The following is a 144,179-nucleotide window of genomic DNA, read 5'->3' on the forward strand; positions in this document are numbered from 1 at the left end:
TCTTACTAGGCTACCAGTGTCCAATAGACAAACTCTGTTCCAGTTGCCTCTAGATATTTCAATACATGGATTACCAAGTATTTTGTGCTTATTACTTCCATCCTCTTCAGCCAATAAATCATCTTCAATATTCCTACAATTTAAATCTGCACCTAATTTCCAAACTTAAGTTGTAAAGTACTTAAAGGTGGCTTACAACTTGAACGTGTGTGTTTAATACTATCACAGTAATCACCTTTTCCAACAGACTCCTCATTCTCTTTCAATATCTAATCACTATTTATCTTATCTTGATCCTCATTACTGTAACAACTATGTAATATCTCACTGACCACTATGAATATCAACTGATTTCTTTGATTCCAAAATCATCATATCCTTCCATTCTATTACTCATATCATTGTCTAGTATTTCCACATAAACTATACCATCTTTCATTATAAAATACACCAGCACCAGCATCAATAGCATCAAAATACTCATTAGCAACATCATCTGCACCTACATGAAGCTCAATTTCAACTACACATGTCTCCAAATCACAATCAATACCAGAAGTACTAGAACTTGTGCCAGCTGGCACATAAACATAATTTAACTTAGGTATATGATCCTTACTTTCCTCCACATCTTTTTCAGACAATACTGAAAATTCATCACCACAAAATAAGCTACTTAAACCATACTCATCAGCATTTTAATGAATGTTACTATTACCAAACAGAAAGCTCCCATCAAATAAGTTAGTCAAATCATCTGTACTAAGATTACAATTATTTGCTACTTTAGTAGTATCTTCACTCATTTCTGTCAGCATGAAGTCCCAAAATGCTTTATAATAATCATCTCTGTTTATTTAGTAATTACTGCGCCTATTGTGGTGTCTGCGACCTGAATTCCACCTTCCTCTCCTGCCTCTAGCCTGATTTCTGTAACCGTTATTCACCTCAAACTGTCAGGCTTGCAATGAGGTGCTTATCTTTTTCCTGATTGTTATTTTCATTAGATCTGTTACCATTTCTTCTTTGATTACCTCTGCCCTGCTCATTCCTATTTTTGTTATTATGGTTATGGTTGCTACCAAAATTATTATTACTTCTATTAGCATCATTTGTGTTACTACTATTCCTGTTGTTCTTCTTCTGTTGGTCTTTTGACGATCCCCATTCTAAAAATTGTTCTCCCAAGCGTGATCTAATTTGCATACATATTTCAGAAATTCCTGATTGGTGTCGTCAGGACTGTAAACAAGGCTCCACTGAACACGGCCAGGTAGATGCTGCTTCAGTGCATCAATTTGGATTGATTCATCAAATGGTTTACCTAAATGTGCTTAAGTCCTAAACATTTTCTCACAAAATTCTCGCATTCTCATATTTCCTTTGCAAAATCTACTTCCATTCAAAAATTCTGATATTATTCTTGCCTCCTTACTTTCTGACCAAAATTTGTTTAAAAATAATTTATCAAACCCAGCAAATGTCATTTCTATGTTAACATGCTGTTAGCCCAGGATAAAGCTTCTCCATCTAAAAATCACTTAGGAAATTTCAGTTTCATTCCTTCCGGCATGCCCGGTGCAAAGCTGCCTATGCACTGATACAAGTAATAGACAGGGTGCAGTTTATAATCACCCAGATAAATTTTCATAAAAACATTACTACAATTGTTTTGATACTAGTTATTACCACTATATATACTACTAAACATATTAGTCTTTAGATTTACAACTTTAGAGTTGATTGTTTAAAGATTAGTTTAACTTCATTCACTTTGCAGTTTACAGAAGAAATTTGTTATGAAACAAGTACAGAAATTAGTTTTAGTTCTCGTTAATAAAATTATTTTCAGTTTCAGTATAAGTCTGTATTTTATGCAACACTGATTTTAATCTGTCAGTTTCGTCAATGACAATGTTGTCTGTTCTTTTTGCTCATTCGTTGACTACGTCAAGACCTTTGTTAACTAGCTGCAATTCAGAAACAGCAAAGTTCTTCACACAATCCACTTAAGATTCTACACTGTCTACTCTTTTATTTACACTGTTTATCTGTCTGTTTGCCTTATTAACATCTTCCCTCATTGCTTCTAGTTTCTGGTCCATTTTTTGAGACCACTGTCTATGTTCCTGAAATTATTTTGAGTGTCATCTCTCCCTTTTTTTATTTTCCTCTGACAGTTTACTATCTACTAACTTGGATAATGGTTCCAATAAATTTACCATTTGTTGAGATCCATGGAAAGGTAAAATTGTACTACTTGTTGAATGGCAGAGTATATTGTAAACAATTATACAACCTGAATACTTACTGACCATTAGCATATGATGCAGTTTTTTTACACATCCCATCTTCTTTCACCACATTGTAACAAAATGTGGTGAAAATGGTTATGTGAAGTTTTGGATGGGTATCGTAGTTTAACACAAGAAAAACAATGTTCAGTCACTATCTAATTATTTCGAACCACGTTCTGCAACAGATTACCAGCAATTAAATAGTCCTTCATCTGTCACTTATGTATCTTGTGTAATCTGGGGTGCTGCTTCTTGATATTGCCGTAGGTTCATTTTGATATTATTGCATCATCACATGGATATTAAGTAATGGTCAAAATAAATTGTAATAGTTCATGTTTACAAAGGTCTTTAAATCGCAATCTAGATGTTCGATGGTAAATGTACATCATAAAACTTACATCTTCTAGTTATAAAACAAAACAAAGTCTGTCTAGATACTGTTGATTCAAAACTCGACCTACAACTGAAGTATGGTGGTGTAAAAATCACCTCTGCTTATATGGGTTCAAACAAGGACTGTCATTGTTACATATTGAATTTTGCATATACAGAATTATAGTTTTTACATACATCTCCACAAATTACATAGAAATATACATAGATTAAAAGTGAATAATTCCATGCATAGACAGGAAAGAATCTGTTTCTACTAAGACTATAAATTGTATGTTTTATCATTGCAATAATGTTTTCCATTAATTTGCATATAGTAATGAACTGACTCAAAGAAAAATCATTCTAACATTTTAAAGTGAACAGACTGATTAGTTTTATCAAATGAAAGGCCTAGGTGCAACTAATTAATTTTTGTACAAATAAAGTTTACATTTCTAAATGGTCATAACTACATTTCTATTAACTAACACCAATTAAAACATGAGTATTATTGATTCTGACAGAAAAATAATCATGTCATATTTTTATTAGGGACTCAAACAATTTCTGGCTTTAAAACACAAAAATAACTGGCTCTCTATGACTTGTAAGTGTTGGAACTTAAACCATCTCTAATAACACACTACTTCCAATTCTTTTGAAAGTGTCTGAATAGTGGTCGATTACTGACCCATTTAAGTTGACACAACATTTTAGCTGTCTCTCAATTTGGCTTCTGTAAAGGATTTTCTATATAGAAAGCAATATAAAACCTCATAAAAAGTGCTAACAGAGCCAAGCATGAAAAATAACATTGTTTAATGGTATATTCTGTAAGTCTCCCAAGCCTCAATTGTGTGGATCACAAAATTCTATTCATCAAACTACAATGTTATTACATCCCACGTGGTCGGATGGAATCTTAGCTCTACAACAGAAAGCAGAGGGTTTCATTAAAAAACTACATCTCAGGAGTGAAAATATCCTCAGAGTGGGTTAACATAACATGTGGAGAATCGAAGGGGTCAGTACCGGATCTACTCTTGTTTCCAGCCTACATAAATCTTTCAGATACTTTAAAGTCCAATTCGGTAACTGTAACATTTGCCAACAAGGTTAGTGCACTAATGGAGCGTCCAAACTCAACCCTAGTTGACACAGCTCAGATGAAAGCTGAACAAGTCTATGAGTGGCGCGCAGCTGACAGTTTAAGTCTTAAGTCATTTTTAACAAGCAGTAATGCTCTCTTAATACCAGAAAGACATTAACGGCTATACAATGAATGCAGCATATAATGTAAAATTCCTTGTGGTTGAGCTGGATAACAAGTTACAATGATGAGTGCACATGGATAAAGTAATCCAGCATGTCGTGTCATAAGCATCTCTCACTATGGTGATATGAGGAGAAGAGTGTTGGCTTAGTTTGCATGTTTCTGCTTCCTGTTGTCTATCTTACAGGACAGTGCAACTAAACTAAATAAAGTGTGTGTTCAGCAGTGGAAAGTACATATGCACCACTTGCAGAAGCCTTTTTAAGGATACTGGAAATATTACAAGCACTTCCAAATGCATTTACTCTTTAACCATTTTTGTGGCTGATGAAATAATTAATTTTCAACAGAACTGTGATACACTCAGTCAAAATATGAGACACAAAAGTAATTTTCATGTGCACAATGCACTCTGGTTGTAAATCCAAGGAATGCACAAGAAAATTAAGAACAAACCTCATTAGCTACTCTCTCTACAAATTATCTGAATGTTTAGATTCAGGGACTGAAAAGTTCTGTTAGTAATCTGGCAAGTAGGTACTTTTGTAATAAAGCTGTAAGACGAGAAATAATTTACTGTATATAAATAAGACTCAGTAGTTATTGGTAAAAATATTTTCTTTAAAAATACCATTGTAATGCAGTAAATATTTAGCTACTGATGTCAGATAAACACCACCTGTGTAGTACAAATGAGGAGCAGGCAGTTGTTTGCAAAGTATCAACCTACTTACTACTTTATATGATTAAATTTAGTGGCCTAGGAGTGAATAGCATGAAGCAGTACTGTGATGGTTTACTATTAATACAATATACAGACTAAGATTCTATGATGGCTTTGTCTTATCTTAATGTTTGCCTTGACTCATTTCATTTCCCCAAAGGTTCTCCTTCCTGATTAGATCTATACAGTGCACGGTGAATGAGTGAATGACAACAATGGAAATTCCTGGGTGGAATAATATATAAAATTAAGGAAAGGCAACCATTTGCCTATAGTTGACACATGCACCTGTGGCCAGGGGAGACTAACTGCAAATTATTGATTACTGAGAGCAGTCTCATGTTAGATGCATGTATATGGTAGGAAAGCAAGTTAAAGGTAAGGAGGGGATAGTGATGTATTGGGGTAGTGTGAGACAGGTCTTTTGGCAGATTATTCAGTGGCAGCACACTAACACCAAAGGGGTTCAAAGGGTGGAGCATATAAATGGGAGAGAGAGGGAGGGTGGGAGAATGAAGGGAGGGGAGGAAAGGAAAGGAAGGTGGAGATAGGGAGAAAAAGGAAGAAGTGTGAAAACGGGGGAGGGAAGCAGGGATTGAGGGAGGGGGAGAGAAAGGTTGAGAAAGAATGCCGAATGGGGTTGGGGGCAGGAAGAATGCTGAGTAGTGTGGACAGAAGAAAGGAAAAGATAAGGTGACGTGGAGGAAAACAAATTAGCAGAGGTTTATACCAGGAGGACCGTGAGAATGCAAGATATACCGAAGAAGCAGTTACCTCCTTTGAAGTTAACACAAACTTGTGCTAGAAGGTTGGTTGCTTGGTTTGTTTGTTTGTTTTGTTTAAGGATGCAAAAACGAGAAGGGTCATACATGCCCATATCAGAACTATCAGAACTGTAGAACATGAAGACAAAGAGAGGAGTTAAAAATGACTAGATGTTAATCCCAATTGATGGAATAGAAGACAGCTTAAAACAGGGATGAGGAGAAAGGTCTATTAAATCTGCCATAGAGACGTGGAGGTCAGGAGCTAAAAATTAAATAGCCTTTGCCACATTGCTATAATGGATAAAAACTAAAACGAGGTTCACATATCACGCATCTTTTGCTAAAATCGCCGATAACTCAGATGGAAAACACAAACATGGAACATTAGTGGTTAAAAAATGGCAGACCATCTAAGATTGAGCACAAGGAGTAGAAATTGGTATGGGAGCACCACTTAACAAATGGCAATGGGCAAAAAGACCATGGCTGATTATGAAATCTAGCTAAAATGATCTCCTCACAACAAGAGGGCTGAGAGAAAGTCGTCCAAACTGCTGTTAAAGGTTTAATAACGTGGAGCTTGTTCCCATGAAGGGAGGACAAGTGGTGATGCCAAAGTGACACCACCTGCCAACAAACAGCGACACCGAGATCATCTGAGGGAATGTGAGAACTAGCAGGCTGAGGTGCGAGGACTGCAGCCTTGCAGCAGCATCTGCAGCCTCGTTTCCTGTCAGACTGATGTGATCAGGAACCCACATAAACATCACAGTGGCTCTTTCTAGAGTGAGCAAGTGATGACTTTTCTGGGCTTATTGCACTAAGGGATGGACGGAGTACAGCACACAGATACTTTGAAGGGGACTGAGAGAGTTGGAGCAGATGACACAATTGAAAAGCCGGTGTTGCTGGATGTACTGCATGACCTGATACAGGGTGAAGAGCTCTGCTGTAAATGCTGCACAGTGTTCCAGAAGCTGACACTGGAAAATGTCAGTGCCAATGATGAAGCCATTTCCAAAACCATGATCAGTCTGAGAGCCATCAGTCTACGAAAAGTTACTATGATGAAGTTCCATGTGATGGTAGTGAAACTGAAGATGATAGAATGAGGCTGGACTAATGTCCTTAGGAAGCAAATGAAGGTCAAGGTGAACACGGGGAGTTGCATGAAGCTAAAGTGGTAAGAGGGTTACATCTATTAGGAAAGTTGCAGTTAGTATGAAGTTAAGCTGCTGGAGCATGAGCCGTAAGAGAAATTCAGGAGGCAACAGAGAAGAGTGATGTGCCCCATACTGGCAATCAAAGGAGTTATCAAAGAATGAGGAATAGTATGGGTGGCCATCCACGGCAAACAAATGACATGCATATCTGCTAAGGAGAAAGTCACGGCGGTAGGACAGCAGTAGTTTCGCAGCTTCTGCATACAGACTCTCAACTGGGCTAGCTAAAAGGTGCCAGTGGCCAAATGGATGGCATAGTTGTGGATAATATTGAGACAGCAGAAGAGGGACCGACATGCAGATGCATAAACAGTACACCCATATTCTAGTTTCAAATGGACAAGGGACCACTACAAATGAAGGAGAGTGCTTCACTCTGCTCCCTAAGAAGTACCACTGAGAATATGTAGGACAGTGATGTACCATGTACAGCGGGCTACCAGGTAACATGTGTGGGAGGACCGAGAAAATTTCCCTTCCAGTATGAGCCCCAGGACTTTCGTAGATTCAATTAACAGAAGAGCAAGAGGCCCAAGATGTAAGGACAGTGGAAGAAACAAATTTCACCACGAGAAATTCATTCAAGTGGTTTTGTCACTGGAAAAATGAAAGCCAAATTCAATGGTCCATGAGTAAAGACAATTCAGATATTGCTGAACATGCTGCTCACTGAGACAGGTATGGACAGAACTGCAGAAGATGACAAAATCGTCAATGAAAAGGGAGCCGGAAATTCCCGGCGGGAGACAGGCCATTATAGAGTTAGTGGGGATAGTAAAGAGGACGATGCTCAGAACGGAACCCTGAGGCACATTGCTTCCCTGGATAAAGGTGTCCACATGTACCTTGAAAACTTGTTCTTTTAAAAATTCCTGAAGGAAACAGGGCAGACGGCCACAGAAGCCCCATGTGTACAGGTACAGAGGATACCAGTCCTCCAGCAGGTGTCGTACGCTTTCTCCAAATCGAGAAACATGGCCACAGTCTCGGATTTCCACAGATAATTACTCATGACTTGGGTGGACAATGCGATTAAATGGTCAACTGCCGGAAGGCGTGCTCAACAACCACACTGTACAGTGTAGATCTTGGTCCCAGAGAGCCGTTGGAGGTTGGCCCACACGATGGAAGAGGGAGTGAATGAAATCCAGCTAGCTTCTTTGCTATCCTGAAGAGCACTGTAAATTGCAAGACTCGAGCCATCACACCAGCTAGGCATGAATCATGCATTCCATCACCTTGCAAACACAGCTGGTGAGATAAATGGATGCAACAGCTAGAAGGAAGGTATGGTTAGGTATGGTTATGACAGTGACTTCATGCCAGTGTCTGGAAAACTCCCCCTCCACCTAGACATGATTGTACATATGAAGCTGAAAGTGCTTGACAGCAAGAGAATGGTGATGCAACATCTGAATGGGAACATCACCTGGCCCTGGGACGGAGAGTCAGGATGAAGTGAGAGCATGATCTAGCTACCTCATAGTAAAGGCAGCTTTGTAGAACTCATGTTTCTGAGAAGAGAAGGACATTGCCAAGGCTCTTCCACTTGTTTCCGATGTAGCAAGCCAGGGTGATAGTGGGAGGAGCTCTGCAAAATGGTGGCCCACGGTGTTGTAGATATCAATAGGGTCCACCATGACATCATCTATTACTGTCAGGCTATAAATTGAGGAATGGGTCTTGGTCCCAAAGAGCAGCTGGAGATTGGCCCACACGATGGAAGAGGGAGTGGAATTGTTAAAACAACTAGCAAATAAAATCCATTCATGTTTTTGCCATCCTGAGAATGCAACAACAATATGCACAATATTGTTTATAATGAACGCGGTTTGCCATCATGGGATGATGGTTCAAAATGCATAGAGCACCTCTCTGCACACGAATTGCATCGCAGCATGCCTCAGTCCATTAAGGGACCAGGACACAGCATGCTAAAGAGGAAGTGTGAGGAATGGAACGTTCTGTGGCTGTAAGAGTACTGTTTGTAATATATTCTACCTGGTCACTGCAACTGGGGAAATATTGTTCATCAAAGATCACCATGGAGGAGTAAAGCCTCCTGTCAGCCTTAGTAAGTTGTCATATGGGGGTGCACGTAGGTGGGGTAGGAATCAACAAATGGGTAGCACAAGGAAATGATCTCTCAAGTATGTGTCAGAGAGAATGGACCACTCGAGATGATAGGCAAGCTGGGCAGTGTAGACAGATAGATCCAAATGTGAATAGGTGTGCTTGGAGTCTGAAAGCAATGTGGATACTCCTGTGCTAAGGCAGAAGAGGTTAAGTTGACTGAGAGGGTCAGCCAAGAGGGCATCTCTCAGTCAGACTCTGGCAGAACCCCAAAGAGGATGGTGCACATTGAAGTCACCAAACAGCAGAAAGGGGTAAGACATTTGCCCAATAAGCTGAAGGAAGTTTGCCCTGGTGACATCAAATGATGGAGGGATGTAAATGGTACAAAGGGAAAAGGTCAAGAGAGGAAGGAAAAGGCGAACTGCAACTGCTTGAATGGAACGTCGTCCTCAGGGGGGAGGTCAAAATGGACCGAGATGAAATGCAAGAACTCAAAGTGTGAGGGGACAATTTTGTTTCCTGAAGGCAGAGAACGAGTGGACACTGTGATTCTAAGAGCAGCCACAACTCCTCTTTGTTGGATCAAAGACTGTGAATGCTTCATTGGAGGAGAGTCGTGACAAGGAAAAAATAAAGGGGTGTCACCTCGGCAGCTGCCGAGTGCCAGCCTTTGAAGACTTGCTATTATAGGTCATAGAGGCAGGAGGATCCTGCTCCATAAGGTCTACAAAGTGTTGGCGTTCTTCTGCTATCGACCTGTCCAGGGCAGAAAAACAGTTGGTGGTGCACACCAGTGGCATAGAGGTCGGTCGAGTGAGGGTACCACATGGCGACACCATCGAAAAGTATCTTCCAGTCAGCAGAGGAGAAGACTGTTTGCTTTTGTTTGACATCTTGGAGCCTTTCCAGTTGGCAGAGGAAGACTCAGATATTGGTTGGCTGGAGGGATATAAGAAGTCACCACAGGAGTATTCCTTCTGTCCTTTCCGGCCTGCTGGTACTGTAGCTGGTGACTTCTCCCCATGAGGCAAAAGTCTGGTGGTGTGTTGCCCAGCTGGAGGAGGAGATTAGGGTGCTACCATGACACTGGGCGATTTCACAACAGTGGTGCTAAATTTGAGGTCGCATGTCTACATGGCCATGTCCTTCATGGAGCGAGATGTAAGAAGAACAGTACTATAAGTGAGAGACGATAGAACACACGGTTTCTGACTAGACAACAACTTGAAAGTGACCAGATAAGGCACTTTTTCCTGCACCCAGGTTTCCTGGATTACTCACTTATCGAGATACATGGGACAGCAACAGGAGGAGGCAGCATGGTCGCTATTGCTGTAGATGCAGAGAGAAGAAGCAGGGAGACAGTCACCCTCGTGAGCATCCCTAACACAGGTTACACATTTGGCTGTGTGTTGACAGAACTCTCGAAGTGTGGTTGTAATGATTACATGGGTAGCAACAAGACATCTGTTCTGCTCAAGATCGAGATCACAAGGAAGTGAAGCAGCTGTGTTCTGCACTGCAGGGTCCTCCAGAGTCCACATACTTCATCTATATCTCACGCTCGCCATTGGCTAAAACCAATGGCGTGAATTTGCTAGCAATTTCAGCAGAGACCTCAGGGTATCTCTTGTCAGCACCTTTAACTGGACAGAACTGCCTCAGTTCTGAAAGGCAGGCAACTTGTGTCACATAGGCACAGCGGAAATTGCTCTGGGAGAAAACATGTAAAGATTTGACTGTGACCTTAGAAACAAACTTTTTTTATAAAATGCCCTGAAATATTCTTTGACTGGCTACCAACCCATACATTACCTCTTATATGCTCCTCCATCTGAATTACTTTTGTCTTGTTGTGCAACCACTCAGTCATGTATCCAAAGACCTACCTTACATTACCCTGCTACCACCTCTTCACCTCATCCATTTTTCCTAGCTCCTTCCCACCTGCATCTGACAGGCAAATGCTTTCAGTAATCAGTGATCAACAGTTAGTCTCACCATGAGTGCGGGTGTGTATTTGTGTGTGTCTGTGTGGTTGTATATGTGAATGTGTATACTTTCACTATAGAAAGAGCAAGAGCTTCAATGAATGAATGAATGAACAGATGTTGTTGTTGTGGTCTTCAGTCCTGAGACTGGTTTGATGCAACTCTCCATGCTACTCCATCCTGTGCAAGCTTCTTCATCTCCCAGTACACACTGCAGCCTACATCCTCCTGAATCCGCTTAGTGTATTCATCTCTTGGTCTCCCTCTACGATTTTTACCCTCCACGCTGCCCTCCAATACTAAATTGGTGATCCCTCAATGCCTCAGAACATGTCCTACCAACTGATATCTTCTTCTAGTCAAGTTATGCCACAAACTCCTCTTCTCCCCAATTCTGTTCAATAACTCCTCATTAGTTATGTGATCTACCCATCTAATCTTCAGCATTCTTCTGTAGCACCACATTTCGAAATCTTCTATTATTTTCTTGTCTAAACTATTTATCATCCACGTTTCACTTCTATACATGGCTACACTCCATACAAATACTTTCAGAAACGACCTCCTGAGATTTAAATCTATACTCGATGTTAACCAATTTTTCTTCTTCAGAAATGTTTTCCTTGCCATTGCCAGTCTACACTTTATACCCTCTCTACTTCGACCATCGTCAGTTATTTTGCTCCCCAAGTAGCAAATCTCCTTTACTACTTTAAGTGTCTCGTTTAATAATCTAATTCCCTCAGCATCACCCGACTTAATTCGACTACATTCCATTATCCTCGTTTTGCTTTTGTTGATGTTCATCTTATTCTCTGCTTTCAAGACACTGTCCATTCCGTTCAACTGCTCTTCCAAGTCCTTTGCTGTCTCTGACAGAATTGCAATGTCATCATCGAAACTCAAAGTTTTTATTTTTCTCCATGGATTTTAATACCTACTCCGAACTTTTCTTTTGTTTCCTTTATTGCTTGCTCGATATACAGATTGAATAACATCGGGGAGAGGTTACAACCCTGTCTCACTCCCTTTCCAACCGCTGCTTCCCTTTCATGCCTCTCGACTCTTATAACTGCCATCTGGTTTCTGTACAAATTGTAAATAGCCTTTTGCTCCCTGTATTTAACCCGTGCCACCTTCAGAATTTGAAAGAGAGTATTCCAATCAACATTGTCAAAAGCGTTCTCTAAGTCTACAAATGCTAGGAATGTAGGTTTGCCTTTCCTTAATCTTTCTTCTAAGATAAGTTGTAGGATCAGTATTGCTTCACGTGTTCCAACATTTGAATCCAAACTGATCTTCCCTGAGCTCGTCTTCTATCAGTTTTTCCATTCGTCTGTAAAGAATTCACGTTAGTATTTAGCAGCTGTGACTTATTAAACTGATAGTATGGTAATTTTCACATCTGTCAACACATGATTTTTGGGAATGGAATTATTATATTCTTCTTGAAGTCTGAGGGTATTACGCCTGTCTCATACATCTTGCTCACCAGATGGTAGAGTTTTGTCAAGACTGGCTCTCCCAAGGCTGTCAGTAGTTCTAATGGAATGTTGTCCACTCTGGGGGACATGTTTTGACTCAGGTCTTTCAGTGCTTTGTCAAACTCTTTACGCAGTATCATATCTCCCATTTCATCTTCATCTGAAAGATTGTACACTAAAAGAACAGCATTTAGTTTCTTTTGTAACTGATCCCAACAATGTCATCGAGAGTTGGTATGTACTTGTCACATTCGATAATAATCATACTGTTCTGTAAAATAGTGAGGTATATCAAGAAGATATTTTCTGTGAAGGGCTGAAGAAATCCTAGGAAACAAATAATACCATAGTATGAAGAAAATTATAATGGTACCTTGCAGCTTACATAAATGATGCAGTATGATTATGTTATTGTGGCGCTCACATGTAAACACATGTGTATTTTTGTGAATTAAATTTAATTATAGTGCAACATAACAATACATAAAACTACATGTAAAGTGCACACATATGTACTTCTTTACTGACTTGTGTCTACTACAAATTTGTAAAATAATGCAAGGACAAAACTAAATATACTTGATATTACCATACCAAAATAAATATACTTCATATTACAATACCATTTTGTTTGCCTCTTCACGAATCTCAGTGTGTGGGTCCAAACAAAGATTTTACAAAAATAATTGGGAAAAGGCGAATCCAAAAATAAGAAAAAGCCAATTATAAATGAATGGCCCATTTGTATTTTGAATTATATTACTTATATTCTGAAATTAGATGATCACATGGAATAAATCTTACTCCGTATTTAGTGGTGAAACATTTGGCTTTGGAGCAAGTTGCACTCTGCGTGAAGCTCTGTTGAACAATTTCAAAAGAAATATTACTTCTTCCCTTCCTTTTGGATTCGGAGGTTCTGGAACCTCCAGCAATTTCACAGAGCTTTGTTCGCTACTCGGGCTCGTCTGAGTTTGCTGCTGAGACTGCTGTAAAAACACAAAAAAAGCCATTTCATTCATTCTAAGAATGCACTAATTGGCTGTATGTTTTTTAATACATTTTTGTGTGTTTAACTTCATACAGAAAGGCAACAGTTTGTTTAAGTTGTTTCAAACAAAACATAGGATCAGAGCAGAAACATACACTGCTACATTTTAAGACAATAAGTGTAGTGCTGATGTGATAGCCAAACTGTGTAAGATAAGAGCAAAGTCCTTAATAAACAATAGGGTTGTACAATCATTCTAATATGACATACAAGCATGAAGTTTCTGTATGGTTGCTACTAAATAATTCAGATGCATCAGAAAAAGTTGTAATGAAATAGCAGCTGAAAGTTGCAAATAAAATTAAAAGTGGATGACCTAAGGGTGGGTTGTTGTGCTCTGAGTTAGAAGACTGGTTTGATGCAGCTCCCCACAATAGTCTATCCTGTGGAAGTCTCATCATCTCTGTTGTGTTTACTGCAACCTATATCCAACAGAACATGCTTACTATATTTGTGCCTAAGTGTTACTCCACAGTTCCCCATGCCACCAAATTTATTATTCCTTGGTGCCTCAGTATCTCCTAATTAGCCACACCATCCGTCCCCAGTTCCCTTCCTCGGAACACCAACCTTCCAGCAGAAGAAAGAACAGCCACACGTAATCTCAAAATACCCTGACCTAATCATTCTATCTGCAGACAAAGGTCCCACCACTGTTGTTATGAATCGCAGTGTTTACCTAACAGAAGCTCTCCGTCAACCGTCTGACTCATCTACCTATGAACACTGCCAGAGTGATCCCATCTGGGAGTCCAACACAAACTAATCCCTGCTTAAAGCCTGGAGCCCTTCCCAGAACAGCCCCTGAATCCATTTCCCTCCTCCTCCCTATGACACCCCGTACACCAGCCTTCTATATGCTCCCCAAAATTCACAATCTTGGATTCCCAATTGTGTCTTGTTATTGTGCCTTGCTATCTGAGGATATCGTATCTGCAGTGACAAAAATTCCCTTACTCAGTATGCTGAGGGTCTCATTGAGACCTTCACCGACAGGCACTACCCCCAGCCCTAGTCCACAAACAGATCGCCCATACCATTTCCCCTCCATAGCCCCAATCCTTCTACCATGCCCAAGAACTAACCATAAAGGAGTGTCCCCTTCATCACCCAGTACAACCCTGGACTGGAACAACCGAATCACATACTTTGCCAGGGCTCTGATTATCTACCATTGTGCCCTGAAAAGAGGGACTTCCTACCTGAGATCTTCCCACACCACTTAAAGTGGTGTTCTGTCACTCAGCCAACCTCCACAACATCCACCCCAAAAGGTTCGTATCCTTGTGGAGGACCAAGCTGCAAAACCTGCCCAATCCACCCACCCAGCACTTCCTACTCCAGGCTTGTCACAGGTTTATCCTACCCCATCAGGAGCCAGGCCACAAATGGCAAAAATCATTTTACTGGAATGTTCTGTAGCTGTATATACTGTACGTGTTCTGTCAGGAGGCGGTTCGCTCAGTGCGCTTGTATGTGCAAGTGTTGAATAAACCTTCATTAAGTGAAGTTAGTGTTTGCCATCCATCTACCTAAACGTTCCTCTACGTGACACGTTATATTCTGGTGGAGGTGCTGGCTATTGGAACATGTCATACTGCACATTATTGACGACACAGTGGCTCCCATTAAGTCAAGGCAGAGCCGCCATTTACATTGCAAGAAACCCGAGTTTGAGCCATATTCAACAAATTGCAATATATCAGAAACAGAAGAAGAAGAGGACGTTACGATAACAGCAACTGTGTGCCACCACATGAGACATCCTTCCGGGTTCTCTGACGACCATGGCCAAGATCCAAACAAATTGCTGAAGGTATATGAGCGTATAGACAAATTTAACAAATGGGATGACACCGTGTGCTTAGCTAACGTATTTTTCTACTTGGAGGCCATTGCCAAGCAATGGTATGAGAACAACGAGAAGTTCACAAGCTGGGATGTATTCCAGGTGTAAGTATTTCAGTAACACACAACAACAGAAGTGCAAGGCTGAGATAAATTAAAGTGCAGGGCACAGCGTCCAGGAGAAATGACAGCATCCTACATTCAAGACGTCTTGGAGCACTGTAAAATAGTGGATCCTTGAATGGAGGAGGAAGATAAGATTGCACATCTCATGAAGTGTGTTGCTGAGGACATGTATCAACCCTGCTCCTGAAGGAGGTTTTGACAGCAGACAATTTCAGAAAATGGTGCCAATATATCAAGACAATGCATTAAAAAAGAATTACACGGAAGTAGTTTGAACGGCTTCCAAATGTTGTATCAATGTCTGTGATGGAGGAAGAAATTGATTTCACAAGTTTTCCCTGACAGATAGTGAGAGAGGATGTTCAAAAGGCACTTTGATTACACAGTGAGCAAAAACCTGAGATGCTTCAAGAGGTCATAAGGGAGGAAGTGGAAGAGACATTCAACCCAATCTGTCAACCTTCATTTCCCTTTAAAACGGTAAAGAAGATGAGACCCAGGTGAAGTTACATTCCTACAATGCAGCATTAGGAACCTGTTTGGGCACCAAGGAAGACTGATGTCTGAAGGGCCAAGGATAACCAACCAGTATGTTTCCACTGCGAACAACTGGGACTTGGGGTGCGCTATTGTCAAGAAATGTGGCGGATATTTGATGACGACCGTGCCGGAAGACAGCAGACCGATCTTAGTGGATGCCAACTCCAGGACAATGAAGATGAACAAGAAGATGTAGGCGCCGGAAACGTAGGTCACCATCACTGCAAGCTAGCTGCTGCAGAGGATGCTCCCCAACATGCCGATCAAGGTCTCCATCACTGTTTAGATACTCCAGCCTATCACCTAGCTGCCACAACCTGGAAAACTAAATGTTGCCACTTTTGTTGGAGGTGAGGCCCCAAAGAGAAAAACCCTCCATCGTCGATCGCTACAAAAATGAAAGGAAACTACATTGATGTCCTCACAGATGGCTGACCAGCCCAAGTTCTTGTGGACTCTGGAGCATCATATTCAGTCATGTCAGAGAATTACTGTTGCCAGTGCAGAAAACTGTATTCGTCGACAGGAAAACATCTCTGCTGAAGGTGAATAATCTGAAATATGTAAAACCTACAAGAAGATGTGTCATTCATGTGGGTATAAGTGGCCATACACTGCCCTTAGAATCCATCATCTTACAAGAGTGTAGTCATGACGTCATCCTCGGATGGGACTTTTTGAAAGCTTCTCAAGCAGTTATAGCTCGTGGCCACTCGAAGATTATGCTAGACGAGATGAGATGTTGTGGACACGAAGATGCGCATCCGAGCGTGTGGAGACTATGTGTGCTGGATGACGTGATCATTCCTGCAGTCAGCACTAGAAAGGTAGCTGTCATGTGTCATGCCGTGCATCAGTCCATGGATTTTGTAGTGGAATGCAAGAGAAGTGTTCCACTGAAGAACAACTTGGTTATACCAGCCTCTGTCGTCTCATTTCAGAAGGGATTTGGTGAATTGTGGATAGTCGCTGAGAACTACAATTACTTCCAAGATGCCTGTCCGTTGCAAATGCTGTGCCATTAATTGCAGTACAGATGAGCATCATAGAAACCTCCCATGCCGAGTCTGTGGCCGAAATTAGTGCTACCACTACGAGACAAAATCTTCTATAGTTCAACTATCACCATGTCTCACTAAGGAGCAACAGAAGAACTTACTTACCATTCTTCAAGAGTTCTCTGAATGCTTCAATCCACAAGTGAAGAGTAAATCAGACAAATTGACGATGGAGCACCGGCTTAGGACTGAAGACAATCAACCAATAAACCAGAGAGCATACCGTGTGTCAGCAACGGAAAGTCGAATAATGCGTGACAAGGTAGAGAAAATGATGAAGAATGGTATCATTCAGCATTCATAGAGTCCTTGGTTGTCACCAGTCGTTCTTGTCAGGAAGAAAGATGGCAGTTGGCGCTTTTGTGTTGATTACAGGAAGCTTAAAAGATAACTAAAAAGGACATTTACCCTCTTCCACGAATTGACGATACACTAGATTGTCTAAAGGGGGCCAAGTTTTTCTCAACCATGGACATGTACTCAGGATACTGACAAATCGAAGGAGATGAGCCTCATCATGAGAAAACCCCTGAGGGTCTGTATGCATTTAAGGAAATGCCGTTTGGTTTGTGTAACGCACCAGCAACTTGTAAATGAATGATGGATAATCTTCTAAGGCATCTGAAGTGGATGATGTGTCTTTGATATTTAGATGACATTATAGTGTTCTCAGAGAAATTTGATGAACACATAAAAAGACTGAGGGCTGTTCTTAAGTGTCTCCAACAAGCTGGACTGAAGCTTAATCCAAGAATGTGTCTCTTTGGAGCAAAAGAAATCAAAATACTTGGACACCTTGTGTCAAACAAAGGTGTCCGGACAGATCCAGCAAAGGTGAGAGCTACAACGGAATTTCCTATTCCTAAAAGTATTAGAGATGTGGGAAGCTTCCTTGGATTGCTTTCTTATTACCATCATTTTATCAAAGTATTGTATCAAAGCCAGGCGACTCCAAGAATTGTTAAAAGCCGATGCTAAATTTATCTGGGGTGGTGCTCAACAAGATTCTTTTAATGTGTAATGGTACTTTGACTACCGCGCCTCCACCAGAGCAAAGATGTGATTTACGATCGCGCATACAGAAAAGCCCTGCACCAGCGACAGATTTTCATAAGTAATTTTGTTCTTCTTTTACTTTTGCGTAGGTGCTTGATTTAACAACTAGTTCATTTCTCTCTTGTTATCTTGCCTTTATACAATTAAGACATGTATTTTTTGGCACTGATGTTAAGGAATGATTTTAAGTGGAAATTAAAATTATATTACGAAACGAACACACGGCGTCTTCAAGTTATTTCAGTAATAATTCGCAATGGTTATCGCCAAATTTATAAATTAATCCAGACAGTGAGAATTTCCAGAAATTTTCATCAGACGGAGAACAAGAGGACCAGCGAACAATAAATAAAAGGACATCCTACAATAAAATCAAGAAGTATTCCAGATGCAGCCATGAAGACTATATTAAAATAGATAATACTTTTCTGATGGAATTATAAGGTAAATTTCAATTTATCTCTGATGCTATTTCCTTACAGTCGCTTTTTGTATTGTTGCTGACCCTGTCTGCCATCCACGATCAAATTACAGCATTATCTCAATCAGTAATACGAAGTCCGCCTTATACGTAACTTATTCCACCAAAATTCAAAACCCAATCAGATTTTATATTTTGTATTTTCATGGCAGAACCCCAAGGAAAGGAAACACTACAATTGGCGTCCTGGTGACAGGACTTACAATATTCGGATTTGATGCGAGGGCAATTATTATAAATTTTGGACATTTTATCTAATTTTAATCACATAATACCATCTGAAAATGAATTTGGACTAATTGTCATTCATTTCAATTGTAATGTTACGTGCATGAAATTTACAACAATATTGTTTGGCTTGTAATTAATTCATGTTAATTTTCATTTTCATGCTGAGGAAATTAATTTGTTAAAAAAAGGAAAAGGATAACATTCCATAAAATAATTTCCACGGACGTGAAAGAAAAAATTTTTGATTGAAACTCTATATCTGATGCTACATTTGCAACATAAGACTGAAAAAAAAATGGTGAGTACAGAAATTTACATTTTTTCCAGTTTCAAGCAGCCAATCTGACTTCCTTTATTCTGATTCATTTATTTCGAAATTATTTTTCCAAATTGTGGTTAAAATTGATTTACTATTGTTGCAAATGATAAGTGAAAAAATGGAGAGCATACCTCAGAAAAATTTCAGTACCAGTTTAATAATTCAATTTCTTATCAGAAATCATCTAGAAATATCCATTTCCATAGAGAAACTTCAGATTTCAACAGATCATATTTTAAAATTTTTATGCCATTGGAAAATTTTATTTGTAATTAATTACGAAAATCAGAAGATGCATCCTAGACGCGTAGAAATTGTTTCCGTGGACGAGCTTAGTGAAAGTGACACATTGAAAAATATGTCCGACAGTCAAATGAATATTGAACTTAATAGTGAGGATGTTCAAGACATAATTTTACCGGATCGACTAAGACAACAACCCCTATATTTAAACAGATATACAGGCGAATGGAAAGTGAGTACTACGCAACAAAAAGCGACATTGACAACGTCAACTTCAGAACCAGACATTAATCAGACATGGAAAAATGTCGAAACTAAGATACAGGACTCTTTTTATTTTTTATTTTATTTTATTTATTTACATGTCTAGTTATGTAGGACCAAATTAACGAGCAAATCTCCAAGGTCATGGAACGTGTCAGTACATGAACATACAAATTAAAAGTTATAACAGATCAAAATAAATGTTCATGAACTGAAAGAAAATCAGTCCATAAGTTTAAGCAAACACTATCAGCAATACAATGAGAATCAGCTTAATTTTTCAAGGAACTCCTTGACAGAATAGAAGGAGTGACCCATGAGGAAACTCTTCAGTTTCGATTTGAAAGCGCGTCGATTACTGCTAAGATTTTTGAATTCTAGTGGCAGCTTATTGAAAATGGATGCTTAGCCAGATTCTGAAGTTACTGGATGACCAAAACAGAAGATTTGACGCTTTAGATGAGAAAAATGACAATTTAAACGTGACATTGGCAAATTTGACACTAAATTTGATGAGCTGACATGGAACGTAAAACAAAATTTTGATAAACAATAGAGACAAATTGCCACTTGACAGAAACCACCTGTAGTCTTGAAAGGAAATTTACTGACTTATCAGACAAGGTTATGAGACAAGAAAAGGTATTTGTGGAATTCAGTGACACAACAATAACTGACTTACGACGATGTAATGAGAAATTGTTAACAGTAGTTTTTGAACAACAGAAAACCAGTACCCAAGTTGACGAATTGCGACAGTCACACAATTCCGTAAAAACAAACCAAGAACACTTAGACCAGACAATTACAGACAGATTCTATGATGTAATATTGGAGCAGAAATCCTTACAGGAAAATTTATAAAAACTTGAATACAGGGCAGATGTAGCATCTTTAAAGAATGACACAACTCTAGCAGAGAGACCTGTACATAAATGTAAATTATGTGATGACTATTTAGACAAGAAATTTGAGAGAATGACACAGATCATTTTACATAAGACAAAGGAACAAGTAAAGGGAGTACAGATAATATTCAGAAACAGGTACGTAAACTTAAATAAAATGTTATACCACATCTGTCAGTGATACCAAAACCCATAACAGGCAACCAAAACACAAATGAGAATCCGAATAATGCTAGGCCCAGCACACAGCCAAAAATAGAATTACCAATGTCTGATACAAATCCCAATGAACCACTTTCAATGCTATCACAAGATCAAAATTACCATTAGACATGACCACATACTACGCACAGTTTGACACAAAATGCAGGACCCATAACACCATCAGGAGTAGCTGATGAAACATTAGTACGACATGGATACTTTCAGATATTTTCATGTAATGAGAAAGACAAAGTTCATCCGATTGTTTTCATCCGCTTTTTTGAGGGTATTTTCCCGAGACATTGGTTAGAAACTGACAAAATTCGATATGTTACAAATTTGTTATGTGGAAGAGCAGCTAAGTGGTGAGCAGCAATGAAAAGATGATGGTTAACATTTGAACAGTTTCAACAAGTATTTGTTAAGGAATTCTGGCCAATTCGATCACAGAACAGCATAGTTTAAAACGAGAAGTATACAATCCAGAAATTTACAACCTGAAGAAAGAGAGTTTATGTGAATACTTTGAACGCTACCTAAACAAAACATTATACTGGACAATACCAGCAGATTTACCAGTCGTAATTAGAACCCTTAAAAGCAACTTACCATTTCCATACCGTGATAAATTAATAGGAGTGTCTGAGGACAACATAAAGATTTTTTTCAGTTATGTTGATGAGATAGATGTTGTTTACCGAAATGAGATCAGGAATTTCAGTTAATTGTATCCAATCCATCCAAGCAATTCGCGTACGCACAACAACAGAAATGACAGAGGCTATAGGAATCCACCTCCGGTACCACAACAAAACACTCAAAGAAACAATTCGCACTACACTGAGACAAATCCATTCAATATTTGGAGAAACAACTCGCAGCATTGGCAAGGAAATGGTAATTATTACTATAATGGTTATCCAAACAGTAATAATAATCAGAACAATACAGGTTATATTCAAAATAACAACAACAGAAGAAGGAACCGAAATTATAGAGATCGAAGAAGAGAGGATATCAAGTAATAATAATCAGAACAATACAGGTTATATTCAAAATAACAACAACAGAAGAAGGAACCGAAATTATAGAGATCGAAGAAGAGAGGATATCAAGTACCACCTAGGATATTTTCAGAGAAACAACAGACAACAGCATCCAAAAATGTATTTCAAGAATAACAGTAATGACAATACCAGTTACATTCAAGGGCGAAATAGTGCATGGGGAAATCACAATGGACCACCACCACGACACATGCAATACAGCAACTCTCAATTCATACCTAACAGAACTCCCAATGCGGCGCGAGGTAATGTCAACAATCAAACAGCTGATACTTGGGTGATGTGTGACAGAAATGTAAATATTATTGATTTGATTTATTATTGGTCCTGTAGATCATATAATTTGTACAGCAAAGCACAATGTGGTATAGGACAAGTCAATTTGATAAATTATGTCAAGATGGTATATGACGAGAGATGACAGTAGTAGCACATAACTCACATAGCAGAATACATATAGGATATATAGACAAAATATAAAAAAGGTGGTGTGTGATGAGAGATGATGGTGGTGCATACTGCACATAGCGGAATGCATATAAGAGATACAGACAGAATATGAGTAACAAACAATAATTAAATTATCTTACTAATCAGAAATATCTACAAGTGAATATACAGCTTATTACAAGTAATTAAAATATTGTGGTACATAGTTCACATAGCAGAATACAAATATGAGATACAGACAGAACATAGATAAAATACAATAATTAAATAGTCTTACTAAGTAGAAACATCTAAAACTCAATAAACAGCTTGTTGCAAGTAATTAAAATTTTTTTCAAGAAATTCATGTGTGAAATAGAAACACTGATTTTGTAGCAATTTCTTTAATTTAATTCTCATTATTTTCGAGTTTTTGCTTGTTTTTATGTCAGTTGGGAGGTGGTTGTATATTTTAATGCCCATACATTTAACCCCATTCGCATATAATTTTGTGTTGTGGGCTATAATTTGTAACTGTGTTTTCTTTCTAGTGTCATGTGTGTGGTGGTCTGCATTTCTGTTGAGAGCATCCAAGTGCTGTACTATAAAACAAGCTAATACCAATATACAGAGGCATGGCAGTGGCATGATTTTTAGCTGTTGAAATAGTGGTTTACAGTGTTCAGTTCTTTTTTTACATTTCATTATCCTTACTACTTGTTTTTGTAACATGAAAAGTGTGAGAGAATCAGAGCTCTTTCCGCATAAGATTAGGCCATAGCTAAAGACTGACTATCACAGGGCATGATACACCAGCTTCAAGGTATCTGCACTGGGTGTATCTTTCACTGATCGTAATAGATAGCAGGTTTTACTAAGCTTTTGTGACCATGTCTCAATATGTGGTTTCCAATTTAGTGTGTTACTGATGGTAAGTCCAAGAAATTTGGTGTCCTGCCTGTTCGTAATGTCATCTTTGACGATAACTATAACTGCATTGAAGAGGGTTAGATTTTGTCAAGTATGGAAGTTAATACTTACAGTTTTTTGAGTATTTATGAGTAGTCTATTTGCTTCAAACCACAATTGCAAATGACAAGTAGTTTCATTAACTGCATATTGCAATGTGTCACCTCTGTTGGTTATCAGGATATTTGTGTTGTCTGCATACAGAAATGAGCTAGCATTTGTTATGTGTTCTAGGAGATCATTTATGAACAATATGAAAAGAACATGGCCAAGGACAGATCCCTGAGGGATGTCATTTGTTGTATGTAGTATATCTGATCTGCAGTGCCTGAATGTCTCTGATTTTCTTATTTCTACATATTGCTTTCTTTGACTAGGGTAGCTATGGAATCAATTGTGGCCTACACCTCTAATCCCATCCTTGTGGGGTTTCAGAAGCAGCAGCTTGTGGTCAACCATGTCAAAGGCCTTGGATTGATCAAGAAATATACTGACAGCAGGTCGTTTATGGTCAACGAAACTTGAGCACATTTTCTAGAAATGCATACAGAGCATGTGTGGTGGACCTATTTTTACGAAATCCGTATCGGGAAGATGTGATTATGTTGTTAGAATTTAAACATATTTCTAATCTAGTTACATACAGTATTCAAATATGTTTGGGAAGGCAGATAGTATAGCAATTGGCCTATAGTTTGTCATGTCCGTTTTCTCTCCCTTCTTGTAGAGAGGTATAATTTTAGCAAGTTTTAGCTGGTTTGGAAATGTTCCCTCCAGAAATGAGGTATTTATGATATTTGACAGGGGTCCACTGACGTAATCTGAACACTTATGAAGTAAGAATTGGGCAATGAACCCAAGCCGCAGCAACAGCCGAATTTGCCAGAAAAATGAACGACACCGAGATAAACGCTCGAGTTATGCTCGGTAGGGAGCAGAATGCAATGGACCCGCTGATTTGTTTTCTCCGATATGATGACGGTAAGAAAATAGAAATAGAATTATATCAAATTGTAGATTTTAATAGTACTAGTAAAACAAAGAAGATTATTCAGGCTATAACACGAGTTATGATTGGTCGTTATGAAGTGGAAGGAATGTTAGATACAGGAGCAGCAGCAACTGTCACTTCAATGTCTTAGTATAATGAACTCAAACGAATAATGAACATACAAACATTGCCAGTACAGAATTGTCACATTAAAAGAGCCACCAGTAATAAATCAAAGAACGTGAAATTTCAAGCTCTCATTAACTTCACATTTTCAAATATGCCACTCAATTACTGTTTTCTGGTAGTACACAAATTATTTATGCATTGAATATCGGGAATTGACTTTTTGAATGAATATCAAGCAATCATAGATTTAGGAAAAGGGAAATGTCATTTAACCGTAAATCAACAACAACTGATTATAGAGTTAACACAGGGTAAAAATTTAAACCGTAAACAAGGTAAGTTTAAACAGTTATATTTTGTGTATCCACCAGCAACAAACATATGTGTTTTAACTTTTAACGAAGCTGTATATCGGGGAATTAAACCTAATGATTTGTATGAGAAATGCACAGAATCTGAATATCTGACGAAGGAACAACAACTTGAATTACTTGAAGTTTTGCAGCAATTTGCTGAGGTATTTGTGGAGAAACATGGAATTATTAGAGGCTATACTTATGAGATGGATGTTAAAGCACACAAAACATAGTTTAGGACATATTTGATATCCCTTGGTCAAAGAAACCCGCAGTTTTGAAAGTGATTGAAAGAATGCAAGCTTGGGGTATCATTGAAAGGTCACATTCATCATATTGCAGTCTGATCCTAGCAGTTAATAAAGAGGATGGTAGTGTAAGGTTAGTGCTGGATGCACGAGAAATTAACGAAGTCATAATCCCAATCAACACACTACCTATAAATTTGGAAGAACAACTGTTAAAATTTCATAATGTACAATATTTAACCAATACTGACCTCCGCTCATCGTTTTGGCAGTTGAACCTCCCTAAAAACAGCTGTAAATACACTGCATCTCTATGTGAGGGACATAGTTATCAATTTTGTGTTCTACCCTTTGGTCTACGAGTGAGTGCTGGAGTATTTATTGAAGCCTTAGATGCTGCTCTTGGACCACAATTATTATCGCAAATCAAAGTTTATGTTGATAACATTGTCAATTCCACCACTACTTGGGAAGAACATGTTAATCTTTTGAAGCAACTTCTGACTAAATTTTCTGACGCAGGTGTCACTATCGATTGATCAAAAACAAAATTAAGGAGGAGAGAAATGAAATTCCTTGGTCAAATCAACTAAAGGCATTTATCCAGACTCAAGGAAAATTGATGCAATTAAGAATGTTCCATCCCCACAGAATCGCAAACAACTCAAAGCTTTTCTTGCTCGATCTTCATTCTACATGAAATTTCTACCTACCATCTTAACAGTACACATCTTCTATCTTTACTCAAAAGAAATAATATTTTGAAATGGACAGTTCTGTAAGACAGATTTTGAAACGATTAAGAATGCTTTAGTAAATGCACTGTTGTTATGTCATCCTGACATGATGTCAGACTTTCGCCTAGTAACAGATGTAAGTTCCTATGGACTTGGAGCATTTTTATTCCAAATTCATATAGGAAATGAACAAAGAGTCATAAAAGCTATCAGTTTTGCTGGCTGCATGCTCACTGAATGTGAAAAGTCGTAGTAATTGAATAAGCTCGAAACATGCGCCACAGTGTGGGCATTTCACAAGTTCGCTACTTTCTATGGGGAAAACATACTAAGCTTTATACTTATCATCAAGCTCTTTCTTTTCTGCTGTCATGCAAGTTATTACATTCATGTCTTGCATGCTGGTGTGCATCACTAGAAGAGTATGATTTCGATATTATATACATAAAAGGAGAATCCAACATTACAACCAAAGCTCTATCTCGTTTGCCACAAGCCCTACAAGAATTTTCAGATGTGACAGAACAAACATCAGATTTCAAAATTTTACTCACGTATGACGGTACATTTGCACCTTACTACAAAACCATGCCCAGGAAGTTTGCCATATTGCAGGACAATGATCCCAGGTGAAAGAAAGCAGAAATATGACACATCCTAAACCCACAAAACTGAAACATTTAAATAGGAAATGGCAGGTCTTATACTATGGACCATACCGAACTGCAAATCTTCCACACCCTGGCTGTTATTCATTAGAATATCCATTAACACACAAATCCAGTGGTCTACATCCACACAGACATTTGAAAAAATACATACAGTAAAATCTAATGAGAAGAAGATAATTAATATGTGAACCATCCAATATTTGGTTATAAGAGAAGTTGCTATTGAGGCATACACACATTAGAGGAGGCATATACAAATTAGAGAAGGCAGAGAGCTGAACAGAATTATTTTCTTTAGGAGGCATGTGACAGTAATGTTGATATGAGTGATTGAATGAGATGAGTGAATGTAATTTTAGTTTAATAATAGGATAAATAGTAATACAGAGAGAGGTAAATGGATGTAAGATGGAAAAAGGGTATTTTTATTATTATTATTATTGTTGTTGTTGTTGTTGTTGTTGAAGTAAAAAAGGAAGTAATGGTGAACGAGAGGTAAGAATGTGATGAGTGATTGACAATATGTTGAGAGGAAAATAACTAGATTTGAACACTGTATCACATGTACTCATGGAATACAGAATGAAAGTAGTGCAAGAAGTATTATTTATTGAAAGATTGGTACGCCTGACATAATGACTTTTGTGATGTCTTATTTATTTTCTTATAACTAAAGGTCAAAGTACAGATTTATGTGGAAAGAATTATTTACAGCAGCCACCCAAGAAGATTTAAATCTATAACGCTTTAACACTAATCTAATGGGAACTTGTAACAAAATTGTTGGAATTATGTAGGCTTGACACTTCAGATTGGAAGAATTATTTAAGAGAAAATATTTAGCAGTCATCTAATGGTATAATTAAAGCTCATCTACTGTACTGAACTAATGCACCATTAAATAGAAATAAGAATAAGGAGAAAACAAAAAGTCAGTCCTCTGTTGTGGCTCACACTCTCATCCCTCAATTAGAAAAATTTATACATGTTGATGAAATATTTGACATTATATAATTTTTCATCATCTGACAGTATGGAGAGACATACACATATATTTATTTATGAATAGAACTTTACAGGTACCACAAGGCAAGTACAGAATGGATATACAGCATGGAACGCAGCAGCAACTATCTGACAAAAACTAAGAAGATTTATTTATTTATTAAGTAAAACATTTATTTATATTTCTTGATACTCACGAAAGGAAGGAGATGAACTACACAAACTTTATAGGAACATGATTGACTTGAACTAGGTATATACACTTACCACACTGATGTATATACTTTTAGGATCCTACGATATTTAGAGGGACACCACTCTTAGAAATGGTAATAGTGGGGACACCACACTCAGAGACGGAGAGGTATAGGAAATTTTACGTTATATTAAGTTAACATGTATTTTGTCTATCATATTTTATTTTATGCAGTTGACTGTAGGAGATGACTTTACTAGTATTTATGAAGTAGTTAGCAACCATCCCATGACCCTATCCTCCTGCAGAGGGCTGTCTTGAAGCTTGAAACATGTGTAAATTTTATTCCAGGAGGCAAGATGAATTTTAAGTTGAATATTCTAGCGAGTTGCCACAATTATTTTAAAATGTTGCAAGTGTAATGAAAGGGAAAGGAACAACAACGGAAACAAAAGAAAAAGAATGAGCTAACAAATAAAATGTGTATTTCAATCTGAATGTAATGTAATCCACATGTCAGCACAATGATACTGAATGTAATGTAAAAAAATTACTATATTTTTCATTTAATTCTGTATATGTACTATATGACAACAATGTAAATATCTCAGGTAATGATTTATTGTAAATATTTGTATGTTTATGTACTTATTATATCAAGAAATGTATGCCCCTATTTTAAGGAGATGGGGAAACTAGAGTTTTATGGGGTGAGAGGGAGCACTTTATATGTGATAAATTCTTATTCAAGTAACCGAAAACAATTCTTTTCAGTCAGAAATTTAAATTCTTCCATCATGGAAATCAGCACAGGTGTACCACAAGGATCTATCCTTGGACCGTTCTTCTTCATTGTCGCTATTAATGATTTACCTAAAAATATAGCTCACCCTGTTGTGTGTTATGCTTACGATACAACACTACTTACCACACATCATAACATTTCAGATCTGAATAACCTATCAAAACAAAACACTAGATAAGGCCCTGGACTGGTTTGCAGCCAATAAGCTCCTATGCAACCCTGACAAAACACAACAACTTTTAATGAGAACATCAAATGAAGTAGGCAATAAGTCAGTTAAGCTCTTAGGTATTCACATTGACTCAAAACTATATTGGGAGGAACATGTCAATCATGTATGTGAAAAAATATCTCAGGTGGCATACCTTCTCTTGAAACAAAGGCAGGTAGTGAGCGTGGAGTACCTCACGACGACATACTTTGGGCTATTCCAGTCACATATTTCATATGGTCTGATTATATGGGCGCACTCCCCTCACATTAAAAACATATTGAAATAAACAAAGAAACGCCATACGTGTAATATGTAAAAGAGGTCATAGGGAGCACTGTCATCCTCTTTTTTCCTGACTCAGAATACTTACAATTATAAATTTATACATCTATGTGTCTGTACTCCATATTAAAAATAATATTTCAGAATTTATTGCCAGAAGGGAAATACACGAACACAACACTAGGGCTAGCAGTAATTTAGACAGACTAGCGAGAACAGGAAATTCCCACAAAGTTAACCCACTCAAAATGTTCAGTAAACTTCCAGTTCATGTTCAGTCTATGGATACAATTCTTTTGAAATTAAGTGGTACAGCTGGCTGTCAGATCATCCATTCTATGACATTAAAGAATTCTTTGAGATGCCTGAGGAGAATGTAAGCATTTGAAAGTTGTCTGTAGTTAAACATATTATTTTGTGCTGTGGTTAATTGTGTGTAATTACAAAGTTTTTACTATAAACAATAAAATACCATATTATATTAGATTATAATATAGCTTGTTGCGTTAACTTTTAAAAGCTATCCTTTGTAATTTGGTACACTGGCATGCCTCAAATGTATTCTATAATGTATTGACAGAAGTTTATTTTATTATTCTGTATGTACTAGTAAATCTTGTATGATGAAGCCAATATCATTCTGAAATGATCTACGGTGAATAAATTTCTTGATTCTTGAACTGCAAAGCAATTGTGCATGTAGCACATGATTCATATAAATGGAACTGAAAATGCAAAGAAGAAACCAACGTGATGGTAGACTGGTCAAAAAATATTTGTGTAGTGTCAATGTGCCTTGAAGTGTATGGTGCAGTAGAGGCCGGCAGGTCTTCAGGTTGGTGTAAAGAGGTTCGTATCAGCAGTTGCCAGCAGGCTTGCATGCATGTGCAGAGTGGAATTCATGTATGAGCAGTGCCTTCCTACCACTTATGGCCACTTGGAGCGTGGCTGTTTGGTGTATTAGCAGTAGCAGCAAGTAGCCAGAAGCTACCTGGAAAAATTTTCCTGGTGCGCCCAAGCTGCCAGATTAGTGCATGCGCAGAACAAGCTGAGTTATAGTGGAGAGGTCCTTCCCCACATGACCTGTGGCTGTGTATATGCTTAAAGTGTCTTCGTTTACAGCTCCCATGTCAAATGAAAACAAAACAGATTTCTGTGGCTGGGAGCCATCAAGTGAATTAATATACATTCTCATAAGCATGAAAGACCAAAATAAGTTAGTAGTTTCAATTTTCTGATTTCATATTATTTCCATGTTATTAGCAATCAACCGTTAATGTCTTAATGAAGCTATTTCTGTCTGTTTTATAGAGAAATTTGCTTCAGTTAATTTTTTTTCGGCTGAGGCAGTTAGTTTATTTGAAAGAAAGTGTTTCATTCCGCACCATTGGCTACTTTCAACCTCATTCAATTTAAAGTGCAAATTTTCATTTTCTGGGACAAACGATGTTATACCAAAATAAAGAACCAAACATGAGAATACAGTACTGGACCTCCAAGAAAATTGGTATCACAAGAACCACATGAAAAGCTGAATATCAGGTACTTCAGAGTCCATCTGGACATAGAAATGTATAACCAGAGCGGAATGAAGCATTTTAGTATGGTTCATGAAATTCTGATGCTGCTGGAGTAGTCTCTGATGTCCTGTTCCTTTTATAACACTGTAAGATCTCTTAATGCTACATGCATATGAACATATGTAAACATTGACTTGAAGCTAAGTAGGCAAATTTGGTCAGTAGTTTTGAACTAAATATTTTGTTTCAAATATAATGACAGCTGTAGCAGAATTTTATAGATTTGCCTTCTGTGAAAGTGTTTTCGGATCACAAGGCACTTGTCTAGCACTTCCTCTGATCCTGAAGTTATTTCTTAATTTGTGTTTATGTCTTAAATTTATAGAATGCCATTCTAAGGTAAATTTTAGACTGGCAGCATACCAAGTTTTATCATTTTAACTCCCCACATGGCTTCATATTTATTCCTAGAATAGAATATAAACTGTCAGTTGTACAGTTTCTTTGTCTCACAGACAACCATGTTAATTTTTTCACATTTTGAAATAGTCATGAAATTTATTGTCCTTTATTCTGGTGTAAGCTACACAAGAAACTGTCTCTTTTTTGTTGCAAGTACTTTGTATTCCATCCTAGTAGCATTTTGCGGTGTTTTGTAGATGTAAACATGTTGGAAATGCTACATAAGAGTATTACACAGTAAGAATTAAAAAAAAAAATCTGTCAAGGTCATCCCCTAGCAAAATTTTATGGTACTTCGAGCTGTGGAGTCAAATTTTGAAATGATATTTTGCCAAGAACTACTTCCGTATTTGCATCCTTTATCTGTGTGGGATATGATAAAACAATTGCTCGTAAGTCCTCTCAACAACATGCCGCACGGGCGGCATGTTACGTGATGCCCCACCAGAAAGCGTATGAGCAGAGCAAGCAGCAAGCACGGGCTGCCTACGTCATCGTAGCTGGGCATGCGCAGTACAGCCTGTTGTCTGACGCTTTCTGGTAACTGCTCAAATGAACCTAAGGACAAGCACATCACCTGTCATAGGCAGTGAGCCCCGGTGGACGCCACCAAAATTCGACTGCTGGAGATCACAATTTCGTGTTGACACAATGAACAAACTTTGGATTGTCTTCAAGTCACACTCAGAAGCCAATACTACGTTTAAAGACATTGGAGCAACATAATATAAACATTTATTGTTCGAATTAATTCCATTGTAAACACGATTAATTTGAAGTGAACTCAAACGCTGTGCTAACTGCTAAGCAACGATAATACGTTGAAGTGCAAAGACATTCATTTTATGAGTCGTAAAGAAGATACACACCAAAAAACTGAATACAAAGATTGATATGCAAACTGCACTGTGCTCAGTAATATTTTTTTGCAATATGTAAAATTCTAATTTTCTCATATACACTCCTGGAAATTGAAATAAGAACACCGTGAATTCATTGTCCCAGGAAGGGGAAACTTTATTGACACATTCCTGGGGTCAGATACATCACATGATCACACTGACAGAACCACAGGCACATAGACACAGGCAACAGAGCATGCACAATGTCGGCACTAGTACAGTGTATATCCACCTTTCGCAGCAAAGCAGGCTGCTATTCTCCCATGGAGACGATCGTAGAGATGCTGGATGTAGTCCTGTGGAACGGCTTGCCATGCCATTTCCACCTGGCACCTCAGTTGGACCAGCGATCGTGCTGGACGTGCAGACCGCGTGGGACGACGCTTCATCCAGTCCCAAAAACATGCTCAATGGGGGACAGATCCGGAGATCTTGCTGGCCAGGGTAGTTGACTTACATTTTCTAGAGCACGCTGGGCGGCACGGGATACATGCGGACGTGCATTGTCCTGTTGGAACAGCAAGTTCCCTTGCCGGTCTAGGAATGGTAGAACGATGGGTTCGATGACAGTTTGGATGTATCGTGCACTATTCAGTGTCCCCTCGACGATCACCAGAGGTGTACGGCCAGTGTAGGAGATCGCTCCCCACACCATGATGCCGGGTGTTGGCCCTGTGTGCCTCGGTCGTATGCAGTCCTGATTGTGGCGCTCACCTGCACGGCGCCAAACATGCATACGACCATCATTGGCACCAAGGCAGAAGCGACTCTCATCGCTGAAGACGACACGTCTCCATTCGGCCCTCCATTCACGCCTGTCGCGACACCACTGGAGGCGGGCTGCACGATGTTGGGGCGTGAGCGGAAGACGGCCTAATGGTGTGCGGGACTGTAGCCCAGCTTCATGGAGATGGTTGCGAATGGTCCTCGCCGATACCCCAGGAGCAACAGTGTCCCTAATTTGCTGGGAAGTGGCGATGCGGTCCCGTACGGCACTGCGTAGGATCCTACGGTCTTGGCATGAATCCGTGTATCGCTGTGGTCCGGTCCCAGGTCGACGGGCACGTGCACCTTCCGCCGACCACTGGCGACAACATCAATGTACTGTGGAGACCTCACGCCCCACGTGTTGAGCAATTCGGCGGTACGTCAACCCGGCCTCCCACATGCCCACTATATGCACTCGCACAAAGTCCGTCAACTGCACATACGGTTCACGTCCACGCTGTCACGGCATGCTACCAGTGCTAAAGACGGCGATGGAGCTCCGTATGCCGCGGCAAACTGGCTGATACTGACGGCGGTGGTGCACAAATGCTGCGCAGCTAGCGCCATTCGACGGCCAACACCGTGGTTCCTGGTGTGTCCGCTGTGCCGTGCGTGTGATCGTTGCTTGTACAGCCCTCTCGCAGTGTCCGGAGCAAGTATGGTGGCTCTGACACACCGGTGTCAATGTATTCTTTTTTCCATATATATATATATATATATATAGGGAAACATTGCACGTGGGAAAAATGTATCTAAAAACAAAGGTGATGTGACTTATCAAACAGAAGTGTTGGCAGGTCGATAGACACACAAACAAACAAACAAACATACACACAAAATTCAAGCTCTCACAACAAACGGTTGCTTCTTCAGGAACTAGGGAAGGAGAGTGAAAGACGAAAGGATGTGGGTTTTAAGGGAGAGGGTAAGGAGTCATTCCAATCCCGGGAGCGGAAAGACTTACCTTAAGTGGAAAAAAGGGCAGGTAACACTCGCACACACACACATATCCATCCACACATACACAGACACAAGCAGACCGGGATTGGAATGACTCCTTACCCTCTCCCTTAAAACCCACATCCTCTCTTCTTTCCCTCTCCTTCCCTCTTTCCTGAAGAAGCAACCGTTTGTTGCGAAAGCTTGAATTTTGAGTGTATGTTTGTTTGTTTGTGTGTCTATCGACCTGCCAGCGCTTCTATTTGGTAAGTCACATCATCTTTGGTATATATATATATATATATATATATATATATATATATATATATATATATACCAAAGATGATGTGATATATATATATATATATATATATATATATATATATATATATATATATATATTAGCTTTCGCAACCGATGGTTGCTTCTTCAGGAAGGAGAGGGAAAGACGAAAGGATGTGGGTTTTAAGGGAGAGGGTAAAAAGTCATTCCAATCCCGGGAGGGGAAAGACTTCCCTTAGGGGAAAAAAAGGACAGGTGTACACAAGCTTGTGTCTGTGTATGTGCGGATGGATATGTGTGTGTGTGTGTGTGTGTGCGAGTGTACACCTGTCCTTTTTTTTCCCTAAGGGAAGTCTTTCCGCTCCCGGGATTGGAATGACTTCTTACCCTCTCCCTTAAAACCCACATCCTTTCGTCTTTCCCTCTCCTTCCTGAAGAAGCAACCATTGGTTGCAAAAGCTAGTAATTCTGTGTGTGTGTTTGTGTGTTTTGTTCATGTGCCTGTCTGCCGGCGCTTTCCCGCTTGGTAAGTCTTGGAATCTTTGTTTTTAATATATTTTTACCATGTGGAAGTTTCTTTCTATGCTTGCAGAGCGTGTTAATAAAGGAAGCATTGTAAAGGTACTTTGACTCCTTTGACTAACCGCCAAAGCAAAGTTGTGATTTACGATCGTGCATGCAGAAGAGCGCTGCGTCAGCGACAGATTTTCATAAGTAATTTTGTTCTTCTTTTACTTTTGCGAAGGTACTTGTTTTAACAACTAGTTCATTACTCTCTTGTTATCTTGTCTTCATATGTTTAAGACATGTTCTTTTTGGCACTGATGTTAAAGAATGATTTTAAGTAGATTATATTACGAACGAACACACGGCATCATCAAGTTATTTCAGTAGTATTTCGCAATGGTTATTGCCAAATTTATAAATTAATCCAAACAGTGAGAACTGCATGAAATTTTCATCAGACACACAACAAGAGGACCAGCGAACAATAAAAAATGGACATCCTACAATAAAATCAAGAAGTATTCCAGATGCGGCCCCGAACACTATATTATAATAGATACTACCTTTCTGACAGAATTATGAGGTAAATTTCATCTTATAAGTAATTTCTGATACTATTTCCTTACAGTCGCTTTTTGTAGTGTTGCTGACCCGGTCTGCCACCCACGATCAAATTACAGCATTATCTCCATCAGTAATACGAAGTCCGCCTTTACGTAACTTATTCCACCAAAATTCAAAACCCAATCAGATTTTCTATTTTGTATTTTCACGGCAGAAACCTGAGGAAAGGAAACACTACAAATGTGCTGTGAAAAGCTCTGAGAACTGTACCTGGTCTATATGATGAGGGAGCACCTACAGAACTACACACAGATGCCAGTGGATATGGGATTGGTGCTATACTGGTGCAGATTTCAAATAGAAAGGGGAAGGTTATAGCCTATGCTACTAGGACACTTGCAAAAGCCGATAGAAACTACTCAACTACAGACAGAGAATGTCTTGCTGTGATCTGGGCCATGTGCAGATTTCGACACTAACTCTGTGGAAGGCCATTCACAGTTGTTACAGACCATCATTCACTTTGTTGGTTGATGGGTCTTAAGAATCCAACAGGATGATTCGCCAGTTGGGCACTATGTCTTCAAGAGTATGACATTACCATAGTGTACAGATATGGAAGAAAACACCAAGATGCCGACTGTCTCTCAAGAAACCCTGTGCAAAACCATCAAAACTTTGGTGAAGACAGTGACTGTCTCGCTGCACTCCAGGATCTCTCTGTTGAGCAGAAGAAGGACGCCAAGATATCTCAAATTATACGTGCCTTAAATCGGTCAGAGGATGTGAAAGGATAATTTAAGGTAGTTAATGGACTACTTTGCAAGAAAAACTTTAATCCATTTTGAAAGAGGTGGCTACCAGTGATTCCTAAACACATGCGCCTTGATGTTCTACAGAAATTCCATGATACACCTGAGGCCAGACACTCAGTATTTATTAAGACATATGATGAGGATCCACAAGAGATTTTTCCCCTCCAGGTTTATTTAGGAGTGTCTGTCACTATGTGTCATACTGTTGAGAGTGCCAGAAGACAAAGGCAGTTGCTCTGAAACCACCTGGCTGACTTACCAAATCCACCAGCTGAAACATCTTTCCAGCATGTTGGAATTGACCTCCTCGGATGATTTCCAACGTCTGCTAGTGGCAATAGATGGATTACTATTTGCACTGATTATCTGGCCCCTGTTGTCTACAAGCCTGGTGGCCTCATCTGGACCTTCACTACTTTTTGGAAGGTTTATCTCTCTGTGAAGCTCTTCAGGAGCTACTTTGGACCTTATAAGGTTGTAAGACAGTTGTCTGATGTCACTTATGAAGTTGAAGATTTCGCCCCCAACGCAAGACGACGAAAGATCAGAGATATGGTTTACGTCCTTCGAATGAAGCCCTATAAGTATCCTGCAACCCACGTAAATTCAAAGCTCCAGTGACAGTCAACAAGCAGAAAGGTACCGAAGAATGTAGCAGTAAGGGATGTTCTAAGAAGATCACCGCAAGGGTGAACATCAGTCTTTGGGAGTCAGAGTATGCAGAGCTGATGACTCGTTCCCAGACTAGGAGGGCAGAAGACTGGGACGCTGTTCTCTCAAGGAGGGAGCAATTTTGCAGAAGAAGCCAAGAGGCGCAGTCCCCATAGTATAGTGGTTATTATATTGGATTGTTGTGTGGAGGGTCGTGAGTTCAAAATTCACCTAAGCTGAAACATTTTAATTTCTATATTCGGTTCAAGTACATTCTAGAAGTATCCACATATGGCAAAAGCCATTGTACTGAAATGTTCTGTAGCTGGATATATACTATATGCGTTCTGGCTGGAGGCTGTTCACACCATGCTCTTGTATGTGCAAGTGCTGAATAAACCTTTGTTATGTGATGTTAGTGTCCGTCATTGGTCTACATTGATCTACTTACACCTTCCTCTACATGACAATATCAATGCTGTGGTACCTTTGAACTGTGAACCAGCTTCTCCCCCATGGACGTCAATCTGCAGTGTCAATGATACTGGAAGACACTTTTTCTTCTGTCTAGTGGAATAACACACCTACAGAAGTGGAACTCAATGTATTTTTATAACATACAGTCCTAATTTCTTCCAATTGATCCACTACATAGGTGTTAAAATTCTGGTCAGATGTTTGACAGAATAGATCTCACAAAAGACTTTGAACCATTTTACCATAAAATCTGAATATCAATTATCTTTTTGTTGATGATTTACTTAATCTCATGCAGGTCAAATACACCCCATGGCATTCACTCTTGTCCCCACAGAGCAAATGACTCCACCCAGTGGGTAGAAGTGCCACTCTGCACCTCTTGTCACTGATACCACAGGATCGGCACAACTCTGATCTGTACAAACCATCAAAAATCACTTGAAAGTGGGGTGCTTCCCACATAATAACTACCTTAACCCACAAACACATTTTGTGGCTAATATAGATCAATGACATGGAACATCTCATTCTGTGAATGATGTATTACACCTGATATTCCCCTGTGAGACAAAATATGTTGTGCTCATAAACTTAATTCTAAAAGGGATAGTGCACTTAGAGGAATAAAAAATTTTCAGACAGTCAGATAGTGTTATAAATTTTCAATATACTAATTGTGTTTGCCATTGAGGTCCCTCTGAGATTTAAAGTTTCATGCAATTCAGTTCACTTTCACCAAGTAATTCACATCATAAGATATCAAACACAAAATTTATTTCCAGTTCACGTCCCTACGGGTCTCGCTTATAGTTTATTTCATTACAGTCTTTGTTCACCTTGGGTGTAATTTCAATTCTGCTCCATATTTTGGACATTTTAATTCTGAGCTAATATTTCAGTATTCTCCTTTTGTTCTTCTTATCTGGGTTACATGATTTCTACTTCACTTAGCTACTGGTATTCCAATACGCAAATTTTTGTACATTTCTCAAGGCATTACACTTATCCTTTATTTTGTTTTATTTGCTGCACATAGGTGACACTACTTTAATGGAATGTTCTCTTTACTTCAGGTCTAAGCAGAGGTATCTGTGTTATGTTTATTTGCAATTTAAATTATTTCAATTAATTCATTCACCCAAGGAGTTGCTTCTGACATTGGAATCAACAATCCCTTTTTCTACTCCCAACCCCCAGGTACTCGTCTCCTTAGACTATGATAGAGATGCACTCAAATTAATGAAGTATAATGAACCAGGTGCAGTTCACATTAGTCTTATCTGGAAAGAATTTCTTTAATGTGAACCTACTTCCTGTTCATGTTCACACCTCAGTCTAGGGTGGTTGGTTGGTTGTATCATACAGTGGAATCATCTGTCCCATCTACATCTACATAGACACTCTGCAAGCTGCCGTATGGTGCATGGCGGAGAGTCGCCTGTACCGCTGTTAGTCATATCCTTTCCGGTTCCAATCGCTAATAGAGTAAGGGAAAGACAACTGTCTGTATGCCTCTCTGTGAGCCCTAATTTCTTTTATCTTATCTTTCTGGTCCTCATGCACAATATATGTTGGCAGCAGTAGAATTATTCAGCAGCCAGCTTCAAATGCTGTTTCTCTAAATTTTCTCAATAGTGTTTCTTGCAAAGATCATTCCCTTGCCTTCATGGATTCCCATATGAGTTCTTGATGCACCTCCATAACACTTACATGTTGTTAAAACCTATCGGTAGCATATCTAGCAGGGTGCCTCTGAATTGCTTCAGTGTCCTCCTTCACCTGACCTGGTATGGATCCTAAACACTCAAGCAGTACTCAAGGACAGGTTGCACAAGCATTCTATACTCAGTCTCCTTTACAGGTGAACCATTCTTTCCTAAAATTTTCTCAGTAAACTGAAGTCAACAATTTGCCTTCTGTATCACAGTTTTCACATGCTCTTCCCATTTCATATTGCTTTCAAATGTTATGCCCAGATATTTAAACGACTTGACTCTGTCAAGCAGGACACTAGTCATACTGTAACCAAACATTAAGTCTTTGTTCTTTCTACTCATCTGCATTAACTTACATCTTTCCTCATTTAGAGCTAGCTGCCCATCATCACACCAACTAGAAATTTTGTCTATGTCATCTTGTATCTTTCTACAGTCACTCAACTTGAACACCTTACCATACGCCACAGCACCATCAGCAAACATGCACAGTTTACTGCCCACCCTGTCTGTCAAATCATTTACGTATATAGAGAATAACAACGGTCCTATCACACTTCCCTAGGGCACTCATGATGATGCTGTTCTCTCTGATAAACATTCGCCATTGAGGACAACATACTGGGTTCTACTGCTTAAGAAGTCTTCTGGCCACTGACATATCTGTTAACTTATTCCATATGCTTGTACCTTCATTAGGAGCCTGCAATGTGGCACAGTGTCAAACACTTTCTGGAAATCCAGGTATATGGACTTTGCCTGTTGCCCTTCGTAAGTAGTCTGCAGTATATCATACGGGAAAAAGGTAGTTTGAATTTCACACAAGCAATGCTTTCTAAAACCATGCTGATTCAAGAACATAAGCTTCTCACTCTCAAGAAAGTTTATTATGTTCAAACTGAGAATATGTATGTAATATATTTTCTGCAGCATACTGAAGTTAGGGATACTGGTCTCTGATTTTGCCGTTCTGTTATTTTATGCTTCTTATATTCTGAAGTTGTCTGTGCTTTTTTCCAGTTGCCTGGGACATGTTCTGGTGAGAGAGTAATGGTAAATCCAAGTTAAGTAAGGGGAAAATGATGAAGAGTACCCTTTGTAAAATCAAACTGAGATTCCATTGAGATCTGATAATTTATTTACTTTCAAATCTTTCAGTTGTTTCTCTATGCCAGGGATGCTTCTTACTATGTCCTCCACAGAGAAGCCTGTCTGATGGTCAAATGACAGTATGTTTGTACGATTCTCCTGGGTCAATGATTTCTTGAATGTGAAATTTAAAACTTCAGCTTTCATTTTGCTATCTTCAAGTGCCACACCAGATTGGTCAATAAGGGAGTGAATGGAAGTCTTATAACAACATATCAGTTCTACATATGAGCATAATTTTCTCTGGTTTTCTGCCAGATCTTTTGCCAAGGTGTGACAGTGGTAGTTGAATGCTTCATGCATAGATCTCACAGATTCACAAATCTCTACTAACCTTTACTTGTCATAATTTGTGCATTCTCTTTTTAAGTGAGAGTACAATAACCTCTGCTTCCTCACCATCTTCCAAATTTTGTTATTAAACCATGATGTGTCTTTTCCATCCTTCATCTATTTACTAGACACATAACTCTCCAGACCACAATGTAAAATCTGCTTAAACTTTGCCTGTAACTCCTCCATGTCCATCTTACTGGAGTTAAGTGATGTCAATTCACTGTCTAAGTGAGATGCTAACAACTGCTTACCTTCTCTATGTGGCAGAAACACTCTCCTAAACTTCTTGAGTGATTTATTAATTTTCATAACCATACTACTATGATGACATTATAATTCTTAATCCCTGTTTCCATCATGGCACTGTCTATAAGTTCGAGCCCACTTGTAGCTACAAGGCCTAAGATATTTCCTTTGCATATGAGTTTCTGAACTAACTGCTCAAGACAGTTTTCAGAAAATGTGTCCAAAACTATTTTATAAAACTGTCTGTCTGTACACCCTGCAGTGAATTTGTAGACATTCCAGTCGATTCTCAGTAGGTTTAAGTCACCTTTAACTGTTATTGCATGATCTGGATATATCTGTGCTGCTAACCACATACTTTCTTTGAATGACTGTAGAACTGTCACAGTGGAGAGAGGTGCCCAGTAAAACCATCCAACAATTATCTTGGTTTCTCCTTCACATGTAATACACAACTAGATAACATCACTGTCACACTCAACTTTGACCTCAATAAAGACAATATTTTTGTCAACTTCAATGAACACTCCCCCACCTATGGTCTCTAGCCTGTCTGTCTGATGTAAACTGAAGAGCCAAAGAAACTGGTGCTCCTGTCTAATGTCAAATAGGACCCTCGTGACCATGCAGAGGTGCTACAGAATGTTGTGGCATGGACTCAACTCATGTCTGAAGTAGTGCTCAGGCAACTGACACCATGAATCCACCAGGGCCGTCCATAAATCTGTAAGGGTACGAGGATGTGTAGATCTCTTCTGAACAGCATGTTGCAAGACATTCCAGATATGCTGAACAATGTTCATGTCTGGGGAGTCTGGTGGCCAGTGGAAGGGTTTAAACACAGAAGAGTGTTTCTGGAGTCACCCTTAAGTAATTTTGGATGTGTGGGATGTTGCACATTCCTGCTGGAATTGCCCAAGTCCATCAGAGTGCACAATAGACGTCAATGGACACAGGTGATTAGACAGGATGCTTATGTATGTGTCACGTGTCAGAGTCACATCTAGATATATCAGGGATCCCATATCACTCCAACTGCACGTGCCCCACACCATTACAGAGCCTCTACCAGCTTAAACAGTCCCCTGCTGAAATGCAGGGTCCACCAGTTCACTAGCTTGTCTCCATACCCAAACATGCCGATCTACGTGATACAATTTGAAATGAGACTCATCTGACCAGGCAAAATGTTTCCTGTCATCAACAGCCCACCCAGACAAGATGTAAAGCTTTGTGTCATGGAGTCATCAAGGGTACACCAGTGGACCTTTGGTTCTGAAAGCACCTATTGATGAAGTTTCTTTGAATGGTTCGCACACTGACACTTGATGATGGCACATCACTGAATTCTGCAGTAATCTGCAATTTCTGTCACATTGAACAATTCACTTCAGTTGTTGTTGGTGACATTCTTGCAGGATCTTTTTCTGGCCACAGTGATGTCACAGATATGATGTTTTACTGAATTCCTGATATTCACAAATGCTTGTTCGCTACCTCGGAGTTTCTGTGTCCCGTTGCTAGTGCAGCGACTTTGACACCACATTCAGACTCACTTAAATCCTGGTAAGCTGACTTTGTAGCAGCAGTAACCAATCTATCAATTGCATCACACTCTTATTGTCTTATATATGCATTGCTGACAACAGTGCCATATTCTGCCTGTTTACATATATCTGTATTTGAATACAAATGCCTGTGCCCATTCCTTTGGCACTTCAGTGTATTTCCACCATGAGTGGGGTTCCAAACTATCTATTCTAGGTAGTTTTCAGAGAGGTGCATTTACTAATGTTTCACAGGTTGCCTTACCATGTCTACCACTAACAAAACATTAATTTTCCCTATTAACTGTTGGATAATTAAAGTCTACCAATGATTACTTAGGAACTTACATACAAGTGAACTGAGATTTTCTATAAAGTTTTTGGTTACATCATGAGACGAGTTCCATGGACAATAGAAGGATTCTATTACCTTTTTATGCTCACTCTTGATACTGAGCCTTGTCCAAACAGTGTCACATGCAGCTTCAATTTATATTTTGGTAGATATAAGTTTTTTGTCTATTGCCACAAATATACTATGTCTATATCCCATTTGCCTAACCTTTTTCCCCAAAAATGTCAGTGCTATAATTTCAGGTTTCAACTAGCTTTATGTATTATGTGAGCTTCACCATTTTTCATAAGTGCTTCAAACTTTGGCACTTTGTTGCAAATGCTTTAGCAGTTTACCGTTTGGTTTTTTAATACTCTCACCTGTGGGAGGCATTTCTTTTGGCTGATATATACTGGTACCCATAGGTTTCCGGACTGAATGGAGAGTTGTGCAATCAAAAAAATCATTGTGTGCACCCCACACACAGTCACACACAGTTGTTAACAAGAAGTCACAGCCTAGCTTGTCACAGAACCTTTGAAGTTTCTGGTTCTGTCCTCCCACTCAACTCAGAACCAAATGTCCATCATCAGTTCTAGGGAACAATGGTGCAAATTGTGAGCTTCACTGATACTCCATGTGCAATGCTGGTCTTCTCAACCTTTTACTGGGTTCCTGGTATTTACGGTGCACTCGTGAAATGGTCATATGGGAAAATCCCCACTTAATCACTACCTCGGGGATGCTGTGTCCTGTCACTCATGAGCTGACTCTAACATCACGTTCAAACTCGCAAAAATCTTGATAACCTGCCCATTGTAGTGGCAGTAGCCAATCTAACAACTGCACTTTCTGCTTGTTTATGTATATCAGTGTTTCAATACATATGCCTATACCAGTTTCTTTGGTGCCTTTGTGTACATTATATGAGTTGCTACATGTATCAGAGCTTTCCACTTTGGGCTTCAGCTACCTCTTCATCCCAAGAAAAATTTGAGTGCAAGAACTATCCTGGTGGGCAGTAAATTCAGGAACTTTATAATGAATACTTTGTGAGTTTGCAAATAAAATTTTGACAGTAAAACTGTCTTTATTCTCAGTACCGACTGACTTCCCTTGTTGTGTATCAACTGGCAAGTGTTCATCAGTGCACCTCAAAGTACCATCTAGCCTAATGAACCCTAATGTTCAGTCTGCAATTACTTTCTTTGTGTAGTGCACCCCTGACCTATCAAGGGCAGTCCTACAAATCCCCACACAACACCACAGGTCTAAAAAAACTATAGTCAAGACTGTCAAAAAGTTGATGAAGCCTTTGGTTGAGACTCTCCGCTCAGCTCCAAACCAAAGAACACTGGTGAACTCTGAGGACAATGCTGAAAATTGAGAGCTCTGCTTGCACCCCACATGTGAGGTCAGCAGTCTGTACAACAATTACCAGATGCCTACACGAACTGGGGGAGACCTCAGAATCTGTGTGACAGGTATCATCAGTACCGACACGATCCACACCTCGCAAATGACTGTAACCCACATGCTCGATAGCCGCAGGCAAGTTGACTCCAGATCTTGCACGAGGCCTCTGGGCAGAGATACAAAGTGCACATTGGCTTTCCTTTTGTTCCTATCTGCCTAAAGGGCTCCATAACATGCCCAACTTTGGAGCTTCCAATAACTCTCAATAATCTCCCCCCCTCCCCTTTCCCATCCGCCATGTTCTGCTTGGACCCTGCTCAAGGAGGAGCCACCTACCACTTTCAGGGTGAACATGTGAGGTTGGACGGCCAGTCTCCACATTGGCTCTCTGCCTCAAGTGACACAAACACATTACCAACCTCCTGTCACCCTGCTATGAGTGTTGGGTACACAAGGAGTGCCTCAGAAGCACAGCCTGTGGACAAAAGAAGCAACAACTGGGGTGCCCCATGTGACATGCCAGAATCTCTGCCACCACTATGCCCTAGAATAGCAGCCTGAAAGTTACTGACCATAGCCAAAAGCACAACCCACTGTTCACGAACTGCAGCCAGCTGCTCCTGCATCCACAAAGCATGCCCACATACTAACCGTCCTAGCAAGACCAACTGAAGAACCAAAATAAAAATGCAGATAGAATCCTAGAAATGCAACTTGATGCATTAATGATCTATGTAGCTGGCTGTTCAGTGAGCAACTATTACACTATGTACTTGATGAATTCACCCTTGCAAAAATGCTAGATTGGACCTCAGAAACAGAAAAAGATGCATAAAATTTAATAAATATACTATGAGGAAACCAGAATAAGGAAAACACTTAATTTGCCACTCTGCAGATGTGTATCAGCCTAGAGATGATAAGGTGGTGGAGGTCAAGGGAGGAACAGTCCAGTCAAGGGGAAAGGAAAATGTGCAAACAAAGCATTAAAAGGAACATCATCAGTGTGAAGAATAAAGACCCGGAGGGGGTGGGAGGGGGGAGGGAGAGACGAGAACAGTGGCACCTCAGGGACACTACACACATTGTGTCACCAGCACTGCTACTGATCCTACCCAATCCGCACACCATACCACAATCACGAAACAGGGACAGTACTACGGGAAAAAACACTAGAAAATGGAGACCATCTGTCAGCAACAAGGATGGGGTAACAACCATATATAAGAGGTCACACTCAGGTTGTGAGGTGTGAAATGGCACCATTGGGCCTTGTTCTGGGAGTTAAATTTCTTTGTCTTCTGATTCATAGGTTGAGGAGGGCACAGCATGGAGGTACAGCAGGCTTCTGCAAGATTTGGAACCAAAGAAAGGGTCGACCTCAGGACGCAGAGACTGTGTGTCCTGTGGCCAAGTTGTATCTGCAGGCCTCTTACATGGCAGATGCTGAGGAGAGAGGTCTCGGAGGGAGCCCAATCGACAACAGATGCTGAATAAGGCAACACTTCTCTGACTGGGGAGAGAGAGTGGCACCCGGAGGGGAGGGCGTGGGAACTGCAGGGAGGTGGGGATAGGGGAGGGGGTGGGACTACGGTAAGAAAGAAGGAGATGGGGAAAGGATGTAACAGAGGCAAAGGTAGAAGTCATCGACACAGGATGTAGTTGGTCATGATTCTGATGAGCATTGGAGTAAGATAAATGGTTAAGGAACTTATACTCCCGTATCTTCTTTCCCTTCTTATAGATGAGGCAATCTGTTGAGCGTGGAGAGTGATGGTCACACAGGCAGTGGAACACAGGGGCTCCCCTCACGGATTGACCATCCACATTCACTTCAGAGAGCATACCGTACAGTGGGAAGAGCATCCGACATGCGAGCATCGATAACACTTCGTGGGTAGTGGATTAGGGGCTTCCTGTCACACTGATAAAACATGACCTTGACCTTCTCTGGGAGGGTTCAGATTGGTCCAGAATTTCACATTAGTTTGAAGGATGAGGTCCCTATGAAAAATGACTCCCTGAACTACATTCAACAACTGGTGAGCAGCAACAAGCATTGGGACATCACCAAGATCATCAAAGGAATAAAGGGCTGCAGATGGGGTGGCAGATCAACGGTGTATCTGACCGCATCTTATTGAGAGATTCCATTTTGTCAAACTTGTCTTTGATATTTTCCACAAAAAATAAAGGCTCTGTGGTTGTGGATGTGTCCTCATCTGTCTTTGTGTAAACTAGGTAGTGGGGAAAGTGTTACACCCCAAGCCAGCGAGCCTGGCCTTCCTCCCAGTGAATGAGGGAAGGGAAGGCTGCAGGGTCATAAGAAGCAGCATTAAATGATCCATTACCAAATGAAGAGATGACTGTCAAAGGGTGGCCAAATTTTAGGAGCTTGATGCATATGATAAACATAGCATCTGCCCTGCTACCACCTATTCTAATCAGGGGCTCTCCCCACGGGTGCCACCCAGCCACATCACCAGTCATCTGACCGGCAACTGTTGCTGGGAGTTCCAATACTCCAGAATGACAAGCAACCACTCCTAGGCATACGTGGTGAGGAAACAACTCAGGTATCAGAAGTGTGATCCCTGTGTTTCGGGGGGCTCTGCCAGATGGGTACATAACAGCTCCACGACACAGACTGTCGACACGTACTGGTGACCTAATGAGGTGGAAGGGGGTTATGGTGGGGAAGGAAGACTGGAAGGAAGGGGGAAGAGGAATCCAAGCCATAGACCCAATGGAGGGAGTTCTTCTGCAAATGGCTCACACTACAGACAGAATATTTAGAAGTCAAGTTCAAGGGGAACCAAAAACACCAAAAAGGAAGGATGAAAAATAAATTGCAAGAGGAACAAAACCAGAAAGAATAAAAGAAATGAGGTGAATAGCCACATCGACATAAGTAAGAACACTGAGAGAAGGGAAGGGAGTGGGGACAGAGGGGAAGAAGTGATAAAAGAGAGGGAGGGGTACAGGGAAGGAAATGTGGTCTAGGAAGGAAGAATGGGCAGCAATAGCTAAGGAAGAATGGACCACAATAGCATGAGGCCCATGTGCACTATGCACAAACTCACTAAAGAACTGTGAATCCTCTGGAGGGACCAAGCATGCAAAACATGTTTCATAAACATAAGCTGGGGACACCTCGATTTATGGGCAGATACTTCTCAATTACATCTCCATCTGAGATGCCAGTGTCCTTTTACAATTCTCCCTTCATAAAAGTGGTATGGGTCCTTCCTTTTGTGGATCCACCCACCTAAGGTATAAGTTATTTTTCTCATAGTTTCACTTAGCCTTTGTCCTCCAAACATGTTGCTTTTGGGTACACTGCAAAATTGTTTTTTAACTAATACTTACATTGACAGAAGACATTACTCATTCTATGTTTGACTCTCATGATCATTACCTTGTATACATTCTCACCTTTATCAAGTCTTGTCTTACATTAATATTTGCACCTCTTAACAGTTCTGTGCTGGCACTGCACCTAAATTGTGTACTATTAATCAATTCCATATGCTCTACCTTGTGTCATATTTTCTGTCAATAACTCTGTTCCACTTGCTCCACTTTATTGTAAGTGTTTATTGTATTCTATGATCAACAGTTTTGAACTTCTTTTTAATCCTCTCCCTATTCTAAATTTACTAAATATTGTTGACCTTCTTTGGTACTTATTGAGATGAATACTAAGTGGTACAAGAAAACATCACCTAATCCTTATAATACTTATATTACAAACTATATTTACTTCATTACTCATTAATTCTCATGTCTAAATTGTTAACTTCATTCTTTTTTCTCACTTTGAATCGTCCTTCTTTTGGGGAACGCCAAGTCTCTATGGACTCCCCAAGATCATTAAGGAATCGGTACGTCTGAGACTGATTGTTGACTCCATCAACTCTCACATTTACGGACTTGCTAAATACCTAGTGACACTGGTTGAACCCCTTGTGGGACACTGTAGCCACTATGTGAGAAACTCAGCTGAATTCGTAAAAATACTCAGGCACATGAGACTACAAAGGGAGGACCTACTCGTGAGCTTCGACATGACAAAAGTGCCCCTTAAAGATTCCTTGGCACTTTTAGCCCCGCACTTTGAACCACAAACAGTCAGCCTCTTTGAACATGCACTAACAACCAACTACTTTCAGTGCAATGACGAATACTTCGAGCAGATCGACAGTGCAGCCCTGGGCTCCCCATTGGCTCCTGTGATTGCAAACCTCTATACGGAACATTTCGAGGAGATGCCCCTTCAAACTGCCAGACAGAAACCAAAGCACTTCTTCCACTATGCTGATGACAATTTCGTCATGTTGGCAAACAGGAGCTATAGATGAGTTTCTGGAACACCTCAACAGCATCCCTCCGAACATCAAATTTACAATGGAAATGGAGGATAATGGATGCCTCCGCTTCCTTGATATTTTAATTAAGAGGAAGGCAGATGGTTCACTAGGTTATGCAGTGCATAGGAAGAAGGCACACACAGACCTATACCTTCACGCAACAAGCTGCCACCGTCCTGCACAAAGACAAACAGTACTGACCACCATAGTACATAGGGTGTGCGCCATCTGCGACAAAGACAGCCTACCATCTGAGCTGCAACACCTAAGGGAAGTCTTCCAACAAAATGGCTACAGTGAAACACAGATCAACAGGGTACTTAAAAAGAAGAAGGAAGCAGTGAGAATTCAAAAAAGAAGATGATGAAGAAGAAGAAGACAAACTACTTGTGTTCCTTCCATATGTGGGTCTTTTCTCGCCCAAAATTGTATTACTTCTGGGCAAATACAATATCAAAACCGTTCTCCAATCACCACCAAAGACAATAGAGCTCCTAGGTTCTGCCAATGACACTCTGAACCTTATCACACCAGGAGTATACAGCATACCGTGGGAATGCAGAAAACAATACATCGGCCAAACACAGCCTGTATATCTAAATGCTGCAAATAACATATCAGATGTGTGCTACTAGGTCACACAGAAAAATCAGTCATAGCAGAACACAGCATAAATGAAGAACACACCTTCAACTTTGAAAACACGAAGCTACCGTGTCATGCATCGGGCTTCTGGGAAAGTGTTATCAAAGAATCCATAGAAATAATGATCCACGACAATCTGGGCAACAGAGAGGAGGGATACCAACTTGGCGCAGCACGGAACCCTGCGATAGCGGCAATCCATCAGGAGCATGGTCATCAACATTCTCCACCATGGATGCAGACAGAATACTTACACCAAGAACTGAACGTGGCCACTGGGTGAGACCACCATCTCCACCACCGCGCACACGCTGCTGGTCCACTGGGGCCACCTGAGGTGTAGTGAAGGGGGTAGACCGTGCATATAAATAGCCCCCTCTCTGCAAATCTCGACACTTCGCCACAAGGTCGGTAGAATGACACTTCCCAAAACGTCGCAAGATATCGATGCTACCACCCGGACGGAGACCCGAGAAACCATCAATTTACATCTGTCTTCAAGAGTCTTCCAGTTCAGTTTCTTCCATATCTCTATGACATCTTCCCATATATCCAACAAACCTGTGGCCATTTGTGCTGCCCTTCTGTGTATATGTTCAGTGTCCCCTGTTAGTCATATCTGGTATAGGACACACACTTGAGCAGTATTTTAGAACTGGTCACACAAGAGAATTGTAAGCAATCTTCTTTGTAGATTAGTTTTACTTCCCCAGTATTTTACCAATAAACCAAAGTCTACCATCTGCATTATCCGTGACTGAGCCTAGGCCACCACCTGCTTTACCCATCCAGGTTTTTGTATGAGTTGGCTGATTCCAGTTGTGACTCATGATATTATTGCCATAGAATATTACATCTTTTTGTTTTGTGCAGTGTACAGTTTTACATTTCTGAACATTTAAAGTAAGTTGCCAATCCTTGCACCACTTTGAAATCTTATCAAGATAGGACTGAAAATTTATGCACCTTCTTTCAGATAGTACTTCAATAAACGTAACTGCAACATCTGTAAAAAGCCTGATGTTACTATTAATAGTGTCTGTAGTGTCATTAATATATGACATAACCAGCTAGGGACCTAACACACTTACCTGGGTATACCAGAAGTTACTTCTATGTCTGACAAGATAACATGCTGCATCATCCCTACCAAAAATCTTCAATCTAGTCACAAATTTCGCTTGATAATCTGATTGTACATTTAACAACAAGCATATGTGTGGTTCTGAGTCAAATGGTTTTTGGAATTCAAGAAGTACTTCATCATCAGACTGCCTTGATCCGAAGGTTTCAGTATCTAATAAGAGAAAAGGCAAGTTGGGATTCGAATGACTGATGTCTTCGGAATCCACACTGGTTGGCTTTAAGGAGATCATTCTATTCAAGGTACCTCATAACGTTTGAGCTTAGAACTTGTTGTAAGATTATACAACAAACTGATGTCAGATATATTGGACGGTAGTTTTGTGGATCGTGTCTACTACCCTTCTTGTAGATAAGTGTGACCTGTGATTTTTTCCAAAAACTGGGCACAGTCATTTGTTCAACGGATCTACAATAGATTATAGTTGGCAGAGGGGATAACATAACTGCAAATTCAGTACAGAATCTGACAGGGATTCCAAGGGCCCTGGAGTTCTGTTCAATTTTAACGATATCGGCTGTTTCTCAACACAACTGACACTTATGCTTCTCCCATTCACCTTTTCAGTGATACAAGGATTAAACTGAGACTGTTCTCTTTGTAAAGGAACATTTGAAAATACAGTTAAGACTTTCAGCTTTTGCTTTGCTACCCTCAATTTCAGTTCCTGTCTCATTCGCTATGCACTGAACACTCACATTGGAGCTGGGAACAGGCTTTACATCCAACCAGAATTCCTTTGGGTTCTGTGAAAGGTCATTAACAATATTCTGATAGCATTTAGTATCTCTCTATCTATAACCCTACACTTTGTTTTACACCTATTGTGCAGTAATCTCTGTTCCTTTAGTCTACATACTCCTGCTCTGTGCTGAAAGTTTCAAACTCCTCATTGAGATAGGCCACTACTGATGGCCCAGAACTGAAATCTGCTGCAATTTGCAGAAGGATTGTAGTTCCGTCATGCTGAATGATTCTCTTCAGTCATGGTTGGGTCCTGTTTTGCAGGATCTCTTTTTGGCATTAGTGATGTCAGAGATTTGATGTTTTACTGAACTTCTGATATTCATGGTACACTTGTGAAATGATCATACAGGGAAATCGACATTTCATTGCTACCTCAGAGTTCCTATGCCCCATTTCTACGGCAGCGACTATAACACCATGTTCAAACTCACATAAATCCTGATAATCTGCCTTTGTAGCAACAGTAATTGATCTAACAATTGCACCAAATGCATGTTGCCTTGTATACTCATTGCCAACTGCAGTGTCATATTCTGCCTGTTTACATATCTCTGTATTTGAATATGCATGCCTATAACCGTTCCTTTGGCACTTCAGTGTATTTCCACCATGAGAGGGGTTCCTAGCTATCTATTCTAGGTAGTTTTCAGAGAAGAAATTTACTAATGTTTCATAGGATGGCTTACTATGCCTACAACCATACGCACCAACTCCATGGGGCCTGAGAGGGCCTGACCCCTTCAAAAATTGGTTTTTGGGGGGAAGGGGTGGGAGGATGTGTGGATTCACCCCCTGCCCCCCCCCCCAATATAATTTAAGAAAATTATTAGTTATATAATGCTTTGTAAAATCACATAATTATGTTGGAATTTTTTATTTTCTTTGTTTGACAATAGTTACATTTTAAAATACATTCAGTGATGAGTTAAAACAAATAATTATTATGGCAGTAAGAAGGTTAACTGAAAACAAGTGGTGTGAATCATGATAGTGTTACAGTGCTGCTGGCACCTTAAAATTTGTCCCAGTGCGCAAACCTACGGGTAAAATCTGGCGACGGCAGGCCAGTGTTGCGGCAACAGCAACATCAAAAGAACTGGAGCAGAAGTGCCTGGAACCCTCCACCTTGTGTCGTCCTGACACTTCAGGACATTACGATCCCTTGGCTATATAAAGCCCACCCTGCTGTTGCAGACAGACATGTTTAGTGTTCTGACTTTAGTGTCTAGTGGACAATTTTATATGACAATATTTTATTCGTATACTTTAGTCTCTTAGTGTAATGGATAAATTTGTTACCAAAAGGTGCATGTGGAAGTTGATGATACTGCAAGTCAATCTCCAACAATTATTGTATTATCAATTGCTTTGTCGTCTTCAGGCGAGAACTGTTCACAGCCAAAACGTGGACAGTCCAGTTAGGGAAGATCATTTCAGTAGTTGTGTTTGATTAAATATATATGGCTAGAATATGAAGCACCTACCAGAAAAGATTTTTGCAAAACCTGCAAAGAGGCAGACGTGAAAAATCTATTACAATTTTCTTCAAAAAAAGAAAATGTGTTTACTTCTGTAGGATTTTCTAACTGGAAAAAGGCTTTGGTAAAATTCTGTCTTCATGAAAATACGTTTACACATAAAAAGGTATTCTCAAACTAAATTCTATCACTAACCAAAGTGTGGCCTCCCATTGAATAATTTGTTATATAGTGATATGAAGAAAGGCCGTTTAGTTTTTGAGAGAATTTTTACTACTGTGCAATTTCTAAACTGACAAGGACTATCAATTAGAGGGCACAGAGGTATAAACTCCAATTTTTTTCAATTGTTGGAACTCTGAAAGAATGGCAAACCTGAGTTTGAAGATTGGTTAGGGTGTTTGGGGTATAATTGGATGTCCCATGACATTCCAAATTAGGTCATTGATCTACTAGGAATGTCTGTGTTGAGAAAGGTATTGGCTTCAATCAAAAAGACTGAACTTTTTCTATTGTGGTTGATGAAACAAGTGATTCTTCAATTCACAAACAAGTGTCATTTTGTATTTGTACTGTTGGTGATTCCTTAATCATCAACTAAGACTTAATTAGCTTATACAAGATCTCCAACACTTAATCACAATATCTGTTTAGTATTTTAAAAGACGTTTTTGCTTGTCTTGATTTGTCAATGGATAACTTAAGAGAACAGTTCTATGATGGTGTCTCAAATATGAGAGGTAAGTTCAAAGGACTAAAAAAGTTAGCACATTATGTGCACTGCACTGGTCACAGTTTAAACTTGGCAGTTGTAGACAGTCTCCGCCATCTTACATCTATGAGGGATATTATGGCTTTAGCCAAGGACTTAATAAACATCGTAAGGGAATGCAACAAAAGGATAGGACTTTTCAGAAGCATATGCTGTGAGAGCAGAAACGACCCAGCTGGTCTACGACCCCTTTGTCCGAATCGGTGGAGTATGTGAGCTTCTAGTATCTTGAGAATATTGGAAAACTTTGGAAAACTAGAGTTTTTTGAAACATTTTCTGAAGAGGACAAAACAGAGGTAGTTTACAAAGTGCAGGCTACATTGAGTCAATGTTACAATTCAAGACTTAATTCTTTTTACATCTTTATTGCCATGCAATGAACCCAGTAGAGGATGTCAATGAAAAAATTCAATGCCCACATCTAAGTATTGCTGATCTGGAAAAAAAAAATGTGAGGGCTTGATTTGTATATTGAATGGAAGGCATGATAGTTTTGAACACTTTTGGGAATTGTGTTTAAAAGAAAAACCTTCACAAGTTGATGATACTTCATTTCCTCGGAATCGAAGTATACCAAAGAAATATGAAAACAAAGCCAACTCACTGCACACTTTCAAACCCCAAAGGAATAATACAAAACTATTTACATTGAAATTTGTGGAATGGTGCAATCTTGCATTACTGAGCGGTTTGCTTCAACTGGACTCACACAGGCCATTGTAGTTGAACAAGAGTGCTTGCTTTTAGTAAACAGAGGTGAAGCAAATTTTGAAAAATCAACTGAGTTTTTCAAAAATGTCCTAGAAATTGAGAGACTGCATTTACACTTCAATATGTTTGCCGATATCACTAATGAAAAACAACTGGTTTTAAAAAACTTGCGTGATGTAAGAAAATAAATCACAAAAGGGCCTGCAGTTGGAGAAATGTTATGAGAAGTAGTGAAGTGTAATAGCTTCTACAAGTAGTTCAAATCACGAAAGCAACAGCAGAATGGTCATTTAGTGCCCTTAGACATCTAAAGCTGTATCTCCAACAAACAATGGGACAAAAGCAATTGAAAAGCTTGGCTGTTCTTCATGCCCACCACATCATTTTAGATGAATAGGATATCTGATCAGTCATCAACGACTTCATATTCAGTAATCCAGTCAGACAGTCGACATTTGCACCTTTATAAAGACACTCTAGCCCTAATAATGGCATTTAGAGCAATATTAAAGATCTTTATAAAACAAAGAATTAAATACATTGTGTTAAATTTTCAATTTTGAAATATTAGTACTAGTTTAGTATTATATTACTATTCTTAAATACTTAAGTATTTTTAGGAAGTACAACCCAATTAAATCCCAATACTTACATACTTTTTGACTAAAACTATTAGGCATACTGTATTAACTTCATTAACTGTATTAAAGCATTAACTTTGAGATATTGTTATTATTTAACAAACTCTGAGCCTTATTCAAAGTAACCTCAAATTAGCTATTTCACTTATTAATCAATGTGCTGTTACTGTGTGACAGCAATATTTTACATTTTATTCTTTTAATGATAGTTTAGGATTTATTTAAATATAATTTCAGTCTTTTCAGAGCTATATATTCACTGTTCTGTAATAGCCTCCAAGGAAGATTATTACTGTAAATTATATTAGCTTTTTATGAAAATACCATGCTTGTATATATTTTGTTTCTTTTTTCAAAACCAAAAAATGTGTCAGGTTTGTTGAGTTTCCTGGAGTGTTGAGTTACCAAGAGTCCATTTTTTGGAGTTCTAATGTTGATCATATGATTATAAAATGCTTAAAAAAACTTCAAAACTCACAATTTTTCATCCAAAATTTAGAAAATTTCCTGGGGCAAGACCCCCAGTATGCCTCCCCTCCCCAATATTTTTTATAAGGCGGTGCCCCTGACTACTTCTAACAAAACATTAATTTTCCCAATTAATTGTTGGATGGTTGAAGTCTCCACCAATGATTACTTAGGGATTTACATACAAGTGAACTAAGTTTTTCTCTAAATTGTTTGGTTACATCATGAGATGAGTCTGTTGGACAATAGAAGGATTCTATTATCTTTTTATTCTCACTCTTTATACTTTGTCCTCACCAGACACTCTCACATGCAGCTTAATTTCTATTTTCGTGGATGTAAGTTCTTTGTCGATGTTACAAATATACTACCTCTATTTCTCATTTGCCTACCCTTTTGATACACACTTATTTTTCCCCAGAAATCTCACTGCTATAATTTCAGGTTTCAACCATCTTTATGTATAAGGACTTAGTATTATGTGAGATTCACTGTTTTTTATGAGCACTTCAAACTTTAGCACTTTGTTGCATGTGCTTCAGCAGTTTAACATGTGGATTTTTTAATACTCTCACCTGTGGGAGGCATTTCTTTCAGTCTTACACTGGTACCCTCAGGTTTCCCAAAGCTATTGTTATCCGGTCTGGATGGAGAGTTGTAAAATAAAAAATAAAAAAAATAAAATAAAAAAAAATAAAAAAATAAAAAAAATTGTGTGCAACCCACACATAGTCAGCTATCTGAGTAACAGCCTCTGAAGTGTCATACTGATACATTTAGGAAGACTGTACAGTTCTCACCCCTATGGCGCAAGTCCTGGAAGTCACTGCCTAGCTTGTCACAGAACCTTTGAAGTTTCTGGTTCTGTCCCTCCACTCAACTCAGAACCAGATGACCATCATCAGTCCTAGGGAACAATGGTGCAAATTGTAAGCTTCACTGATACTCCATGTACAAGGCTTGTTTTGCATTCTTTTCTTTTTTTGCCAAGGTGTACAACTTTGTTTCCGCTGTTTACCAATAGGTGGCAACAATGGTAAGTAGTGCTCAAAAGAAACAGGTCATAATCATCAGGCAGTTAGCTTGGACCTCGTTCAACATAACTTCATTCAAATATTAGTTGATTTGTGTCTGCATCATAAAGCTGTTCTTGATTGAAAATGTCAATTTATGAGCCTAACTCTCATCATTTGTGGGAGATTTTACTGTTTCGTTTCAATGTGAAGAAAACAGCCGCTGAGTCTCATCAAATGCTTTCAAGTACATATGGTAAGGATGCTATTAGTGAAAGAATGTGTCATGAATGGTTTCAATGCTTCAAGAACAGTGAATTTAATGTTGTAGACCGGCATAGTTGTGGAAGATAGAATGTTTTTAAATATGCAGTGTTGGAGTCACTGCTGAGTGAAGACTCACGTCAAACTCAAGAAGAATTGGCACAATTAGTGGGAGTGACAGAGCAAGTCATTTTAAAACATCTCAGAGCTATAAGCATGCTTCAGAAAGAAGGAAATTGGGTCCCATGTGAGCTGAAACCAAGAGACACTGAACGGCATTTGTGTGTTTGCGAACAGTTGCTTCAGAGGCAAAAACAGAAGGGATATCTGCACGGCATTGTAACCAGGAACAAAAAAATGGGTTCATTAGGAAAACCCTAAATGCAAAAATTCATGGGGATAAGAAACTTCCTGGCAGATTAAAACTGTGTGCCCGACCGAGACTCGAACTCGGGACCTTTGCCTTTCGCAGGCAAGTGCTCTACCAACTGAGCTACCGAAGCACGACTCACGTCCGGTACTCACAGCTTTACTTCTGCCAGTATCCGTCTCCTACCTCATTTGGTAGAGCACTTGCCCGCGAAAGGCAATGGTCCCGAGTTCGAGTCTCAGTCGGGCACACAGTTTTAATCTGCCAGGAAGTTTCATATCAGCGCACACTCCGCTGCAGAGTGAAAATCTCATTCTGGAATCATGGGGATATCCCGGCCATGCTTCCACATCGACAGCCAAATCGAACATTTACGGCCCCAAGATCATGCTCTGCATTTGGTGGGACCAGCTCGACTTTGGGTACTATGAAGCATTAAAACCAAGTCAAACAATGACAGGTGCTCATTATTGAATGCAATTAATGCATCTGAGCAGAGCATTAAAAGATAAATGGCCACAATACAGCGAGAGGCACAATAAAGTGATTTGGCAGCATGACAATGCTCACCACTATGTTGCAAAAGAGGTCAAAACGTACTTGGAAACATTAAAATGGGAAGTCGTACCCCACCCACCATATTCTCCAGACATTGTTCCCTCAGACTATCACCTGTTTAGATCAATGGCGCATGGCCTGGCTGGACAACACTTCCGATCACATGAAGAAGTCACAAATTGGATCGATCCGTGGATCGCTTCAAAAGATGAACAATTTTTTCAACACGTGATTCATACACCACCTGAAAGATGGGAGAAAGTAGTGGCCAGCAATGGAGAATACTTTGAATGGTACATGTGTAACTAATTTGTTTCATTAAAACCTCAAATGTTGGGGGGAAATTGGCAGAAGCAAAGTTGTACACCTTGTGTGTAAACTATATGTAAACTGAATAACTTATAGACCCCAATAAAAATAAATTAATGAGTTGTTTTGTGGCAAGAATAATGTTTTGATTCGATGTTAAATATCTGTAGGAAACAAAATAAAAAATACCCCTTTTCAATTAATTACTTTCTGTAACTTCACCTTTTTGTTTCTAAAACTGGTAGCATGCAGATGTATGCTTGGATCCGTCATACCAGCATTATTAAAAAATGTGTATTTCAACCTTACATCAAAAGTGTTAAAAAAGTTGTTAGAAAGGTAAAATTAATTTGCACATTTGGGACATCCATCCCTGTCTGTTCATCATTTCACCTGCTGCCAAGATCCTGCATCATGATTTTCTAGGCACAGACGCCTCTGAGTAGTCTTTCAAGTTTAGTATTGAGCTCACTGACTGCGAGTTGTCAGAAACGTTCTTGCATCATCTCAGCTGTTGTAGCATCTCTGACAGATATCGCCATTGTAGATATTACTTCCTTAGCCACCTTTTGGCATTGGCCAAAACAGGTTTCCCCAAAAACAGATGACATGAGTTCCCCTGCCAGAGTTTCAGTTTCAGTGAAGGACAGTGCCTCAGATTTGTTTGTTAGAGGGTTTGGTACAACACCTTGAGACCTACATGGTCCTCATCCACACTGTACAGGAAGCCTAGATCTACCATTGATACACTACTCGCATTCATGTAGATGAGTACTGACAGGTCCTATACTTGCTGCAGAGGAGACGGGATCCACATGTGAGGGGACAACTAGAAGTGCTTTTGGTACTGCACATACCTGACTCCTAGGCATTCTTCAAATACACCAATTCACAGAAGCTGTCAATTGTTTGATAGAAGTCATGGCAATTCCAGCTGCTTACAGACGTCAACCACCTCATTCCGTTTGAGAAGAGCATTCACAGTGAGGTTGCATTTTGTGTGGTGCACTCTATTACAAGGCAGTGAACAAATAACTTCAAATTATGCCCACTAATTATCCTTTAACCAGTTGAGCTATAATGTCCCTAATTCCATATAAGAATTGAAGCAAATACACAAAATAAGATGTCTATTAAGACAACACAAAAAGTTGTAGTAAAAATTGCTATTTACTTAAAACATTTTGAGGTTAATTAAAGTTTTTAACAAACTCAAAAAAAAGTTAATTTACAGTAATTGCAGATGATCCAAAGGGCTACTCCTCATTAAGGGAAAACTAGATGCAACACAATAAGTTAGTTAGAATATCTGCAAAAGTAACTAAATCACAAATGTCAATTTACTACAAGTTGCTCATAGATTTTGGAAAGGAAAATTGTAGCTTCTAAAAATTCTCAAAAATCCATGTTTATTTGTATTGATATACAAGAAATGTAGGGGTGATGTATTCTTTTGCAGAACTCTGAACCACAAATGCTGATTTGCTATTAAATAAATTATGTATCCAAAATACTTGTACTGGTAACTTACAAAAATATAGTTTTCTAAGCATCACCATGTGTGCTTCTGTATATGTGTATGTGTGGTTCTTCAACTTGATGAGAAGGTTAACTGGAAGGACCATGTGGTGACCTTAGCACTAAAACTAAATTCAGAATGTTTTCAAGAGTTTGTAGTAATGACTGTACCAGATTAGTATATTTTGGCTATTTTCAGTCCATTGCATCCTATGGGATGTATTCTGGGCAAAAACTAATTGTCATCTAAGTGAGATTTTCAAATTACAAAAACGTGCTATTTGGATAATGACCCACAGCACACCTCAAACACATTGTAGGCCCCTTTTTAAAGCATTGAAAGTTTTAACAATTCCTTCATTATACATTCTGAAATGTCTGTTGGTGAACAAAAGAAATCAGGACAAAATGAAAACCAATACAGATTTCCATAATTACGATACACGGCAATGTAAAGATCTCCACGTACAAGGTGTAACAAGCCCCGAAGTCAGAAACATGTATGTAATCAAGGCATCAAACTTTTTAATGCACTATCAAGACATATCAAAGAGCTGGAAAATGAGGATGAATTTAAAACTGTTATAAAGAACCACATGCTTGACAAATGTTATTACAGCATAAGTGAATATCTCTGTGCAATTGTATAACAATATATGTTTAAGTTAATGTGACAAATGAAATTCCATCAGTGCATAGGAAATTATGTTATAAAACACTTATTAGTTGTATATTGTATTAAACATAAGATAGATTAATATGAATTCAGCACAGATAAAATTGTTGTAAAATGTTGTTAACATGTACCCTGACAAATCCTATATCACAAATGTGATCATTGGGATGATAATAAATAAATAAATAAATAAACTGCTGTTGCTGCTGCTACTCCTTATATGTTGTAAATATTGTAAATCTTTAAAAAGTTCACTCTCCTCCTCTCTTAGTATAATTTATCTCTGCAATCAGGGGGTGCTATAAATATTTTACAAAGACAATATTATGAGAAAGATAATTGCCACTCACCACATACTGGAGATGCTGAGTTGCTGATAGGCACAATAAAAAGACTTTCAAACTGTTCAACAATTTTTTCGTTGTGCCTACTTGCAACTCATCATATCCACTATATAGTGGATAGCAACTATTCTTTTCATAATATTGTCACTATTCCATCCTGAATGTTCCATTATAAATATTGTACAGTTGATAAATTGCTGCCGTGTAAATAAAATAATTCTACATAGAAGCAATCACTCTTTTTTTAATCAAAAATGTATCATTACTGATAATAAATGATTTGCTATAACTGTGTTATTATTATTTGATCATTTCACTCCTAAAGTTATTGTAGGATGGAAGAAATATAAAAACAAATTTATTTTACAGAACTATTTTTTTTTTACATATATACATCATACAATCATTCAACTGTGTAGAATTATCCAAATAATTGTTTTTTATACATTTTGAATTAGGCCTGAATCATATTGAAGCCCACAGGGGCAATTATATATGTGGACTTTCTTCAGTAAATTCAGATGTTAGCCGTACACTGTGTTCAGTTGCATATTTTGGTGCCACACGAACCACCCATTTACACATTGGTCTAGTCAATTTATATTTACACAGTGCTTATGCAAATAGTCAATGAGGTCATAATATGCAGCTGTAATATGACATCAGAGCCTCAGTCTATATGTAGCAATCAATAAAGTATTGTACAGATTATTTAAATTTACCACAGTGTTTAACACTGAATAGTGATATGTTTGAGGGGCTCAAAACTGATTAATCAAAATTGCTTAATAACAATTGTTTGAATAATTGGAAAATGATTGGAGAAGATAGTTGAATGAAATTTCAAGGTAATTTATGAATCTGTACAAATCCTGGGTGAACTTTAACTGATACCAGTATCAACAGACTTTAAATATCAGAACATTCAAGGTCAATATTCATAATTTGCATTACGTACTGATTCACATTAACTCCATTGTGTTTAGCCTTGATTGTGACAATGTCAATGCGGGATCACTCCTCCAGGATATCACGTAAATTCTTCTTGTCTGCTCCGAACCTCTTGATGCAGGATCTAATCATGATGAACACATGGGAGTGGATGTTTTAAATTTGTGAATAAATTTGCTTTTCTAATAACTTACTGTTCTTAACTGACAGTTGAAATACAGATTTTTTCAACAATGCTGGTATGAGGGATTGAAACATACAATTGTGCACTACCACTTATCGTAACAAAAGGGTGAAAATAAAAGAATTAATAAAATGAAGAGCATATATCTAATTTTGTGTCATACAGATATTTAATGATGCATCAAAACATTGTCCTTGCCACAAAAAACTCATTAATTACCTTTGACGGGATCTATAACCCATTCAGTTTTCACGCAGCTCATATCTAAGAAAAGAAAAGAAAAAAAAGTAATATGGTTCAACACAACATGTATACTCACACCCTCAGATTTTAATTCAAGAATTGACTCCCCTTTCATACTGGTAATTGACACCTCATCCTTTAATATGCTCATATTAATAGGAGTATTTGATCAATAGGATTCAGTTGTCATTTTTCTCTTTATGAATTCCATAATATTACACACAGAGCCCTACACATGGCCTGAATACTACACATCTCATTCCAGATTTAGATGAACCTGTAAGAGTGAAAGGGTTCAGGAATTTCAGACAACCCCTCAAGCTGGGAGCCCGAGTATGTACTCATGCGCTGCGAATGTCCGCACTGGCGGAATCCCGACCACGTACTTGTCAGTTGCAGTCTCAGAGGTAAAAATGTATTGCTCTGCCATCTGTTGACAATAGCTGATACTACTTCATCAATTAACTACAGACATATTTGTGCTGCTCTGTTTCGCAGATCTTTGTCACGAAGTGAGGCAGTCAGGAGAAATAACGTGTTGTATCTTACAGTAAGAGCGACACTCTTGAACACAAAACGATGCAGCCAAACAGTTCGTGTGGTCTTACTTCAGAGCAAATTTTCACAATTCTCAATGTACCGACGAATGGTTTAGATAGTATAAATGACAGCAGGAGAGATAGATGTTGATGATGAAAGTGATTTTGACTGTTTGGAAGAAACACTCGTAAGAAGTGAAGAAGAAACGTTGGACAGTGATGATGACATCGAACAAGGTGCACCAGTGAATCACTCACGGAATGAAGAAGTCTGCAAATGGCAAGAAGTTGACAGCTCTCTTTGAAAAGAGCATTCATTTGTAAATGTGGACCTGTGATACAGGTAAATTCTGCAGCTGAAGCGTTTGATTGTATACAAAAACAGATTGTTCTACAACCTCATTCTAGGCTATGTAACTGGGTAGGTACTGACAAAAATGAGTTTTATGTGTTTTTCACACTGCAGATGTTGATGGCAATTATTAAGAAGCCATCCATAAAGTTGTATTACAGCAAACATCCGCTTTGAACATGCTGATTTTTTACCAGAGTATACAACAAGACAGGTTTGAGCTACTTTGCAGATCCCTTCATTTTCTAAACAATGAAGGACTGAATACATTTGAAGGCAATAAGAGATTGTTTAAGTTGGGTTCCGTCATTCAGCACTTGGATGATACATTTAGAAATACATACAACATGGGAGAAAACATTTCTGTTGATGAATCTCTTATGCTATGGAAAGGACGGCTGGCAATAAAAATCTATCTACCTCATAAATCAGCAAAGTTTGGTATAAAGTCCTATGAGATCTGAGAATCTTCCACAGAGTATTTATGGCAATTTATTATTTTTGCAGGAAGTTCAAGAAGTATAGAAATGAAATTTCTTTCTGCAGTTACCCTGAAAACCATTCAGATTGTAGTGCAGCTTGTTGAGCCTCTTTTCAACTTAAGGCATATGCTCTGGATGGACAATTATTATAACAGCGTTCTTTTGTGCCACTTTTTGAAGGAAAGAGGTAGGAATGTAGTTGGCACACTTTGATTGAAAAGAAAGAATGTACCTGATGCCCTGAGACATGCAAAACTGAAGAAAGGTGAACTTGTCGCATATCATTCACACAGCATAATGGTACTGAAATGGATGGATAAAAAGCAGGTTGCCTTTATTTCGACATTTCATGATGATGCAGATGTTATGGCAATCAAAAGGGGCAATAAGGTAAGAAAGCCTCAGCACATAAAAGAGTACAATAGTTTTATGGGCAGTGTAGATTCGAAGGATCAGAAACTACAACCTTTTCTCATGGAAAGGCAGAATGGTGTAAAGTGATATATGAAAAGGTTTAGAAGGCTGATGAATGTTGCAGCTAAAAAACAACAGAACAAACGCATAAAAATTTCAGGTTTCTGCTCATAACACAATTGCTTGAAATTCACGGGAAGAATGTAACTTCGCCTCATTGTGGGTGACCTTCAAAATCTCATGTGCCTGAATGGCTCACAGCAAGGCATTTTATTGAGAAGATCCCACCCACAGAGAAGAAGAGTAAGCCTACAAAGAGACGTGCAGTCTGCTGCAGGAAGATGGGGAAACATTAGGATACATCGTTCTGGTGCAAGGACCGTGGTGTAGGACTTTTTTTTGAGGTTTATTTCAAAATATACCACACTCAAAATACATTTTAAGTGACAATGTATGTTTTAATCATAATAAATGTGTATTGAAATCAATTCCAGAAATTTTCGTAACATTTGAAGAAGTAATTCCCATCCTAGACCAATTTCACTAAAACGTTGCATTCTGGGGCCAGCCAGCCATATAAACTACCACCAGTAGGTTAGGCGCGCACCCACAAACTACTGGCTTGAAGGGATTGGAGTATTTGAGCAATAGGATTCAGCAGTCATCTTTCTCTTCATGAATTCTATCTTATTACACACATAGCCCTACTCAAGCCCGAATACTACACATCTCATCCCAAATTTAGATGAAACTGTAACAGTAAAAAAGGGTTCAGGAATTTCAGACAAAGAAATGTGAATATATTTATCTTGAGACTAAGTGAAATTTCCTAATCATTCAGCAACCAGTACTCAGTAAACACAAGTTGCAACACTTTTGTATAAGAATTCATGATTGTTTTCAATCAACATTTCCCCTTTATGACAGCACATGGGAAAAAAAACCTCATGGATAACTGAAGGCATCCAGATGTCTCATATTGGAAAGAGGAAACTGTTCATGGATCAAAGAACAACCACAATGCAGAATTTGTCAGGTCATGTGACCTTGCAGACCATGGAATAGGACCTCCCTTTCCAATCCAGTGAACAGCAAATGCAGCACTGAGATGGTTGCAGACATCCACACTGAAGTGAGGTGGAGCACCATCGTGCTGTATTCACATCCTCTCATGAACAGCTAAGTGTACATTCTCCAACAACACAGGCAGAACTTTTTCCATGAACCTCAAGTACAGGTGGCCATTTGGACAGCCAGGTAGAGGATATGGCCTAATAAGACTCTCACCTACATTGCCGGCCCAGATATTTACAGAATAACATACTTGTTGGTGTGACTCTACTACAGCATAAGGGCTTTCCTCGTCTCACACATGGCTATTTCTGTTGTTCAAAATACCATCATGATCAAATGAGGCCTCATCAGTAAACAGCATGATTTGGAGAACATCTGATTGATCAATCATTTGTTGGAGCAACCACTGACCCTTGGTGCAAAGTCAGCCACAAGCATTGCATGGACTTGTTGTGGGTGATATGAGTGTAATTGTTGTTCATGCAGTACTAGACACACCCAAGTATGTGCACTGTCCATTTCATGTGAAATATGATGAGTACTTGTAGTGCAGTCCACTGCAACACATTTCACCACCACGTCTCCAAACCAGGTGTGCAAGTGGTTCTCATGTTGCCAGATCTCTTGTTTCTTCTTCCCAATGAACCAGTATCTCCCATTCATCAATTGAGAGAAATAAATATTTGTCATGACGGCTGATGCCTGTTAGGAAATCATTTCCTGTGCAGCCTTTCAGCAGTAAGAGCAATGCAACATACTTCCCCACAGACAAGGTGCACATCAGTGATTTCTGTGAAACTGTACCGGAGCTGCTTCATTGTATTTACTCTACATCTCTGAATAGCACTGAGTAATGAATGGGTCTGTCATTGATTCGTAACACGTTCTGACGTGATACAATGTAAATATAAAACAACAGAGTGACCCTATGGACAAGTAAAGTAAACAAATCGTGCATATGACTTCCTAGTAATTAGGCTCATCCTTGCTTTATTGCAGGAAGTACAGAATGTACATGTAAATAAACAGCACAGTATGCATAAACTTGTATGCATGTTAGTTGTATACATGCTGGAAAACAGTAATGCTAGACACAGTAGTAGAGAAGTTTACTTTCATGTCTCCTTAACCTCTTTTCTCCAAGCCCAGGCTCCCTACCTCAATTTGTTCTATGTCCTGTAACATTTTTTCATGCTCTTACAGAACCAGCCTGTATAAAAGACATCTCATATATTGTAACTTCTTCAGATTCAGTTCTCTATGCAGATGACTCAATAGCAGTAGTTTGCTGTAAAAACACTGAAGAATTAACACAAAAAAAACCTCTGCAAGAGCTAGGATATTGGATAAATAATAATGCTATGAAACTAAATCTAACAAAAACACAAATGGTTCACTTCAAGACCAAACAAACTGTTGAATATATAACACATTTAAGTTATCAAGGCAGAGAACTGATCACTGCAGAGTCTGTTAAATTTTTTGGAGTGACTATAAACAAAAACTTGTCATGGACTGATCATACGGATTGCTTACTGAAGCAGTTAAATAATTTTGTTTATGCTATGAGGTTCTAAATATAATAACTGACTTAGATGTTAAGAAAATTGTATACCATGTATATTTTACATCAGTTGTAAAATATGGCATAATTTTCTGGGGTGATGAAAACGGAAACTACCTCAGAATGTTCAAGCTATAGAAAAAATTTATCAAGCTATGACTGGAACAAACAGTAGACAATCATGCAAATCTTTATTTGCAAGCCTTGTTTATTGACAATTCCTTCTTTATTTATATATGAAACACTTCTCTTTCAGATAAAAAGTGACATCTTTCTGAAAGAAATTCGTTTTCACATGCTTAAGAAACAAGGCATAAACAAGAATATGGGTTACCTTGCCAAAGACTAATATTATTTGAGAATACTCCATATTACATGGCTTGAACTTAGCAATAAAATATGGTCAAAGTTCAAGAACTGCAAGCAAGAACTCACAGGAGCTAACATTGAAAAATCTTTGAAAAGCAAATGTCACTAAAGTGTGGATGATTTTATAAATGAGGAAGATAAGTAGGAGATATTAAATTTAGTTTGGTTTTCTGTTTTGCCACAATATGCTCTAAGTGTGTGCATTTTGTGTCCTTTCATCAAGTTCCATACTTAGGAAACATGTATGTATGTAAAATATGTATCTAAGCATGTTCCATTATATGGATGTGTGTATTATTTTTATGTCCATATTTATAAACAACTCAAACAAACTGAAAGATTCTTAAAAAGGAAACATTTTAAACTATTGTGGGAAATTTTAAGAAATGGGAAGAAATGTAATATGAATTTATCTTTTTATTCTGTAATGTGCTTTCTTTTAATGTATATCTGTGTAGGCATAAAATTACTCACTGACAAGCCACCATTGTTTGAATCAAGTGATTATATGTAACATGCCATTTGACAATAAAAATTCCATTCTATCGTACATTTTATACCCCTATAACTACTTCAAAGTCTTTTTGGGCACTAGGCCTATATCTACACATCAAGAAATACTGGTAGTCATAATGTATGTGCTGCAAGTAACAGTATTCTTGTAGGAGTTGGCTGAAGTGATTGTGCTATGGCATAGTTGAACGACCCTAGATTCCAATAGGTTGGGAAGACATCTAGTGGGCAGAGACTGAGGTTCGGGTGGGAACATCCAAGTGTCCTCCCTCAGCACAGTTGCAGCTGTTTTTGTAGCTGATCATGCTACACCATAATCAGGAGGACATCTTATGGACCATGGAAGCTGCTGTGACCTAACCTCATCTGTGAAAATAACAGCAACAAAGGTCTTAATATAATTAAATACAAACTTAATAACAATAAGTGATGACCGGGCAAAGTACCTACCAATAATCTCCTTCTGCCTGTCTGATCACTGCTGCTAGTGGCACTTCATGCTGGACAACAAATGATGGCACATGCACAATTAACTTATTATAAAATTGATGCTTGAATGCAACTGACCATGGCTTGACGGGGGACACCTGGGGAGGGAGGTACTGGGTTGGGATGGGAGGGGGGGGGGGGGGGGCAATGCTTTATGCTGGACAGAACATGACACCTAATGCAAACTAAAAAAAGAAACTTAAAAAATTGTGTGGCATTTGCTGCCAAGAAGGGACAGATGGGGGGCAGCAAATGTCTCAATAATCTGAGTCTATGGATCTCAGATTCAGTCACTGGACCTCAGTTTCAATGACGTTTCCACTTGGACATTCATTTTTGTAGATGTTGATGAGCTGCACACATCCTAGCACACCTCTGTTGGGTTCCTGATCTCTAAGGCAGTGTTTTGACTCACACTGGTACTGCTCTATTACAGGTGTTGTTGGCCACACCCCTTGGTACACAGCACAAGAGAGCTGCCCATTTTACGAAAGAGCTTCCACACTTGCAGCAATGCGTTACAGCCACCTGCACCTTCAGGATTGCCTTTACACCACTGATCATATTCAGCAAGTACGACAGCTCTACTTTGACTTGCATGTGATAAACTTTCACTGAAAAAATGACAATGATGCTATCTAGAGTAGAATTCATGAAGCTGAGCAGGAACTCCATGCACATCGTCACTTATCCTGCCCCTCAACATGTGTCCAAGTGGAGCACTTTGTGCAGTGTGCTATTACAGATGTGATGGTTGCACCTGGCTGCTGGCATTGTACAACCCTCCGACAGTTCCTGAGCTTCACTGATTAAATTGGTTTTCATAAAAGATGGATCTGTCAGGTGCTCATACTATATTGAACAGCTACACAGTTCTGAACAGTCAGGACTCCACTCATTATTTGGTGCACACCTCTGTGTTCAGTATCATTGCCTGCAAATACATATGTGCCCAGATGATGTTCACAAAATGGCTATCATCACATCTTTTGGCTTATTAAAGTTTAGGTTTATGCTTATAGACTTAATAATGTAGCTCAGAGCATACTATTTGAGTTTTCACTCTATTATGCATATTTTGACAAAATCCTAATCTTCTCACCAGACAGTATCTCCTTAATGCACATCTCAATCAAGTATTCGATCTGCTCCCTGACAGAGGAGCTGCAGTCAATGAAGAGATATGATCCCTAGCAACAAAGACAAATACCAACTCTAGCAAAAGGAAGTCATCTTCCTCAGCCATGTAGTAACTGCCTCTGGCATTCTTCCTACACCACGGTGTTTAGAGACCATTCAACAATTGTCACTGCCATAGGACTACCAGGAATTATGTCAGTTTTTAAGCAAGGTAAATTTTTATTGAGGGTACATTCCACAGGCATCTTCCCTTCAGGAGCCAGTTACCCCACCCGTCTCCAGCAAGAACACTAAGGAAAATGCAAACTGACATGAACAGCACAGATGCAGTTCACTTTTGAATGCATTAAAGACTGCCTTGTCCAAGCCACCACTTTGGCATACCATCTCCCCAACTCTCAACTCATCATCACTGCAGATTCAAGCAACTTCACTACTGATGCTGTCATGCAACACAAGGTGAGGGTGTTCAATAGCCACATCAGCATCTAACTGAGAGCTACCAGCACTTTATGAAGCCGTTACTTCCAGAAAAATGTCAAAGGATGCACTCTGATTATTTATACAGACTACTCTCTCCTTGCAGACTATCTGCAATCCACCCAAGAACACTTGCCCCCAAAGGTTTTGGGACTTAGATTATGTACCACAGTTCACCACCTACATCCATCACCAGAAATGTGGAAATTATGATGGCAGATTATGTCTTCTGCATCAGTGCCAAAGTGCAACAGCAACACAGCAGTTACAAACTCTTCTTCACACACCTTCAATGAACCTGTGGACCAAACTTCAAGCTAAACTGGGTGCAAAGTGTCTGATCCACTGAAATTGTGCAAAAATGACCACACCCTCTTGTTTCCTGACATTCTGCTGTGCCATCTTCGACCCGTTATGAAATGTGGCACACCATATTGTACATCTGAATATGTGCCTGATGTGATACCACTTCATATGGCCTAATAAGAAGGGGGACAGTCAGATTTGGACTCATGCGTGAGTCCTGGGGTAAACGAGCAAAGTTTCATGTCATGCTCAACCACACCTGGCTCTTTTTCGAAGTTCTAAAAGGATATTTTTAGCATGTGCACATCAACCTTGGATCCCTCCTAAACTCTGATGGCTATCATAACATTCTGTTGGTGATTGACCATTTGTGCAATGGATAGACATCATAAACCTTAAGGGTATAACAGCCTGTGAATGTGACCTTGGAGCCTCATTTTCTGAAATTCTTTACAGTGAAGTCCTATCCCTGACATCAGCTCATGTGTCTTACAACCCCCACAAGGTATTTTCACAGGATGATTGTACATTTGATATATTGCTACAAGAGTGTCCATTAATCATCTTACACTGGCATGGACCCTGCAAGAAGCTTTAGCAAACGATGATTGCTGCCAACCTTCAAGCACTACATTATGCAGTGGCCTTCCCTTTACCAGTGACATACCTTCACCCTTCAAGTTGTGATTGTTGTACACAAAGACCTTAATATCATACACACAGTGGTGGACTGTGACATTCTCGACACAATGTTATAACATTTGTAGAATACATACAGTGAGGTGACAAAAGTCACGGGATACCTCCCAACATAGCATCAGACCTCCTTTTCCCCAATGTAGTGCAGCAGCTCGATGTGGCTCAGACTCAGCTAGTTGTTGGAAGACTCCTACAGAAATACTGAGACACATTGCATCTATAGCTGTCCATAATTGTGTATGTGTTGGAGTGTGGGATTTTTGCATGAACTGACCTCTTGTTTAATGTCCTGTAAATGTTTGATGTAATTCACGTCTGGTGATCTGGCTGGCCAAATCATTTGCTTGACTGACGGGAAGGTTCTTCAAATTAATTGTGGCTTACTCTCATTGTTTGGAATGTGAAGCCCATGAATGGCTGCAAATGGTCTCCAAATAGCTGAACATAACCATTTCCAGCCAACTATCAGTTCAGTTGGACTAGAGGAACTACTCTATTTCACACAAACACAGCCCACACCATTATGGAGACACCACTAGTCTGCAAAGCACCTTGTTGACAAGTTGTGCACATGGCTTTGTGTGGTCTGCACAACACTCAAACCCTATCATCAGCTCTAACCAACTGAAGTGTTCATTGCAGTTGACAACTTATTATCTCAATTGAGGTTGAATTTCTGGGTGACTTTCCCAAAACCTACCCCTTTTCCCACACTCTCCAGTCATTTTACTTCACCCCTCTACCTTCTACTTAAACCCTTCTGACAGAAGGAGCCACTAGCTCCAAAAGCTTGTCAAATTATAACTTTCTTCTGTGTGTGTGTGTGTGTGTGTGTGTGTGTGTGTGTGTGTGTGTGTGTGTGTTTTCTGCCACCACTTGGTGAGTAGATTTCTTTATCTATCCAAATAAATTATTTAGTGAAGTTATATGGTTGCATGCAAGAGGTCTAGGTGGAAACAAGTTATTTGTTGGGTGTTTTTCCGACCACCTGATTTTGCTGTAACACATCTAGAATAGCTAAAAGAAAGTCTACAGTCAGTAGCATGTAACACTAGTTGGAGGTGAGCTTAACCTACCGAGTACAGATTGAGATGACAATGGACCCATTGCAGAAGTTAGAGACAGACAGTCAGTCATGTGAAATACTTTTGAATATGTCTTCCAAAAACTGCCTTGAGCAGTTAGTTTGGCAGCCCACATGCAATGGAAATATCTAAGACCTTGTAGATAAAATATGCTGGACAATATTGACAATGTCAGTATAGAAGTTGCATCTAGTGATGTCATTAATAGCAACAATAATTACAAATGTTAACAAACCAATTAAGAAGGCTAGGACAGTGATTCTCCTAGAAATAGTGGATAAGCATTTGTTAGAATTGCACTTAGACAGTGAACTAACTTCACTTAGTTCCAGTTGTGTAAGTTCCATCTGTTCTATTTATCTCTTTGTTTGTTGATTGTCCTTGGTGTCAATGTACTGTGTTGCTACACTGGTGGAAAATGGGTTGTGGATTCAGACACACACTACTGTAAATCATGTAGCCAACATATTCACAGTTGCATTTTTCAGAACTTTAATCTTCACTTTGCACAACCCCCAATATTACAGTTATGTGGCAGTGTACTATTATGTAACCTTTGATAAGTCTCATTAATAGTTAGCAGGCAGAACTCCTCACATTGCTACAATAGTTTCTTGTTGAAAATCTATGATCAGTAAAACCTAACCACAAAGTTCACAGTTCTTGAAGAATAATCAGGTAAGAATGCAGCAGACACTGTCACTGTTTTTACACATGGCCCAATTGTTTAACACTTATTCCACAGTTAATTTGATGCATTGTTGTTGTTCTAACCAGCACAGGTTACTTGTCAGAAACTCAGCCATGGACTGACTGCCTTGTAACCAAAAATCAGTGTCGTATATATCATCACAATAATCAGTATTAAAACTACACATTGTTCGAAATCAAATTTACCGAAATTACAATTAAAACTTAACTCATAAAATTAACTGAATACATTGAAAAATAGTGTCTTTTTAACATTTTCTTCTACTATGAGGTTTAGGCCAAATCATTAGTTTAAATCATGAAATTAACAAATATAGTTATGTAAACAAGACTTTTGACAAAACTGTTGATTACTTTGGAATTAATGAAGGGCTGGCTCTGCTAACATGTTTCTGACTAGGGCCAAATAGGTACTTAAAGATTCCTAGCATTTTGTCTTCAAAATGCTTACAATTATTACAGAATTTATACTTGTTTATACATCAACAACAGAATTTAAGTTGCAAAACAATTATTGACTTCACCCTATAACAAATGATACTAACTAGGAACAGTCAAAATAAATTAGAAAATCACTTCAATACATAAAACTGAGCACAAAAGTACATCTGGTGTCATTTACTTTAAAACTGAGGGCCAATCTTTCTCTTTTATGGAAATGCATATTATATTCACATATGTTAATGATAGTTAGTTAAAAGTAACAAAATGAATTTAAGGAAGGAGACAGCAAAACAAGAGGGGAATTAAAATTATCCCAGCTTGCTTCATCACATCACCCTCTCATTGGCTTGACCATATAGATATTGCTAATAGCTAACTGCACTATTCAGTGACCACTTGTGACACCAGAAATTTTGTTTAAAATCTACACACAAAACAAAATTATTACATACAAAATCTTAACAAATCTACAGGAAATATGTTTTTCAAATTTTAACTTATGTTAACTGGCCTTACAAAAATCCCTATACTAAATATTTACACAAAGATCACAAAATATCTACAAGTTACACTTTTAACAAAATTTATGCATCTTCACCATAAGAGATGTCCTTTTTGTGTTATACAAGGATTACATTTTAAAACACATAACACTTTGTGCAAGTCCAAGTTACACTGTTCATTGCTGTTCTGTTTTTTGACAGAAAATCGGTAGGACTTTCATACTTTTAATGAGATTCTACACACTTTCTCTCCAAGCTGTCCAAACCTTCAACAGGTCCAAGTGACAGTTAGTTAGGAAAGGCACTGCAATCAGTTCCTTTAGAGGTGGTTCTCCTCCACCACACAACACGATAATATCAGACAAAATGCCCTACTTTAGTACACTTATAGGTACTTCTAACTTAAGTCTAAGAAAAAATATGTTTAACACTAATGGCAAATGATAGTCATGCATACTAAATAAATACATGGTTCCCATAACATTACAATAATTAGCACTAAATGTGACTATAGTATGAAAGATGTGGACTAGTAAAAATATAAAATCAAGTGCACATTACACTACAAAATATTGCACTTAAGTCATAAGTGTCTGAAACTGGTTAAGCTTCAAAGATTTGGGTTTCTTTTCCATTTGCAAAATAGCAAAAACTCAAGATGTGCATTACCTCTTAAACACTCAAGATGTGCAGTAGCATAGATTTACTCAGATTCAGATTTTTTATTGGTCATTCAGCATTATTACATACAACAGACTTTGTCAGTTCACTTAACCTTTTGATTTTACAAAATAAATTTTTACATATTTCAGTTGATTTTGGGCATTTCTAAAAATTCTTCTAATGAATAGAGTGGATTAGTTAACATGAAGTTATGTACATTCCCTTTAAATAATTTGTCAGGCTTGATTGACACATTCTTAGACAATTTGATATATATTTTAATTGTCATATACTTATCATTATTGTTGTTGTTGCTGTTGTCTTCAGTCCTGAGACTTGTTTGATGCAGTTCTCCATGCTACTCTATCCTGTGCAAGCTTCTTCATCTCCCAGTACCTACTGCAGAATACATCCTTCTGAATCTGCTTGGTGTATTCATCTCTTGGTCTCTCTCTACAATTTTTACCCTCCACACTGCTCTCCAATACTAAATTGTTGATACCTCGATGTTTCAGAACATGTCCTACCAAACAATCACTTCTTCTAGTCAAGTTGTGCCACAAGCTCCTCTTCTTCCCAATTCTACTCAATACCTCCTCATTAGTTATGTGATCAACCCATCTAATCTTCAGCATTCTTCTGTAGCAGCACATTTCGAAAGCTTCTATTCTCTTCTTGTCTAAGATATTTATCGTCTATGTTTCACTTCCATACATGGCTACACTCCATACAAATACTTTGAGAAACAACTTCCTGACACTTAAATCAATTCTCAACATTAACAAATTTCTCTTCTTAAGAAATGGTTTGCCGTGCCATTGCCAGTCTACATTTTATATCCTCTCTACTTTGACCGTCATCAGTTATTTTGCTCCCCAAATAGCAAAACTCCTTTACTACTTTAAGTGTTTCATTTCCTAATCTATTTCCCCCAGCATCACCTGACTTAATTAGATTACATTCCATTATCCTCGTTTTGCTTTCATTGATGTTCATCTTATACCCTCCTTTCAAGACACTGTCCATTCCATTCAATTGCTCTTCCAAGTCCTTTGCTGTCTCTGGCAGAATTACAATGTCAACGGCGAACATCAAAGTTCTTATTTCTTCCTCCTGGATTTTAATACCTACTCCAAATTTTTCTTTTGTTTCCTTTACTCAATATACAGATTGAATAACATCGGGTAGAGGCTACAACCCTGTCTCACTCCCTTCCCAATCACTGCTTCCCTTTCATACCCCTCGACTCTTATAACTGGCATCTGGTTTCTGTACAAATTGTAAATAGCCTTTCGCTCTCTGTATTTTACCCCTGCCACCTTCAGAATTTGAAAGAGAGTATTCCAGTCAACATTGTCAAAAGCTTTCTCTAAGTCTACAAATGCTAGAAACATAGGTTTGCCTTTTTCTAAGATAAGTTGTAGGGTCAGTATTGTCTCACGTGTTCGAACATATCTACGAAATCCAAACTGATCTTCCCCGAGGTCGGCTTCTACAAGTTTTTCCATTCATCTGTAAAGAATTCGTGTTAGTGTTTTGCAGCTGTGACTTATTAAACTGATTTTTCGGTAATTTTCACATCTGACAACACCTGCTTCCTTTGGGATTGGAATTATTATATTCTTCTTGAAGTCTGAGGGTATTTCACCTATCTCATACATCTTGCTCACCAGATGGTAGAGTTTTGTCAGGACTGGCTCTCCCAAGGCTGTCAGTAGTTCCAAAGGAATGTTGTCTACTCCGGGGGCCTTGTTTCGACTCAGGTCTTTCAGTGCTCTGTCAAACTCTTCACGCAGTATCATATGTCCCATTTCATCTTCATCTACATCCTCTTCCATTTCCATAATATTGTCCTCAAGTACATCGCCCTTTTACAGGCCCTCTATATACTCCTTCCATCTTCCTACTTTCCCTTCTTTGCTTAGAACTGGGTTTCCATCTGAGCTCTTGATATTTATTCAAGTGGTTCTCTTTTCTCCAAAGGTCTCTAAATTTCCTGTAGGCAGTATCTGTCTTACCCCTAGTGAGATAAGCCTCTACATCCTTACATTTGTCCTCTAGCCATCCCTGCTTAGCCATTTTGCACTTCCTGTCGATATCATTTTTGAGACGTTTGTATTCCTTTTTGCCTGCTTCATTTACTGCATTTTTATATTTTCTCCTTTCATCAATTAAATTCAATATTTCTTCTGTTACCCAAGGATTTGTTTGGAGTGTAGCCATGTAAGGAAGTGAAACATGGACGATAACTAGTTTGGACAAGAAGAGAATAGAAGCTTTCGAAATGTGGTGCTACAGAAGAATACTGAAGATAAGGTGGATAGATCACGTAACTAATGAGGAGGTATTGAATAGGATTGGGGAGAAGAGAAGTTTGTGGCACAACTTGACTAGAAGAAGGGATCGGTTGGTAGGACATGTTTTGAGGCATCAAGGGATCACAAATTTAGCATTGGAGGGCAGCGTGGAGGGTAAAAATCGTAGAGGGAGACCGAGAGATGAGTACACTAAGCAGATTCAGAAGGATGTAGGTTGCAGTAGGTACTGGGAGATGAAGCAGCTTGCACAGGATAGAGTAGCATGGAGAGCTGCATCAAACCAGTCTCAGGACTGAAGACAACAACAACAACAACAACCCAAGGATTTCTACTAGCCCTTGTCTTTTTTCCTATTTGATCCTCTGCTACCTTCACTATTTCATCCCTCAAAGCTACCCATTCTTCTTCTACTGTATTTCTTTCCACCATTCCTGTCAATTGTTCCCATATGCTCTCCCTGAAACTCTGTACAATCTCTGGTTCTTTCAGTTTATCCAGGTCCCATCTCCTTAAATCCACACCTTTTTGCAGTTTCTTGTTTTGATTATTGTTAGTTTTAGCTAATCTATTTTGTGGCAACAGCAGAGAAGTACAGGTTCTTGTATAGTAGTCATGCCTTTGATTTGTTACACTTAAATTAGGTAGTTCAGCAAGAATGTAGTTAATACTGTCAAGAATATATAAATTAATAGCTGTTAAAATTATATATTTAATGAACAGTGGTTTACAATGTGTCTTATTATCTACCTTAGCCATTACTCTGATTGCTTTCTTCTGGATCACCATAATTTCATTTATTTTTCTGCTGTTTCCCCAGAATATTAACCCATGCTTTAAAACAGACTGAAAAAGGCAAAGTACAATGTCCTTACGTACTCAAATCTCACGCAACACATCAGTCTCTTCAACAAATATATAAAATCTTGACAACCTAACCACTATGTGATCAACATGAAAGTTCCATGTTAGACTGTTGTCAAGTATGATAATTAAAACCTTTGTCTATTGTTTTTCTATTTTTGTAGTCTTTGATAGACTGAACCACATATTCTGGAACATTTCCTCATTTAATACTAGACCATTTGCATTAAAGGATGATGTTGCATTTTCTTTTGCCAGTTTCATACCACTTACAAGGTTATCAAATACATGGTTTACAGATAGAAAAGTTGTATCTTCTGCATTCATATACATCTTTACATCTATATTAATTGGTAAGTCATTTATGTCTACAAGGTAGAGAAGTGGTCCCAATTTAGATCCCTGCAGCACTCCGAGTTGAACCTCAAGTGTGTTTGAAAGATGACTTCCTGAACTCACCATCTGTTTCCTTTTATTGAGGTATGATTTGATGAGTTTTAAACTTTTATCACTTGTTCCATAGTACTCAAGTTTAGAGAGCAAAAGTGAGTGGTCAAAACACTCAAAGGCTTTGCTCAGATCACATAAGGTTACCTGTGTGTCAGCATGGTCCTCGAATGCTGCTAAAATGTCTCTGACTGAGAGCTCTATGGCATGTATAACTGACCTTCCTTTTCTGTAACCAAACTGTGATGCTCTAAACATATCACTCAGTTCTAGGTACTCATAAATCTGCTGATATATTATGCCTTCAAAGACTTTTCCTAGTACTGGAATCAGTGAAATTGGTCAGTAGTTTGCAGGATCTGAATTGATACCCTTCTTAAAGACTGAAGTCACCTTGGATAGTTTGAGAGGATCAGGAAAAACACCTTCTATGAGACACAGGTTTATAGAATACGTTAACAGTGCTGCAATGTAATGTATGATTTCTTTCAATGGATTGTTTGACATATTAAAAATAACTGTACTGTATGAAGTTTTCATTTCTATGACTATTTTAAGAACTCTTAAAGTGTTTCAATGATGGTGTCACCCTATTATGATTTAGATTTGCACTCTTAAGATAATCTGTATATGTTACATTGGGTTTACTGATCAACTTTTTGATATCATCAGCACAGCTTACAAAATATTTGTTGAATGTATCTGCTGGTATTGGGACTGTCATGTCAAAGTTTCTGACTTCACATTTAACAGCATTAATTATTGTCCAGGCTGTTTTGCATTGGTTTTTACTATTTTTATGAGATTCGTCTTGTATCTGTGTTTAGCCAATTGTAACTCTTTCTTGTACAGTTTCTTGGTGTTTTTTTTTCGAGATACTTAATTTCATTCGAATTATTTACTTTGCAAAGGCATTTCAACAGCAGTAGTTTATTTCTTAGATTCTCCAGTTCTTTGGTGTACCACAATTTAACCTTTCTTGTTTTATGATATTTCTTTTGAACAAGATGGGCTTTTAAAGTACCTATTACATAATTGTGGAATGTTTCATAAACTGTTTGGGCACTGGAATCACAGTTTTGAAATAATTTGTCCCAGTTAGTTACGTTCACCTGATGTGTTAGTTTTCTGAGATTGTGTTTTGTTAATATTAAGGTATTACATTTTGTTAACTTTTGTACAACCTTGCTCTCATCCCCTTGTATAACACATCTTAACTCTACTTTTAACATGGAGTGGTCTGAGAAAACAAATTCCTTTACCTTGTTGGAGTGCATATCATGAGCACATTTGACCAAAGCATTATCCAAGCACACTTTTAGTCTTGTTGGTTCTGAATTTACATGATGGAAATTATGCTGCCTTAGCATATTCAGTAATTTATTTACACTGGGTTTGTTACATGTTACATCAAAGCTTGAATTAAAGTTTCCCCAAATTAGAGTCACATATTGTTTCCACTTTGCTATGTAGTAGAGTTCTGTCTAAATTATCTAAAAAAGGTTTATCATCTGAGTCAGGGGAATGGTAGATACATACAATAAGTTTCTTTACATATGATCATTACATTATTGAAAAAAGAAAAGTCACCATTACATTACTTAATTGCTATTCAGCTCAAAATTAAGGGGATGGAAGTTGTACCAAATCATTGTATAAGGTAATAGGGGATAATATGGAGCTCTTTCAAGCAGTTTTTAATTTAAATTTAAAACACAACATCAGAGGTAATATGTTGGGCAAAATAGACCAGAAAATACTTGTTTTGTGTTTTGATGGGCATTGTAGTTCCATTGCATAGTGTTTTGGTTTTCTTTCAATTGCAACGAATTATAAAATTGTGGTGATCAATTTTTAAAATTGTATGATGTATTTAGATTTAAGTATTTAAATCTTATACAAATTGTAAACAAATTGTTTCCATGTTTAAGGATTATTTTGAGTAATGTAGTGTCACATGACCCAACTCAGGACTGTGGATATGAGCGGGAAAATTTGCTGTCTGTTGTGGTGGCAAGTTGGGAGCAGAAAAGTGTGATGAGTGTAAGCATGGACGCCAGTGTGTGTGAAGGAACAACATGAAAGTCTGTAGGTGTGAGACAAACAGTGTACGAATTACACCGATTATTATTTGTACACATTGGATTAATTTGTGAACTTAAAAATACATGGCCACGAAGTTTGTTTCTTTTGAATAAATAAGTTTCAATCTGAACGTGTATAGTTCAATTCACTGCTGTTCAATAGCAAGCCAATACATGACTCAATAGTAGGGGTGCAAATGCAACCGTTCACTACTAACCCCCTTTGCAGATGAGCCACGAGAAAAATAGGTAGTGAACGAGCCCGAGTACAGTTGCAATTGGGGGCTTGTCCTTGATAGGACTTTCTTCTCTATCCCATACTAATTCAGAATCGGGTATCCGTCTGATGTTTAGGCCTTTGAACAGTCAGTGTGGGGGCTCTGAGCTAAATCAGTGCATTAGCAGTAGCAGAGTGTTTGTGCTGGACAAGATACGTGCTGCCTCTTGGTTACGTTGATATAAGGCCACTACAATTGTGAGGCAGTCATTTACACAGCCTGATGAGTTGACCAAATGTTGCCATGGGTAAAACTGCCACCTGTGCCAAGTCCATGTGTTGCTGTGGGTAAAACTGCAGTCCGTGCTGTGTCCACGTGCTCCCGATGATCAACTCCATCATCCGTGCCACCGACCAACATGACTACATGCTGTCAGGGGCCCACACAATGTGTTCTCACTCCTGATCATGTTTTATGTGTGTCCACAGCGCCAACTACAATTCACTGCATAGCTGTGCTGCCAGCGCTCACTACAGACGTTGCGTCACACGAGGATATAAAAGATGAGTACAGCCGACAGCTACAGTGCAAAATCATGCCCTTTCATTAGACATGGCTGATGAGAAGTGTGAATCTCTATGTGAAGCCAAATCACTGGATGTTAGGAGTAACTGTAGTAGCCCCAGCGTGCCAAAAGAAATAGGCTGCATACCAGTTAGTGACCTGAGTACATTTTTTGCAGAACTTACTAGTAAATTAGGAGAAATAGATTCAAAAACAAAGAATATGAAAACTGCAATAGTTGGAGATATGAATTCGAAAATAGGGGATATGGAATAGAGGGTTAGTGATAAAATAAAGACAGTGAGTGAAAAATTTGATGAGCTAGATCTCAAATTCACTCAAATTACAGATAAAGTCGAAAACACAGTTAAAATTGTTGAGGGAATTATTGAGAGAGTTGATGAGGTTGAAAGAGGTCTACTAGCCAAGGTGGACACTGTGCAAAGTAATCTTGTGGGGCAGATTCAGGTACAGGAACAGAAATGCACATTATTTCAGAAACAAATAGAGGCAGACTTTGAATCCATCAAGATAAGAGTGCTGGATTGCCATATGGGGATTACTGACAATAAGAAGGAATTAGAAGGTGAAATAAATGTGTTGAGGGAAACAGTTAATACTGTGGCAGCAGGGAATGGAAATTTATTGTTGGGATATCCTATGGTGCATGGATTTCAGTCAAAACCTTTTAGTGGGGAGAATAAATACCATTCAGTTGACTTTCTAGCTCCATGTAAGGATAACTTTGTGACAGGGATGAGTAAGCAGGTTGGTTGGTGGGTTGATTTGGGGGGGAAGAGACAAAACTGTGAGTTCATCGGTCACATTGGATTAGGGAAGGATGAGGAAGGAAGTCGGCCATGCCCTTTTAAAGGAACCATCCTGACATTTGCCTGAAGCGATTTAGGGAAATCACGGAAAACCTAAATCAGGATGGCCGGATGCGGGTTTGAACCATCGTCCTCCTGAATGTGAGTCCAGTGTGTTAACCACTGCGCCACCTTGCTCGGTTGAGTGAGCAGGCAAAAATTAAATATGTTAAGAGGCAGTTGGAAGGTGAGCTCAAACATGGGCAAACCAAAATGATGATAAATTTTGTGATTTTAAAACCTCTGAAAAGCTGTTCTTGAACAAATACTGGAGCCAGGCAGCACAATTAATACTGCAAAATGATTTTTTGAATGGAAGAGTGGAAACGAAAGTATGAGAGAGTTCTGTGCTAGAGAACTGAATAAATTAAATCATCTGGATAGGCCACTGGGTGTATTAACAAAAATATCAACACTAAATATAAGATTACCAGAGCATTTGCAATGGGATTTGATTCACAGTGCAACAAATCCAGTGGAAGAATTTCTTAATTTTGTGGATAATATGGACAGGGCATTGTGTAACAGACCTAAATACATGGAACAGAGGGAGAGTGGAAGGTTTCATTAAAGGGGAAACAGTATTAATTATGAGTACATTAATAATCATAACAGGCGGAGAGAAGATAGAAGTGATGAGAATAATCAGGATAGAGAGTGGAAAAGCAGGCCACATAAATATAACAGAAATTTTGGAGGAGAGAAGAGACAATTTTGATCAGATGAGGAGTGATAGAGAAGGTATGAGAATAGGAAAGCCAGATACAAATGGACAGAGTAGGCAATCAAAAAACTAATTCATGCCTCACTTAAGGTCCGCAGGGGGCTGGTAATTATGTGAACAGGGCCAGAGAAGGACATGATGGGATGAGTAATAAAGTCAGCAAGGAAAATAGGGAATAAAGGTTAATATGAGTGGTGTATTTGACAATGTGAAAAATGCTGGTAAATTACCTACTGATAATGTTACTGTGCTTTTGTGTGCAGGTGATAACTGTGATGGTGATAATGAATTCAATGTGGAATGGAAATGTGTAATGATATGGAGAATGTTGCTGTAGGTTGCCCAGAAATTAAAATTGAAATATATGTTTTATTGACTGATGAGGATGCAAGCCTGAAAGATGTTAATTGTGGATGGTTAGGAAAGGAGGAGGCTGATTATGATTTGAGTGATTGGGTGTCCTGTGCAAAATTACATAAAGCTTTGATCCCTGAAGAATGGGGTAAAATAGAATTTAAAATTGTCAGAAAATTGGAAGAATTAAGTGAAGAAGAGAATGTTGAGTTTGCTACTAAGGATTTGTTTGAAGGGGATACTGATGTATGTTTAGAGAAAGATCTAAAGATATTTGCATTATGCAAGAGGAAAGCAGGAGTGAAGTAGAAAGAGATTTATTATAGGGATCTGGGCTGAACACAGTAGAAATACAGATGATACAGCCAATAATTAATATCAACGCGGGAGGAATTACAGATATAGCATTATTAGACTCTGGCTCTAAGTTTATCTGTAATTTCTGAATTTTTCTGGCAGAAAATTAAAGGTTTAGGATTAATAGAATTACCAGTTACAGGAGTCAAAATTAAGACACCAACTGATACATGTGGTAAGCCCATCAGCAGAGAAGTATTACTGGAATTTAATAGCAATGAGTATTGTTTTGAAATTGTTTGCTTTGTGGTGAAGGGTTTGGCATTGAATGAAATTTTGGGTATGGACTTCTTGTACAAATATGACTGTATCATTGACAGAGTGGTGGAATTTGATGCTGGTGAAAACAGACAAAGAATAAAATTTAAAGGGGAATTAAAAGGGGGTGAGACAATGACTCATTTAGAAAGGATAGATGAGGTAGGTGATGAAATGTGCAATGAACAGCAGATATATGACAAAGTAAATGAAATGGGACATATAAATGAGGAACAAAAGGTGCAGCTTACAGATTTATTGTGTAAACATGAGCATGTGTTCTCTGACAGACCTGGAAATGTTGTAGATTTCAATTATGTTTTGAGGGTATTGCCACATGAAGTAATAAGCGCCAAACCTTATCCTACAGCAATAGCTGATAAAGAGGCTGTAAGGGCGAGGATACAAAAGATGTTGAAGTGGGACATACTGCAAACGGTGAGGAGTATTGTAATGCAATAGTAGTGGTGGAAAAGAGGGATGGTTCTATAAGAATAGTATTGGATGCAAGGAAGCTAAATAAAATAATAGTAAAGGAAAATCATCACCCAGAGATCATGAATGAGCTGTTGCAAAAATTTTATAATGCTAAAATTCTGTCAAGTGTTGATTTGACTTCACGGTTCTGGCAGATGCAATTGGCTGAAGAAAGCAGAAAGTACACTGCTTTCTTATATGAGGGCAGGACTTATATGTTTACAGTTTCGCCATTTGGTTTATCAATATCAGTAGCAGTTTTTGTAAGGGCTTTGTCATGTGTTGGGTGATGAACTAATGAGAAAATTGACAGTGTATGTAGATGACATTTTGATTATGTGTAGCAATTGGCAAGAGCACTGTCAGCTATTGGAGGATGTATTCAAAGCTATATTTAAAGGGAGACTGACTCTAAAGTTAAGTAAGTGTGAATTTTTTCAAGTAACATTACTATTTCTCAGTCATCAGCTAACTCCTGATGGCATTTTGCCCAATAAAGAAAAAATCAAGGCTATTGTTGACTGCAAGATGCCAACAAACAGGAAACAGCTGAAATCATTTATAGTACTATGTTTTATTCTACAGGAAGTATTTAAGTGATTATAGCCTGAATTCACCTCACTTATGTAGACTATTAAAGAAAGATGTAACCTGGTGCTGGACATCTGAGTGTGACAGGGATTTTAAAGCCATACAGAGTAGCTTAAAAAATATCAAAATTTTGTACTACCCAGATTTGTCTTTGCCTTTATGTATTGGAGCGGACAGCTCAGATTACAGGATAGTGGCAGTGCTATTTCAGTAGAGGGTAGTAGATGGGAAGACTGAGCTCAGGGCAAGGATTTCAGAAATTCAGGATACATGTGGAAAGTAGGAAAGTGGTTGTTTACACAGACCTTAAGGCTCTAAGCCATTTGCAAGAATGTAAGCTGTTGAATAATAGACTCATGAGATAGGCCATGTTGCTGCAGCACTTTAACTATGAGATAAGATATGGTAAAAGCACAGACAACAATGTGCTTGATGCCTTGTCTAGGTTACCTTTCATTGGAGAAGAACATGAAGGGAATTTAGACAAGGAAGAATTACAGATATTGTACATGAAAGGAGTGGGTGGAGAGAAAGAAATCAAATCCATCTGTAAGGACATGAGGGGACTTCAGAATGGGGACCAAACCTTGAAATTTATCAAAACAAACTCTGGAAGTAAAGAATATGAAAAAATAGCTAAATATTATAGAATTTATAAGGGGATTTTATTTAGGCATACAAATTTCGACAAAGAGCAGTGGAAGATATGTTTTCCAGATAAGCATGTGGAAAAATCAATCAATTACATCCACCTTAGCCATGGACATTATTAGACTCAGAAATGTTTGGAAATACTGCAGGGCTATGTTAGTTTTAACAACATGGTCAGGAGGTTAAAGAGACAGTTGGCTTCTTGTGACAAATGTCAAAAAGTGAAGTATAATCAGTACAAGGAGAGAGGCTGAATATTGTTTCTAAAAGAAATGATGAACTGCTGGCTACTGACTAGTTTGAGAGGCTGCCAACATGTCGAGGAGGTGTAAAGTATATTCTTTTAGCTGTTGATGTATTCTCAAAGTTTGTAAAGCTGTATCCACAAAAAAGGCCACTAGCCAGAATATAATTAACAAGCTAGAGAAAGATTACTTTGTGAATGTTATAAAATCAGAGAATGTTCTGTCTGATAATGGAGCACAATTTGTATCTAGTGTATGGGAGAAGTTTATGCAAAGATCTGGGATAAAGCATATAAGGATTTCAGTGTATCACCCTGCAGGAAACCTGGCTGAGAGGTATATGAGGAAGCTGACCAGGCTGTGTAGGACATATTGCAGTAAAAAGCATAGCACTTGGGCAGAATATGTAACTGTGTTTGAGGATCTTATGAACACAGTGAAGAGGATTCTCACCCTATGAGCTCATGAAAGATATCAAGCCATACAATTTAATAGCAGAACACATAGATTTTCCTAAATCTCAAGGCCTGACAAGTCAAGAGAAGATGCAGATTGCCAGACAGCAAATGTTAAAGAAAGGACATGAGAGATAGAGGAGAAAGGTATAAGACAACGAAGTTCAAAGAGGGAGATAAGGTGCTGGCGAGGAACAAGAAAAAATCCAGTGACATTGATGGTGAAATCAATAAGTTATTTGAATTATACCATGGACTCTTTGAGATAACTGGTTGTCCACATCCTAATGCATATAGATTGGTATATCTAGTGTCCAAAAAGCCATTTGGACTGAGAAATGTAACTGAGATGAAAAAATGTGTGGTAAAAGAATAAAGGGTATTTGGAGCTATGGATACGTGTATTTATAATTGAAAGATTCTTTGTGTTATTGTGTATGTTGCAATGCCATTGTTGGTTGGTCAACAAACTTCATTATACTGTATGTATTTCCATTAAGTGAATCTGTTGACCAATGGATTTGCACAACTGGTGTGGGTGTGATAGAAGCCTTGTTGAAAAAGTCATATGGGAACTGAAACCTACTGTACACATAGTCTCTATTTCTGTATAAATGGGTGGAGAATATAGAAGGGAGGAAATCTGCAAATTGTTTGTTTAAAAAATAGTTGAGATTTTATTAAAATTTCTAATGTATCTGTGGTACCTGGAGTTGATACTGGTGCGTGGGGGTAGGATTGTTGCTGGGATAAACATGTAGGGCACTTGCAAAATATGCAAATTGTAGAGGCATATAAGTAATAATTAACTTGCTTATTATAAGATACTAATGAGGGAAATAAGGAAAGAACACTAATGGCTAAGTGGATGTATGTAAAAGTTTTGATCTTAATGAGTTTATTTGCCATTTATGATTGAATCTAACTATCCATGGAAATGGCAGAAAAGAACAGGTTTGAAGATTTTTTTTAAAAAAAAGGGGGGGGGGGGGGACAAAGAGAGAGTGAGAGAGAGAAAGAGAGAAATTTGGTGTTTATTTATGTACAGTGATATAGCTGTATGGGTGCCTGATTTGGGAACATTGGAGGGGTGAAATAGAATATATTTAACTATGCCATGCTTGTGTTTGATTTGTGTGCATGTTTATCATTTGTATAAACCTCAATAAGAGCTGATCAGTGAACACAGGATATTCCAGGGAGGGTTTGGACAGCCTGACTCCTGGGATACGTGGGTTCGCATGTCTAGGCATGATTTATGAGGAATTGATTAAATTTTGATAGGATGGCTTGGCTAACAAGAGGAAGTACAGTACTGCTGGTTGACAAGTTTGGAAAGCCTGCATTCCAATGCATAAAACTGTGAACACAAGGATCTGGTTACAACTACTTCGTGCAACTGCAGAAACAACTGTGTAAAAAGTGGAAGTGTTAATGTATTGTGAGTGTGCAACCTACATATAGACTAACATGGGCATTTATATAATATAAATTTCCTTGCATTTTGAAAGCCTAATCAGACTCAATATGAGACTATCTAATTGTATATTTAGGATGGATACATTGTTGGATCATTCCCATGAAACATGGACCTTGCCATTGGTGGGAGGCTTGCATGCCTCAGCAATACTGATAGCTGTACCATACGTGCAACCACAATGGAGGGGTATCTGTTGAAAGGCTAGACAAATGTGTGGTTCCTCAAGAGGTGCAGCAGCGTTTTCAGTAGTTGCAGGGGCAACACTCTTGATGATTGACTGATCTGGCCTTGTAACACTAACCAAAACGGCCTTGCTGTGCTGGTGCTATGAGCGCCTTAAAGCAAGGGGAAACTACAGACATAATTTTTCCTGGGGCCATGCAGCTTTACTGTATGGTTAAATGATGGTGGTGTCCTCTTGGGTAAAATATTCTCTAGGTAAAATAGTCCCCCATTCGGACCTCCTGGCAGGGACAACTCAAAAGGACATTGTTATCAAGGAAAGAAAACTGGTGTTCTATGGATCGGAGCGTGGAATGTCAGATCCCTTAATTGGGCAGGTAGGTTAGAAAATTAAAAAAAAAAAGGAAATGGATAGGTTAAAGTTAGATATAGTGGGAATTAGTTAAGTTTGGTGGCAGGAGGAACAAGACTTTTGGTCAGGTGAATAAAGGGTTGTAAACACTAACTCAAATAGGGGTAATGCAGGAGCACGTTTAATGATGAATAAAAATAGGAATGCGGGTAAGCTACTACAAACAGCATAGTGAATGCATTGGCCAAGAGAGACATGATGCCCATGCCTACTACAGTAGTGCAAGTTGATATGCAAACTAGCTCTGCAGATGATGAAGAAATTGATGAAATGTATCATGAAATAAAAGAAATTATTCAGACAGTGAAGGGAGACCAAAATTTAATAGACATAGGTAACTGGAATTCAGTAGTAGGAAAAGGGAAGGAAGGAAACATTGTAGGTGAATATGGATTGTGTGGAAGGAATAAAAGAGGAATCCACCTGGTAGAATTTTGCACAGAGCATAATTTAATCATAGCTAAGACTTGGTTCAAGAATCATGAAAGATGGCTGTATACATGGAAGGAGCCTGGAGATACTGAAAGGTTTCAGATAGATTATATAATGGTAAGACAGAGACTTAGGAGCCAGGTTATGAATTTTAAGACATTTCCAGGGGCAGATACGGACTCTTACCATAATCAATTGGTTATAAACTGCAGATACAACTAAAGAAACTGCGAAAAGGTGGGACTTTAAGGAGATAGGACCTGGATAAACTGACTAAACCAGAGGTTGCACAGAGTTTCAGGGAGAGCATAAGGGAACAATTGACAGGCATGGGGGAAAGAAATACAGCAGAAGAAGAATGGGTACTCTAAGGGACAAAGTAGTGAAGGAAGCAGAGGATCAAGTAGGTAAAAAGATGAGGGCTAGTTGAAATCCTTGGGTAACAAAACATATATTGAATTCAATTGATGAAAGGAGAAAATATAAAAATGCAGTAAATGAAGCAGGCAAAAAGGGATACAAACATCTCAAAAATGAGATCGACAGGACGTGCAAAAAGGTTAAGCAGGGATGGCTAGAGGACAAATGTAGGGATGTAGAGACTTATCTCACTAGGGGTAAGATAGATACTGCCTACAGGAAAATCAAAGAGACCTTTGGACAAACAAGAACCACTTGTATGAATATCAAAAGCTCAGATGGAAACCCAATTCTAAACAAAGAAGGGAAAGCAGACAATTTTGACTGAAATACTCTCTTCCGATTCTGATGGTGGCAGGGGTAAAATACAGGGAACGAAAGGCTATTTACAATTTTTACAGAATCCAGATGGTAGTTATAAGAGTCTAGGGACATGAGAAGGAAGTAGTGGTTGGGAAGGGAGTGAAACAGGTTTGTAGCCTCTCCCCAAGTTGTTCAATCTGTACATTGAGAAAGAAGTAAATGAAACAAAAGAAATATTCAGAGAAGGTATTAATATCCCTGGAGAAGAAATAATAACTTTAAGGTTTGGCGATGACATTGTAATTCTGTTAGAGACGGCAAAGGACATGGAAGAGCAGTTGAATGAAATGGACAGTGTCTTGAAATGAGGAAATAAAATGAACATCAACAAAAGCAAAACGAGGATAATGGAATGTAGTTGAATCATGTCGGGTGATGCTGAGGGAACTAGATTAGGAAATAAGATACTTAAAGTAGTAGATGAGTTTTGCTATTGGGGGAGCAAAATAACTAATGATGGTAAAAGTAGAGAGGATTTAAAATGTAGACTGGCAATGGCAAGGAAAGTGTTTCTGAAGAAGAGAAATTTGCTAACATCGAGTATAGATTTAGGTGTCAGGAAGTCGTTTCTGAAAGTATTTGTATGGAGTGTAGCCATGTATGGAAGTGAAACATGGACAATAAATAGTTTGGACAAGAAGAGAATAGAAGCTTTTGAAATTTGGTGCTACAGAAGAATGTTGAAGATTAGATGGGTAGATCACATAACTAATGAGGAAGTATTGAATAGGATTGGGGAGAAGAGAAGTTTGTGGCACAACTTGACTATAAGAGGGTGTCGGTTGGTTGGATGTGTTCTGAGGCATCAAGGGATCACCAATTTAGTATTGGCCGGGGGGGGGGGGGGCAGCATGGAGGAGAAAAATTGTAGAGAGAGATCAAGAGATGAATATACTAAGCAGATTCAGAAGGATGTAGGTTGCAGTAGGTGCTGGGAGATGAAGAAGTTTGCACAGGATAGAGAAGCATGGAGAGCTGCATCACACCAGTCTCAGGACTGAAGACAACTACAATAAGAACATTGTTGGATAATGTTTGTATGTTTTCTGATGACAGTACTCACACTGATTAACTCACCACTATAACACTGTTCTAAATGGTTTGGTGCCATTATAGTTATGATTAAAATGGTTTTAATATGGATTGGCTCTGTTTGGTGCCACCTCATGTTGCCATTACTAAGGTAATGTGTCCCTGAAGTGGTGATATGTAAGGTAATAGGGTATCTAAGGTAATGTACTTCTATATCATAGTGTTTTGGTTTTCTTTTAATTGCAACGAACAATAAAATTGTGGTGATAAATGTTTTGTATAATGTATTTATATTAAAGTATATAAATCTTATAAAAATTGTAAGTGAATTGTGGCTATGTCGAGGGATTATTTTGACTAATGTAGTGTCATGTGACCTGACTCAGGACTGTGGATATGAGCGGGAAAATGGGGTCTTTGTTTGTTGTCCATTGTGGTGGCAAGTTGGGAGTGGCAAAGTGCCATGAGTGTAAGCATGGACGCCAGTGTATGTGATGGAACAACATGAAAGTGTGTAGGTGGGAGACCTACAGTGTACAAATTGCACCAATTATTATTTGTACAGATCGGATTTATTTGTGAACTTAAAAATGCATGGCCACAAGGTTAAAGTGTTTCTTTTGAATAAATAAGTTTCAGTCTGGACGTGTATAGTTCAATTCACTGTTCTTCAAAAGCTAGCCAATATATAACTCAATAGTAGGGCTGCAAATGCAACATTTACTACCAACCCCCTTCTGCAGATGAGCCACGTGAAAAATAGGTAGTGAACGAGCCCAAGCACACATGCAATTGCCCAACTTCTCTACTCAACTGAGCACTACTATCATTCAAAAAGAAAATTAAATCATCACAAAATCACAGAATGTTACCAAACAGTTTATCTGTCAGAATATTCACATCACTTTAGCACTAGTTACCAGTTAATCAGAAAAATTATTGTTCAAGCTCATAATTCCTTATAACACAAAAAGCAGTTTTCAGATAATGTATAGGTCCAATGTTGCAGCATTATATGACTTGTAAATATTGCTCTCATTCCCAACTGCAGTGTCATGAATTGCACAATATAAACATTACCGTAATGTTGCCTAGTTCACAATTATATCATCATAACAGTTACACAACATTTGTGTGTATGCAGTTATCTTTTGCATTAATCATGTCTGTCAGCCCCATTATTTCACTTACATTTCTTACCTTGGTAGCCAGTGGAGTGCATTCACAAAAAGATATCTCTACTGCAGAGACAGGCTCCCTAACCATTAAGATGCTAACCTTATTCATTATTTTATTATTCCATTATTGTTTCATTATCTAATAATTAAGCACCTGCTCTACTTATCTACCCTCTACTGAAAAACACTCCACTGTAACAGATCCTTACACTACGGCAAACTTAACTCTCTTTACTGATCAGACTAACTATTGTTTCACTGTATTCCATCAATTTGCTTGATATTCTAGCCTGACCGGTGATATACATAAAAACCTTGTTAATACATTCCCCATGCATTACTCCAGGCGACTATGTTTAAAGTTGTAATTCCTTAATGTCAGAAAAGTTATCTCAATATCCTGACTGCACTTAACACAAACACTTCTATTACATCATAATTAATATTAAGATCTAGTATTCAAGATGATTTTTACTGCATATTGCTTTCGCTGCTTCACCAAATTATACTAACTTCACACATGAGCTGATTACTTCAGATGTTTATTATCCTCCACATACGCTGACATCTTTTATTTTCAGTTTACCTTACCTCTTTCACAGAAATTCTTTAACCATGGTATTTCTTCATTTTCTTCCACCCTCTTATGATTGCATTACTTATCCCTGACACAACATACTATATATAGATATACAGATGACACTGAAGAATACTTTTCTAACATATTTCTCTACTGAAGTATGTTAGTGCAAAATCACATGTCAGTCAAAGAAAAATGTTTCTGATTTACTTATAAATTACAGATAGGATAGGAGATGAGTTTGAAAGTCTCAGGAAACATGAAAAATGAGACAGACAGCTGAGGTAAGTATTATCGTCACATAATGAATCCAACACAGAATGTTAAACCCCCTACTTGCTAATTGCACAAGCAATTAGTTCCAAATATTACATCAATGATGAGATTTTGAATCATCAAGAAACTGTATTTCAACAGCTGCCATGCTAATTCCACAATCAACAGTACCTCTTTTTTCACACTTTTTGAGAACTTACTAGTATCACCAATAATTTTTATTCCAGAAACCTGCTTCACTACTACCATATTTACTCGAATCTAAGCCGCACTCGAATCTAAGCCGCACCTGAAAAATGAGACTCAAAATCAAGGAAAAAAAAATTCCAAAATCTAAGCCACATCTGAAATTTGAGACTCGAAATTCAAGGGGAGAGAAAAGTTTTAGGCCACACCTCCAAATTGAAACAAAGTTGTTCCATAGTAATATTAGACACAATTTAGGTTGAATGAATGACGATACAGCTTCAGTACTTTGGTTCAAGTCGCAAGCTTAGCAGTGAAGCTTTACCAGGTAGCCATTGCTATGCGTTAGGTACTCCGTTCGTGTTTATACGGGTACCCTTCCTTATTCATGTGCTTTGTCTGGTTTTGAATTGTTTGCTTATTTTCCTTCGATCTGATAAGTGTCATTCTCTTTGTTATAGGTGTTTACGTCACACTAAGCTGAAAATGCATTACTGTACTGTGTTGTGCATTGTTTCTCACATGATGATAATGAGTGTTTATTGGCTGTCACTGCTCATGGCACGGCTTGCTTTTGTATGTGCTACCGCTGCTTACAATTTAAAAAAATAAGAGAGGAATCGTCTCATTAGCAAAACGATGGCAAGAGAATGCCATTTGTTGTTACTTACTTTGCTGCTTTCTTTGATAATGATCAACAAGAACCAAATAATAGACAGCGTATGATAGAAGATGTTCTGAACCAGAGTTTAGCGAAAAATTTTCTCCATTTGAAAATCTTTGCAGGCGCCTCTTTAGTAGATAACATTCTGCACAGAAATTAGAGTCAGTTTAGATTTTGAAATCTAGTCAATTGCCGTGCTTCATTTCTTACTGTTTCACTATTAGGCATAAGAATAATATGAATATAAACATGACATGATATGTATATTCTTCTGCGTTTCCTGTTATCTCACTCTAGTTTCATAGTTTATTAGGCAGACGGGATTTAAATGAAGTAGCAGCAAACACGAAACAATACATGGCAAAATGTTTATATTCATATTATTCTTATGTTGAAGAGAATACTGCATATGATTCACAATTCATAAAAGTTCCTATTACCTACCATCTCTTCTCACAGGTAGAAAAAAATTCAGAATGTAGAGTTGGCCATATTGACAACCATCCCTAACAGTCTTGCCAGTAGGATTTTCATAGTACATTGAAATGCTGCTACATTTGAAGATGAACAATTTGGAATTTGTATTTACTTCATTGGATAATGTATGATAATATAGTGGTCGAAAGTTGGGGCGGAGAAAAAAGCTCGTCTTCCACCTTTTTTTAAATTTATTTACTGACACAGTGGTCTTGGCTCCAGTATTTATCTTTGTGCCTGCAAAGCATGCCTGTGTAGTGCTACATATATTTGATGGCAGCAGTTGCTTGTTGTGGCACCTACCAACATTTTTCAGAACTTCCGCTTACTTTGTACTCGATTCTAAGCCGCAGGTGGTTTTTTGGATTACAGAAACCGGACAAAATGTGAGGCTTAGATTCGAGTAAATACGGTATACCACCTGTGTTCATAATAGATTCAGAAAATACCTGTGACATGCTATTCAAATGACTACCACTGTCTAGTAAAAACTTAACATGTATACCTTGTACACTTGCTGTTCTTACAGGTTGACACACTTCCTTTTTACTTACCCTGTGATCTCGTTCATACAACAAATCATTTTTAACCATTTCTTTACTTAACACATTATCAATTATAGATTCAAATACCCCATTTTTGTCACTACTGGATTCCTCATTGCTATCATCATTACACTTACAGTCAGAATTGGACACACTTTCACTTATGCTATGGTATAGATTTTGTACTTCTTCCACCTTTTTCTCTATTTTAGCCGATTTTGAAACAACATTTTCATTTAATTTTTACAGTTTTTTTCTCTACCACTAGTGCACACTTGGTTTCTACCTCAGTTTCTGAATCATTTTTAATATGATCATTTTGGTTCTCAAGTTTAACCCTGTTTTCAGCACACTGAATCTCTAAAACCTCAACCTTCCTTCTGTTGTCATTACAAAGCTTCTCTCTCTCTTATACACAATTACTGCTCAGTGTTAATTCTTCATCGGTATTATATAATACTTTCTTTATACTTTTTATCACCCCATTTGTGGCTTTTTCCATGTCTTTTTGCGTAGCTATGTTATTCAACATACTTATAATTTGCCTCAGCATTGCTCCAAAATTTTTGTATTGACTATTGTCCTGCGAAGCAGTCCCCATTAAGTCTTTCTGTTTATTTAACAACCTAATCTCTACATCTTTGTTCTCAGTCACACTATCTTGTTCATTAAAATCTCTCATTATGTACCACTTAATACGAAACACTTTTTGCTGTGAAATTACTGTGTTTTTAATTACTCATCTTCTGCTGCTGTTGTTGCATTTGTCATCTTGATTTTTGTCTGCTGCACATTTTAATTCTCTCGGCGGGTGTCTTGTTTACCTCTGGTCAGCTGTGTCCACCTGCGTGCTGATTGGCTGCTCCTGTGCTCAGTAGCTGCTTCCTTAGTCCGGTATTATGCTATCAAACTTCTTTGTCAAAGATTTGATCAAAGATATGATGAAATATACATCAAATTTGCATGAATGCAGAGTCTCATGGTGATAACACCGAATGAAATGTTCTTGGGTTTCCATCCACGTCAATTGCTTAAAACTACACAAGTTTTTGCCCAAGCACTCCTTGGCCATTGTCAAGTTGGTGCACCCCTTATATATGCTAGCTGCTGGCTGTGACGTCACTGATACCCGTGACATTGCCATATATGGGCATGTTTTGAGTTGGTGTTCGATGTGTCCTCTTCAACCACACATTCACTGGATCCCACACAGCACTGAGCTACAAGCCACTTTCACTATTCAGGGTGTTCGAGGTAATTTTTATTTAAATAGCTTCCTTTATTATACTGTCCCAGAAGCTGTGATCTACAGAAAACCCACCCACACAGAACTGTACCTGCACGCCACCAGCCATCATCATTCAGCACAGAAGTGCACAGCATTACAAACATTGGTGAATCGTGCGAGAGTAATATCAGATGACGATAATGAACTGAGCCACCTACGCAAGGTTTTCAGGAATAATGGCTACAATGTCCATCAAGTGAAAGAAGTGATTTCTGGGAAATATCAGAATAAGACCACCGACCATAAGTAGGAGAAGAAACTTGTTTTGCTGCCATTCTGTGGCTCTGTGTCAGGCAAGATTAGCTGCCTGTTGAAAAGACACAAGATCAAATCAATCTTCAGCCCTCCAATGAAAGTCCGTCAATTACTGAGACCAGTTAAAGATGCAGTAGGTCTCAGAACACCTGGAGTCTACGAATTACCTTGTGAAGGTGGTCAGAAGTACATCGTACAAACAGTGTGCACTATGGAACAATGCAGAAAAGAACATGAGAGGTATTATTGCCTAGGCTATCCAGAGAAATTTGTGTTAGCTGAGCATCCATTAGAAAATGGTCATCACATATAATTTGATGATACCTTATTGTGTCTTGCACTAACGGCTTCTGGGACAGTTTAATAAAGGAAGCTATTGAAATAAAGATTACCCCAAACACCCTGGATAGAGACAGTGGCTTGCAGCTCAGCATTACGTGGGATCCAGCGATCATGCGGTCAAAGAGGGCACATCGACTCAAAACATACCCATATATGGCAATGTCACGGGCACCCGTGACGTCACAGCTGGCAGCTACCATATATATGGGAGCACCAGCAGCCCACTGGCAGTCATACCACTTGACATACCACTTGGCCAAAAGCACGTGTAGTTTTAACCAATTGATGCAGTTGGAAACCTGAGAACATGTTATTCATTCATCAAATTTATTTGACAAAGATCTTTGATGTGGCACTAGAAAGGGGTATTATGGTATCATCATATTTTTCCAATTGCACTGTGTGCACAGGTGGAAGAGAAGTGGGGGAAAAAAAGGAAACGTACCTGGGTGAAGCTGTGGGTTTTATGATGAGAGGATAAAAGCATTCAACAAAACTTGTTATGTGAGCTTGTGGCAGAGGATGTCAAGTTATACATAAATTACTTAAGAATGGATGGGTATACATTTCAGTATTAGCTCAGTGAAGTGTATCCTCATATCACAAAGCACAATATTCACTTAAGAAGTGCTATATATACAGAAGACAGGCTCTCTGTGACACTCCAATTCCTTGCTTTATTACGAAATTTACAGTGATGCTCTAGATTTGATCAAATTTATTTGACAACAGATGAGATTTGACAAAGTGCCTTATTACACCATCAAACTTCTTTGACAAAAATATTTGACATATCAACATTGACGAAGAAATCTGATAGTGTAATACAGGCCTTAGAACCCACTTGCTGATTGGCTGCTGCACCCTTCTTTGTTATGAAACCACAGCACTGTTCTGCTATTGCACCGCTACACTGTAAAATGCTCTTGATATCACTTTTCAAAGTATACAGGTCCATGTTTTACTGTAGTTATGTACAATATCTTCACTCAGAAGGGCACCACATGTGGTGGTTCCACCTGCTTTATTTGTCTCTTGGTTTTTTGATTGTCATTGGTGTCAACATGCTGTGTTGTTACACTGGCAGAAAAATGGGTTGTGGATTCAGACACACACTATTGTAAATCATGTAGCCAATATATGCACTGTTGCGTTTTTCAGTTCTTCAATCTTCACTTTGCATGACCCCCAATATTTCACAGTCACATCCATGAGCAGTAAAACCTAATCACAAAGTTCACAATTCTTGAAGAATAATCAGGTAAGTATGGAGGAGACACTGTCACTGTTTTTACACATTGCCCAATTGTTTAACACTTATTCCACAGTTAATTTGAAGCATTGTTATTCTTCTAACCAGCACAGTTTCCTCACCAGAAACTCAACTGTGGACTGACTGCCTTGTAACCAAAAATCGGCATCTTATGTATCATCACAATAATCGGTACTGAAACTACACATTGTTCGAAGTCAAACTTACCAAAATTACAATTAAAACTTAACTCATAAAATTAACTGAATACATTGAAAAATTGTGTCTTTTTAACATTTTCTTCTACTATGAGGTTCAGGCTGAATCATTAGTTTAAATCATGAAATTAACAAATATAGTTACATAAACAAGACTTTTGAAAAACTGTCTATTGCTTTTGACTTAATGAAGGGCTGGCTTTGCTAACATGTTACTGACTAGGGCCAAATAGGTACTTAAAGATTCCTAGTATTTTATCTTCCAAATGCTTACAATTATTACAGAATTTATATCTGTTTATATGTCAACAATAAAATTTAAGTTACGAAATAATTATTGATTCTTCACTTACATACATAAAACTGAGCACAAAATTAGATCTGGTGTTATTTACTTTAAAACTGAGGGCCAATATTTCTCTTTTATGGAAATTCAGATTATATTCACATATGTTAATGATAATTAGTTAAAAGTAACAAAACAAATTTAAGGAGGCAGTTGGCAAAACTAGAGGGGAATTAAAATTATCGCAGCTTGCTTCGTCATGCAGTAAGATGGATGTAGAGGAATTAATGGGAAACTTTAGGCAGATTGTAAATCATGGTCTGTGAGTTGTGCACCCAGTACATGGATTTAGAACAGAACAGACCCACCATTGTTTAACCATGGGAGTCAAGGAAATGCTGAGTAAGCTGAGGCCTTTGCACTCTCTGTTCAAAACGCAATGCACAAATGACAACAAGCAAACGTTTGTAGAGTTTCACACACCTGGGAAAAGATCTATGTGCAAAGTATACAACATTTACTATCATCATACCTTCACAAAAAGTTATGAAAAGGAAAGTTGCCACTCACCATAGAGCAGCTATACTGAGTCACAGGTAAGATAAAAAAAAAGTCTGTCACAAGTAAGCTTTCACCTTACAAGGCCCTTATTGAAAACAGGCACGTGCATGCCCCCTCCCCCCCCCCCCCCCCCCTCTCACAAACACACAGACACACACACAAGGTAACTTTCCTTTTCATCATATTGTTACATTCAATCCTGGATTTTCCACTGCTTTATCTTCGCTAAAGATCTGGCAGTGAAACAGAAAATTCTGCTAGATGTAAAATCTCTAAGTGTGTTTAAAGCTTCCATCCAGTCACTTGTTGACTAGTCTCATGTGACAGTTGAAGATAGCTAAATGAAAACTGAAATTTTAAATTTCATGTTTAAGATATCATTCACAAAGGAGATTCACACAAACATACCACCATTTGACCATCAAGCAGGCCCCATGTGGTCAACATATAAATAATCATCCCTGGCATAGAGAATCAATTGAAGTACTTAAAAACAAATAAATCATCAAGCCCTGATGGCATCCCAGTTCAGTTTTTCGATGAGTATTCTACAGTACTGACACCTTTCCTAGGTTGCATTTATCTTGAATCTCTCACCCATCGCAAGGTCCCAAGCAACTGTATATAAGAAGGGCAAAAGAATGGACCCGCAAATTTACAGATCAATAAACCTAACATCAGTCTGCTGCAGAATCCTTGAACACATTCTGAGTTCTAATATAATAAATTTTACTGAGACCAAGAATCTTGCATCCACGAATCAGCATGGTTTTAGAAAGCATCACTCTTGCAAATGTCAGATATTGCATATTTCTAGATTTCTGGAAAGCATTTGACACTGCACTGTTAAAGAAGGTACAAGCATATGGAAAAGGTTCACAGATATGTGAGTGTCTCAAAGACTTCTTAAGTTACAGGACCCAATACATTGTCTTCAATAGACAGTGTTAATCAGAGTCAAGGGTGTGTCAGGAGTGCCCCACATAATTGTGATAGGACCACTGTTGTTCTCTATGTACATAAATGATTTGGTGCACAAGGTGGGCAGCAATCTGCAGTTGTTTGCTGAAGATGCTGTGGTGTACGGTAAGGTGTCAAATGAGTAACTTTAGGAGGATACAAGATGGCTTAGACAAAATTTCCAGTCAGTGTGATGAATGTCAACTGGCTGTAAATGCTGAAAAATCTAAGTTAATGCAGATGAGTACGAAGAAGAAACCTGTAATATTTGGACACAGTATTACTAGTGTCCTACTCGACACAGTAAAGTTGTTTAAATACCTGGACATAATATTGAAAAGTGATACGAAATGGAATGAGCATGTGAGAATATGGCAGGGAAGGCAAATGGCTGATTTTGGTTTATTGGGAGATTTCTAGGAAAATGTTGTTCACCTGTAAAGGAGACCGCATACAGGATGCTAGTGCAACCTCTACTTCAGTACTGCTCAAGTGTTTGGGATCCGTACCCGGTCAGATTACAGGTAGACGTCGAAGCAATCCCAAGGCAGGCTGGGCTCCTAGATTTGTTACTGGTAGGTTCAAACAACATGCAAGTGTTACTGGCATACTGCTGGAACTCAAACGGGAATACCTAGAAGGAAGGAAACAATATTTTCAAGGAAACCAATTGAGAAAATTTACACAGCTGGAATCTCGTGCTGATTGCAGAATAACTCTACTGCCTCCAACACACATTGCCCTTAAGGATCACAAAGATAAGATATGAGAAATTATGGCTCATACAGCGACATATAGACAATCATTTTCCCCTCATTCTATTTGTGAGTGTAACAGGAAAAGGAATGAGTAGTAGTGGTATGGGGTATTCTCTGCCACACCCCATACAGTGGATTGCAGAGTTTCGATGTAGATGTAGAAATCATGAATCGTAGATGTAGATGTAGAAATCACAAATCGTCTGACTGGGCCACTGGTTTCCACTGACATCGTCACGAGCCCAGGAGAGGCTCGGTGTAAGCAGAGGCACTCGTATCGGTCATTTGCAGCCATTAACACCAAATTTTACTGCACTGTCATAACAGATAAGTTTTTCGTACATCCCACATTGGTTTCTGGGATTATGTCCCACAGTATTGCTCATTTGTTAGCACTGACAACTCTACCCAAATTTCACTGCTCTCAGTCATTGAGATAAGACCGTCAGCCACTGCATAGTCTGTGGTGAGAGGTAAAACCTAAAATGTACTATTCTCAGCACTCTCTTGACACTGTGGACCTCATAATATTGAATTCATTACAATTTCCAAACTGTAAAGTCTCATATGCCTAGCTCCAACTACCAATCCATGTTCAAAGTATGTTAATACTCATCATGCTGCCATAATTATATCAGAAACCATTTCACAAGAATCACCTGAGTACAAGTGACAGCTCCACCAATGCACCGTCCTGTTATACATTGTGTATGTGATACTACCACCATCTGTATATGTGCATATCACTATCCCATAGCTTTTGACAGCTCGGTGTGTGTGGTTTCTGTTCTTTCAAACACCGTTTTGATCCTGTAACCACTATGAATCGAAACATGAAGTAATTAAAGACATTAGCTGCCATCAGGCATTGACTTAACCAATAGAGAAAGCTGAAAATTTTTGTCAGTACCTGGGTCTGCTGCTTACTAGACATGTGTGCTGGCTACTATGCACCCGGGCCCGGTGGTCACAACAACTGTATGGACGACCCTTCACACATCTCCTGCCAGACACAAATTCTCCACTTATACCACACACTATAGATGAGGTGCCCCTGCTCATTATCCTAATTACTCAAGCCATATCACCAGTTCTCATAAGCATAGAGGTAAGGAAGCAAATAATGGAAATTTATTGATAATTGCTGCTTGAATAATTAAAAAAAAAAAATGATTCAAAAGATTAACTGAAAGAAACTGGAAGGTAATTCATAAATCTGTACACATATCCTGGGTGTTCTTTAACTGGAACTAATATCAACAGACCTTCAATGTCAATATATTTAAGATCAATATTTGGATTTTAAGTTATGTACTACTTCACATTAGTTCCATTGTGCTTAGTGCTGATTATGACAATACCAATACTGGATCACCAAACGGTGAACAGACGGGTGTGACTGGTGTAAATATATGAATAAACTTGGCCTTTCCAATAACTTTAATCACAATTTTTAACATACAGTTGGAATACACATTTTTAAACAATACTGGTAGGACGGAGCTAGTCATATATCTGCCCGCTACCACTTACAGAAATAAACTGGTGAAGATACTGGCAATAATCAATTGAAGAGTACCTATCTTCTCTTTTTTCTATCAAGACATTATCTTTGCCAAAAAACAAGTAATTACTTTACCTTTGGATAAAAGAATGAGGAAAGAGAAAAAACAATAATATGATTTATCGTAATTGCCCCCACTGTCCACTGATGTCATATTGAGGGGGCACAACATCTGAGCTTATTTCCCTTTTTGAGGATTGATAACCCTGTCAGGTATGGACATAGCCTTCATTTTCAGCCATTGGAGTTATTCTGTATGGTTATCCATTTACATGAACATGTCAGCTTCTTTTACACATCCATATACAAGTTTCCTGTACTAACAAATTGCTTGCTGCAACTGCACAGTCCAACTGTTGTCAGCCAGCATCTGCACAGTGTCTGTTACCGTCCCAGTTTGCACTCACATACTGATACGAGGCCAGAGTGTCTGTGTTGTGCATTTACAGTAGCTTTCAATTCATCATGAATCTCATGTTCAGCAGTGTGGTCCTTTGTAAAATCTTCAATGTGGTGACAACTGGTTTCCATATCAGCGGCCTGAGGAATTTATTTCACCTTGCCTCTCTCACTTATTCAGTGGGGACACCGGCTTACATCTGACATCTGTCGACGAGGTAAGTTTCTTGCCGCTTCTACTACTTTGTCGAGCACAGAAAATTCAAGTTACACAAAGTATTTCCATCTTATCTTTATCATGCACACACCCCTGAATATCACAAACACACTTAAAACTTTGCAGCCAGGTTTTGTATGTTTTTGTGCTATGTTTTAGAGCATCTTTCATACAGTTGCATGAAATAGTTACTGTAGTGTCATTTCCACATACTACACACATAACATAATAAAATATGAACACAATTACAAAATACACTTATCCCATTCATTTGCCAACATGCCATTATCGCTGCTTATGTATATTATAGTCTGCTTGTTGTTTTGTTTCAGTACATTTTGTTAAATTACAATTTTCTTACATTGTTTGATTTGAATTATAGGAGTACACATTTTACTCTTGTTTGGTTATACATTCTTCATATAACATTCATACAATAATAGATTCTGTTTTCCTTCATGGCATAAATTGACATACATTTCATTTCAATTTACAATAACTTCTTCTTGGAGCATATTTATCAATTGCAGAGAATTAAAGAAATAAAAAATAGTTACTACAACAGATACTACAATAGATACTATGCGTTGCTAAGACAAGCATGCATGGCCTCGCCTCTCTGGTACTCTCCAGGGAGGATCTACACATTACAGGGTTGAGAACATTCCACAGAAAGGCCTTTACATGCTCAGTTATGTTTCATTACTAGACATAACTGTAATCTCAAGAATGAAATAGTCTGTTGTTTATAAACACAACCCAAATCTGACGAAACCAATTGTATCAAATACTTATTCATTGTTTAAAAATCCAGCTCAATATTTACATGTTATGTTCATTGTACAAAGGATAACCATTTCATATGCTCAGGTACAAACATGTGTCAACAATATGATATGTTGTGCACAATAAGCATAAAACAGTCTTTACATAAGTATCAAACATGCACAAAAATTTCTATGTAATTCAGGTGTTTGATGCTTTCATTGGTAGTTGATGAAAGGAGAAAATATAAAAATGCAGTAAATGAAGCAGGCAAAAAGGAATACAGACGTCTCAAAAAAGAGATTGACAGGAAGTTCAAAATGGCTAAGCAGGGATGGCTAGAGGACAAATGGAAGGATGTAGAGGCTTATCTTACTAGGGGTAAGATAGATACTGCCTACAGGAAAATCAAAGAGACTTTTGGAGATAAGGAAACCACTTGTATGAACATCAAGAGCTCAGATGGAAACCCAGTTCTAAGCAAAGAAGGGAAAGCAAAAAGGTGGAAGGAGTATATAGAGCATCTATACAAGGGCGATGTACTTGAGGACAATATTATGGAAATGGAAGAGGATGTAGATGAAGACGAAATGGGAGATACGATACTGCGTGTAGAGTTTGACAGAGCACTGAAAGACCTGAATCGAAACAAGGCCCCCAGAGTAGACAACATTCCATTGGAACTACTGACAGCCTTGGGAAAGCCAGCCCTGACAAAACTCTACCATCTGGTAAGCAAGATGCATGAGACAGGTGAAATACCCTCAGACTTCAAGAAGAATATAATAATTCCAATCCCAAAGAAAGCAGGTGCTGACAGATGTGAAAATTACTGAACAATCAGTTTAATAAGTCACAGCTCCAAAATACAAATGCGAATTCTTTACAGACAGATGGAAAAACCAGTAGAAGCTGACCTTGGTTAAGATCAGTTTGGATTCCATAGAAATGTTGGAACACGTGAGGCAATACTGACCCTATGACTTATCTTAGAAGCTAGATTAAGGAAGGGCAAACCTACATTTATAGCATTTGTAGACATAGAGAAAGCTTTTGACAATGATGACTGGAATACTCTCTTTCAAATTCTGAAGGTGGCAGTGGTAAAATATAGGGAGCGAAAGGCTATTTACAATTTGTACAGAAACCAGACGGCAGTTATAAGAGTCGAGGGACATGAAAGGGAAGCAGTGGTTGGGAAGGGAGTGAGACAGGGTTGTAGCCTATCCCTGATGTTATTCAATCTGTATATTGAGAAAGCAGTAAAGGAAACAAAAGAAAAATTTGGAGTAGGTATTAAAATCCAGGAGGATTCATATATACATATCATTCATACATATCATAAACTTACAACTATAATTAGTTGTGGCACGTTTGTCGATGCATCATTCCCTGGAAGAAATACTAATTGAAAACTGAATCTTCACAGATAATTGTATAGTGGCTCAATGGCTACTGATATCTTTTTAATACACTCCTGGAAATTGAAATAAGAGCACCGTGAATTCATTGTCCCAGGAAGGGGAAACTTTATTGACACATTCCTGGGGTCAGATACATCACATGATCACACTGACAAAACCACAGGCACATAGACACAGGCAACAGAGAATGCACAATGTCGGCACTAGTACAGTGTACATCCACCTTTCGCAGCAATGCAGGCTGCTATTCTCCCATGGAGACGATCGTAGAGATGCTGGATGTAGTCCTGTGGAACAGCTTGACATGGCATTTCCACCTGGCGCCTCAATTTTACCAGCGTTCGTGCTGGATGTGCAGACCGCATGAGATGACACTTCATCCAGTCCCAAACATGCTCAATGGGGGACAGATCCGGAGATCTTGCTGGCCAGGGTAGTTGACTTACACCTTCTAGAGCACGTTGGGTGGCACGGGATACATGCGGACGTGCATTGTCCTGTTGGAACAGCAAGTTCCCTTGCTGGTCTAGGAATGGTAGAACGATGGGTTCGATGACGGTTTTGATGTACCGTGCACTATTCAGTGTCCCCTCGACTATCACCAGAGGTGTATGGCCAGTGTAGGAGATCGCTCCCCACACCATGATGCCGGGTGTTGGCCCTGTGTGCCTCGGTCGTATGCAGTCCTGATTGTGGCGCTCACCTGCACGGTGCCAAACATGCATACGACCATCATTGGCACCAAGGCAGAAGCGACTCTCATCGCTGAAGACGACACGTCTCCATTCTTCCCTCCATTCATGTATGTCGCGACACCACTGGAGGCGGGCTGCATGATGTTGGGGCGTGAGCGGAAGACGGCCTAACGGTGTGCGGGACCATAGCCCAGCTTCATGGAGATGGTTGCAAATGGTCCTCGCCGATACCCCAGGAGCAACAGTGTCCCTAATTTGCTGGGAAGTGGCGGTGCGGTCCCCTAAGTCACTGCGTAGGATCCTACGGTCTTGGCGTGCATCTGTGCATCGCAGCAGTCCGGTCCCAGGTCGATGGGCACGTGCACCTTCCTCCGACCACTGGCGACAACATCGATGTACTGTGGAGACCTCATGCCTCATGTGTTGAGCAATTCGGCGGTACGTCCACCCGGCCTCCCACATGCCCACTATACGCCCTCGCTCAAAGTCCGTCAACCGCACATACGGTTCACGTCCACGCTGTCGCAGCATGCTACCAGTGTTAAAGACTGCGATGGAGCTCCGTATGCCACGGCGAACTGGCTGACACTGACGGCGGCGGTGCACAAATGCTGCACAGCTAGCGCCATTCGAAGGCCAACACCGCGGTTCCTGGCGTGTCCGCTGTGCCATGCGTGTGATCATTGCTTGTACAGGCCTCTCGCAGTGTCCGGAGCAAGTATTGTGGGTCTGACACACCGGTGTCAATGTGTTCTTTTTTCCATTTCCAGGAGTGTATATTCATCACTTCAGTGTGATATTGTACATATACATATACAATGTATACAGTAGCATAATATCCTGCAGTTTATGGTCCCTTTCCGTGTATATAATCCCTTAGCTTATCTTTGTATGTGTGTATTGCATAGATAGTCATAGTTCTAGTATAGGCTCTCCCTTAATTTTCTATGTCCCTGTTACAAATGGTAGTTCAGGCTGTAGCTCATAGTGTTGGCTTGTTTTGGGTGCTCCAACACTTCCAGCTGTGTCGGTCGGATGCACACAAGCTTGCAGTTTGCTGACTATCTTGCTCCCCAATGCGCATGAGCTGTGTCACTCTGATACCACTTACATCACAGCGAGCTATGTCCTGCATTGCACGCTACTGCGTGTTTCACAAGGTTACTTTTTTGTTTACAGATGGGCCATGTGCAAGGCCAAGCACTGTGTTTAGAGCATCATCACCTCTATACACATAAAAGTAATATTCCTTGATACACACACTCATCATTTATATGTTTGACATATAAGAAAAAATACAAACAAAATTTTCCATATCAGCTAACAACATAAGTTCTGGAAAGTGCTTTTGCAGCATCCTGAATCAAATATTATTATACATATATACAACTTAGAGGGTATACAGCTCTTCTTCAATATATACACATTCTCAAGTTTTTGTGTGGGTAAAGGCCCTTGTCTTCATCCATCTTCATGGGTGCCAATCTCTATACTCCTGGGTACAGAATTTTAGTAATTATCTATAGTCTGGTGTATAGTAGTTGCCACTTATGGTTGTTTTCCTATTTTTGTGGATTTGGGATGTGTTCTAAGTAACACATTTTGTCCTATATAAAATTGTATTGTACATTTTGGTTTCCCGTCATAAATTGCTTACCTATATATAGCCCAGGTTTCAGGGTTTATTTCTGCTTGTTGTATTTTATCATCTGGTGATAATTCTGGTTTCGGTATCTTTGGCAAAGGTTTTTCCCACTCGTTTATTTGTTTGCAATTGAACTCATTTGTTGTAAATCCAGTTGATGTGTGGGGAAGATTGTTAACAACTTGTAAGAAGACAGTGACATATTCAATCCACTTGGTATATTTACAAGGTGTATAGGTCCTCACAAACATGTTTAATTTCTTAAACATTCTTTCTATGGAGGACGCTTCAGGTTGAAATTTGGATACTAAAATGTGTTTGATTTGGTAGGAATCTACAAACTCTTTCCACTTACATCCAAGAAAATATGAGGCATTATTTGTTAACATGACTTCTGGTATTCCTACACTTGCAAAATAAACCTCTTTTATTTGTCTAATAATTGAACTGGCTGCAATGTTGTGTACAGCATTCAGATTTATGTACTTGGTAAAAATATCATACAGACCTTTTACATATTTTACTCCCCTCTTACATCTGGGACAGGGTCCAGCCACATCTAACAATATCTTTTTCTAGAGGTTTTTTTCAGCCGCTATGGATGTAGTTCAACCTGCTTGGAGATGTTTGAATGTTTTGCTTTCTGGCAAACAATACTTTCTTGCCGTCTCTAGTACTCTTCATCTAAGGTTGGAAAAATAACAATATTTACCTATTTTGTCACTGCATTTTACAGTGCCATAATGGCCACAAGTAATGTTTGTGTATAAGATAAAATCATCCACATATTCCTCTGGCAAACAAATGTGCCATTTTTCTTGTTAGGGATGATTCCTATGGAATAGTACACTTTTGTGAATAGTGAAAAATCTTTTCCAATCAATTGAAAATCCAGGACAGAATGTAACAATATTATGAGAAGGAAAGTTGCTACTCACCATATAGCAGAGGTGCTGAGTCACAGATAGGCACAACAAAAAGACTCTCACAATTAAAACTATTTGTCATTAAGGCCTTCATCATCAACAACAACAACAACACACACACACACACACACACACACACACACACACACACACACACACACAAGACTTCAGTTTCAGGCAACTGAAACCACACTGTGAACAGCAGCACCAGTGCATGATGGGAGTGACAACTGGGTGGGGATAAGGAGGAGGCTGTGGCAGGGAGGGGGGAGGGCTAGTATAGTGAGGCTGGTGGATAGTGAAATGCTGCAGGTTAGATGGTGGTTAGAGAGAGGTGGGGAGGGGGGGGGGGGCGGCAAGTGGCATCACCCCCCCCCCCCAACCTCTCATCACCTCCTATCTCCTGCCCTCTGTCTAACCTGCAGAACTTCTCTGCCTGCCACCCCCACCATACAGTCCCTCTATCCCTCCCCCTCCCTGCCTCAGCCTCCTTCTTACCCCCATGCAGTCACCACAACCATCATCTACTGGTGCTGCTGTTCACAGTGTGGTTTCAGTTGCCTGAAACTGAAGTTGTGTGTGTGTGTGTGTGTGTGTGTGTGTGTGTGTGTGTGTGTGAGTGTGTGTGTGTGTGTGTGTGTGTGTGTGTGTTGTTGATGAAAGCCTTAATGACAAACAGTTTTAATTGTGAGAGTCTTTTTGTTGTGCCTATATGTGACTCAGCATCTCCCCTATATGGCGAGTAGCCACATCCTTCTCATAATACTGAAAAATCATTTTAACTTTTCATCACCATTTTGAATAAGTTTTGCTCTTATTGCAGCGTATGTCTTCCTGCTATAATTGCTCCATGTGTTTACACATGTGGACATAGTATGATCAGAGTGTTTCTTGCTCCATCAACATAGTTCTTATTTCACTTTCCTACTCTAAAAGACCATTGAATTCCTCTAAGCCTTGTGGTAAAAGAGCATCAGCTATTATGTCTTGGTTTCCTTTTGTGTATACTATTTCAAAATCAATGAAGTTACATACACCACCTGGCTATCTGTCTGTGTAGTAATTTACAAGTTAACAAAAACGTTAGGGACTGGTGGTCACATAATACTTTTATGTGTTTACCCAAGAGGAAATACTAAAACTTTTTAAAGGAGCAAATTACAGCCAAAACCTCCAACTCTGTGACTAAATATGAGTGTTCAGCTCCAGATAATGTGCGGCTGGCCTGGCTAATTACTTTAGGGATGAAATTTCCCTCTTCTTCTACCATTTGGAAAACATATGTGCCCAGACCTTGAGAAGATGCATCAGTGCATAAACAAAAATCCTTCTTCATGTCTGGTTGAGATAAAATATTAGCATCTAATAAAGCTTGCTTGATGTTCTCAAAATTAGTTTGACATTGCTTGCCCCATAACAAAGGTCTGCTTTTCCACAGAAGATTGAGAAAGCATTAATAATAAGTTGGTTAGGGATGAATTTTCTGAAAAGTATGCCTTTTTTGTCTCTTGTGTTGAGGAACAGGGCAGTTCCTAATGGCATCAAGTTTTTCAGGATCTGGCAGTATGCCTCCCAAAGAATTTATGTCCTAAAAATTTTACCTTTTCTCATCCTAAATCAGATTTCTTGAGATTTGCTGTTACTCCACATTCAGAAAAGCAATACTTTTTCAGTTAATCTTAAGTGTTCTATCCAAATGGATGTAGCAACTAAAAGGTGTCCACATATATTGTTACCTTACTCAGAAGTTTGTGCCCCTTGCTCTCTGTCTAGTGCCGAGATAAATACACCTGCACTTTTGTTCATTTCAAACGGTAGTACTTCAAATCCAAAGTTCCTGGCCCCCACATACAAGGGCAGTATACTTGTGACTTTCTTTGTTTAGTTTTATTCTCCAATTATGAAGATCTGAGTTCTATAATAGTTAAAAATTTTGAACCATGGAATTTCATAAGCTGTTCCTCTAAATTGTCTGGACATGTTCAGAGTGGTACAATAATCTTATTGCATACAATAATCTTATTGCATACAAATGGTTATTTACAGAGAAATGACATTAGCCCTTTCCTATATAAATTTGTACTTGCTATGTCCTAAATGTATCCAAACCTATTAAACAATTAATTATTAATTTCCCTGCTATCAACAAATTGCATTGTGCAGAAAACTGTCATAATTGGATGGGAATTTAGGCTTGTATTTTGACTCTTTTTGATTTCTGAGCAGTGGCAGTTTGTACCTTGCAATATCACACTGGTAGTGTGGGTTTCTTCTTGAAAGTATCCCTGTGACATCATATCAGTCATAGCACCTGTGTCAAGCACCATGGGTACATCAAGGTCAAATATTTTGGCCTTAATAGTAGCGTGTACCTTGCTCTCTGCCAAGTTTTTCTGTGTACCTCATTACTTTGATACAGATCATCTCTCACATCACTACCGTGAGTGTATCTGATAAAGCAAGTTTCAGTCAAGTTTGTGCCCCCACTCTCCTTCAAGGTCACAGAATGGGAGCCTACTGTGATGGTTTCAAGTTTTCCAGGATCACAGTGGCATGGGTCTCTGGGTTAGGCATAACTTCTACCATATTGACTGTTGGTGTTTTATTACACCAACAAGTATCCTGTGAGGCTCTCAACTGAAATTCTCTTTGCTTTTGCACGTTATTTGGCATATGTGCATTACTTTGCTGGCCAAATTCCACTGTCTGTGAATTATTCAGATGTCTGGTATTGTTTTGTATTTGCCAAGTGATCAGCTGATTATTGGTGTGTCTGTACATATTGTACAGGCTGGCCATTTGCTACCTACCCACTGTAGTTGTTTTTGTTATATTTTTGTCCATTTCTTTTACATACACACTTGAATTTGCAGCTTTGTCCATTGCTGATGTGATTACCATTACCACAGTTCTGTTTGGGGTAAAGTTGCCATCCATGTTGTACGACGAATACTATGAATGTGTTGTTTACTTGTTGGTCCATAAATCACTGTTGCACTATCTGTGTATTAACAGACTCCATTTGTACCGGTCTCTTTTCAAATATCAAATCTATCAGTCCAGTACAGATAGAAAGTATTCCATATCATGTTACAGAATGGTAATGAGTTTTTTTGCTGATGTGCGCACACTAAAATTTTCAGCATGTCTCCCTGAAATACAGGGTTCATCCAGTATTTGGTATATTCAAGTATTTTTCAAAATATCCCCTTGTTTGCTATTGAATGGAGCTGGGTTGAACACTTCACATGTGAGCCTCTCTTGTGTGGCCTCAGACCAATATTTATCCAGAAAACTCTCTCAAACTGTTCTAGTAATGGCAACATTCTGCCATGTCCATAGCCCATAGCAGATCATCACCCTGTGTGTATCCAACAACAAATCTAATTTTCTGGGCTTTGGTCCAGGTATGAGGTAAAACATTTCAGAATGTTCTTATAAAGACCATGGGTTTGTTCTTTGCCCTTCATAGATAAATACCAGAAATTGTCAAAGACTAAGTAATCCCTGATTTGCAAGTAATGTTGACAAAAATGCTGACAGACTGGCATGTTTCTGTTCGCTTGTGGTTTAGCACATGGAAATTGTGCTTGCTTGACAGGTACAGCTGCTGGCAAGTGTTGTCGCATTCTCCAGCCTTCTCTATTTTCCTTCAACAGGCTAGCCTCATATTGTGGGTTGTTGTCGTTGTTGTGGACTTCAGTCCAGAGACTGGTTTGATGCAGCTCTCCATGCTACTCTATCCTGTGCAAGCTTCTTCATCTCCCAGTACCTACTGCAGCTTACATCCTTCTGAATCTGCTTAGTGTGTTAATCTCTTGGTCACCCTCTACGATTTTTACCCTCCACGCTGCCCTCCAATACTAAAATTGGTGATTGCTTGATGCCTCAACACATGTCCTAACAAACAATCCCTTCTTCTAGTCAAGTTGTGCCACAAGCTTCTCTTCTCCCCAATCCTATTCAATACTTCCTCATTAGTTAGTGATCTACCCATCCAATCTACAGCATTCTTCTGTAGCACCACATTTCGAAAGCTTCTATTCTCTTCTTGTCTAAGCTATTTATCGTCCATGTTTCACTTCCATACATGGCTGGACTCCATACAAATACTTTCAGAAACTACTTCCTGACATTTCAATCAATACTCAACATTAACAAATTTCTCTTCTTAAGAAACGCTTTCATTGCCATTGCCAGTCTACATTTTATATCCTCTCTACTTCGACCATCATCAGTTATTTTTCTCCCCAAATAGCAAAACTCATCTACTACTTTAAGTGTCTCATTTCCTAATCTAAATCCCTCAGCACTGCCTGATTTAGTTCAACTACATTCCATCATCCTCATTTTGCTTCTGTTGATGTTCATCTTATATCCTCCTTTCAAGACACTGTCCATTCCATTCAACTGCTCTTCCAGGTTCTTTGCTGTCTCTGACAGAGTTACAATGTTATTAGTGAATCACAAAGTTTTATTTCTTCTCTGTGGATTTTAATTCCTACTGCAAATTTTTCTTTTGTTTCCTTTACTGCTTGCTCAATGTACCCCTGCTTCCCTTTCATGCCCCTCGACTCTTATAACTGCCATCTGGTAACTGAACAAATTGTAAATAGCCTTTTGTTCCCTGTATTTGACCCCTGCCACCTTCAGGTTTTGAAAGAGAGTATTCCAGTCAACATTGTCAAAAGCTTTCTCTAAGTCTACAAATGTTAGAAACATAGGAAAGGCATTTCCTTCATCTATCTACTAAAATCAGTTGTAGGGTCAGCATTCCCTCACATGTTCCAATATTTCTACGGAATCCAAACTGATCTCACCTCCTACCAGTTTTTCCATTTGTCTGTAAATAATTCATGCTAGTATTTTTCTGCCGTGACGTAGTAAACTGATAGTTCAGTAATTTTCATATCTTTTAAAACCTGCTTTCTTCTGGATTGGAATTACTATATTTTTCTTGAAGTCTGAGGGTATTTCGCCTGTCTCATACATCTTGATCACCAGATGGTAGAGTTTTGTCAGGGCTGGCTCTCCCAAGGCTAATTGAATGTTGTATACTCCCGGACCCTTGTTTTGACTTAGGTCTTTCAGTGCTCTGTCAGACTCTTCATGCAGTATCATACCTCCCATTTCATCTTCATCTACATCCTCTTCCATTCCCATAATATTTTCCTCAAGTACATCACCCTTGTATAGACCCTCTATATACGCCTTCCATCTTTCTGCTTTCCCTTCTTTGCTTATAATTGGGTTTCCATCTGAGCTGATATTCATACAAGTGGTTCTCTTTTCTCCAAAGATCTCTTTGATTTTCCTGTATTCAGTATCTATCTTACCCCTAGTTATGTATGCCTCTTCATCTTTACATTTGTCCTCTAGCCACCCCTGCTTAGCCATTTTGCACTTTCTGTCAATCTCATTTTTGAGACATTTGTATTCCTTTTTGTCTGGTTCATTTACTGCATTTTTAAATTTTCTCCTTTCATCAATTAAAATCACTATTTCTTCTATTACCCAAGGATTTCTACCGGCCCTTGTCTTTTTACCTACTTGAGCCTCTGCTGCTTTCACTATTTCATCTCTTAAGGCTACCCATTCTTCTTCTACTGTATTTCTTTCCCCCATTCCTGTCAATTGTTCCCTAATGCTCTTTCTGAAACTCTCTACAACCTCTGGTTCTGTCAGTTTATTGATGCCCCATCTCCTTAAATTCCCACCTTTTTGCAGTTTCTTCAGTTTTAATTTGCATACCATGACCAATACCTTGTGGTCAGAGCCCACATCTGCCCCTGGAAATGTCTTACAATTTAAAACCTGGTTCCTAAATCTCTGTCTTACCATATATATATATATATATATATATATATATATATATATATATATATATATATATATATATATATATATATCTGAAACCTGCTACCATGTATACAACCTTCTTTCATGATTCTTGAACCAAGTGTTAGCTATGATTAAGTTACACTCTGTGCAAAATTTTACCAGGAGGCTTCGTCTTTTGTTAATTGCCACCATTCCATATTCGTCTACTACATTTTGTTCTCCCCTTTTTCCTACACTTGAATTCCAGTCACCCATGACTATTAAATTTTCATCTCCCTTCACTATTTGAATAATTTCTTTCATCTCCTCATACATTTCATCAATTTCTTCGTTGTCTGCAGAGCTAGTTGGCATATAAACTTGTACTACTGTAGTAGGCGTGGGCTTTGTATCTATCTTGGCCACAATAATGCGTTCACTATGCTGTTTGTAGTAGCTTACCCATACTCCTATTTTTTTTATTCATTATTAAACCTACTCCTGCATTACCCCTATTAGATTTTGTATTTATAACCCTGTATTCACCTGACAGAATTCTTGTTCCCCCTGTCACCGAACTTCACTAATTCCCACTATATCCAATTTTAACCTATCCATTTCCCTTTTTAAATTTTCTAACCTACCTGCCTGATTAAGGGATCTGACATTCCACACTCCGATTCATTGAATGCTAGTTTTCTTTCTCCTGATAACTACATCCTCCTGAGTAGTTCCCGCCTGGAGACCCAAATGGTGGACTATTTTACCCAAGAGGACGCCATCATCATTTAACCATACAGTAAAGCTGCATGCCCTTGGGAAAAATTACGGCTGTAGTTTTCCCTTGCTTTCAGCCATTCACAGTACCAGCACAGCAAGTCCATTTTGGTTAGTGTTATAAGACCAAATCAGTCAATCATCCAGACTGTTTCCCCTGCAACTACTGAAAAGGTTGCTGCTCCTCTTCAGGTACCACATGTTCATCTGGTCTCTCAACAGATACCCCTCCATTGTGGTTGCACCTATGGTACTGTTATCTGTATCACTAGGGCATATTGTGGGTAGTTAGTGACAATATCTATCTCCTATAGAAGCATGGTTTTGTTTTCTGTCAAATGTTGTTTTGGAAAGTCAGTAGTTTTAGCAATACTGCCTTTCCTCTGCTTCCTTTAAATATGAATCTATTTCAGCTAGAAGCTGACTTTCTTTCTCCTTTCAAGCTTCTTCTATGGTATATATATAATTTTGCACCCAGATACTACCTTTCGAGCAAGGATGCTGCCCTTATCCAGCATCACTGCTTCACCTTTTTCAGTTCACTGGTGTAGCATTAGACTTAACTTTTGTACTTCTGTAGGTAAGTTTTTCCATATGTCTTGCAGCTCGCTGACTGCATCCGTCACAATTTTTATCAATGCGTCCATGTGGGATTGTGTCTCCTGAATTTGAGAATATGTTTCATCTATTGATGATACATTTTCTGTTAATGTATTTATAATGCAGGACATGTCAGTAATTATTTCTTGGTTTAGTTGGTTACATAGCTCAGTCAACTTCCCAGATAGTTTGTCAGATAATTCAGTGTGTATAGTTTTGCCCATCTAACTGAACTGTTGACTAACACTGTTCTTGAAATCGTTAAATGCCTGATTTTGCTGTGTAAGCTGTTGTCCTATATTTTCCTGATTTTTGTGAACTGCTGTGTCACACCTTTCCTTGTTGTCTTATACTTTCCTGAAATTCCTGTTTGTAAACTGTTGTGTTGTTAGTTGCATGAGTTGTGTCAAATTATGTCTCTTACTAGTATTTACATTGATTTTATGAACTGTTTCCTGTTCTTGCATTTGCAACACCATGAGCAAATAATCAAAGTAAGTTTCACTGTTGTGCACTTCAGTTTGACTACATGGAAAAAAGTTTCCCAGTGAGAACTGAGAAATTGTCTCATCGAGGGTCAAGAAAGTGACATCATGTTTAGTTATATTACAAGTGATGTCATTTTTTGATAGTGGGATGCCAAACTCATTTTTTTTAAGCCATCAGCCAGTTCATGAGTTGGTATGTTACCTTCAACTGTTTCTGAGACTGGATTTCCAACATCATGGCATATTGCATTTAGTAATGAATTTTCAACAATGTCCATTTCCTTTGACTGCATTGTGGATAGTGTTTAACAAAATTATGTAAAAGAAAGGTTCAAAAATAAAATTTTGTCTGTATCAGTATTTTCCAACTAAAGTAGATTTATCTGTGTATTCACAATGAAGCTGATTATTATCTGACACAGTCTTACAGAATTTGGTGACTTATCTTGCACTGGAATGATGACTTTATACACATTTTCATCTTTTCTGTAGAAATTTACTTTCCATAAAGGAGATTAATTGGAACAAAAAGAGATTACCTACTGCCAGAGAGATGGTGCCAAGCATGGCCACATAAGCATACAGCATAACTGCTTCCTACCTTTACCACCAAAACCAGGATTCCCAGCACATCTCATTTGTAGGCAGAATTGAATTTTAATTTGCTCCTTTAGGTTTTTATGAGTCCCAATCTCATGGACATGTAACAAAACACTGAAAGCTGCATTAGTTTCTGGTAACAATAACATGAATCATTTACCTCAGTCCTTTTTTTTTCTCAACAATTGAAAGGCCTGCCCATATTCCACTTGGTGCCATCAATTAAATGGGTGCCATTAAATGGTGGCATATAGGTTGGTGGGCAAATAATGGAAACTAGTTAATAATTTCTGCCTGAATAACTAAACAAAATTGATTGGAAAGATTGAATGGAAGAAATTGGAAGATATTTATAAACCTGTACACATATCCTGGGTGAACTAATATCAACAGACCTTCAGTGTCAATACATTTAACATAAATATTCGGATTTTAAGTTATGTACTTCACATTAGTTCCATTGTGCTTAGTGCTTATTATGACAATGCCAATACTGGATCACCTCTCCGCTGCTCACACAAATTCCTCTTGTCTGCTTCGAACCTCCTGCTGCAGGATTCTCAGCATAGGGAAGGTGATGAACAGATGGGTGTAATTGATGTGAATATATGAATAAACTTTGCCTTCCCAATAACTTTTATAACACTTTTTAAAATACAGTTGTAATACACATTTTTAAACAATACTGGTACGATGGAGTTAGTCATAAGTCCGCCCGCTACCAGTTATAGTAAAATTACTATGGTCATAAGCGCCCCTTCCATGGCTTAGGGGAGGTAAAAAATCGAATGAGACAGCAACAGCAAGGGGAGTGAAACTCTAAAAAGGGGGAAACTAAAAACAGTTGAAAAGATTAGAAAACCACTATAGAAGGGGAGGGGAGTCAGTTTTCTCCAAAAAAGAGCTTCAATTAACCAATTTTGTCTCACTGACACTGATAAACTAGAGGACACAATCAGCTGAGTGCATGCCATCTGGAAAATTGGAAGATATATCACGCAACAGCTGTAAATGGGCACATAGCAGAGTTAAATAGGGGCACTGAAGTAAAAGGTGTCTCACCGTCCATGGCTGAGAGCAGTGGGAACAAAGTGGTGGAGGATTACCACTTGAAAGATGTTGATGGCTAAAAAGACAGTGCCCTATCTGGAGTCTAGTTAAAATTACCTCCTCCAGAGTTTCACATCCCGCAATATATCATCGGTAAGTGTAGACCAATGTACGTGCCATTAAAGAGCACTCTGTACATTGGTGAAGGGTACCATGTGAAAAGTGGGCTGAGGAAGAGAGACTGGAGCCTTGGCCACTATATTGGCTGCCTTGTTTCCATGGATATCAACGTGCCCTGAGATCCAGAGGAATGCTACAGAGATTCCCGCCAAGTGGAGCAAGTGGAGGCAATGCTGAATCAAGTGGACCGGTGGGTGGCCAGGATAAAGAGCTTGAAGGCTGAGGAGAGAGCTGAGCGAATCCGAGCATATAATGTACTGTATCCACTTATGGCAACAGATGCATTGGACAGCCTGGAGAACAGCGTAAAGCACCACAGTAAAAGCCGAACACTGGTCAGGAAGCCGAATTCTATTATGTGTGCCGCCAACAATATAGGCAGTCCCAACACAAAATGTTGTTTTTAAGTCATCGGTGTAAATAAATGTGGCATCCTTCATTTGTGTGCATAGAGTAGCAAATGGCTGATGATAAATGAGAGGAGGGGTACCATCCTTGGAAAGCTGATAAAGGTCATGGAGCAGGCAGCTCCGGGAGTGAAGGCAAGGTGGTGCTGTACCCCTAGTTGTCAAGAAAGTTTTAGGGAAGTGGAATGAAAAAGTATGTAGCAGTTGAAGGAAGAAGACTCCTGGTGGTAATAGAGAGAAATGGTGGCCTGCATACCCTAAATCAAAGGATGCATCGGAAAAAAGGGCATGGGCCGTATGAGCAGGCATGGAAGACAGATGACTACCATAACAGCTCAGGACAGCTCCCCGATTGGACAGCAGAGGTTCAGCAATCTCAGCATAAAGGCTTTCCACAGGGCTGGTGTAAAAAGCTCCAGACACTAAACTCAAACCACAGTGGCGAACAGAGCCGAGACACCAAGGAATAGACGACAGAGCAGAGGAGTAAACTATGCTTCCACAGTCTAATTTCGAGTGCACTAAGGCATGATATATTCAGAGAAGGACCACTCAGAACACGGAGTTTGTTGAAGGATCACAGACAGCAAGCTGAAAAATATGAAATGTGGGAGGACCAGCACAGTTTTCTGTCAAACATAAGTCCCAAGAATTTAGTGACATCTGCACACAGAAGGTCGACAGGGCCTAGATGTAGGGAAGGTGGAGGAAACTCCATATGATGCCAAAAATTTACACAGATGGTCTTTCTGGGAGAAAAGCAGAATCTAGTGTCAATGCTCCAAGAGTGGAGGTGATCGAGACATTCATGAAGAGGTTGTTCAAGAAGGCTCGTCCATTGAGAGCTGTAGTAGATCGCAAAATTGTCGACAAAGAGGGAGCCCGAAACTTCAGGAAAGAGATAATCCATAATTGGATTTATGACAATGGCAAATTGTACAATACTGAGCACAGATCCCTGGGGCACCTCTTTTTCTTGGGAGAAAGTATGGGAGAGTGTAGTGTTCACTCACACTTTAAATGTGCACTCTGTCATAAACTCAAATAAAAAAAGTCGCAAGAGATCAGTGTGCGGAGGATGCCTGTCCTTCAAAAGGTATCATATGCTCTCTCTAGATCAAATAATATTGCTACTGTTTAGTGTCTCGTGAGAAAATTGTTCATGATATAAGTGGAGTGAGCAACAAGATGGTAAACTGCAGAACAATGCTTTCGGAAACCACACTGGGCAGGTGTCAGCAGGTTTTGGGACTCCAGCCACCAGGCTAAACAGCAATTCACCATATGCTCCTAAACCTTACATACATTACTCGTGAAAGATATGGGGCGATAGCTAGAGGGGAGATGTTTGTTCTTTCCAAGTTCTGAAACAGAAACAGTGACAGCTTCCAGCCATCTTCTGGGAAAGGTACTGTTGGTCCAAATTCGATTATAAAGGCAAAGGAGGTAATGCAGACTATGGTATCATAACTGTAGTAACATTTGAATGTGCGCGCCATCTGGTCCTGGGGCAGAAGAGCGAGAAGAAGAGAGTGATTGTTGGAGTTCCTGCATAGAGAAAACAGTATTATAGCTTCCATGATTTTGAGAGGGAAAGGAAGAGGTCGCACTTCTGCTGCACATTTTTTGGGAGAAAGGCTGGCAAGTAATTTGAAGAGTTCAAAATCTCAGCAATGTGTTGATTCAATGAGTTAGAAATTGTGACTCGATCCACTAAGGTATCATGCACAACAGTGAGCCCAGAGATTGGGGAGAAACTAGACGTGCCAGATAATCATCAAATTTGACTCAAAACTACAGAGGAGGGAGTGAAGGTGTTAAATGATGCAATGGCATCGTGAACATAACTGCTAATAGCGGATACAGTTTGCCAAAGTAGGACGGTGGCAGAAAACGCAAAGAGCACAACTCCACTCACATATTGCACCACAGAATGCCTCGTTCCACCAAGGAACTGGGGGGCGCTGGGGCACATCAGAGGTGTGAAGTATTGAACGTTCTGCAGCTGTAAGAACAATATCAGTTACATGAGTGACCTGATTGTCAAAACTGGGAAAATGATGGTCATTGAATGTTGCTAGGGAGGAGAAAAGTGTCCAATCGCCTTGGGAGAACTTCTGCCATCTTGGGCTTATTTAATGACCATGACACTACAGGTGAGTTCACAATCTGTGTGAATGCCTCCTTAGTAGGCAGAGGAGATGCAAGGACAGTGCTATATTTACCTGCTGGGGGCACAGTGGGCTTTCAACTGGTGAATAACTTAGAAGCAGCAAATGTAGACACCTTTTCCTTCACTTGGATTTCCTCAATAATTTGTTCATCTTTGAAGATGGGGCAATCTCTAGAGAAAGCAGCGTGGTCGCCCATACAGTTAATGCAACGAGGGAATGGAGGTGGACAGTCACCCTTGTGGGCATCCCTGCCACACGTAAGGCATTTAGCCAGATTGGAACATGACTGGCTGGTATGATTAAACTGCTGACACTAATAGAAATGCATAGCATTGGGGATGTAAGGGCAAACTGAAATTATCTCATATCCCACTTTAATGTTCGATGGACGTTTAACTCGTCAAATATCAAGAAGAGAGTATGGGTTGGTACCAGGTCCTTGTCAACCATTTTCATGACTCTATGTACAGCCATTATGCCCAGGTCAGACAGGCAGTTTTGAATTTCCTTGTTGGACAATCCATTGAGTGAGCATGTATAAACCACCCCATGTGATGAATTTAAAGTGTGGTGTGCTTCTACTCAGACAGGGAAGGTGTGCAGCAGTGGAGTTCGCAGCAATTTTTGTGTTTGGAGGGCACTGACTGTTTTTAACAACAAAGTGCCATTTCAGAATTGGTAACAAGCCTTTACAGGACCTGCAATTGTGGTTGACACCTTTCTGAATAATGAAAGAGTTGACTGGAGAAGTCTTGACCTTTGTCAGACCATGAAACAACTAGGAACTGTGGCGCTGATGGAAAAATTGTTAATGGATGAGACTCATTTAACTTTTGCTTGTGAACAGAAGTTGTAGACATAGAGGAAACCATTGCAAAAGTATCTCCCATGATTACAGGCATCTTCTTCATTGTGGGGTCCCTCTCTGAGTGCACTCTTGCCTTAGGTGATTGTTCACACCTCAGGTCACACCTCCTGAGAAACAGACGGAGGGACCAATCAGCACGTTCGGAAGGTACCAGCTCGGGGAATAATCCCTCCCTGGACCTGGTCTTTACCAGGGGGTACATACGTGTCCTACCTGTCTACCCGGGCTGGGCAATTACGCATTACCCTGTCACCGGCTACATGTGGGAATGCATGGGTTTGTCTTGAGACATGCACAAGGATGAAGGAAAGACAAAGGTAGGAACAAAGAAAAGAAAAGAAGAGAGGTCTCAAATGCTGCAGTGGAGAAGAGGGTAAAGAGAAGAGGCAAGGAAAAGAGAAGGACAAAGGGAGGACAGAGACTTTCCAGCATAGAGAACAAAGGAGAGAAACTATGTCTTACAGTAACAAGTGCCCATCTCCTGATGTAGGCACCAAACATACTCCCAAAGAGGGAGAAGGGGAAGGGAAGAGGTGGGGGGGAGGGGATTGGAGGAGGGGGTAGGGTGGGGGAGGATGTGGAAAAGGAAGGTTTGAAGCCCGGAAAGGAAAGAGAGCTGCAGTAGCTCAGAGTCCCATACTCGCCATGCACGTATCCACAAAAGAGTTGTGGATCCCCTGTGGGTACCACTTATAAAGACAAACAGGAGAAGATACTGGAATTAATCAACTGAAGAGCGTATCTCTTCTCTTTTTTGTATGGAAATGTTATCTTTGCCACAAAACAACTCATTACCTTACCTTTGGCTTTATTTATATGTATAAAAAGAAAATAATGAAGAAAGAGAAATAATAATAATAATAATAATAATAATATGAATCGTCATAGAGTTCAAGCTTGGTGCATATCTGCACTGTAGGGATAATTTGCCATCAGTGTCAAAATTATATATGTAGTGTATATTCTTTCGGACATGTCTGAAAGGACAGACACTATATTGATACTGCAGCCACTATGAATCAAAAGAAAACGAATTAAAGAGATTAGCTGCCAATAGGCATTGATTTATGCCAATAGAGCAAGCTGAAAATTTGTGTCAGTCCAGGATTTGGACCTGGGTATGCTGCTCACTAGGCAGACACACTGACCACTACTCTGTCTGGACATTGTGGTCACAACAACCACACGGATTACCCTATTTCATTTATTTATTTATTTTATTTATCCATCTGTTGACAATAAATATTGTATGGATGTTGTCAAGGGTTCATCTAAGCCATTTCAAAGAAATGGGACACAAACAATAAATACATAAAAAGTACAAAACAAAATAATACAATGAACTTAATATACCCTATATACATCCCTGCTTGTTACTTTAAATGCATAGCCTGTTTTTCATAAGGCTTTAGTTTTGTCCTCCCTAAACAACAAGTCCTTATATACACAACACTGCTTAAGAATATGTTTACATCACACAACAGCTGTCCTTAAAGTATGTAAATGTAATGAATGATTAGGTAATGAATGATTAGGTACAGATAGAGTATTTTCCATTTTGCCTTTATAAATATCACCAGAAAAAATTTATTGACCTACATTGTGATTTACAGAATAGAAACATTGTTCTACCAGAATTTTTTTTAAATTCTGTTTTAAATTTGTTATCATCTTCTAACTGACTGATGTTGACTGGCAGTGCGTTGTACAGTTTTGCACCAATATGGCTCACATGCCTTTGTGTATTCATTCTTTTTGTTCGCTGAGTATGGAGTGCTGCGCTATTACGGGTATTGTAGTTATGAAAGTTGACATTTCTCTGAAAATCTGCAATGTGGGTCCTGACATACAATACACATTTATATATGTATAATGATGGTATAGTAAGTATTCTAAGCTTTTTGAATATGGGTTTGCAGTGTGTCTCTGGATGACTGTGAGTTATTATTCAGATGGCCAAGAAAAAAATTTGTTTTAGGCGCCCTGTTGTGGAATCCCAAAATATTATTCCATATATGGCAAGAGATTGAAAATAGCTGAAATATGCCATTCTGGCACCCTCTGAGGTACAAACATTTGCAATAATTCTGAGGGCCAAGCAGGCTGAATTAAGTTTCTGCGCAAGTTTTATTACATGATCATTAAAATTTAAGTTTTCATCCACATTAATCCCCAGCAATTTTGTGGATCTCACTCTGTCCAAGGCTTTGTCACCCCACACCAAATCAAGATTTACATTTTGACATCTTTTCCCAAACTGCATATAACTTGTTTTATTTACATTCAATGTCAACCTGTTTGCATTGAACCAAGAGTGGATGTAATTTAGTACTTTATCAGCAGTTGTTGGTAGCAATTGCTTTGGTGCACTTATTATCACATTAGTATCATCTGCAAATATTACTGCTTTGGCTGCAGCATCTGAGGTGTGAAAATCATGTATATAGATGAGAAACAATATGGGCCCTAGGATAATGCCTCGTGGTACTCCTATTTCTACATTTTTTGCCTCTGATACTGAATTTATTTTGTGGTTGGAGTAAGTTGATGTCAGTCCTACAACCTGTGTTCTGTTTTTCAGGTATCATTCAAACCATTTTTTCCCTATCCCGTGTATACCCAACGCTTCCAATTTTCCTAAAAGAACGTCCTGGTTCACAATGTCAAATGCTTTGGAGAGGTCTAAATTTACTCCTACTATACTCTAATCTTTTTGTAGATTTTTGATTATTTGTTCAGTGTAGCACATTACTGCTGTTTCGGTATTTTTATGTGCTTGGAAGCCATGCTGATTTCTGTTTAGTATATTATGGTCATTTAGACATTTTTTGATGTGGTGCTTCATCAATTTTTCTAATATTTTTGAAAACGCTGGGAGTAGAGATATTGGGCGATAGTTTTTTTACCTTATACTTGTCGCCGTTTTTAAATAATGGCTTCACTTTTGAAGTTTTCAGCCTTTCTGGAAAAGCTCCTTCACTGAATGATAAATTGGCTATGTGTGCAAAGGGCTTTGCTATTTGTGGTGCTGTCCTTGTTATGATTGACACAGGCACCTCATCTATGCCAGCCAACATATTGGATTTCAAGCCTTGTATTACTTTCAACACTTCACCCTCATTTGTTGGCTCTACCCTCATCCTACAAGCTGTTTTTGGATATTTGGGTTTTACTTCATTTGTAAATTTTAAGCTTAATGAAGTTGTTGCATTTATGAAATAATTGTTAATATAATTTGGCAAATCTTGTTTATTAATATTGACATTTTTTAAATTTTTGAGGCCAATGTCCTGGTTTTCACAACTCTTCCCCCGTTTCAGTCTTCACAATACCCTATATGGCTTTTGATTTGTTTTCAGACAGTCTTATAAAACTATCATTACTCATGAATTTTGCTTTAACAGTTACTTTTCTGTATACCCTCTTGTAATTTCTGACATATTCTATGAATTGTGGGTCTTTGGATGTTTTCATTTTAGAAATTAGTCTCTTTACAGCTCAACAGGAAGTTTTGATGCTAGCTGTGATCCAAGAACTTGGCTTTGTTTTGACATGTGACCTGATTTTTGACAGATTTTTTGGACAACACATTTCAAAATATCCCATGAAAATGGAAGAAAATGTGATATACACATCATTTGTATTTGTTAGGGATAGTACTTCTGCTCAAGCCTCATTAGTTAGCATATTTATGAATTCTACACAATTTTCTGTAGAAAAATTTCTTTTGTACATTAAGTGTGTTATTTTCTCTTTGAAGGAATTTTGTGGACAAGGGCATTGTGGTCTGATAATCCCAAATCAATATTTGTTACTTCAACTTCTGTGTGTCCTACATCTGAAAATATGTTATCAATAAGACTGACTGTATTATTTGTTATTCTTGTCGGTGTGTGTATGTGTGGAAGCAGGTTGAAACTACATAACAGATTTAGGAACTGGTCTTTTAGCCTACTTTCACTCATAAGATTAATATTGAAGTCACCATACACAACTGCAGTGGCTCTATCGGTGAACAGAGTGTTAAGCAATATTTCTAATTGGTTAAATAATATGCTTGCATCACCAGTAGGTGGTCTGTATATTGCTGTGACTATGACTTTTCCCTGAATTTCATTCAACTGCACAGCTACTGCTTCAAAATGATTTTCCACACTCAATGATTCAGCTTCACACCTTCTTCTATAGCTGATACTTGGTTTGGTAAATATACATACACCTCAATTTTTGGTATTTTTTTTACAATACTGGCTTTCCCACTAGCAGCTAATTATTTCCTTTGTGACTTGATCCTGATATCAAGTCAATTAATAATGACCTCCTGATCTAGGGGCAGCATTCAGACTGCGGCTGGTTCTATCGCCTTCTGGAAAAGAGTTAAGATACCACACAATGCCAATAGGATCGCCCTCACCTTCCACTTTGTGATGAAGCAAGCTGGGATAATTTTAATTCCCCTCTTGTTTTACCATTTGCCTCCTTAAATTCGTTTTGTTACATTTAACTATTTACCATTAACATATGTGATCATAATCTGCATTTTAATAAAAGAAAAAGGCTGGCCCTCAGTTTTAAAACTTAGTTTTATGTATGTAATTGATTTTCTAATTTATTTTGACTATTACTAATTAGTGTCTTTCATTGTAGGGTAAAATCAGTAATTCTTTTGTAACTTAAATCGTATTGTTGACATATAAACAAATACAAATTCTGTAATAATTATAAACACTTGGAAGACAAAATACTAGTAATCTTAAAGTATCTATTTGGTTATATTTGAAAGCATTTTAGCAAAACCATCACCGAATTAATTCCAAAGTAATTAACAGTTTTGTCAAAAGTATTGTTTGCATAAATATACATGATTCTTGAACCAAGTGTTAGTTATGATTAAGTTGGAAATCGAAGAGGATGTATATGAAGATGAAATGGGAGATACGATACTGCGTGAAGAGTTTGACAGACCACTAAAAGACCTGAGTCGAAACAAGGCCCCCGAAGTAGACAACATTCCATTGGAACTACTGGTGGCCTTGGGAGAGCCAGTCCTGACAAAACTCTACCATCTGGTGAGCAAGATGTATGAGACAGGCGAAATACCCTCAGACTTCAAGAAGAATAAAATAATTCCAATCCCAAAGAAAGCATGTGTTGACAGATGTGAAAATTATTGAACTATCAGTTTAATAAGTCACAGCTCCAAATTCTTAGAAGCTAGAAAAAGGAAGGGCAAACCTACGTTTCTAGCATTTGTAGACTTAGAGAAAGCTTTTGACAATGTTGACTGGAATACTCTCTTTCAAATTCTGAAGATGGCAGTGGTAAAATACAGGGAGGGAATGCTATTTACATTTTGTACAGAAACCAGATGGCAGTTATAAGAGTCGAGGGACATGAAAGGAAACCAGTGGTTGGGAAGGGAGCGAGACAGGGCTGTAGTCTCTCCCCGACGTTATTCAATCTGTATATTGAGCAAGCAGTAAAGGAAACAAAAGAAAAATTTGGAGTAGGTATTAAAGTCCATGGAGAATAAATAAAAACTTTGAGGTTCGCCGATGACATTGTAATTCTGTCAGAGACAGCAAAGGACTTGGAAGAGCAGTTGAACGGAATGGACAGTGTCTTGAAAGGAGGATATAAGATGATCATCAACAAAAGCAAAATGAGGATAATGGAATGTAGTCGAATTAAGTCGGGTAAGGCTGAGGGAATTAAATTAGGAAATGAGACACTTAAAGTAGTAAAGAAGTTTTGCTGTTTGTGGAGCAAAATAACTGATGATGGTCGAAGAAGAGAGGATATAAAATGTAGACTGGCAATGGCAAGGAAAGCGTTTCTGAAGAAGAGGAATTTGTTAACATCGAGTATAGATTTAAGTGTCAGGAAGTCATTTCTGAAAGTATTTGTATGGAGTGTAGCCAAGTATGGAAGTGAATCATGGACGATAGATAGTTTGGACAAGAAGAGAATAGAAGCTTTCGAAATGTGGTGCTACAGAAGAATGTTGAAGATTAGATGGGTAGATCACATAACTAATGAGGAAGTATTGAATCAGATTGGGGAGAAGAGAAGTTTGTGGCACAACTTGACCAGAAGAAGGGATTGGTTGGTAGGACATGTTCTGAGGCATCAAAGGATCACCAATTTCATATTGGAGGGCAGCGTGGACGGTAAAAATCGTAGAGGGAGACCAAGATATGAATACACTAAGCAGATTCAGAAGGATGTAGGTTGCAGTAAGTACTGGGAGATGAAGAAGTTTGCACAGGATAGAGTAGCATGGAGAGCTGCATCAAACCAGTCTCAGGACTGAAGACCACAACAACAACAACAACAACAACATGTTACTTTCACAATTTAAACAAATAATTTGTCTTAAGTCTTACAGTAGAAGAAACTGTTAAAAAGGACCAATTTTTCAATGTATTCAGTTAATCAAATGAATTAAATTTTAATTGTAATTTCTATAAATTAAGTTCGAACAGCGTGTAGTTTCAACACCTATTATTGTGAAGATATATAAGGGCCTGATTTTTGGTCAGAAGACAGTCAGTAAACAACCAAGTTTCAGATGAGTGAACTCTCCTGGTTAGAACAACAACAATGCTTCAAATTAACTGTGGAATAAGTGTTTAACTATTAGGGCGTATGTAAAAACAGTGACAGTGTCTGTTCCATACATACCTATTTATTCTTCGAGAACAGTGAACTTTTGTGGTTAGGTTTTACTGCTCGTAGATGTTCAACAGGAACCTACTGTAGCAGTATGTGGATGTTTGCCTGCAAACTATTAATGAGGCTTATGGAAAGTTAAACAATAGTGCACTGGTCATATAAATGTGTGTATGGGGGCTTGTGAAAAGTGAAATTAAAAGACAGTGAAATACAACTGTGCATCAGTTGGCTATGTTACTTACAGTAGATAGTGTCCAAATTACAACCCCATATTTCAGTCAGTATGTCAACACCAAGGACAACAAATGAAGAAAATAAAGCAGGTGGAACTGCTACAACTTCTACTCACCATCAAGGCCCCATGACTGCATCCTACATCACTACCTGCACCATCATGCAATGGTGACATTGCCATTACTCCTCTGATCTTTGACTACACATGCACACCCACTCTCTCTCTCTCTCTCTCTCTCTCTCTCTCTCTCTGTCTTTGGCTGCCACCACTACATGCCTTCATTACTAACACCTCCAATTTTTGACCCTACAATTTGCAACAACATGCCCACGGCATCTGCACAGTGCCAGGATGACCTCACTGTCTGCACTCTCTCAATGCCCCCACACTCCACGCATCTTCCCTCACAGTGCACTACAGTATGGGGTGGAGGAAACCTGTGGGAACTCTGTGTCAACAAAGAAGATGCTGACAGTCGACGAACACCACGCATGTGATCCTTGACTGCTAGCTTGCTTAATGGCTTCTGTATTAAAGGTGTACCACCTCTGCTTATTCAAATCTGGGTTGTGCTACTACACATCCTACATTTAATCCATAGTGATGCACTACAAATCGAATTAAACAACAATGTATCCTTGACAATTGGTTGAGTGGATAAAATTGAGAGAGAGAAGCATGAAATACTGCTCATTGAGATACACTGCTTGCTGTCAAATCTGAGACATATCTGGGAATCAGAAATGTATTTAAAGCTAAGTATTGGAGTGAGAAACTGAAAACTGAATTGTGAAGCTCACAACATACCATACCAAGTGTGATGTGTAGAGGCACTTTGTAGAGAGGTATATAAATAATGCTAAATTTCCTTCCCATATCTTACACCTACACAAGCTATATATCTTACACCTACACAAGCTATACAGTATCTTCGTGCATCCTCATATCAGACCAATATGCAAATCTTTGCTCCAAGGCTTACAGTCCTGTAAAAGACTCAAATGCAAGACCTGCCCCGCACATTCTCCTACTACCACCTACTCCAGTTTGGTCACAGACATCTCCTACCACATCAAAGGCAGGGCAACCTGTGAAAACAGCCACATAATCTATCAGCTAAGCTGCAACCACTTTGCCCCATTCTATGTTGGCATGACCATTAACAAGCTGTTTGTCTGCACGAATGGACACCAGTGAATTGTGACCAAGAGATCGCTAGGCCACTGAGTCACTGAGCAAGCAGTGCAACACAATCTGCTCGACCACTAAATTTACTGCTTTGAGGTCTGTGCCAGCTGCATTCTTGCCACTGACACCAGCTTTTCTGAACCACACAAGTGGGAACACTCCCTGCAACATATCCTTCATTCCCATATCCTTGCTGGCCTCAACCTTCATCAGCCCTGCCCCTACTTGCCCCTATCCCTTTCCTTCTTCCCCCCTCCCGGTTCAGACTCTCAGCCATCTTCTGTCCACCCCTTCACCCAGCTTATTTCTATAGTCCTTCCCACTCTTTCTGTTTCTCTCCCATCCCTCAAACACAGTTCTCCTCTTCCCTATGCATCTAGATTGATGAAAGACAGTTCAGTAGCTTATCCAATGGTCTAATTTTCAATGTGCCCATGTACTACTCAGCATCACCTCTATGCAGTGAGTACCAAACCACCTAATCATATTATTAAACAAAACACCTTCCTCTTACCTCCAATTTAGCAATCCTTTCATTAACTTTTTTGGTGATGTCTTGTTCCTTTGTGACAGCATTTACCATAAAAGTCCAATAGGGGTTAACATTTTTCACTATGTTCATAGCATCTTTGCTCAAGTAACTAAATATTCTGCTGTTGATATTTTCAGGTAGCATCTGTATCTGAAAGATTAAAAAATATTTACAATAGAATGATATTATTTACTATATATCTATGATAGTACTTTCAAAATTTAAAATGAAAAACATGGGGCATAGTAAGGAATGGAGAGAGCAGCTGTTGTTGAGAAAACTTACACAACTGTTCATTTTGTTTTCAGTGCAATAGAATTGTTAGTGATTTAAGTGAACTATTCACACAACAGTTATCTACTGCATGCACCCCATATTTATTGTTTTAAATTTTACGATCCAATGCTATAAAAAATTCACGAGCACAAATTTTCAGGACTAACCGTATGTCGATGGGCGTCTGCGAGGAGTAAAGAGAAATTATTTTATGCTTTATAGTCCATTTTAAAAATGTGTTATATGAAAAGCTTTTATTTGAATAATTAATTTCTAATGAATTTCCTGTTGTCTTCTGCCTAGGGGTTCTTCAGCCAGTTTTTTCTTTTATTATTTTTCTGCCATTTTGCCAGCACGAGTGGCTGGCACTGTCAAAGTTTCACCCTCCATTGCCGATGGTGGACTGAAGCCGAACTTGCTGCTGCAGATTTTGTGCTGGCATGGTAGCGAGCTCAGCTTCAGTCCACCTTCACCAATGGAGGGTGAAACTTTGACAATACCAGCCACTCGTGCTGGCAAAAAGTCAGAAAAATCATCAAACAAGTGTCAACTGAGGAACCTCCAAACAGAAGCCAGCAGGCAGTTTGTCAACAAGTGGTCACAAAAGCCATATCAATTTTGTACTAAGCTTCTAAAGGGAGGAGATTTGCAGATTGTACTGACACCTTGATAAACAACAGAAGAAGAAAGCACAATCAATATCTTCTCTCGCCTTTCTGTCGCAGGGCTGGGATGAAGAGAGTACACCGAAGTTCTTGAAATGTAAGCACCTATGCGTCACTGCCCAAGCACATCATCTGTATGATAGAATAGAATGAGCTACAACTAAATAGCAGAACACTTTGTGATGAGTGGAACAAGATTGGCAGAATTACTCACAGGAGCATACCGAATGAACTTGAGTGTCACACTGAGGAACAGAAGAGAAAATTTGCAGAATGCCAGAAGCAGACTGACAAGGCAACAGCATACATGTCACACACAGTGGTCAGCCTCACTGAATGACAACTGATTGAAGAGGAATAGTCTGTCCTTCAAGAACAAGGGAACTTTGCTATCATCTCAAGAACTATAACTATGAAGGACATCACTGATAATTTCTGAAGCTGCCATTCAGATTCTTCCTTGTGAAAGAACTGAAGAAATATGCACTGAAACAGCCTGGATACTACACTGAGCACCTGCAATCTGATGACAGGCGATTTACAAACTGTCAAGAATCTTAATGACAACAAGAGTATATTGATACTGCCAGCTGATAAGGGAAATGGGTCATTCCATGTCAAAGGGACCAATATTAAAAATTATCCTCACTCGACCACCTCTAAATCTAATGAAATTTAGTGTGAAGGTTTTATATGGTTTTTGGTTGCTATATACCAAATTTCAGTCCAGTATCTTCTGTGGCTGAATTTTTAGAAACTTTTTGAAGAGACACTTCTCATCTTCACATCACAAACAAAGGTGCAAATGTGCCAAGTTTGCAAGGCTTTTTCAGAAGTTCAAGCAAACATTGGTTATTTGTTTTAACATACATAGACATCTTTCTATGCTGAATCATGTGATGGCAAAAATTAGGGATTTCAGCCACAAGCCTTTAAAGTGGCAAAAAAATTTGTCATGCTATTTTGAGAGCCGAGGTTTAACCGCCACTGCTACTTTTCATACAAACCAATCACACTAAAACTTCAGAGGGTTATTCCTACCTATAATGTCTGTATGTGGATCAAATTTAATTAACATTGGACACCTAGATGCAAAGATATGCATCTGCAAATTTGGCCAAAATTTTCTACATTCAAGTTTTAGGTTTTTTTTTTTTTTTTCTTTAGGGGAGGATAGTATCTCAACTGTGTCTTGTTCAATCCTCTATTTCCTGCCACAACTGGAAAGAACATGCTCTAAATTTTCAAAGCTATATGGTTTAATTTGTGGACCTTGCATGATGATGAGTAAGAATACCTTCCAAAAGAAAAGAAAATGGCTTATCAAGAAATACAAAAAACTAATAGAATTTGAAGTTGTGAATCAAAAATGTGTAATTGAAGTGTCTTTTAGTAGTATAAGATTCACCTGTGGTTTGTAGAATGTAACTATGCTAATAATAATTATTTTACATTATTTCACAGTATAGAATATAAATATAATAAAACCTCAGAAATGCTCTTAAGATTATAAATTGTAGAGGATCATTATGGAAAGCAATGTCACTTTACAACATTTTAACCATACAATGCATGATGGTGCATATCTGCATTATCATCCAGTTCCTATCAGCATTATAAAGTACCAATATCCTCGTAGCTGTGATAAATTGTTGAATCATGATTTTCAGCTGTTGCTTTCATTATTGACAGTTTCTCAGTGTCAATCTTCTGTGCAGTGTGATCTTTGGTGTTGACTTTGTACAATCTTAGTTTTGAGTACTGAGTGTTTGAATAATCAATAATCATTGTTGTAGCTGAAAGTAAGCACTAAAACAATCCGTTTTGATGCACTAATCTGTATATTTTATATACAAACAAGTTTGAATCTGCTATGCTTCAAATCACGATATTCATGAGACTTGCTTCTTATATGTTAATAAACTACTGTATAAAATGAACCTAGAGACACTTGCATCCTGCTACTTTGATGGATCAGATAGACCTGATTGTTGTAAGTCATCACCATTCTATTATGGTAGAAATCAACTACAATCAGTTAAGGAAATGCCACCAGTGGACAAGAAGCTTCTATAATATAGGTCTTTACTTGCTTTTACTGAAGATGCCCAAATTTTTTCACACCATAATGCCTTCTTGATGACAAAATTTCAGTTCCTGCAGAAGACTTGCTGCAACCTGTTTGGTAAAGAAAAACATGTAATCAAGACGTCTTTAACACCAGTGTCTGATAGATGGAAATTACTGGTTAATGAAGTTTTTATACCTGGTCAGAAAGTACCAAATGTAGACAAGAAGGGGCCCATAAAGAATCATCCCATCAGAATAAGCAAGAATCATCATCCCCTGGAGACATGGATGTTGTTAATGCTTGCTTTACTGCTAATACTTCATTATCATCACTTGGAGAGTCACCATTAGAGCTTCAACAGATTAGCAAAAGGGATTCAATGGGATATATAGGGCGGTCCATCTGAAGTTTCAGATGAGAGTATCTTGAAAACTATACATTAGGTAAAAAGAGCGGTTAAGACAAGTTCATAAACTCAAAGGGGACATCAAATGATACTACATGTGACCTCAATCAAGTTCTGTCTAAAACATTTTTAAAACATTGACAGATGGCACTGAAATTGAGAAAAAAGTAAAATTGGGGAAGAATTCCAATTTATTTAGAATTATCTGAGAAATGCACATCAAATCAATAAAGAATGTGTCCCCAATTCCTTCATTACACCAAATTAAGCTATTTTTGCACAAAATGTACTGTATCCTTCCTTTAGCATTACCCAGGAACAACGACATGGATGTAGTAGAATGATGTTCCCATGGGGTGCTTTATTAGTGTGAGTGTCCTTGCCTCTCACAATTTGGGGAGTTTAATTAATGAAATTAGCCATGAAGAAATTGTTTAAAATTATCCTCATTTGCTTCAATGCATAAACTCAATAAGAAATTTGTCCACAGTTTTGAGCAGCACCTCCTGTGGTATGGCTGCACATGCTCTTGGTATGCATTGCTCTGTATCATTTCGGGTTGTGGGCTGTCTTTCATAAACAATATTTTTTAAATAGCCCCACAAGAAAAAATCAGGAGATGTTGGGTCTGGTGAACATGGTGGCCACTGCATTGATCTGCCACAGCATATCCACTGACCAGGGTACCGTAAATTTAAAAATTTCTGCACATTTTTAGCATAATAGGGAGCTGCTCTGTTCTGTAGGACCCCATTTGTTGCCTAGTTTCTAAATAAACATTTTTGGCAATGTGTTCAGCAACAGGGTGGCCCACTTCATTTTGACCACAGTTTGTAAGTGGCCAGTCATGTGGATAGACAGCTTGTTGGTTGTCATGCCTACATATAATGCAGCACAGTGGTTGCAGATTAGCTTTTAAATCACATGACTGGTTTCACAGGTAGCCCTGCCTTTGACGGGATAGGTGATGTTAGTGGCCGGAGTGGAATAGGTGGTGGTGGGAGGACGTATGGGACAGGTCTTGCAGGTACGTCTATTACAGAGGTATGAGCAATGAGGTAAGGGATTGGGAGCAGAGGTTGTGTATAGATGGATGAGTATATTGTGTAGGTTCTGTGGATTGCAGAATACCACTGTTGGAAGGGTGGGAACAATAGTGGGCAGGACATTTCTCATTTCAGGGCATGACGAGAGGTAATCGAAACCCTGATGCAGAATGTATTTCAGTTGATCCACTTCCAGATGGTACTGAGTTATGAGAGGAATGCTCCTCTGTGGCTGGACAGTGGGACCTTGGGAGGTGGTGGGAGACAGGAAAGATAAGTCCCTTCCTATGGATGCTGCTGAAGAAATAAGAAGGGAAACTGGTCGGGTTCTTCTGAAAGCTCCTCCCTAATGCACTAATATAACCGCTGAAGAAAGGGCTGCACTACAGAACCTTCGAGAAGATCCAGAAATAGTGGTGCTTAAGGCTGATAAAGGTAGTTCTACCATTTTGTTACCTTCAGGGTTGTATTTGGAGAAGATGTATAGTTTACTTACTGATACTATGTATCGGAGATCTGATCAAGACCCAACAGCATGTGTGCAACAGAAGACGTGTGCACTTTTGAACTCTTCCTTGCTAGCTCCAGAGACAAAAAAGCCGTTAAGACCACATGGCAGCGTACCACCGAGACTGTATAGTCTTCCTCAAGTGCATAAAGGAGGTCTGCCTTTTGGCCTATACTGAGTAATATTCATGCACCCACATATGATTTAGCCAAATATCTAGCTTCTTTCTTCAGACCATTTTTTGGCAAATGTTCACATCACATATGGTACTTGTATGATTTTATCGACAGACTGGCAGCTCTCCACTTGAGTAGTTCAGATCTCCTAGTGAGTTTTCATGTTGTTTCCCTTTTCATAAAAGTACCTCTTGCAGATTCCTTGATTTTAGTTGGTCAACAGTTTGCTTTGATTTGACATACTCTTTCCTCAACTTATTTTATGTTTAACCAGGAATATTTTGAACAGTTGGATGGTGACACCATGGGCAGCCCTCTGTCTCCTCTGGTGGCCAACCTTTTTATGGAGGATTTTGAGGAGAGAGCACTTGAATTAGCAATATGTAAACCAACTGTTTTTTGGAGATATGTTGATTACACTTTCATAGTGTGGCCCCACAGAGAAGAAAAGTTAATGGAGTTTCTTCATCATCTTAACTCCATCCATGAGAATATTTGATTTACTATGGAACTAAAGAAAGATGGCGGCCTTCCATTCCTGGATGTTTTGGTGAAATGGAAGAGAGACAGCAAGGTGGGACATCCTGTCTATTGTAAGCCCACTCACATTGATTTGTATTTGCATTCTTCAAGTTGCCATCATCCATCACAGAACTTGAGTGTACTTAAAACCCTTGTGCACAGGGCACATACGGTGTCAGATGCTGAGCATTTGCCTAAAGAACTGGCACATTTGAGGACAGTGTTCAGAGACAATGGGTACTCAGACCAGCAAATTAACAGGGCCTTCTCAACTAGAGCCAGGAACTGGGAAGGGGATAAAGAGGAGAACGCGCCAGCCAAGTCCCTAGCTTTTCTTCCCTTCATTGGAAATATCTCCTTCAAGATAGCAAGGATTCTTAATATTTTCATGTGACCCTGTAAGTGGGTGCAGAACATTGTAATTCTAATGGACATTCAATGGAGTATGACAAAACTTAGATTTTGGCCACAGAAACAACTTTTTAGGACTCCATTATCAAAGAATCCACTAAAATATGCACTGTGGGAAACCTAATGAACCGTGACAGTGGTTACCAATTGAATAATGCATGGAATCCGGTGATCTCTTAAATTTGCTTGAGATGAAGACACCAGATGACTTCGATAGCTGAAGCCAGTGACAATACTGACAGCAGCTGAGTATTGTAGTTCCACCAGTGAGGGTGCTGTCACTGGGTGGTGTGACCCTTCTGTCTCTGTGACTGCAACACATCCACGGCAGTACTATCAGTGCGCTACATAAGCTGGAGTGGAGAACGTCCTACATAAGCTGGAGTGGAGAACGTCTTTGTCAGTCCTCATTCGGCTCACCAGAAGATGGCTGGCAGCTGTCCAGCTGAAATATCATGCAATTAAGTTTACAACGACCGGCTGCAAGCCCAAAATCTATTTGAACTATCTATGACCTGTTAGATCTGCTGACATACCAAAAACTAACCACAGATCCAATGCAGTGGATCTCATGAAATACTAATTCGTTAATCAAGGTGCCTTCTCTCTCGGTGGACATACAGAGGAACTTGCGAAACAAAGAGGCCCTACTACCTCGGCTGTATTGATTACGAAAGATTCATAAGCTCACCAACGTATAAACTGGCAAACCTGTTGGCAACTCTGTTCCAGAGACATGTGGGGACAACTGACACATACATAAAGGACTCAGGACATTTCATTGAGAAGCTGAAGAAACTAAAACTTGGACCAAATGACAGCTAGGTCAGTTCTGATATTGTCAGTAACTTGGGTGCCCCTACCTGTAATTTGGCCAAATATTTAGCTTTAGTCCTTAGGCCATATGTGAGAAAATGTGAACACCACATATCAAATTCATCTGACTTTATTCAATGATTAAAATGTTTGTACTGTGGTCCTTCTGACTTGCTTGTTAGCTTTGATGTTATTTCTCTCTTTACTCAGGTTCGTCTTGAAGAGACCCTGTTACTTATCGGTGAGAAATTAGATAAAGAAACTACCAAGTTATGTCATCATGTGTAGACTTCAACATATTTTGTTTTTAATGATGTATATTTTCAGCAAACTGATAGGGTGGCTATGGGAAGTCCACTCTTCCCCATAGTCGCCAACCTTTTTATGGAAGACTTTGAGGACATGGCACTTGAAACTTCATTTCTTAAACCAAAGTGTTTTTTGAGGTATGTTGATGACATTTTTATTGTCTGGCCACATGGAATTGATGCTTGGAATCAGTTCTTAGATCATTTTAATTGTCTACATCCAAGTATTAAATTTACAATGGAAATTGAAAGTGATGGTAAAGAGCAAAGAAAGAATAATGGGAATTTTGGACATAGCGTGTATTGGAAACCCACTCATACTGACCGCTATCTTCACGTGACCAGCTATCATCCACCACACCAACGTAGTGGGGTTTTGCAGACTCTGGTCGAAAGAGCTTATGCCATTTCTGACGATGAATATTTGAAAGAAGAACTTGATCATTTGAAGATTGTTTTTATACAGAATGGATATACGGAACAACAAATATGCCATGCTCTTCAGTTTGGTCCGTCAAGGGTGCCAATAGAGGATACTTTTGAAGCTGTTGCTTCGTTACCCTTTGCGGGAAGTATATCATCCAAAATTTCAAGAATTAAAAGATAAAATATAATATTAAAAGTGTTTTTACACCGATGGCCAAGATTAGAGCCCTTCTTGGCTCAGTTAAAGATAATTTGGGCTTGAGGTGGTCTGGGGTTTATGATATTCTGTGTCACTGTGGAAAGAAGTATATTGGTCAAACTATTCGAACTATTCAGGACCGGCGCGTGAAACATCATCGGCATACTCTGTTGTTCCAGCCTGAGAAGTTGGCAGTGGCAGAACATTGCCTTAATGAAGGACACAAGATGATGTATAACAAGACACAAGAACATCAAAACTAGATTATCCAGTAATATTATTAACAGGGATAAAGGTTTTCCTATAAGATATGGAATCCGATTTTGTCTGACATTAAACAACAATGGTCTTCTTTTCAAACATTGGATTCTTCCAACTAGTGCTGTTGTGATTTATGATTTCTGCCATCTTCTCCCACAGCATCACGGCGTACCTACTTGCCGCCATGAGGGGCTGCTCATCATCTCACGCACCCATGGTGCTCTGTTCATAGTGTATAAAGGTTTCCATCGTAGTGGCTGGAATTCAGTTCCAGTGAAGCAGTGCACTAGCATTAATTCAACTGAAGATGGCAACCATCTGGTCCACCAAAATATTGTGTCTAGACAATGACATGATCTGACCTGCAAACCCGTGAAGTATATCAGAAGTTATTACGCCGGGAAAGTCTACGAAATCACTAAACTTTTGCTTGTCAGTTTTTTGAAAACGAATGTTAGGTAGAAATTGATTGATGAAAGGGATACAGTAAAACAAGAATTGGTAGCTTTTACAAGTGAACTACTGAAGGTAGGTGAAGATCAAATAGGCAAAAATACAAGGTGCAGTAGAAATCATTGGGCAACACAGAAAATATTGAATTTATCTGAAAAAATGAGAAAATATAAAACAAGGAAATGATGCAGGTAAAAGTGAATATGTAAACATAAAACACCACATAAGGATTCAGCCTTCTGACTGGCTGACTGCTGCTTACATGGCCACATGAGGAGCAATTTATGATCATAGAATGCATGATTAGCATGTTGCCAATCCCTGCAGATACTATTATTAGTAGGCAAACCAGAAAAGGGATACAACAATGATTTAAAATGAAAAATGTCAAAATAGGAATGGCTATAGGAGATTTGCAAAGATATTGAATCATGTATGACTTTGTGAATGATCAGTGACACATACAGCAATCTTAAACACACCTTTGGAGGTAAGGTAAGCAGCTATATGAATATCAAGGATCCAAATGGCAAGTCAGCACTAGCCAAAGAAGGAAAGGCTGAAAGTTGGAAAGAATGTGTAGAAGGTCTACTAGCAAAGCTGTATATCAAGCTGCATACTAACCTCATCAAATGTTGTCTTTTGTGACACTTTTTTGGCTGGCAGAGACTGTTTTCTTATTCCTTTTGACTGTGATGTCCTGGTATCATTCGTGGGTGTTACTCTTACATTATATTTGTTACACAACATTTGAAACTCATCTCTCCATAACTGATGACGTTTCTGTAAATCAATTTCTGACTGCCCTTTCATTTCATCTGTTTGCTTTTCTCCCACTTCACCTGAAATGACATTTTGGTGAATAGAGTTAAATAAAACTGTTGCTGCAATAGAAAGTGTAGAAGCTCATCTTGGACTAGGAGAAACAATAGGTACAGTGCACCATATGTGAATGTCTTTGAACTTCCACATTAACCCCCAAAAATTAATCAGCCATAAGAAAATAAGTTTATGACTTTGTGGTAGTAATTAAACTCACTTGTCAAAAGTATTAAAAACAATAAAATAATAATAGTGGTAGAAAAGTGATTACAAATGATAAAATATCTAAAATATAGTAGCAATGCTAATGTAGTTAAAACCTTTTTTGAAAGATATTACATGAAATCTCTGAACAGGATGGTACATATGATTTGTATCCATCAAAGAAGTTTAAGCAGAATTTGGCACAAGAAGTATCTTTTCCCAACTGGTTGATAAAGTTCCACTCACAAATGCCTTCCAGTTAAGATCTAAATTGTGCTCGGACAAAATGTTACAGTTTCAATAGACACGTCAGTTAAATAGCTCTTCTTACCTGACACAACAATCAACCATTGGTTAAAATGAAGTGTAGATTTATATAATAAGCTGTATATTGTTAACTTATTTTTGCTAAAAGTTGTTGAAAAAGATAGGTCACAGCTGAGTGGTTGGTTTAGCCGACCAAAGCTTAGCTGGTGAAACTCGAGTTTCTCTCAGCGTATAAAAGGTTCATACAACTTCAGGAATGCAGCTGGCTGACATCTTCATAAGGTGAACAGCCTGTTCACAGATGCAGCAAGAAATTGCTGTGCAAGGAACCGAGAACCACACATACCACACAGTAAACAACTAGTGTCATCACTCAACCAAAGATGAAAGTTGTTTAAACAAGACCTGCTTGTCTCCACTTTCAGCCACTCTCTTTACTATTTTCCTCTAAAAAGACATAAGCCAAGGCAAAAGACTTGTGCACTGGGAGACAGTGTTTTACGATTGTGGCAAGTTCCACCTTTCTGACAGGGAATTATGATGTGTCACATTAGTAATCATAATGAGATCATCATCACCCTGTTTTGGTACTGTAAAGAGAGGACCCAAGACATTAGATGCAACCATATGGAAACATGGTGAAAAATGCACACTCAAACATCAATGCAGATCCTAGTTGAGGCTGCAGATTGTGCTGTCATACTTGACAATGAACAGCATCTGTGTAATGTATTCAATACTTTTCAAGTGTCAGTTAAGATCAGAATAGTGTTTTCTGTAGATGTGAGTGCATTATGTTGGAGCTAACTGAATTCAAACATGGGAAGGTTGTTGACGCTTGTATGGTAGGGGCATCTGTAAACAAGGTAACCAAAGTATTTGGTATTTCAAGGTGCACTATATCAAAGATTTTCTGATTATGACAAAAGTGGAGGAACATCTGTTAAGTTATAATTCAGATGAAACTGTGTGTCAAGTGTTTGTGACAGGCTGTCACTAAAGAGGATTGTGATGAAACATAAGAGGACGGTAGCTGCAAAAGTCACTGCAGAACTGAATGTTGAACACATGAATCCTGTTAGCACCAAAACAATGCATGGAGACCTACACGAGCAGGGAATTTCATGCTGAGTTGGAATTCCAAACCCACTCATAAGTGATACAAGTTTTCGTATCTTTAAAACATGGTATAGAAGCGATAAAACCTGCGGTATGGAGCAATAGAAGAAAGTCATTTGGTCAGATGAATCTTGTTTCACATGGTTTCCAACTTTGGATCGAGTTTACAGCCCAAGAGGGAAACATTATGGAAATTCACTGATGATTTGGGCAGCCATACTGTGGTATTCCATGGACCCCATGGTTGCTAAGGAAGGTAGTATTGTTGCCAAGGATTATGTGCCCATTTTGGCTGATCAGGTCCATACCACGGTACAAAGCTTGTTCCTCAATGGCCATGCTTTTTTACAAGATCACAAAGGCCCATGAATTGTCACATCCCCCTGGCCACCAGTCAACAGATTGCAGTATTACTGAGCCTTTGTGATCTACTTTGGAGAGAGGTGCGCATGATCTCTATCCACTTCCATCATCACTTCCTGAACTTGATATTGTTTTGCAGGCAGAATGGTATAAGAGGCCCTTGAAAACCATACCAGACCTGTATTTATCCATTCCAAGGTGACTAGAGGCTGTATTGAAGGTCAGTGGTTGTCTTACACCATAATACAGATGCTAATGTGCCATGTTTTTGATGTTTCCATATTTTTTTCCACCCACCAGTGCGTACACAGCAGAACTGATCATGATGTGAAGGAAGCTCCTCAGTATACAGTACCTGAATGAAAAATTCTAAAGAAACATCAACTAAAGAAACATCAACAACTACATAATAGATGTAAAACAAAGATATGTTTATTTTAACTCAAACACATTTGTATGTAAAAAAAGAAAGAAAGAATAAATAAATAAAAAATCTGCTCTTGCATGAAGGCTGTCTGTGACACCAAACTCAGTGCTCAGACTGTCATGGATGACAGGAACTGAGATTGAGGCTAGTAAATAAAGAAAAGAAATTATGCACATTGTTTTCATTATTACTTCACAGTAGTACTGCCCCACTTTAGTTCACATCCCACTGCAAAGAACGGTAACACAAATTATAGCATCAGCAACATTGAGAAACAGCTGTAGTTGCTAAAACTGAATAAGGCACCAGATCCTGAGGCAATACTTATCCAATTATATGCAATATTTATGGCTGAACTAGCATCTGTTTAAACCATAATATAGAGTAGCTCTCACAAACAAAAAGTTGTACCATGTGGTTGGAAGAAAACTCATGTCACATACATATACAGAAAAGGATCCCCATAACTTCAGACCAAAATCAATGACATTCATCCACCAGACAAATCTTCTGATGTAAATGAAAACTTAAGAGAAAATCTCAGTTCACTTTTACATAGGTTCCTCAATTATATTGTCTCATTAGTGGAAAATTTAATCATCCAACAACTAGCTGTGAAAATAACAGTTTTGTTAGTGTTGAGTGTGATACAAGATCCTGTGGAACATTATTAAGTGTCTTCTCTAAAAACTACCTAGAACACATAGTAAGTAACCCCATCCATGCTGGAAATATATTGGCAACAAATTGACCTGACATCTTTGAAGATGTCCACATTGAAGATGGCATCAGTGACCATGGCGCAGTTGTGGCATATATTATAAAAGTACAGAAGACAACTAAAACAAACAAAAAGATACATACATTCAGTAAACTAGATAAAAAACCAGTAATGCCATATCTCAATGAGGAGCTTGAAACTTTTGGCAAAGGGCAGGAGCCCATAGAGGAACTCTGGCTCATGTTTAAAAGAATAGTCAACTGTGCACTGTATAGATATTTGCCCAGTAAGCCAGTCGATAATGGGAGGGTACCACCATAGTGCGCAGTCACTGAAAAGAAACTTGTAGAGAAATAGAGATTACTGTATAATGGATGTAAAACGAAGTGTAGGGCTATAGATAGATGCTGAATGGAATGTGTTTAGCTGTAAAGGCAGCAATGAGTGATGCCTTTAATGACTACTGTAGCAGAATACTGTCCAAATTACCTTTCACAAAATCCAAATAAATTCTTGGCATATGTAAAGGCTGTTAGTAGCACCAAAGTTAGTGTCCAGTCCCTAGCAAATGAGATATGAATTGAAACTGAGGGAAGCAACTCTATTCTGAAATGTTCCTTTACAATGGAAATCCAAGAGAACAGCCCCAATTTAATGCCTGTAGCACTCAAAAAATGAATGGAATAAGTATTAGTCTCAGTGGTGTTGAGAAACAGCTGAAACTGTTAAAACTGAACAAAGTTCCAGGGCCCAACAGAATCCATGTCAGATTCTACATTGAATTTGCAGCTGAGTTAGCCTATCTTATAACAATAATCTATAACAGATACCTTGAACAAAAACAGTGACCAGTTCTTGGAAAAAAGCACAGTCACACCTGTCTACAAGAAGGGTAGTAGACGTGAACCACAAAAATACCATTCAATACACCTGACATCTATTTGTTGTAGACTCTTACAACATATTCTGAGCTCAAATCTTATTAGGTATCTTGAATGGCATGATCTCCTTAATGCCAACCAACATGGATTATGAAGAAATCAATCATGTGAATCCCAATTCCCCCTTTTCTCTCATTATTTACTGAAACCTCTGGATCAAGGCAATCAGGTAGATGAAGTATTTCTTGACTTCCAAAAGCACTGGCTCAGAACCACACATAACCTTGTTGTGAAAAGTATGATCATATAGGGTATCAAGTGAAATTTGTGACTAGACTGTGAACTTTCTGGTAGGGAAGAGATGGATGGAGAGACATCATCAGGTGTAGAAGTAAATTACAGGGAACGCCAGGGAAGTGTGTTGGGACCCTTGTTGGTCATGTTGTATATTAATGACCTTACAGAAAATATTAATAGTAGCATCAGGTTTTTTGCACATGATGCAGTTAACTATAATGAAGTATTATCTGAAAGAAGTTGCATAAATGTTCAGTCATATTTGGTAAGATTTCAAAGTGGTGCAAAGATTGGCAATTTACTTTAAATGTTCAGAAATATAAAACTGTGCACTGCACAAAACAAAAAGAAGTAATATTCTATGGCAATAATATCCTGAGTCACAGTTGGAATCAGCCAACTCATACAAATATCTGGCTGGGTAAAGCAGGTGGTGGCTTTCAAGTTACTGGTAGAATACTGGGGAAGTGCAGTCATTCTACAAAGGAGATTGCTTACAAATCAATCATGAGACCCCTAGAATACTGCTCCAGTGTGAGGCACCCATACCAGATATGAATAACAGTGGATATTGAACATATACACACAAGGACAGCATGAATGGTCATGTTTGTTTGATCTGTGGAAGAGTGCCACAGGGATATCAAAGGAACTGAACTTGAAGACTCTTGAAGTAAGACTTAAATTACCTCGAGAAAGCCCATTAAGAGAGTTCCAATAACTAGCTGCAAATAATGAATGTAAGAATATATTACAACCCTCTACATGTTGCTTACATAGGTATTGTGAGAATAAGATTAGATAATTACTGCACACACAGAGGCATCCAAACAATCACTCATTCTTCCTTGTTCTCCAGGTGTGAATAGAACTGGAAAAAACCCTAATAACTGGTACAATGGGACACACCCTCTCCCTTGCATCTCATGGTGGTTTGCAGAGTGTAGATATAGGTGTAGACATTCATCTGTTGTAGAATTCTAGAGAAAACACTCTGAGCTCAAACTTAAGGGGGTATTTCAAATATCTGACCATGCTGACCAGAATGAATTCCCAAAATACAGGGTTCGCAAAACCCTTCAGGGCTTATCTTATGTGATAATCACACAGTCACAGAGCCAGGCAATAGAGCAGATGTATTTATTCTTGACATCCAAAAAGCATTTGATTCAGTATCACACAAAGAACTACTCACATCTGACCCGTCATGTGGGATATAAAGCAAAATTTGTGTTTAGATCGAAGATATGTTGGTAGCAAGAATATGTGAGAACTGAAATCAGGCAACTCTTACAAATACTCAGATGTGAGAAACTGTGGTGCTATGAAATGGAATGATCTTGTAGTCTAAGTCATAGGTACAGGGAGTGGCAGGTGTAATGCACTGGACTAGGTTACAACATGATCCTTTACATTAATGAAGAATCTGTTCCATGTGCCACAGGAATGATAATGTTTGTAACTGCTGTTAATGACTTTGTAATTTTTAATTCAACATCACATAAGTGTAAAGATGTTATTATACTTAAAAGCATACTGTTGGATGTCATATTACTGTTTTATGTGAAAGAAACTGGCTTATAGAATATTCCAGAAGATAACATTGTAATATTAAATCAGTTTAAAAATATGCATATATCATGGAAGAAGGTTGTATAAATGGAAGAACCCTGGAGATACTAAAAGGTATCAGATAGATTATATAATGGAAAGACAGAGATTTAGGAACCAGGTTTTAAATTGTAAGACATGTCCAGGGGCAGATGTGGACTCTGACCACAATCTATTGGTAGATTAAAACTGAAGAAACTGCAAAAAGGTGGGAATTTAAGGAGATGGGACCTGGATAAACTGACTAAACCAGAGGTTGTACAGAGTTTCAGGGAGAGCATAAGGAAACAATTGACAGGAATGGGGAAAGAAATGCAGTAGAAGAAGGGTAGCTTTGAGGGATGAAGTAGTGAAGGCAGCAGAGGATCAAGTAGGTAAAAAGATGAGGGCTAGTAGAAATCCTTGAGTGACAGAAGAAATACTGAATTTAATTGATGAAAGGAGAAAATATAAAAGTGTAGTAAATGAAGCAGGCAAAAAAGAAAACAAACGTCTCAAAAATGAGATCGACAGGAAGTGCAAAATTGCTAAGTAGGGATGGCTAGAGGACAAATGTAAGGATGTAGAGACTTATCTCACTAGGGGTAAGATAGATACACCCTACAGGAAAATTAAAGAGACCTTTGGAGATAAGAGAACCACTTGCATGAATATCAAGAGCTCAGATGGAAACCCAGTTCTAAGCAAATAAGGCAAAGCAGAAAGGTGGAAGGAGTATATAGAGGGTCTATACAAGGGCGATGTACTTGAGGACAATATTATGGAAATGGAAGAGGGCGTAGATGAAGATGAAATGGGAGATACGATACTGCATGAAGAGTTTGACAGAGCAGTGAAAGACCTGAGTCGAAACAAGGCCCCAGGAGTAGACAACATTCCATTAGAACTACTGAGAGCCAGTCCTGACGAAACTCTATCATCGGTGAGCAAGATATATGAAACGGGCGAAATACCCTCAGACTTCAAGAAGAATATAATAACTCCAATCCCAAAGAAAGCAGGTGTTGGCAGATGTAAAAATTACTGAACAATCAGTTTAATAAGCCACAGCTGCAAAATACTAACAGATTTTTTACAGATGAATGGTAAAACTAGTAGAAGCAGACCTTGGGGAAGATCAGTTTGAATTCAGTAGAAACACTGGAACACGAGAAGCAATACTGACCTTACGACTTATCTTACAAGAAAGATTAAGGAAAGGCAAACCTATGTTTATAGCATTTGTAGACTTAGAGAAAGCTTTTGACAATGTTGACTGGAATACTCTCTTTCAAATTATAAAGGTGGCAGGGGTAAAATACAGGGAGTGAAAGGCTATTTACAATTTGTACAGAAACCAGATGGCAGTTATAAGAGTCAAGGGACATGAAAGGGAAGCAGTGGTTGGGAAGGGAGTGAGACAGGGCTGTAGTCTCTCCCCGACATTATTCAATCTGTATATTGAGCAAGCAGTAAAGGAAACAAAAGAAAAATTCTGAGTAGGTATTAAAGTCCATGGAGATGAAATAAAAACTTTGAGGTTCGCAGATGACATTGTAATTCTGTCAGAGACAGCAAAGGACTTG

Source organism: Schistocerca gregaria, chromosome 2 (assembly GCF_023897955.1).
Source record: "Schistocerca gregaria isolate iqSchGreg1 chromosome 2, iqSchGreg1.2, whole genome shotgun sequence".
NCBI lineage: Eukaryota > Metazoa > Arthropoda > Insecta > Orthoptera > Acrididae > Schistocerca > Schistocerca gregaria.